Source organism: Paramisgurnus dabryanus, chromosome 1 (assembly GCF_030506205.2).
Source record: "Paramisgurnus dabryanus chromosome 1, PD_genome_1.1, whole genome shotgun sequence".
NCBI classification, from domain to species: Eukaryota; Metazoa; Chordata; class Actinopteri; order Cypriniformes; family Cobitidae; genus Paramisgurnus; species Paramisgurnus dabryanus.
The window spans coordinates 22607835-22752013 of record NC_133337.1 but is presented as its reverse complement, the minus strand read 5'-3'; the positions used below and the strand labels follow the sequence as shown (position 1 = coordinate 22752013).

Sequence of the window (144179 nt, the reverse complement as noted above, 5' to 3'; positions counted from 1 at the left end):
GTGCATGTAGCTTGAAAGCCCTAGGACGAGTTAGTGTCAGAAATTTTGGGAGGAGAAGAAAGAATAATAACTAGATATTAAAGTTTGAAGACAAACTTTATGTTGGCTTGAAAAAGCGTAGCCTGAACGTTTAAAACGGATTGACAGAAGTTTAGTTTAGTAGGCTATCTGGCAGTTAGTATGTTTAAGTATGAAGCTAACATGATTAGCATGAAGCTAGCATGAAGCTAACATGATTAGCATGAAGCTAGCATGATGCTAGCATGATTAGCATGAAGCTAGCATGATGCTAACATGATAAGGATGAAGTTAGCATGATGTTAGCATGATTAGCATGAAGCTAGCATGATGCTAGCATGATTAGCATGAAGCTACCATGATGCTAGCATGAAGCTAGCTTGATTAGCATGAAGCTAGCATGAAGCTAGCATGATGCTAGCATGATTAGCATGAAGCTAGCATGATGCTAGCATGATTAGCATGTAGCTAGCATGATGTTAGCATGATTAGCATGTAGCTAGCATGAAGCTAGCATGATGCTAGCATGATTAGCATGAAGCTAGCATGATGCTAACATGATTAGCATGAAGCTAGCATGAAGCTAGCATGATGCTAGCATGATTAGCATGAAGCTAGCATGATGCTAGCATGATTAGCATGAAGCTAGCATGATTAGCATGAAGCTAGCATGATGCTAGCATGATTAGCATGTAGCTAGCATGATGTTAGCATGATTAGCATGTAGCTAGCATGAAGCTAGCATGATTAGCATGTAGCTAGCATGAAGCTACCATGATGTTAGCATGATTAGCATGAAGCTAGCATGATGCTAGCATGATTAGCATGAAGCTAGCATGATTAGCATGTAGCTAGCATAATGCTAGCATGATTAGCATGTAGCTAGCATAAAGCTAGCATGAAGCTAGCATGATGTTAGCATGATTAGCATGAAGCTAGCATGATGCTAGCATGATTAGCATGAAGCTAGCATGATGCTAGCATGATTAGCATGAAGCTAGCATGATGCTAGCATGATTAGCATGTAGCTAGCATGATTAGCATGAAGCTAGCATGATGCTAGCATGATTAGCATGAAGCTAGCATGATGCTAGCATGATTAGCATGAAGCTAGCATGATGCTAGCATGATTAGCATGAAGCTAGCATGATGCTAGCATGATTAGCATGATGCTAGCATGAAGCTAGCATGATGCTAGCATGATTAGCATGAAGCTAGCATGATTAGCATGAAGCTAGCATGATTAGCATGAAGCTAGCATGATGTTAGCATGATTAGCATGTAGCTAGCATGAAGCTAGCATGATGTTAGCATGATTAGCATGAAGCTAGCATGATGTTAGCATGATTAGCATGAAGCTAACATGATGTTAGCATGATTAGCATGAAGCTAGCATAAAGCTAGCATGATTAGCATGAAACTAGCATGATTCTAGCATGATTAGCATGAAGCTAGCATGATGCTAGCATGATTAGCATGAAGCTAGCATGATGCTAGCATGATTAGCATGAAGGTAGCATGAAACTAGCAAGATTAGCATGAAGCTAGCATGACGCTAGCACAAGGCTTGCATGATAAACATGAAGTTAGCATGAGAATAGCATGATTAGCATGAAGCTAGCATGATTTAACGTGAAGCTAGCATGATTAGCATGATGCTAGCATGATTAGCATTAAGCTAGCACTATTTAGCGTGCAGCTAACAAGATTTAACATGAAGTTAGCATGAAGTTAGCAAGATTTATTATGAAATTAGCATAAAGCTAGCATGAAACTAGCATGAAGCTAGTATGACTTAGCATGGAGCTAGCATGAAGCTAACATGACCCAAAGACCCAACCCCCATGTCTCTAAGATGTTCAGATCCAGAGATATAAGGCTTTGTTTATTATGTTGCTAGGGTGCTCAAATTGGTTGCTAGGGGCGTGGTTTAATACCTCAGTAGGAATCCTAAGAGACTGATTGGATGCCTGAGTAAAATGAGCCCACCCCTATGTCTCTATGACACTCTGGTGTAAAGATATCCATCTGGGCTTTTTATAATGGTAGTCTATGGGAGATGTTGCTAGGGTACCCAAAATTGTTGCTAGGGGCGTGGCTTAATAGCTCTGGGGCGATCCTAAGAGACCTATTGGATGACTGAGTAAAATGAGCCCACCCCCATGTCTCTACGACACTCTAAAGTAAAGATATTCCATCTGGGACGCTTTTATTCCCTTATATGGGCATGTTCCCTGCCCCATTATAAGTCTATGGGAAATTTTGGGGGCCTCGTACACCCCAGGGGTATAGCTTACACCCCATTGTGAGTTATGTTCTCACAGTGCCTGTCAGCCTCCTTAAATGTGGTAAGCCACAAGTTTCTACAAGTTTCTCACTCACAGCTATGACCCGTCAAAGTTTGTCTCAATGTTAAGTCAATGGAAATTTTGGGGTGTTCGAGACCCCCGTTTAGGAATTCGGAAGGTCCTATCAGTTAGAAAAGATATAGCACACTAAGTCAGACCAGTCTGAAGGTCTGTGGAAAATTTGGTGCATGTAGCTTGAAAGCCCTAGGACGAGTTAGTGTCAGAAATTTTGGGAGGAGAAGAAAGAATAATAATAATAAGTTTAAAAGCAATAACAGTATGTTGGCTTTTTCAAGCCAACATAATAATAAGTTTAAAAGCAATAACAGTATGTTGGCTTTTTCAAGCCAACATAATAATAATAATAAGCTTAGATCGAAGAACAGTATGTTGGCTTTGTCAAGCCAACATAACTAGATATTAAAGTTTGAAGACAAACTTTATGTTGGCTTGAAAAAGCGTAGCTTTAACGTTTAAAACGGTTTGACAGAAGTTTAGTTTAGTAGGCTATCTGGCTGTTAGAATGTTTAAGTATGAAGGTAACATGATTTAACATGATGCTAACATGATAAGCATGAAGCTGGCATGATGCTAGCATGATTAGCATGATGCTAGCATGATGCTAGCATGACTAGCATGAAGCTAACATGATGCTAGCATGATTAGCATGAAGCTAGCATGATGCTAGCATGATTAGCATGAAGCTAGCATGATGCTAGCATGATTAGCATGAAGCTAGCATGATGCTAGCATGATTAGCATGAAGCTAGCAAGATGTTAGCATGATTAGCATGAAGCTAGCATGATGCTAACATGATTAGCATGAAGCTAGCATGATGCTAGCATGATTAGCATGAAGCTAGCATGATGGTAGCATGATTAGCATGATGTTAACATGATTAGCATGAAGCTAGCATGATGCTAGCATGATTAACATGAAGCTAGCATGATGCTAGCATGATTAGCATGAAGCAAGCATGATACTAGTATGATTAGCATGAAGCTAGCATGATTAGCAAGAAGCTAGCATGATGCTAGCATGATTAGCATGAAGCTAGCATGATGCTAACATGATTAGCATGAAGCTAGCATGATGTTAGCATGATTAACATGAAGCTAGCATGATGTTAGCATGATTAGCATGAAGCTAACATGATTAGCATGAAGCTAACATGATGCTAGCATGATAAGCATGAAGCTAGCATGATGCTAGCATGATTAGCATGAAGCTAGCATGATGCTAGCATGATTAACATGAAGCTAGCATGATGGTAGCATGATTAGCATGAAGCTAGCATGATGCTAACATGATTAGCATGAAGCTAGCATGATGCTAGCATGATTAGCATGATGCTAGCATGAAGCTAGCATGATTAGCATGAAGCTAGCATGAAGCTTATATGACTAGCATGAAGCTAGCATGACTAGCATGAAGCTATCATGATGCTAGCTTGATTAGCATCAAGCTAGCATGATGCTAGCATGGTTAGCATGAAGCTTGCATGATGCTAGCATGATTAGCACGAAGCTAGCATGATGTTAGCATGATTAGCACGAAGCTAGCATGAAGCTAGCATGATATTAGCATGTTTAGCATGAAGTTAGCATGATGTTAGCATGATTAACATGAAGCTAGCATGATGTTAGCATGATTTTAGCATGATTAGCATGAAGCTAGCATGAGGCTAGCATGATTAGCATGAAGCTAGCATGAGGCTAACATGATTAACATGAAGCTAACATGATGTTAACATGATTAGCATGAAGCTAGCATGATTTAACATGAAGCTAGCATGATTAACATGATGCTAACATGATTAGCATGAAGCTAACACTATTTAGCCTGAAGCTAACAAGATTTAACATGAAGCTAACATGATTTAGCATGAAGTTAGCAAGATATATTGTGAAATTAGCATAAAGCTAGCATGAAACTAGCATGAAGCTAGTATGACTTAGCATTAAGCTAGCATGAAGCTAACATGACCCAAAGACCCAACCCCCATGTCTCTATGATGTTCAGATCCAGAGATATAAGGCTTTGTTTGTTATGTTGCTAGGGTGCTCATAATTGGTTGCTAGGGGCGTGGTTTAATACCTCAATAAGAATCCTATTAAGACTGATTGGATGCCTGAGTAAAATGAGCCCACCCCTATGTCTCTATGACACTCTGGTGCAAAGATATCCATCTGGGCTTTTTATAATGGTAGTCTATGGGAGATGTTGCTAGGGTACCCAAAATTGTTGCTAGGGGCGTGGCTTAATAGCTCTGGGGCGATCCTAAGAGACTGATTGGATGACTGAGTAAGATGAGCCCACCCCCATGTCTCTACGACACTCTAAAGTAAAGATATTCCATCTGGGACGCTTTCATTCCCTTATATGGGCATGTTTCCTGCCCCATTATAAGTCAATGGGAAATTTTGGGGGCCTCTTACACCCCAGGGGTATAGCTTACACCCCATTGTGATGTATGTTCTTACAGAGCCTGTCAGCCTCCTTAAATGTGGTAAGCCACAAGTTTCTACAAGTTTCTCACTCACAGCTATGACTCGTCAAAGTTTGTCTCAATGTTAAGTCAATGGAAATTTTGGGGTGTTCGAGCCCCCCGTTTAGGAATTCGGAAGGTCCCATCTGTTAGAAAAGATATAGCACACTCCGTCAGACCAGTCTGAAGGTCCGTGGAAAATTTGGTGCATGTAGCTTGAAAGCTCTAGGACGAGTTAGTGTTCGTAATTTTGGTCTCAGAAAAAGAATAATAACTAGATAGAAAAGTTCGTCGGAACAAACTTTATGTTGGCTTGAGAAAGCCTAGTCTGAGAGTAGAGTTTGACAACTTAGCATGAAGCTATCATGATTTAAATTAAAGCTAGCATGATTTAACATGAAGCGAACATGATTTAACATGAAGCTAGCATGATTTAGCATGAAGCTAGCATGAAGCTAGCATAATTTAACATGAGGCTAGCATGATGATATCATGATTAGCATAAAGCTAGCATGATGCTAGCATGATTAGCATGAAGCTAGCATGATGCTAGCATGATTAGCATGATGCTAGCATGATTAGCATGAAGCTAGCATGATGCTAGCATGATTAGCATGATGCTAACATGATTAGCATGAAGCTAGCATGATTAGCATGAAGCTAGCATGATTAGCATGAAGCTAGCATGATGTTAGCATGATTAGCATGAAGCTAGTATGATTAGCATGAAGCTAGCATGATGCTAGCATGATTAGCATGAAGCTAGCATGAAGCTAGCATGAAGTTAGCATGATTAGCATGAAGCTAGCATGATGCTAGCATGATTAGCATGAAGCTAGCATGAAGCTAACATGATGCTAGCATGATTAGCCTGAAGCTAGCATGATGTTAGCATGATTAGCATGATGTTAGCATGATTAGCATGAAGCTAACATGAAGCTAGCATGATTAGGATGAAGCTAGCATGATGTTAGCATGATGCTAGCATGATTAGCATGAAGCTAGCATGAAGCTAGCATGATTAGCATAAAGCTAGCATGATGTTAGCATGAAGCTAACATGATGTTAGCATGATTAGCATGAAGCTAGTATGATAAGCATGAAGCTAGCATGATGCTAGCATAATTAGCATGAAGCTAGCATGATGTTAGCATGATTAGCATGAAGCTAGCATGATGTTAGCATGATTAGCATGAAGTTAGCATGAAGCTAGCATGATTAGCATGAAGCTAGCATGATTAGCGTGAAGCTAGCATGATTAGCATGAAGCTAGCATGATTAGCATGAAGCTAGCATGATTAGCATGAAGCTAGCATGGTGCTAGCATGATTAGCATGAAGCTAGCATGAAGCTAGCATGATTAGCAGGAAGCTAGCATGATGTTAGCATGAAGCTAGCATGATGTTAGCATGATTAGCATGAAGTTAGCATGATGCTAGCATGATTAGCATGAAGCTAGCATGAAGCTAGCATGATTAGCATGAAGCTAGCATGATGTTAGCATGAAGCTAGCATGAAGCTAGCATGATTAGCAGGAAGCTAGCATGAAGCTAGCATTATTAGCATGAAGCTAGCATGAAGCTAGCATGATGTTAGCATGATTAGCATGAAGCTAGCATGATGTTAGCATGATTAGCATGAAGTTAGCATGATGCTAGCATGATTAGCATGAAGCTAGCATGAAGCTAGCATGATTAGCATGAAGCTAGCATGATGTTAGCATGATTTAGCATGAAGCTAGCATGAAGCTAGCATAATTTAACATGAGGCTAGCATGATGATAGCATGATTAGCATAAAGCTAGCATGATGCTAGCATGATTAGCATGAAGCTAGCATGATGCTAGCATGATTAGCATGATGCTAGCATGATTAGCATGATGCTAACATGATTAGCATGAAGCTAGCATGATTAGCATGAAGCTAGCATGATTAGCATGAAGCTAGCATGATGTTAGCATGATTAGCATGAAGCTAGTATGATTAGCATGAAGCTAGCATGATACTAGCATGATTAGCATGAAGCTAGCATGAAGTTAGCATGATTAGCATGAAGCTAGCATGATGCTAGCATGATTAGCATGAAGCTAGCATGAAGTTAGCATGATTAGCATGAAGCTAGCATGAAGCTAACATGATTAGCATGAAGCTAGCATGATTAGCAGGAAGCTAGCATGAAGTTAGCATGATTAGCATGAAGCTAGCATGAAGCTAGCATGATGTTAGCATGATTAGCATGAAGCTTGCATGATGTTAGCATGATTAGCATGAAGTTAGCATGATGCTAGCATGATTAGCATGAAGCTAGCATGAAGCTAGCATGATTAGCATGAAGCTAGCATGATGCTAGCATGATTAGCATGAAGCTAGGATGATTAGCAGGAAGCTAGCATGAAGCTAACATTTATTGCGTTGCTAGGGTACTAAGTTTGGTTGCTAGGGAGAAAATTGGCATCCCATAATGATCACCCTTCAAGCCACAAGTAAAACGGTCCAACCCCCGTGTCTCTACAATGTTCTGATGCGGAGATATAAGGCTTTGTTTATTCCGTTGCTAGGGTATTAAGTTTGGTTGCTAGGGAGAAAATTGGCATCCCATAATGATCACACTTCAAGCCACAAGTAAAACGGTCCAACCCCTGTGTCTCTACAATGTTCTGATGCGGAGATATAAGGCTTTGTTTATTATGTTGCTAGGGTCTTCATATTTTGTTGCTAGGGGCGTGGCTTAATACCTCAATAAGAATCCTAAGAGACTGATTGGATGCCTGAGTAAAATGAGCCCACCCCTATGTCTCTATGACACTCTGGTGCAAAGATATCCATCTGGGCTTTTTATAATGGTAGTCTATGGGAGATGTTGCTAGGGTACCCAAAATTGTTGCTAGGGGCGTGGCTTAATAGCTCTGGGGTGATCCTAAGAGACTGATTGGATGCTTGAGTAAAATGAGCCCACCCCCATGTCTCTAAGACACTCTAAAGTGAAGATATTCCATCTGGGACGCTTTTATTCCCTTTTATGGGCATGTTTCCTGCCCCATTATAAGTCAATGGGAAATTTTGGGGGCCCCTTACACCCCAGGGGTACAGCTTACACCCCATTGTGAGGTATGTTCTTACACAGCCTGTCAGCCTCCTTAAATGTGGTAAGCCACAAGTTTCTACAAGTTTCTCACTCGCAGCTATGACCTGTCAAAGTTTGTCTCAATGTTAAGTCAATGGAAATTTTGGGGTGTTTCAGCGCCCCGTTTAGGAATTCGGAAGGTCCCATCAGTTAGAAAAGATATAGCAACTCGAGTCAGATCAGACCGAAGGTATGTCCAAAGTTTGATGGCTGTAGCTTGAAAGCTCTAGGACGAGTTAGAGTTAGAAATTTTAGTCTCAGAAGAAAAAGAATAATAATAATAATAATAATAACTAGATATTAAAGTTTGAAGACAAACTTTATGTTGGCTTGAAAAAGCGTAGCCTGAACGTTTAAAACGGATTGACAGAAGTTTAGTTTAGTAGGCTATCTGGCAGTTAGTATGTTTAAGTATGAAGCTAACATGATTAGCATGAAGCTAGCATGAAGCTAACATGATTAGCATGAAGCTAGCATGATGCTAGCATGATTAGCATGAAGCTAGCATGATGCTAGCATGATTAGCATGAAGTTAGCATGATGCTAGCATGATTAGCATGAAGCTACCATGATGCTAGCATGATTAGCATGAAGCTACCATGATGCTAGCATGAAGCTAGCATGATTAGCATGAAGCTAGCATGATGCTAGCATGATTGGCATGATGCTAGCATGATTAGCATGAAGCTAGCATGATGCTAGCATGATTAGTATGTAGCTAGCATGAAGCTAGCATGATGTTAGCATGATTAGCATGAAGCTAGCATGATGCTAGCATGATTAGCATGAAGCTAGCATGATTAGCATGTAGCTAGCATGATGCTAGCATGATTAGCATGTAGCTAGCATGAAGCTAGCATGATTAGCATGAAGCTAGCATGATGTTAGCATGAAGCTAGCATGATGCTAGCATGATTAGCATGAAGCTAGCATGATGCTAGCATGATTAGCATGAAGCTAGCATGATGCTAGCATGATTAGCATGTAGCTAGCATGAAGCTAGCATGATGCTATCATGATTAGCATGAAGCTAGCATGATGCTAGCATGATTAGCATGAAGCTAGCATGATTAGCATGAAGCTAGCATGAAGCTAGCATGATGCTAGCATGATTAGCATGAAGCTAGCATGATTAGCATGAAGCTAGCATGATGTTAGCATGATTAGCATGTAGCTAGCATGAAGCTAGCATGAAGCTAGCATGATTAGCATGAAGCTAGCATGATTAGCATGAAGCTAGCATGATGCTAGCATGATTAGCATGAAGCTAGCATGATGCTAGCATGATTAGCATGAAACTAGCATGATTCTAGCATGATTAGCATGAAGCTAGCATGATGCTAGCATGGTTAGCATGAAGCTAGCATGAAACTAGCAAGATTAGCATGAAGCTAGCATGAAGCTAGCACGAGGCTTGCATGATTAACATGAAGTTAGCATGAGAATAGCATGATTAGCATGAAGCTAGCATGATTTAACGTGAAGCTAGCATGATTAGCATGATGCTAGCATGATTAGCATTAAGCTAGCACTATTTAGCGTGCAGCTAACAAGATTTAACATGAAGTTAGCATGATTTAGCATGAAGTTAGCAAGATTTATTATGAAATTAGCATAAAGCTAGCATGAAACTAGCATGAAGCTAGTATGACTTAGCATGGAGCTAGCATGAAGCTAACATGACCCAAAGACCCAACCCCCATGTCTCTAAGATGTTCAGATCCAGAGATATAAGGCTTTGTTTATTATGTTGCTAGGGTGCTCAAATTGGTTGCTAGGGGCGTGGTTTAATACCTCAGTAGGAATCCTAAGAGACTGATTGGATGCCTGAGTAAAATGAGCCCACCCCTATGTCTCTATGACACTCTGGTGTAAAGATATCCATCTGGGCTTTTTATAATGGTAGTCTATGGGAGATGTTGCTAGGGTACCCAAAATTGTTGCTAGGGGCGTGGCTAAATAGCTTTGGGGCGATCCTAAGAGACTGATTGGATGACTGAGTAAAATGAGCCCACCCCCATGTCTCTACGACACTCTAAAGTAAAGATATTCCATCTGGGACGCTTTTATTCCCTTATATGGGCATGTTTCCTGCCCCATTATAAGTCAATGGGAAATTTTGGGGGCCTCTTACACCCCAGGGGTATAGCTTACACCCCATTGTGATGTATGTTCTTACAAAGCCTGTCAGCCACCTTAAATGTGGTAAGCCACAAGTTTCTACAAGTTTCTCACTCACAGCTATGACCCGTCAAAGTTTGTCTCAATGTTAAGTCAATGGAAATTTTGGGGTGTTCGAGACCCCCGTTTAGGAATTCGGAAGGTCCCATCAGTTAGAAAAGATATAGCACACTAAGTCAGACCAGTCTGAAGGTCTGTGGAAAATTTGGTGCATGTAGCTTGAAAGCCCTAGGACGAGTTAGTTGCCGAAATTTTGGGGGGAGAAAAAGAATAATAATAATAATAATAAGTTTAATAGCAATAACAATATATTGGCTTTTTCAAAGCCAACATAATAAGTTTAAGTGCAACAACAGTATGTTGGCTTTCTCAAGCCAACATAATAACTAGATATTAAAGTTTGAAGACAAACTTTATGTTGGCTTGAAAAAGCGTAGCCTGAACATTTAAAACGGTTTGACAGAAGTTTAGTTTAGTAGGCTGTCTGGCAGTTAGTATGTTTAAGTTTGAAGGTAGCATGATTTAACATGATGCTATCATGATTAGCATGAAGCTAGCATGATGCTATCATGATTATCATGAAGCTAACATGATGCTAGCATGATTAGCATGAAGCTACCATGATTAGCATGAAGCTAGCATGATGTTAACATGATTAGCATTAAGCTAGCATGAAGCTAGCATGATGCTAACATGATTAGCATGATGCTAGCATGATTAGCATGAAGCTAGCATGATGATAGCATGATTAGCATGAAGCTGGCATGATGCTAACATGATTAGCATGAAGCTAGCATGATTAGCGTGATGCTAGCATGATTATCATGAAGCTAGCATGATGTTAGCATGATTAGCATGAAGCTAGCATGATGCTAGCATGATTAGCATGAAGCTAGCATGATGGTAGCATGATTAGCATGAAGCTAGTATGATGCTAGCATTGATTAGCATGAAGCTAGCATGATGCTAGCATTGATTAGCATGAAGCTATCATGATTAGCATGAAGCTAGCATGATGCTAGCATGATTAGCATGAAGCTAGCATGATGTTAGCATGATTAGCATGATGCTAGCATGATGTTAGCATTGATTAGCATGAAGCTAGCATGATGCTAGCATGATTAGCATGAAGCTAGCATGATGCTAGCATGATTAGCATGAAGCTAGCATGATGTTAACATGATTAGCATGAAGTTAGCATGATGCTAGCATGATTAGCATAAAGCTAACATGATGTTAGCATGATTAGCATGAAGCTAGCATGATGTTAGCATGATTAGCATGAAGCTAGCATGATGCTAACATGATTAGCATGAAGCTAGCATGATGCTAGCATGATTAGCATGAAGCTAGCATGATTCTAGCATGATTAGCATGAAGCTAGCATGAATCTAGCATGATTAGCATGAAGCTACCATGATGTTAGCATGATTAGCATGAAGCTAGCATGATGCTAGTATGATTAGCATGAAACTAGCATGAGGCTAGCATGATTAGCATAAAGAAAACATGAGGTTAGCATGATTAGCATAAAGCTAGCATGATTTAACGTGAAGCTAGCATGATTAGCATGATGATAGCATGATTAGCATGAAGCTAGCACTATTTAGCGTGAAGCTAACAAGATTTAACATGAAGCTAGCATAATTTAGCATGAAGTTAGCAAGCTATATTATGAAATTAGCATAAAGCTAGCATGAAACTAGCATGAAGCTAGTATGACTTAGCATGGAGCTAGCATGAAGCTAACATGACCCGAAGACCCAACCCCCATGTCTCTATGATGTTCAGATCCAAAGATATAAGGCTTTGTTTATTATGTTGCTAGGGTGCTCATATTTGGTTGCTAGGGGCGTGGCTTAACACCTCAATAAGAATCCTATTAAGACTGATTGGATGCCTGAGTAAAATAAGCCCACCCCTATGTCTTTATGACACTGTGGTGCAGAGATATCCATCTGGGCTTTTTATAATGGTAGTCTATGGGAGATGTTGCTAAGGTACCCAAAATTGTTGCTAGGGGCGTGGCTTAATAGCTCTGGGGTGATCCTAAGAGACCTATTGGATGACTGAGTAAAATGAGCCCACCCCCATGTCTCTACGACACTCTAAAGTAAAGATATTCCATCTGGGACGCTTTTATTCCCTTATATGGGCATGTTCCCTGCCCCATTATAAGTCTATGGGAAATTTTGGGGGCCTCGTACACCCCAGGGGTATAGCTTACACCCCATTGTGAGTTATGTTCTCACAGTGCCTGTCAGCCTTCTTAAATGTGGTAAGCCACAAGTTTCTACAAGTTTCTCACTCACAGCTATGACCCGTCAAAGTTTGTCTCAATGTTAAGTCAATGGAAATTTTGGGGTGTTCGAGACCCCCGTTTAGGAATTCGGAAGGTCCCATCAGTTAGAAAAGATATAGCACACTAAGTCAGACCAGTCTGAAGGTCTGTGGAAAATTTGGTGCATGTAGCTTGAAAGCCCTAGGACGAGTTAGTGTCAGAAATTTTGGGAGGAGAAGAAAGAATAATAATAATAAGTTTAAAAGCAATAACAGTATGTTGGCTTTTTCAAGCCAACATAATAAGTTTAAAAGCAATAACAATATGTTGGCTTTTTCAAGCCAACATAATAAGTTTAAAAGCAATAACAATATGTTGGCTTTTTCAAGCCAACATAATAAGTTTAAAAGCAATAACAATATGTTGGCTTTTTCAAGCCAACATAATAACTAGATAGGTACATTTCCTGAAGAAAATGTGAGTGGTGCTTGCCGTGGCAAATTTCGAGGGACAATTTATGATTTTACTCCAAGCCAAAAGTAAAACGGTCCAACCCCCTTGTCTCTACGATGTTCTGATGCAGAGATATAAGGCTTTGTTTATTTGGTTGCTATGGTACTGTATTTGGTTGCTAGGGAAAAAAATTGGCATCCACTAGTGATTACCCTCCGAGTCACGAGTCAAACGGTCCAACCCCCGTGTCTCTACGATGTTCTGATGCGGAGATATAAGGTTTTGTTTACTCTGTTGCTAGGGTACTGTATATGGTTGCTAGGGAAAAAATTGGCATCCACTAGTGATTACACTTCGAGTCACAAGTCAAACGGTCCAACCCCCATGTCTCTACGATGTTCTGATGCGGAGATATAAAGTTTTGTTTATTCTGTTGCTAGGGTGTTCATATTTGGTTGCTAGGGGCGTGGCCTGGGAGTGGCCAATGATGTGGCTAGTTATTACACTCCGAGTCACAAGTAAAACGGTCCAACCCCCGTGTCTCTACGATGTTCTGATGCGGAGATATAAGGCTTTGTTTACTCTGTTGCTAGGGTACTGTATTTGGTTGCTAGGGGCGTGGCTTGGGAGTGGCCAATGATGTGCCCAGTGATTACACTCCGAGTCACAAGTAAAACGGTCCAAACCCCGTGTCTCTACGATGTTCTGATGCGGAGATATAAAGTTTTGTTTATTCTGTTGCTAGGGTGTTCATATTTGGTTGCTAGGGGCGTGGCCTGGGAGTGGCCAATGATGTGGCTAGTTATTACACTCCGAGTCACAAGTAAAACGGTCCAACCCCCGTTTCTCTACGATGTTCTGATGCGGAGATATAACTGTTTGAATTTTATGTTGCTAGGGTGATCAAAAGTGGTTGCTAGGGGCGTGGCTTAATACCTATGTAAGGATCCTGAGGGACTGATTGGATGCCTGAGTAAAATGAGTCCACCCCTATGTCTCTATGACACTGTGCTGCAAAGATATCCATCTGGGCATTTTATAATGGCAGTCTATGGGAGATGTTGCTAGGGTGCTCAAAAGTGGTTGCTAGGGGCGTGGCTTAATAACTCTGAGATGGTCCTGAGAGACTGATTGGATGCCCGAGTAAAATGAGCCCACCCACTTATCTCTACGACACTGTAAAGCAAAGATATCCCATCTGGAACAATTTTATGCCCTTATATGGGCATGTTTCCTGCCCCATTATAAGTCAATGGGAAATTTCGGGTGCCTCTTACACCCCAGAGGTACAACTCACACCCCAATGTAATCTATGTTCTTACAGAGCCTACCACCCTCTTCAAATGTTATAACCCACATGTTTCTACAAAATCCTCGAGCGGTGCTATGACCCGTCAAAGTTCGGCCCAATGTTAAGTCAATGGGATTTTTCGGGTGGTTTTTCGCCCCCCTTTCGGAAATCCTGCACCCGATCTCTTATAAAAGTCATAGCACACCTCTCCTCAATAAACCGGTCAATTTGAGCCCTCTTTAGTGTATCTACAACAAAACGTGCGGGACGAGTTACGCGCCGAAAAAGTGTGCAGACATAAGAATAAGATATAATAAGTATGAGCAACAGTGTTGGGGGTAACGCATTACAAGTAACTTGAGTTACGTAATAATATTACTTTTCTGAAGTAACGAGTAAAGTAACGCATTACTTTTTAAATGTACACATTAATATTTGAGTTACTTTTTCAAAAAAGTAACTCAAGTTACTTTTTTATATTAATTAATTTGATTAAAAAATATGTACTGAATTAAACTAAACGTATTCACTCTCTGTGCCTGTGTGGAAACAGTTTGAGTCAGAAACTGAGATGGCAGGCCAGAGCTAAACATTTTTGTGATGAAATATGCAATTTCTGAAGGCAGAACTTTTCAGTCATAAAAACACCTGCAAGGCCTGAAAGAGATCAAGCTTTAGCCAAGAAAAAGTAACGCAAAAGTAACTAAAAGTAACGTAAGCATTACTTTCCATGAAAAGTAACTAAGTAATGCAATTAGTTACTTTTTTTGGGAGTAACTTAATTTTGTAATGCATTACTTTTAAAAGTAACTTTCCCCAACACTGATGAGCAATAATAATAGTGATGCCTTGCATAAATGCAAGCACCACTAACTAGATAGGTACATTTCCTGAAGAAAATGTGAGTGGTGCTTGCCGTGGCAAGTTTCGGGGGGACAATTTATGATTATACTCCAAGCCAAAAGTCAAACGGTCCAACCCCCGTGTCTCTACGATGTTCTGATGCGGAGATATAAGGCTTTGTTTACTCTGTTGCTAGGGTACTGTATATGGTTGCTAGGGGAAAAAATGGCATCCACTAGTGATTACCCTCCGAGTCACGAGTCAAACGGTCCAACCCCCGTGTCTCTACGATGTTCTGATGCGGAGATATAAGGCTTTGTTTACTCTGTTGTTAGGGTACTGTATTTGGTTGCTAGGGGAAAAAATGGCATCCACTAGTGATTACCCTCCGAGTCATGAGTCAAACGGTCCAACCCCCGTGTCTCTACGATGTTCTGATGCGGAGATATAAGGCTTTGTTTACTCTGTTGCTAGGGTACTGTATTTGGTTGCTAAGGAAAAAAATGGCATCCACTAGTGATTACCCTCCGAGTCACGAGTCAAACGGTCCAAACCCCGTGTCTCTACGATGTTCTGATGCGGAGATATAAGGCTTTGTTTACTCTGTTGCTAGGGTACTGTATTTGGTTGCTAGGGGCGTGGCTTGGGAGTGGCCAATGATGTGCCCAGTGATTACACTCCGAGTCACAAGTAAAACGGTCCAACCCCCGTGTCTCTACGATGTTCTGATGCGGAGATATAAGGCTTTGTTTACTCTGTTGCTAGGGTACTGTATTTGGTTGCTAGGGGCGTGGCTTGGGAGTGGCCAATGATGTGCCCAGTGATTACACTCCGAGTCACAAGTAAAACGGTCCAAACCCCGTGTCTCTACGATGTTGTGACGTGGAGATATAAGGCTTTGTTTATTCGGTTGCTAGGGTGCTCAAATTTGGTTGCTAGGGGCGTGGCTTGGGAGTGGCCAATGATGTGCCCAATTGTTACACCCCTAGTCACAAGTAAAACGGTCCAACCCCCGTGTCTCTACGATGTTCTGATGCGGAGATATAAGGCTTTGTTTACTCTGTTGCTAGGGTACTGTATTTGGTTGCTAGGGGCGTGGCTTGAGAGTGGCCAATTATGTGCCCAGTGATTACACTCCGAGTCACAAGTAAAACGGTCCAACCCCCGTGTCTCTACGATGTTCTGATGCGGAGATATAAGGCTTTGTTTACTCTGTTGCTAGGGTACTGTATTTGGTTGCTATGGGCGTGGCTTGGGAGTGGCCAATGATGTGCCCAGTGATTACACTCCGAGTCACAAGTAAAACGGTCCAAACCCCGTGTCTCTACGATGTTCTGACGCGGAGATATAAGGCTTTGTTTATTCGGTTGCTAGGGTGCTCAAATTTGGTTGCTAGGGGCGTGGCTTGGGAGTGGCCAATGATGTGCCCAATTGTTACACCCCTAGTCACAAGTAAAACGGTCCAACCCCCGTGTCTCTACGATGTTCTGATGCGGAGATATAAGGCTTTGTTTACTCTGTTGCTAGGGTACTGTATTTGGTTGCTAGGGGCGTGGCTTAAAAGCTTTGGGAATATCCTGATAGACTGATTGGATGTCTGAGTAAAATGAGCCCACCCCCTTGTCTTTACGACATTGTAAAGCAAAGATATCCCATCTGGAACTTTTTTATTCCCTTATATGGGCATGTTTCCTGCCCCATTACAAGTCAATGGGAAAATTCGGGTGCCTTCTACACCCCAGGGGTACAACTTACACCCCATTGTGATCCATGTTCTTACAGAGTCTACCACCGTCTTCAAATAATGTAACCCACATGTTTCTACAAAATCCTCGCTCGTACCTATGACCCGTCAAAGTTTTTGCAATGTTAAGTCTATGGGATTTTCCCCCATTGACTTTTCATTGGGGCACTTTTGGGCGCCTCTTACACCCCAGGGGTACAACTTACACCCCAATGTGATGTATGTTCTTACAGAGTCTACCACCCTCTTCAAATGTTGTAACCCACATGTTTCTACAAAATCCTCGAGCGGAGCTATGACTCGTCAAAGTTGGGCGCAATGTTAAGTCAATGGGATTTTTCGGGTGGTTTTTCGCCCCCCTTTCGGAAATCCTGCACCCGATTGCTTATAAAAGTCATAGCACACCTCTCCTCAATAAGCCGGTCGATTTGAGCCCTCTTTCATGGGTCTACGACAAACCGTGCGGGACGAGTTAGGTGCCGAAAAAACGTGCAGATGTAAGAATAAAATATAACTAGATAGAAAAGTTTGAAGACAAACTTTATGTTGGCTTGACAAAGCCTAGCCTGAACGTTTAAAACAGATTGAGAGAAATTTAAAACAAGTTTAGTTTAGTATTCTAACTTTCCGTAAACATGATACCAAAAGTTACCATGTTAGCATGTTTAGCACTAAGTTAGCATGATGCTAACATGAATTAGCATGAGGCGAGCATGATGCTAACATGAATTAGCATGAAGCTAACATGATGCTAACATGAATTAGCATGAAGCTAACATGATGCTAACATGAATTAGCATGAAGCTAGCATGATGCTAACATGAATTAGCATGAAGCTAGCATGATGCTAACATGAATTATCATGAAGCTAGCATGATGCTAACATGAATTAGCATGAAGCTAGCATGGTGCTAACATGAATTAGCATGAAGTTAGCATGATGCTAACATGAACTAGCATTGTGCTAACATGAAATAGCATGAAGCTAGCATGATGCTAACATGAATTAACATGAAGCTAGCATGATGCTAACATGAATTAGCATGAAGCTAGCATGATGCTAACATGAATTAGCATGAAGCTAGCATGATGCTAACATGAATTAGCATGAAGCTAGCATGATGCTAACATGAATTAGCATGAAGCTAACATGATGCTAACATGAATTAGCATGAAGCTAGCATGATGCTAGCATGATTAGCATGAAGCTAGCATGATGCTAGCATGATTAGCAGGAAGCTAGCACGACGCTAACATGAATTAGCATGAAGCTAGCACGACGTTAACATGAATTACCATGAAGCTAGCACGACATTAACATGAATTAGCATGAAGCTAGCACAACGCTAACATGAATTAGCATGAAGCTAGCACGACGCTAACATGAATTAGCATGAAGCTATCACGACGTTAACATGAATTAGCATGAAGCTAGCACGACGCTCACATGAATTAGCATGAAGCTAGCACGATGCTAACATGAATTAGCATGAAGCTAGCACGATGTTAACATGAATTAGCATGAAGCTAGCACGATGCTAACATGAATTAGCATGAAGCTAGCACGATGCTAACATGAATTAGCATGAAGCTAGCACGATGCTAACATGAATTAGCATGAAGCTAGCACGATGCTAACATGAATTAGCATGAAGCTAGCACGATGCTAACATGAATTAGCATGAAGCTAGCAAGAAGCTAACATGAATTAGCATGAAGTTAGCATGATGCTAACATGAATTAGTATGAAGCTAGCATGATGCTAATATGATTAGCATGAAGTTAGCAAGATTTATTATGAAATTAGCATAAAGCTAGCACGAAACTAGCATGAAGCTAGTATGACTTAGCATGGAGCTAGCAGAAGGCTTACATGACCAAAAGACCCAACCCCCATGTCTCTATGATGTTCGGATCCAGAGATATAAAGCTTTGTTTATTATGTTGCTAGGGTGCTCATATTTGGTTGCTAGGGGCGTGGCTTAATACCTCAATAAGAATCCTCCGAGACTGATTGGATGCCTGAGTAAAATGAGCCCACCCCCATGTCTCTGTGACACTGTGCTGCAAAGATATCCATCTGGGCATTTTATAATGGCAGTCTATGGGATATGTTGCTAGGGTGCCCAAAAATGGTTGCTAGGGGCGTGGCTTAATAGCTATGGGGCGATCCTGAGAGACTGATTGGATGCCTGACTAAATTGAGCCCACCCCCATGTCTCTACGACACTCTAAAGTGAAGATATTCCATCTGGGACGCTTTTATTCCCTTATATGGGCATGTTCCCTCCCCCATTATAAGTCAATGGGGAAATTTGGGTGGTCCTTACGCCCCAGGGGTGAAACTTACACCCCAATGTGATGTATGTTCTTACACAGTCTGCCAACCTCTTCAAATGTGGTAACCCACAAGTTTCTACAAATTTCTCGCTTGCAGCTATGACCCGTCAAAGTTTGTCGCAATGTTAAGTCAATGGAAAATTTGGGGTGTTTGAGCGCCCCGTTTAGGAATTCGGTAGGTCCCATCAGTTAGAAAAGTCATAGCACCCATCTACGGACCAGTCTTAAAAGTTTTGTAAAGTTTTGTGGGTGTAGCTTGAAAGCTCTAGGAGGAGTTACAATTGGTAAAAAGTATGAACAGAAGAAGAATAATAATAATAATAAGCTTAGATCGAAGAACAGTATGTTGGCTTTGTCAAGCCAACATAATAATAATTTTTGCAATAGTAATAGTGATGCCTTGCATAAATGCAAGCACCACTAATAATAAGTATGAGCAATAATAATAGTGATGCCTTGCATAAATGCAAGCACCACTAATTATAAATAATAAGTATGAGCAATAGTAATAGTGATGCCTTGCATAAATGCAAGCACCACTAATAAGCTTAGATCGAAGAACAGTATGTTGGCTTTGTCAAGCCAACATAATAACTTGTGATGTTACAATCAAAAGTTTTAATCAGAGACTTGGGTCATGAAATCCCTAAATCTAAAATAAACCTTTACTTTTTGTCACCGTAGGGGTGAATTACTCTTTATTGTACCAACATTGAGTTTTAGAAATCTTTACTCGTTTACATTTAAAAGTTTATTAACTGGATATATGAGCGTTCACCCGGCGCAAGCTTCTGTAAGTTTGAGGCTGATCAGAAAAATAGTTAAATAAATAATAGCAGATTAGTAATAGTCTTGTGAACCGGTTAAATATTTATTTAGTTTAGACTTTAGTCTAAAGATTAAAGTCTAAACTAGGGGTGAATTACTCTTTATTTTACCAACATTGAGTTTTAGAAATCTTTACTCGTTTACAAGGGCACCCCATTGAGAGACGTGCTGGAGCTGAGGGCTGGTGAGAACGGTGGGGGGATAGACCTGAGGAGAGACCGCTTGTGACAACCTGACAGTCCAGAACCTGGACAGTCTAAAACAATAAACTTTTTGACCGCAGTAAACATGACAGCAATAAACATGACAGCATACGCTTGACAAAAAACATACACACAGGAAAAAACAACACATTGATTGACACATCGTAAAACACGCACAGTCCGGACATCCGCTGTCTAAACGCTATAAAATACGACTCTCAAACCTGGACGGCTTGGACAGCTGGTCGGGTACCACCTGTCAAAACCCCACCTGTCAAGGGGGTCATAAATCATACTTTAACGAATGGTGGCCCGCTAATACTACTTACCCTTTACCAATGCACATTTCAACAGAAATAACGTTATGTGTCTTCTCTGGATTAAGTTATGCGGTGGACCACAACACCAACTAAACGTGGATTAATTAAACATGGATGTCTACCCTGTACATCCGTTCTAAGTTAAGTCAACAATTTATTTGAACGTTGTCTTTAACATCTCTATCGTAAGGTTAGCCTAACATTACAAAACGTTAACGTTATCTTCTAGCTGCATTGTACATTATGTCGCTTAGCTTCATTAACGTATCTGTAAATAACAAAGATAAAAAGTCAAAATGCGACCTATGCTTATGTCACAGGTCGGGGCGGACCCGAGATAGCTAAAGGGTCACGCCCCTTTCCTAGGTTCCACCTCGAGGAGGTTCCCAAAGTCACCCCAATGACCAGACACACAAGGTAGGAGTAAGATTAAAATACACTTTATTTAATTTATTTAAAAAAAATAAATAGGGGAAGGGAAAAAAGGGGAACTTAAAATAACAGCCTCTTCGGGTGCACTGTCTCTTCCTTTACAGGCAGTACACGTACGGTCCAGGTAAAGTTCTCCTCATTTTCTTTCTTTCTTTCCACAGGCTGCTGACTGAGACACAGAAGTGGGTTATTCAGACTGCTAGTTTTCTCTCACCTCTCCGCTTGAGACGACGTACAATAAGTACGGTACAGGTAGGGCTTTCTCGTTCTCTTTCTCTCTCTTTCTCTCCACAGGCTGCGGACTGAGACACAAGTGGGTTATTCAGACTGCTAGTTTTCTCTCACCTCTCCGCTTGAGACGACGTACAGTAAGTACGGTACAGGTAGGGCTTTCTCGTTCTCTTTCTCGCTCTCTCCACAGGCTGCGGACTGTCACCACGATAATACTTCACATCCAGAGCCCACTCACAGCATAGGCCAGGTAATAACAACTGAAACCGGCAGCCTTTTCGTTCTCCCACGGCGAGGTTAGCGAAGGCGGGGGTTTTTTCTGACAATACACACACAGCAGTACACAGCACCACGTCAAAGTGAAATTTCCACAACAACACAGATTCACCCACCGCACTCAAAGTGAACACTTAGGACGCCCCGTCTTCCTCCACTTCACCGGAGTCTGTTAGACGGTGTTTAACACGGCCCAGTCAGCATTCACGTCGTTGTGATAGCCCAAGTTGTCCTCCTCCGGCTCACCCACCACACTGTTTAGAGGTAGAGCCGTCCTCCTTTTCCTAGAGTCGTTCGCTACGAAACGGGTTAGTATGCAGTGTGTCTCAAACTCAATGTTTCATACTCACAGTCACTGTAAGATCTTCTCTGATGCTCTCCTTTTTGATACACACAGGCGATTACTCCCAGCCTCACCAGAACAAAGCGTCTCTTCCCCCAACAGGGTTGCACAGCTATTTCACTTGTATCACAATATCCTCAATATAGCAAACACTCACGCTAACTCCGCTTCTCCTTTTGTTTCGTTTCAGGATCCAGCAGTCTCCAATCGTCTTCCAACCACTATGGTTTACTTCGTCCCACACAGCCACGCCAGCTTCAGCCTGAGAGGAAAGACAACACAACAACAAGCGCGACACAACAGCGCTAAAACGACCTCTTCGGGGTGCTCCTTTAAATGATCCACTGCATGCCTTTCTTTCGCCTCCTATGGCTCTGTCCTCTTTCCGCCCGCTTCCAGCGATGCCCGGATCAACAGAGCCTTCGGGCTCTTCAAAAGGTGCGTGTCTTCAAGCTGCCCTTGGCAAAAGGAGCTTTCCCCGTATCGATCGCCTCTTCCCCTTGTGTCCCTGCAGAGCTATTTAAGTGCCTCGTCCTCACACAGCCTCCAATCACACTTTACTTAACTAATTCGTTGCACCTGTGGCTCTTAAGGTTCCGCTTTTGTTCTGGAAACCAGGAAGTACTGGTGTGTCATTAGATGTAGCCTGGGCGGAAACCCCATCTTCAGGCGGAACCAATCTCTGTCACTTTTGGTTCCGCCCTCCAATAGTCACCTTGTGACACTTACATCAGTTCAAGGAAATGTTCAGAGTAGCAGGCACATTTATGTTGGTGCAAACTCTTTTCTTGAGTTTGCATTTGCAAATACAGCTGCTCCATTATGTCGAGGAGCAGAGATGAATGAGTGCTCGGAGGTCAGCAATTTTACGATTGTTCGTCTTCATGCGGCGCTGCATGAACCGACAGGTGGATGACTTCAATGTACCGCGAGAGTGAGACGAGAAATCACACGTAGAAGTCTAATTTCGAATCGCTCTCGCGGTACTTTGATGTCATCTGCCTGTCCGTTCTTGCAGCGCCGCATGAAGTCAAAACACACTTATTGCAACAACTTCTCCTCCCTCCAACATGAAGAACCTGTGCCAGCACCGCTACCAACTACAGGTTTGGCATGCTCTTTACCGCATATATACATGGGTACATGTAAATGAACACTATTCTGAAAACTGACATGCACAATGTTATTTTTGAATCCAGACAGGTTGAAATTTCCATTAATGAAAATAGCCACCCACGTGTAAACATAGCATAAGGTGTGAAAATGTGTGTAGAGTTTTACAGAAAAGGGTTTTGCAAAAAGGGTGAAACAAACATTGTGTGTTATGTTGTGGAAATCTGTGGAGGTGTTTTGCTTATTGGAGTAAAAATTGGCAAATTGTGTGGAATTTTTTATTTTAGTGTGTAAACAAGCGTAAAAAACTGTAGCCTGTAAACTTTAGAGACTGCCACATCTCTAAGCCCTTAAACATGACGGGCACATAAAGCAAAATGTGATTGGTTGTTTAACATTCCAGTCATATGACCTCCTGGGCAGTCACCTTTTAAAGCTGCCATGATGTTATCTGGGACAATGTATCTTTCCACCGAGCTGCTTTTATACCTTGTTTGGTGATCATCTAGTTTTCAGTTCAATACCTGCCACAAGACTCTTCCTTCCTTAACCTCATTAAAGAGTTTTTTTCACCATAGCATTAAAAGGTTTACAATCTCCAGTGCTATGTCAAGATACCCCTCATTCAAGCCATGAAAGGGGCCTGTGACTTAACTGATGCAGGGTCTATGCAAGGTTGGATTCAGCATTCAAGAAGATTATTTCCTTGCTGTCTTGTGAAAGAGGACATTGCCTATGATGTGGATGAAGTGCTATGGCCAGATCCAGCTAGGCGAAGAGATTTTTTTTAACTTTATTCATGCTTTTATTTTGTCTCCACAAATGTTTTTGTTCGTATGCTAAATCATATTTAGAGTGTTCTGACTTTTAGTGAAAAATGCAGTCTTAGAAAATGAATTAATGTAGTGAATGGCTTTACATCGGCTTTTGCGTGCAGGGCAACACTTACAACGATAAACTGTGTCACAGCAGCATGATGAGTAAAGTCTGATAAAAAAGAACACAAGTTAAAATTATAAAACAACCTTTTTGCAAAATGCCAAACACAGTTCTTTACATAGTCACATTATTCAAAGGAAATCTACTGTGTTATAGTGGGAAATACTGACATTTAAAATGCTACAGTAATTTACAGACACCAAGTGCTTGCATGTGAAAACTGAATTGCTAAAACATTAAACCCTCTGAACTAAATTCCCAGTGGCCTAAACCCATTTGCACACTATTTGCAAAACTCATGGACTTTTTTGCAACTCTCAACATGAAACGTCTCAGTTACGGATGTAACCCTTGTTCCCTGAAGGAGGGAACGGAGACGTCACGTCTTGTCCGACGAATTGGGAACTCGCTTAGAGAGACCAATCTGCTTCGAATACTACTAAAACGCCAATGAACTTGCCATTGAGATATTTGCATAATGCTGGTGCCGCCCCGCCAGGTGCGTATATAAGCAGCAGGTGCAAATAGGGAAATTAGCTTCTTTTTCGCTGAGAAAGCCGGAAAGTGTGACCGGCCGTAACAGCAGGTGGCAGCACCAGTGGCAACGGGACGTGACGTCTCCGTTCCCTCCTTCAGGGAACGAGGGTTACATCCGTAACCGAGACGTTCCCTTTCAGCCGGTCACTACGACGTCACGTCGTGACCGACGAATTGGGAATCCCTACCAAAACGCCACTAGGGGCTGACCTCTTCCAGTGTCTGCAGAAAAACCCTACAAATCCACTTAGGGAATGGAGAAATAGGATAGGGCAGAAAGGCCGGGCACTAGATGTTCCTTTAACCCCACAGAAGTGCCAGCGACTAGGAAGCGCCCTACCTGAGCGGGATAGGAACGCTGCGGAAGCCACCGCCCCTCTTAAGGGCTAATGGTGGACGATAAAAATAAAGACAGCCGTGGCTGTGTAAGCAAAGCAGTGCTCTGCTAAGGGAAACGTGGGCTGGTAGGATTAACCCCTCGGAAAAATACTCACAAAGGAACCCGGTGGGACACAATGTGGAGCCCGAGCCAAACACGTAGGTTCGCAAGGATACAGCTAGTGAAAGGCTGACAACCAATGCTCCCCAACAAAGGCTGCCAAGGCAACGGAGGAAGAACAATTCAAACCATTACGCATTTTTTCTCTGAAGGCCTTCCATACTGACACAGTTATGAAGCATCAGTTGGAGGCTGCAAGCCGACCTGCGAGACTGCTCTACGTGCTCCCCCTGATGAGAAAAGAACACGAGAGGATGCAGGCTCGATACGAACACTGTAGAATCTAATGAACGTATTAGGTGTCGCCCAACCAGCAGCTCTGCAGATGTCTGTTAGCGAGGAACCACGAGCGAGGGCCCAAGATGAGGCAACACTCCGTTTGGAGTGCGCTCTCAAATTAAAGGGGCAAGGAATACCCTGAAGGTTATAAGCCAGGGCGATAGTATCAACTATCCAATGAGACATCCTCTGCTTGGTGACAGCCTTCCCTTTCTGCTGGCCACCATAACAAACAAAGAGCTGGTCTGAGGTCCTGAGGCTTTGCGTGCAGTCCACGTAGAATCGCAGTGCGCGTACGGGGCACAACAAAGCCACGGTTGGGTCTGCCTCCTCCGGGGGCAGCGCTTGCAAGCTCACCACCTGATCTCTGAAGGGAGTGGTGGGAACTTTGGGCACGTAGCCTGGTCTGGGTCTCAGAGAGACAGCAGGACCAAACTAAAGGCATGAATCGTCAACAGAGAATGCATGTAAATCCCCTACTCTCTTCATGGGGGCCAATGCTAGCAGGGTCAGAGTTTTCATTGATAAAAAACTTCGGACTTGCAGACTGCAAAGGCTCAAATGGGGGACCTGTAGGCTTCAGCACCATGGACAGGTCTCAGGATGAAAGAGGGAGGGCGCGAGGGGTTTAGCCTGCGAGGGCCTCTTAAAATGTAATAACCAAATCATGCTGGCCAACTGATCTGCCGTTGATAAGTGAGTGATGAGCAGAAATAGCGGCGATATCAACTTTAATGGCGGAGGGACAGCCTACCATCTAACCTATGTAGAAGATATAAAAGCACAATGTTAATGGGCATTCTCTGGGGTCCTCGCGCTGCGAAGAGCACCAGGTGACGAAAAAGGTTTCATTAAGCGCGTAAGCCCGTCTTGTGGATGGTGCTCGAACTGCGTCGATGGTGTTAGATACCGGCTGCGATAAATCACCTTAACCTTGCGCGCGCTCAACGACCATACATGGAGATCCCACAGGTCGGGGCGCGAGTGCCAAATGTGCCCCTTCCTTGAGAAAGAAAGTCCTTCCTCAGGGGAATCCGCCAGGGAGGGCTGTCGCGAGGAGTATTAACTATGAAACCCAATTCCTGGTCGTCCAGTACGGACAATTAATAAAGGGCTATCCTCGTCCTGCCTGACTTTGCACAGTGTCTGTGAAATTAAGCTCACTGGAAGGAATGCGTACTTGCACATCCCCCGCGGCCAGCTGTGTGCCCACGCATCCACGCCGAGGCTGCCCTCGGTTAGTGAATAAAATAGGCGACAGTGGGTATCGTCCGGCGACGCAAACAGATCTATCTACGCACGACCGAACTTCTTCCAAATTAGCTGGACCGTCTGGGGGTGGAGTCGCCATTCGCCAGGGCGCGCAGCTCGAGAAAGCGCGTCTGCCGCTGTATTGAGCGTACCCGGGATGTAAATGGCAAGAAGGGACCTCAGATGCTTCTGACTCCAAAGGAGGAGATGACGAGCGAGATGCGACAGGTGACGAGAGCGCAAAACTGCCTTAACGGTAAATAACGCAACAATCACAATGTTGTCGGTGTCGGCTAATACATCCTTCCCTCGCATCTCCATAGCGGAGCGTACAAGTCCCAGATATACAGCGCACCGCTCGCGGCAGTTGGGGTGCTATTCACACCCCTGAGACTGCAAGCCCGTCATACGTGGCTGATCATCCCGTGCTGAGGGCATCGCATGCTACAAAATGCCAGGAGACCCAGAAATGCTGGGTCTACTACGGGGTAAAATTGAAATGACACGCAGGTGTAATGTTTACACGGTGCATGCCGGTGAGCCACGCTCTCCTCGAGACTCGATTGTAAAGCCAACGCTGAAGCGGTCTCATATGAAGCAGCTCGAGCAGTGTCACAGGAGCTTCTGAAATTGTTTCAGAGGGACCGCGTACTTCCCTCGAAGTAAACGGAGGCAAGTCAGAACTGACTGGTTGCGCGCTCTTGTAAAACACGCCAATTAGTCGATCGAGTCTATTTCCATACTGAGAAAAAGGATCCTCTGCACGGGGCAAAGTTGCTCTTTCCCAGTTGACCTGATGACTTAAATGAGTGAGATGCCGAAGCATTAACTCTCTGTGTTCGCGCACGTCTGCCAAGAACGTGCCAAGGCTATTATAAGTCGATGTAAATATAAGCAGAATGCGAACAACGCTCTCTCTCGGACGAGGAGAATTAACGACACTACCGAAGTACCCGCGGTGGGGCAGCGAAGCGAGACAGGTCGGACAATCGGTGTGTCAGCTGTGACAGCATAATTATCTACAGTATGTGTGTGTGACACTGACCTGAGCCCGCTGAGGGTGACGGTCGTCTGGTCTCCTCTGCGGAGAGCGCAGACTCCGATGAGGGTGCTGGTGGTCCGGTCTCCTCAGTGGAGAGCTCGGACTCCTCAGGACACTCGCTGGCGATAGAGGAGAGGTAGGGTGAACCGGAGTGCCGCTCACAACTCTCTCGATCCTCCGGAGACCTGGAGAGGGAAGAGGAATGCACTCTTATGTGTGGTTAAGTGGGTACCGGCTGAACAGCCGGTCGAGCACATGCAAACCAAGAATTTTCCACCCGACCCTCTACCGGGGGGAAGGAGCGAATCACAGTCTCCTGAAGAGTGATCCTCTGCCAATCCGGGTCGCCTGTCACTGGCCACTTAAACTCCCGATCTTCACGGGAAGCGGCTAAGCGGGCGGGGCGAGCTGCTGACGACCGGTTCCCCTGCGCTGCCGAGATGGGGTCCGAGGAGGGGAACGGAGGTGGCAGCCGCTGGACGCCGACGGCGAGAGGCAGACTGAGGAGCCGACATGGTGGACCAAGGGCAGCTCTCTTTCGCCGGGGCATGACCTAGGAGATCGCCTCAGTCTGCGCAGCGGTGTACGACTCCACGGGCTCGCCGAAGAGGCTGGTCTGTGAGACAGGAACATTCAAGAAGTTGTTCTCGTCTGCGTCCGTCATCAGCCAGACACAGCCAAAGGTGTCGATCTTGAACCACTGTGGTGAACATCGCACGACTGAAGGTCGCGGCCTCCCTCGTAAATCCTTGTCTTTGAACCTGTAGCAACGTTATTGCGTGCAGGGCTGAAGCCGCCTCTCCGCATGCCTGATGGGCAGCGCCCGTAACCGGACGACTGTCTACAAACACGGGAGGGAATTGGTTGGGTGGTCCCTCCAGGAATGCAGCTGCATCGCAACCCTCTGCTCCACTGAAGGGGTCCCCGCCCTTAGCGGCTCCGTTGGTGAGGGAGGTGAGGGGTGAAAGCTGAACGGCCGAGACGGCCGCAAATCACGTCAGCTCTTCGTGCCTTCGGGATAGAAAGGCACAGGAGCAGAGGACCGAGAGGCCCGAACAGCTCCGAAGTACCAATCTTGTGGGCAGTACGGTTCGGGCGGAGAGGGGTTACCTTTCCAACTCTACCGTTTCCGCCGCTCGAGCGGGCACGGCCGCCATCTCCGGGACGACTCCGCCTCGGAGGAAAAAATGGACACCCCTCTGATGCTGCAGAAGGGACGGGACCAGAAGGAGGTCCAATGGATTCGGCAGAAATCGTAGAACACGACTCTGCAGTCTCCACCGGAGCCTCAACCGGCTGAGGATGAGAAGGCCGTTAGGTGGAGGACGTATCCTCCGTCCTACTCAGCGTAGTGATGCGAAGAGCGTCCTGCGAGCGCTTGACAGCCGCACCATGGCGGTGTCAGCACTGCAAAGGCGCGGACAGCATTCCCGTAGAAACGTCAGTCGTCTCCACAATCCAAGAGGGTTATGCTCTCACAGAGAGAACAAAAACTCTCCACGAACGCAGCCTCGGAGTGCTTGATGCCTAAGCACGAAGACAGCGCTCATGACCGTCACTGGAACCCTTATACCTCTCGCATCCAAGATCGCACGGACGAAAAGCAATCCTGAAAAGGACGCTGATCTCCGAATATACGAGAGAGTGGCTGTCTTTAAAAAGACACAGAGCTCTCACATATCACTCTTTAGGGAAATCACTCTTTAGGTGCTCAGCTGATGATGCGCACAGGGAGAGGCAACGCACACACAAAACTCAAAACAAAAAATATGCAGAGGAGTGGAATACTGCGAGCGTCCACTGTGTTAGTACTGCTTGTCAATCAACTTCAGCAACCGTTCCCAGAAGAGCAAGTAGCTTCTCAGTAGCAGATACTGCCGGCTTTCGAAGCGATAAAAAGCTAATTTACCTATTTGCACCTGCTGCTTATATACGCACCTGGCGGGGCGGCGCCAGCATTATGCAAATATCTCAATGCCAAGTTCATTGGCGTTTTAGTAGTATTCGAAGTAGATTGGTCTCTCTAAGCGAGTTTCCAATTCGTCGGTCACGACGTGACGTCGTAGTGACCGACTGAAAGGGAACCACATTTCACACTACAATGCTCAGGTGTTAAAAAATGCTACACGCCGCAAAGCTGAACACAACTACAACACAGTTATCATAGAGTACACTATTAAAGACAACAATTAAAGATTGTTTACATTTATTTCCAATTATTTTTTACCAATTGTACACAATATAAACCAGCTTAAAGTGTACTGGTGTGTTATATGTTCATATCAACAATGGACGGAAATCTGAGAGGCAGAGGAGGAAGAGTGCAGGATGAGGAAATTATGGTGGATGAGGAAGAGGTGGTAGATGAGGAGGAAGAGCAGGACCTGTGGTGTGATAGGTGTAGATTGTCTTTCCACTTCCATATTATGGCCCCAACAGTGCTCACTGGAACATTCAGAAGCGTATAACTGCGACCATAAATTGCAATACAAAACTTTGAATTGCTTCAAATTCATTTTCATGGCCCATTGAAGTGTTCTTAATACTGTAGATAGTTAATGTCTTACCTTAACATTTACCTTTGAACAGAATGTGTGTTTAAGATGATACAGGAAGTACAGGATTAGTACATCTGATATCTGTAGCACTGACATCACACAGCACAGTTTCATTTGGTTTCAAATCATCAGCAGTTGCTTCAGTACAGAATCTACAGGATCCATGAATGAGACATTTTAACAATCTGCTTTCAGCACAAATATTACACTGGTTACACCCAATTTTCTGGTAAGATACTGTAGACAAAAACTTGACCTGCTGGATGCTTGCAATGTTGTTATGACATTTGTATTACATTTGTTTATTATAAATTCAAAGTGATGAGTTACATTGTAATATATAATTTTTTATTTGTTCATTTACGGCATATTTACGAGTGTATGTTTCTCCAAAGGACTGATCATATTTTAATGAAGAGATGGATAAACTTATTCTTTTCATTTTTATGTTACAAGGTTTGTTGTTCTTAATTTTTTCTTTAACATAATTGTTTTTCACTAACAGAACATGTTTAGTGTGCTGTGGCAATTGTAAAAACATCAGTGAGACGACTGAGATTAGATATAAATTCTAAGTGCTAAATGTAGCCTATGTTTGGGGTGTTCACATAAAAATATATTGTAACTATAAAACTTGGATATCATACAGAATAAACAATATTACAACAATATTTATTACAGCAGTTTAAATTAAAATGCACACATGTATTTTATGTGAGGTAGATTTAACTGCAATTGAATGTTCAGTAAATTTGACAAAATATATACTGCATTAGGTTTCTATCATTTATAAAGAAATGCTTAAATTATTAAAATACATGCAGGTTATGTTGGTTTGTCTTTATGCTTTACACTATACAGTATGTTCATTTGCACTTCTCATCATGTTTGTATTGTAGGTGTTTGGTGTGAAGATTGGAGCATCAGTCTGCCAAAGAAGATTGAAGCTCTGAGTGGATCCTGTGTGACCATAAACTGCAGATTTGATATTAATAGTGAATATGACAAAGATCTCACTGACAGTGCTGCAGGAGTGTGGCTTAAAGATGGGACTGATGTCTCAAAAAATTTAGTGTTTTACTCCAACAGGACCAATCTATATTTTAAAGGGGAAATAACTGGAAAATTAAACAACAAAGACTGTACCACCATATTTTATAATGTTCCTTCAAATTACAGTGCGTTTTTTTTCTTTAAGATTGAGGGTAATGGTGGACTGAAATGGACCTATACACAAAAATCTGCTTTTATAGATGTGATCGGTGAGTGACTTCATGACTGAAAGCTATTGTTAATTACAAATTGTAAACTGGTTCAAAATCCGGTTTTGCATGTGTAAGCAAACAATGCAGAATGCTTAGACGGGGAAATTACAAGCTGGGTTATCTTGGGTTTTGTGTGACCTTCCCCAATTCATATATGTATATATAAAATATGATGAGGCCATTGCAACTGCCCACCTTTACAGGCCAGTTGTGATAGCATATATAAAATACATCTCTGTACTTTTCAGACTTTCCCCCCAATCCCGCAGTGCAGATGTTTGAGGATCAGATGGAGGTTGAGGAGGAGGTGTTAGAGGGGAGCTCTATGTGTCTGCGCTGCTCTGCTAAGACTCTCTGCTCCTCTTCTCCACCAACTCTCACATGGAGCTCCACTGACAGACTCCACCTCAATGAGAGCAGCAGACTACAGCTGGATCAACAGAATCAAACTGAGATCATCTCTGATCTGAACTTCACTGCTACTCACCTTCAACATGGAGTCACTTTCATCTGCACTATAACCTACCAGCTACAACAGAGGAAGACAACAGCACTTAACTTCATCAGATTACGTGTTCAGTGTAAGAGCATTATTTTATCATGTTTCATTGATCTTATGGACTTAATATACTTCATATTTCAGATGCATCATTTCTCCTGCAAAACACATGAGCTTCAATTTCTCCTTTACTTTCAGATGGACCCAAAATCTCTCTCTTCAGCTGTAACAGAACTAATGTAACTGTGTGTTTGTGTGAGGCTCATGGGAATCCCTCTCCTAAAGTGGAGTGGTTTCTATCTGGACGTCCTGTCAGTAACTCTGCAAACACATCCATCAGTGAGGAGCGATTGAGCAGCACAGACTTGAGGAGCTTCATTTCTCTCCATCAGTCACTTACACACACAGACACTCTGCAGTGTGTCACCACCAACACTCACGGCAATGCCAGTAAACAGATTCAACTGGTTTCCAGTCTTCAGGAGATGACACGTAAGGAAACTCGAACTCACACAATACGTAAGGAATAATTGACGAAGGGCCGTTGAATAATAAGAAAATAATGCACACCCAAGGTGGTAATGCGGCACGACGCGAAATGGAGTGCTGTTACACCGCGGGTGTGCATTATTTTCATATAATTCAAAGGACCGGAGTCATTTATTCCTTTACCACAAATATTGCTCTGGTGCCTGTTGCTATTTTTTGGTAATTGTTTAACCAAAATGTAAAATAGTTGTTAACTTTCCCATCTAATAGTCCTGTTAACATTGAACAAACCCAATATTAGAAAACGATAACAGATTAATCATTATACATCTTCTGGTTTCAAGCAGTAGAGCAAAAATACCACAGTAGTGTGTGGTACACATTTTTTACTATATATTCTCTGTTTATGTTGTCAGACAACAAAGAATGAAAGAGTAATTTGTTCTCACAGACAGTACATATACAGTAATGCATACAGATCATCGCTAGATTTGTCGCTAGGTGCATTTTTGTAAAAGTCACTAAAGGGGTCTGGAAGTTATGAAGGTATATTTGGTGCAAAACAACTGCACACCTGTGACAGTGGAATTTGTATTTGTAGAGATTATCCACACATGTGTATCAGTAAATTTGAAGTCACAGATGAAGAGTTGCAAACTTGTAGATTTCTTTTCTTTCCCTCAAATACAACACAACAGTTACACATTCACACATCCTTCAGTGCAGCTGCACAAATCCCATTTTACAAATCACAGATTAAGAAACTCACAAGCTCACGTTTTTTGCTACAATTGCTGCAGTAAATATGGTGCAAACCCTACTTGAACACCTGCATCAAAGTATGTGAAGTCACACACAAATTTTGTACATTCGCAAATCAGTTTGTGCATCTGTGCGATGAGAGTTGCATGTGTGTAAAAAAAAATTTTCACAAATATTTTTTTATTTTTGAAATATTTTCTAGCACAAACACAAGTACATAAATACAACTGCTTGAATCTGCTGCTACAAGTTTCAAATACTCTTTTTTTGTGTGCTCTCTGTTTTGCACCAAATATCTCGAGATAAGTGGTGCGAAAGTGATTTGTATACCTGTAGGCTATGTTCAGCACTTCCCACCAGGTGGCGCCCGACACTCACTGAAGCAGAGTTTATTAATTACCAGCAATGTTTCAGCAAGGTAAATCGCCTTTATCAAGGTATTATTTTCACCAAGTGGAGAACAATATAAATGGGAGTGCTAATTATACACAGATAAAGGTAATTACATACAATATTCCAATGATTCATTAGTAAACAAAATATAAGTTCCATAAATCTCAAACCATCAGTATAAGTAGATTAAAAAATACAAGCAGCAAATACACACATAGGCCTACATATACCTAATAGGCTTTAATATACCTAACAGGGCTTCTGTCTAAGTAAAAATTGGTCCAACTCACCTCACCTTCTAGATGAAAATACCCTCTCAATTCCTATATACAATAATGAAGTTATAGGATGATTAAGTTCAACAAAATGCAGTGCTAATGGAAGGTTCATATTTCTGCATATTGTTGCACTCTGATGTTTCACGATGCGTGTTTTATACTCTCTATTTGTTTTCCTACATATGATTTTCAACAATGACAGTGTTAAAGTGGTTTCTGTTGGTATAGATGGAGAAGAGAGGTCCGATCTAACTAATTTATCTCCTAGATTACATTCACCTATATTCAGTTAGCATATGTTTACTTTACTGACACAACAATGTGCCCAGGATGGTAAAATAATTGTTTCAATGTATTACTAATTATTACTAATAAACAACACAAGTCTTGTGCATACTGACATGGTTTGACATCTATAGTTATTTGATTGTTTTTTTCTGATGTGTTAGAAGTCATATATGTAGAGCAGAGAAATAAGACATTTTTTTCTGGGGTGCATGCCCTAGAAAAATACATATGGACCTTGGTATTTATAAAATCCTCTGTACGGCCCTGCTCATGACAATAAGAATCCACTCTCAATAGTATATGACGAGCTGTAGGTTTTTTAATCGGATCCCTATGTAAAAAATTACAAGCTACCCACAAGTCTAAAACGCTGATTTGATTTGGGTTAGCATCCAGGGTAAATGTTAAGAAATCAGAACAACTGTTTAGATAATAATAAAAACAATTTAGTTGTTCAGTTACCCGATTCAAAAAGACAGAAATAATCATCCAAATTAGTATATTAGAAGAAAAAGCATGTATCTTATTTAAATGTTTGCCTATGTGTGTATTTGCTGCTTGTATTTTTTTATCTACTTATATTGATGGTTTGAGATTTATGGAACTTATATTTTGTTTACTAATGAATCATTGGAATATTGTATGTAATTACCTTTATCTGTGTATAATTAGCACTCCCATTTATATTGTTCTCCACTTGGTGCAAATAATACCTTGATAAAGGCGATTTACCTTGCTGAAACATTGCTGGTAATTAATAAACTCTGCTTCAGTGAGTGTCGGGCGCCACCTGGTGGGAAGTGCTGAACATAGCCTACAGGTATACAAATCACTTTCGCACCACTTATCTCGAGATATTTGGTGCAAAACAGAGAGCACACAAAAATGAGTGTTTGAAACTCGTAGCAGCAGATTCAAGCAGTTGTATTTATGTACTTGTGTTTGTGCTAGAAAATATTTCAAAAATAAAAAAATATTTGTGAAATTTTTTTTTTACACACATGCAACTCTCATCGCACAGATGCACAAACTGATTTGCGAATGTACAAAATTTGTGTGTGACTTCACATACTTTGATGCAGGTGTTCAAGTAGGTTTTGCACCATATTTACTGCAGCAATTGTAGCAAAAAACGTGAGCTTGTGAGTTTCTTAATCTGTGAATTGTAAAATGGGATTTGTGCAGCTGCACTGAAGGATTTGTGAATGTGTAACTGTTGTGTTGTATTTGAGGGAAAGAAGAAAAATCTACAAGTTTGCAACTCTTCATCTGTGACTTCAAATTTACTGATACACATGTGTGGATAATCTCTACAAATACAAATTCCACTGTCACAGGTGTGCAGTTGTTTTGCACCAAATATACCTTCATAGAAAGTCACTAAGTTTAGCAACAAATCACAAAGTTGACAACACTGCAGCAGGCGCAAGTACTGAAAACATAGAAAAGTGTTTTAAAAAGTGGGTATGTCTTGTCCCACTCACATACGAAGGTTCTGATGCCAATCCATTAAAAGATCCAAAAATTTTAAGCACAGTGTCAGCGTTATATATTCTCTTTTTCGTACTTGCATTATCTCATGAAACATGTTTAAACAATGTTTAAATCCAGATATTTCATTCCTGTTTATAGGGTCGCTTGGTCATCGCATCATGTGCATATTTTCCTTTTTCCTTATCTTTGCCTTTTGAATTTGCTGCCATAGTGTTTGAATTCCTGTGGTACTGTTCAGGCCGATCATTGTATGACATTAAACTAAAGTCAGGGGAGCAGCACTGTGGTGTAAACAGTTATAAAACTTTATTTTATTACATCATCCATGAACATCATTTTGGAGTCCTCTCAGATTGATTCCTATCGACAGTGAAAGTGAAGACTACAAATGAAGAGCTCTTTTCCAAAACGCGATAAACGCCATTTTTAAAAAAAATGAGTTTGTCATGTCATTTGGCTGTGTACTGAACCTATTCACTGCTCCATGAATGTTTTATGTTAATTTATGTTGTTAAAATGTAGGTACAAGATGCCGTTCTTTTCCAAAACGCGATAAGCGCCGAGCCTATTTTTAGCCTAAACGCGATTTATCCTCTCGACCAATCAGAACTCGATGAGCGTTCGACGCAATCCAATGGCGGCGCTGTGAACAGATGTTTGTTTATGTTCATTCATTACTCAAAATGAGGATTAATGTCATGTTATGCACCCGGAGAAGGTACCCGTTTGCAAGGCGATCTTCATCAAAGTGTTTGGTATGTACAACTTTCGTTTCAGAACTGGCTCGTTTAATACCGTTTTGTACGTTTGCGATAAAGTTTTTTTTCCTGTCAAGAAGCCTGCTAACGTAACATGAAAAGTACTGAATAGTTCGATAGCCTGCTCATAGACAGACTGGCGTTTGATACATTGACCAATGTCGTGCAAAAGTACAAAATGTGGGTAGTGAACAATGCAGGGACATCCATAGATATGTATAAAGGCTAGATGGCTTACCGCTGAGTCCCTAATGGCATCACCTGGCGGCCATCTTACGACAGGACGCTCGCTCACTCGTAGCATTGAGTTTAATGGTGAAGGTACTTTTAAATGACCATAACTTGCTCAATTTTCTACCGATTTTCAAACGGTTTGGTTTTTTACAAACGTTATTAACGTGGCTATAATACTGGATGCTTTGACATGTTTCATGATTTTTTTATATATTTTTAGTATAGGTATGCAGTGTCATAGTTACATCTTTGACGTTTATAATAAACCAAACCGTTTGAAAATCGGTAAAAAATTAAGCAAGTTATGGTCATTTAAAAGTACCTGCATCATTAAAACTCAATGCTAGGAGTGAGCGAGCGCCCTGTCCTAAGATGGCCGCCAAAATGCAGACGTTCCACTCAATTGGCCAGCAGGGCGGGCGAGCCATCTAGCCTTTATACATATCTATGGGGACATCTGTAAAGTTTTGCTTTTTGGATTGGACATTATGAGCGCGTTGTTACATGGTATGTCATTGAGAGCAGATCGAGGGGAGCTCGCTGTGTGTGCGTGTGAGGTTAATAATACAACTGTGTGTAGACGAGAGAGAGAGAGAGAGAGAGAGAGAGAGAGAGAGAGAGAGAGAGAGAGAGAGAGAGAGAGAGAGAGAGAGAGGGGTGAAATATATCAAGCAAAAGGGGTTCCTAATGCCCTGCTAAGGAGAAAACTGAAATGGTGGAGGGAGTAATAGCAAGTTAGTTATGTGTAATTCTGTTTATTTCATACTGGCCCCAAAGTATATCACAATCTGAATAATTTACTTTACTCAGTCCCTGAGTATATGTTGCATATTCTGTTATTTTTTTGTTTTGTTCTTAAAGTAAAACATACATTTATGGAAAAAATATATGGATTTATAGCGTTTTGAAAAAAAATAAAATTAACTTTGAATTTATAATCAACAATATTGTTGTTTGATTTAATAATCATAATTCTATATGTTCAGATTGAGCAAAAAATCCATTATAACAGCATAAATTGAATATTCACAAAATGTGTGGGTCTAGGTAAAAAATGTACTTTTTCTGAAAACTATTTAAATGGATTTATAGCGTTTTGGAAAAGAGCTCTTCAAATATCGTTCCACCCCATGGGAGCAGATAGTGCAGCCTATTTTTTCCTAGATTTTTTTACTTACTTTTTTACTTATTTACTTGTGAATTAATTCAAACTCAGAACACATTAAAAATCTAACTTTACAAGGACTTTTAGATCTGCTATTGTTGTTGTTTAGTGACCTCTAGTGGAAAAATATACATATTGTGCGTTTAAACCATGTTAGTACATTGGTACTGTTGTAAGTGTTGTCAAGTAAATAGTGTGCAGATAAATAAGTCAAGATCGCTTTAAGTTTACTAACATTTTTTTATTATTATTTGGCAAACATTTTTATCTAAATCTGTTCACATTCCCTGAAAACTGAACCAATGCCCTTTACAAGCTTTACCACTAACAGCACCACTATACAATAAAAACAATGTCATATAGGACTTTGGCACAATGTGGTGATTTATTTTATTCGCTCATTACTTTGACATATATTTATGTTTCTCTTCCTTGTGCATGTTGTGTGATTTTTAGATTGTCAACTGACTTTAATTCCACTCCTGGTCATCTTAACACTGATTCTTATCCTGTATGCTCTAACTGTTGGATTTGGACTTTACAAAATTAGACAGTAAGTTATTGACATAACAATCCATTTATCTAGATAAAGATTAACAGTAGTTAGTGATGCTGTGTTCAGCTGGGTTTTAATAACTTGATTTACTTTCTTCCAGATTGAGCAGCAAGCTGAAGGTGAGTTTGTGATGTTTTACTATAGTAGATGATAATGAAAGTGATGATGATGTTTGAGATTGTTTTTGTTTTCAGGTTCACAATGATGAAGGCACATATGCTCCTTATGAGCTCTCTGCTTTAGAGTCTGATTATGAGATTATGACTATGAAGAAAGATGACACAATAATACATTTGTGACGTTCACATATTTGGCAAAAAGACAGAAAAAAGGAGTAAAACCTTACATTTAAAAAAAATTTAACCCATCATCTGTTATCACAATGAGAAATGTCAATGGCCATGAATTTATGCACACAAATCTTAGTATTTGTGATACAGTTTCTTTAAGCTTAATGTTTGTTTAAATGCTTTCTGATATTGAATGTTGTACTAACAATTTGTATTAACAGTTTTTTTTATATTCTGGACATTTACAGTATATATTTTACGTTGTTTTATTGATGATATTGTTTTGTCATTAAAGAGTCAACCTTTTGACTTTTGTATTAATCTTAACCAATACTTCAATAAAGAGATATTTGTATTTTCAAGTAATAAGTCACGTGACATTTGTGGTTGGTATTTGTATGTGATTGGTTACTTCTTCTTGGTATAGCACTCATCAAGGAGAGCATTTTAACATAAAAATTGATCTCACATTTAAAGAGCAATAAGTTAATCTACACTTTTTGACAAATGTTGTCAGTCCTCTCAGAAATGGTTTATAAGCACATTGTATCTCTGAAAGATCAGATGTGATTGTTTCAGATCACTTTAGCCTGCATATTTTAGACACAATAGATAAAAGTGTGAAGATACTTCTTCCCAAAGAGGATGTAAAGAATTTTCTCTAAACTTATAACTGTTTAACAGGACCTTGTCAGTTTGTTACATGTATTTATTTATGTTTTGTAAATGAAAACAAAATAATGTGTAATATCTGAAATCATGTGAGCCTCAGGCAGTTTATTGCTTATTTGATGTTACCTTTCCATTACACTCCATTGTCAGACCAGGCTTTCATGTCACATCCTTTTAATTTCTTATTTTACTCCTTCACTGAAAGCAATAATGCTGTTTGTACTCAAAAAGTCAAGCAATCATGACTTAAAGTTTTCATTTTGCATCCATAACTTAACTATCTTTGTTCATTTACATACATTACATAAATTCAAAATGCTGTGAGGAATACCCATAAGCTCTTGCGCCTGAAAATTTTGAATGATTTATCTTTGGTCCAACTGATGGGAAATATAAACCAGTTGTTATTTATAAAATACAATTAGATTTTTACGCTCTTTGTAACATTACTGATGTTTTTTTTTTTTTTTTTTTGTGAAGTCAACATTCAGGTGTTCAGTGTGGTATGCATGCACCACTTTTAACTTGTTGTATTTCTCTCCATTATAATACGTGATACACAGCCTAATATTTTATCATAATGCTTCATCAGACACTGTGTATATTTCCCATATACTGTACCACCTTTTCAGACCATTTACAGTATTGACAGTACTGACTGTATAGATGTTCAAGTATAAGTTATATAAGTTCAAGATGGCTGTTGTAAAAACATTCCCAAAAACAACATTGTACAGTTGTCCCTCTTTCCAAAATGTGTTTTTAGAGGGTGATTGACCTGGATGCTGATGATGACCATCACAAATTCATATACAGTATTTGGATTAGGCAGGTTTTAATCTGGCCAAGACAAGAAGGAGAGGTTGAAATTTCATTGTCCAGCGGGCAACCATCCAAATACCTGGACAACGTGGGGCCAACATTACCATGTGTGCGGCTATATCAGAAGATGGTGTGGTGGGACCCAGACCTTATATTGAACCATATAATGCAGCTCTCCTTGTCACCTTTCTTGATGAGCTCGACCAGGTTTGTACTGTAGAGCTGAAGGTCATTGTGTGGGACAATGTCAGTTTCCATCATGCTCATGTGGTGCAAGCATGGTTTCAGGCCCATGCACAATTTACCACCCTGTATTTAACCCCATACTCCCCCTTCCTTAACCCGATCGATTGGAAGATGGAAGGTTCATGATTGGCACCCTCATGAACAAGTCACTCTTCTCCAGGCCATGGATGATGCCTGAAATGACATCATAGCAGGCCAGTGTCAGGACTGGATTCGCCATGCCTGAAGGTTTTTTCCACATTATGTTTTGTTTTGAACATTAGACAGCCTGTGTTACAGCTATAGGTAAAAGCAATACTTGGGTTATTGTTTTACTTTTATGAGTAAAAGTCTTAAAATAACAGATAAAATTTGTTTGGTTCTTTGCTCGTAATCATAGAAGAACCGTTTTTAGTGCCATGTAGCACTGGTGAAGCACCAGTGAAGAACCATATGGGGGCCATATAGCACCACTATAGCACCACATATGGTTCTACATAGCACTATGTGGTTCTACACAGGTGCTTCACAGGTTCTACACTCACCGGTGCTATATGGCACGTAAAACGGTTCTTCTATGATTACGAGCAAAGAACCACTTTTGGTGCTATATAGCACCGTTTGTTTTTAGAGTGTACGTAATTAATTAAAGACATGTAAAAATAGTATGACATGTTTAAAGATGTGCATAATTCTGAATAATCATAACCTGCCACTGTAACAAATAATATTTCCAATTTAATGAAGCACAGCAACGATTGGCTAATGTTGTTGGTTACATATCTGAACAGACAGGCATAAGGTTAATTAACTCTTTACCCACCATTGATGAGTAGAAGTAAAAGTACAGTGCAGATACCACAAAAAATATTTAGTATTGTAACTAAGTATTATTACTTCATTACTATACATCACTGTATATCAGCCTTGTCTGGTGCTATGTAGAACCTTAAGTGTTGACTATAGCACCATTTGACAGCACCATATGATTCTGCAGGTGTTGCTATAATCTGACAGATAAGGCAAACAACCTTGAAAGGTAACATCATAATAAGCTGCTGGCAGCTAAAGAGGGCACTAAGGGGTTGTGTACACCAAAACTTTTACGCCCGCGGCCGGCGCATGTTTTCAATTGTTTCCAATGGAAGCTCTGCGTTTTTCAAATAAGCCAGCAGCTAGCGGGTTTTGTCCGCTCTGAAAACCGGCGCTCGGCGGTTTTTCCGCGCTCGGCGCTGAGCGTCGAGAGGTTGATAGAGATTCAACTTTGGGAGAAAAGCATCACTCGTCAGTGTCAGTTCTCACACGGCCGCCCAATCACAGTGGAGGAGGGGCGGGACATTACCACAGCAACCAACCGGCTCGCAGCTGAAATATCACAGCTACCAAAGCGCTCAGCTGAAGAAAGCTGGCACTCAGCTGAAAAACAGCTGACATTCGGCGTCCTCAAGGCGTTTTCAGCCGCGTTTCAAAGTTTTGGTGTGTCCAGCCCCTATAATTCTTGAAATTTAACTGTAGGTCATAAGCTGCTTGCACAAACAACTTTTGAGGCTGTTTTTTTGGAGGGTAGTCTCTGTGAAGAAAATTAACTTCCCTAAAAAGTTGTGAAAAACTAAAGAAGTGTGGCATTTTTTGGTTTAAGCACAAACCAGTGTGGCACCCTTGAAAAAGATGTACTGTATCTGCAAAACACAGGAAGAGGAAATTGCAAAATAGTTAAACAATAATGACAATAATAATGAACATAATAAACACAATGATTAAAACACAATGAAAACTGACAAATGACAACAAAACTTTAACAGTACGCCCCCTCCCAAGGCAAGTCCAAGAGGAGAGGGTGGGACGGAGCCTGGTGGAGGGACATGATCTGACGGAATGGAGGGAGGAAAGACCCAAGGCTAGGCCACTAGATCGGAGGACTGAGGTGACATCATGTGCTATATAGCGCTAAAATGGTTCCTCTACAATTGTAAGCTTTTTGTTCTATTAAGTACCATTTATTTTGAGTAATATAAACAATAGAAAAAGCTGATTATCTTACCATTATGATGACACACATTCACTTTATGCAATATAGCATAGATATAAGCAAACCACTTGGACCACATCTATAGATCTTAAACCACTCTCAAAAACACCTAAACCATGTGCAATAACAATACAACTTTTTAAAAACTTTTTATTGAATTAGACCATTATTTCTCATAATATTTATATATGTTTTATATTCCAGTTACACTGTGATGTCTTTTGTGGAGTCTTTGGGTAAGACAGACCATTATTATACTGTACACAAGAGGTCAACTCTATTATTATTAATAATTACAATCATAAATTGCAATACAAAACTTTGAATTGCTTCTTATGCAGTTTCATGGCCCATTAAAGTGTTCTTAATACTGTAGATAGTTAATGCCTTAGCTTAACATTTACTTTTGAACAGAATGTGTGTTTAAGATGATACAGGAAGTACTGGATTAGTACTGATCTGATATTAGTAGCAGTAACATCACACAGCACAGTTTCACTTGGTTTCAAATCATCAGCAGTTGCTTCAGTACAGAATCTACAGGATCCATGAATGAGACATTTTAACAATCTGCTTTCAGCAAAAAAATATTACACTGGTTACACCAATTTTCTCATTTCTGGTAAGACGGTTTTGCACTGTTTAACTTTAACTTGTTGACCTGCTGGATGCTTGCAACGTTGTTATGACATGTGTATTACATTTGTTCAGTAAAAATTCAAAGTGATGAATTACATTTAATATGTGATTTTCATCAGTTAATATATTTACAGGTGTGTGTTTCTCCAAAGGGACTGATATTATTTTAATGAAGATGGATAAACTTATTCTTTTAATTTCTTTGTTACAAGGTTTGTTATTCTTAAGTTTTCTTTAGCATAAATGTTTTTTACTAACAAAAGTGTGACATGTTTATTGTGCTGTGCCAATCCTGAAAACATGGAGATGACTGAGAGTAGATTTAAATTCAAGTGCTAAATGTAGCCTATGTTTGGTGTGTTTACATGAAAATATATTGTAACTATTAAACTTGGATATCATTCAAAATAAACAATATTACAAAAATATTTATTACAGCAGTTTAAATTAAAATGCACTATGATATTTTATATGAGGTAGATTTAACTGCAATTGAATGTTCAATAAATAAATTAAATAAAATTAATAATTTTAAATATATACTGTATTATGTTTGTAACATACATGAAGAAATACTTAAAGGAGTAGTCCACTTTAAAGATGGGGTCCATTGACTTTTTATAGTGGGAAAAAAATACTATGGTAAGTCTACTCCTTTAAATAATACAAAATACATGCAGGTTAGGTTGGTCTGTCTGAATGCTTTACACTATGGGTGGGCATTCCTGGTCCTGGATGGCCACTGTCCTGCAAATTTTAGCTCCAACCCTAATCAAATACACCTAAAAATCCCAATCAAATTCTTCAGTATAATTTTAAAAATGACAGTCAGGTGTGTTTGATTAGGGTTGGAGCTAAACTTTGCAGGACAGTGGTCCTCCAGGACCAGGAATGCCCAACCCTGCTTTACACTATACTCTAAAAAATTGCTGGGTTATTTTTTACCCAGCATTGTGTCAAAAAGAGATGAGTCCATCAGCTGGACTGTAATTTAACCCAGCATTTTTTAGAGTGTATACAATATGTTAATTTGTACTTCTCATCATGTTTGTATTGTAGGTGTTTGGTGTGAAGAATGGCCCATCACTCTGCCAGAGAAGATTGAAGCTCTGAGTGGATCCTGTGTGACCATAAACTGCCGATTTGATATTAATAACAAATATGACAATGATCTCACTGACAGTGCTGCAGGAATGTGGTTTAAAGATGAACATCAAAACAACAACAATATTGTGTTTAACTCCAGCGACTCCAATCTCTTTTTTAAAGGGAACATAACTGGAAAATTAAAAAGCAAAAACTGTACTACCATCTTTTATAATGTTACTTCAAATCACAAAGGCAAATTTTTCTTCAGGATTGAGGGTAATGGTGGACTGAAATGGACCTATACACAAAAATCTGTTTCAATAAATGTGATCGGTGAGTGACATGACTGAAAATTATTGCTAATAACAAAAAGTAAACTAGGTCAGAAAAAAATCTGTTTTTGCATATGTAGGCAAACAATGCAGAATTCTTAGATGGTGAAATAACAAGGTGGGGTTTATCTTTGGTTTTCGTGACCTTCCCCTATATATGAAATACATCTTTGTACATTTTAGACTCTCCCCCCAATCCCACAGTGCAGATATTTAAGGATCAGATGGAGGTTGAGGTTCATGAGGAGGTGTTAGAGGGGAGCTCTATGTGTCTGCGCTGCTCTGCTAAGACTCTCTGCTCCTCTTCTCCACCAACTCTCACATGGAGCTTCACTGACAGACTCCACCTCAATGAGAGCAGCAGACTACAGCTGGATCAACAGAAACAAACTGAGATCATCTCTGATCTGAACTTCACTGCTACTCACCTTCAACATGGAGTCACTTTCATCTGCACTATAACCTACCAGCTACAACAGAGGATCACAACAGCACAGAGCAACATCACATTACGTGTTCAGTGTAAGAGCATCATTTTATCATGTTTCATTGATCTTACAGAGTTTAAATACTTTATATTTCAGAGGCATCAATTCTCCTGCAAAACACATGAGCTTCAATTTCTCCTTCACTTTCAGATGCACCCAAAATCTCTCTCTTCAGCTGTAACAGAACTGATGTAACTGTGTGTTTGTGTGAGGCTCATGGGAATCCCTCTCCTAAAGTGGATTGGTTTCTATCTGGACGTCCTGTCAGTAACTTTAAAAACACATTCATCAGTGAGGAGCGATTGAGCAGCACAGACTTGAGGAGCTTCATTTCTCTCAATCAGTCACTTACACACACAGACACTCTGCAGTGTGTCACCATCAACACTCACGGCAATGCCAGTCAACAGATTCAACTGGATTCAACTTCTCACAAGATATTTTCAAATTTCATAATTTTTTCTGTGATTGGAGCTGCTGGTGCTTTAGTGATGATGATCTTGTGTGTTATTACACAAAAACGGTAGGTCAAACAGAATCACAAAAGAAACTTAAATGTCAAGGTTCTTATCATTTTAGCATTTTTTGTTTGCAGATACTTTGATATTTTATGTAATATTACAGTGTAACTTTTTTAAAGTGCCCAAATACCTAATTGAGACCCATGTATAATATAAATGCAAGAGCTATATGATGCCTCTTTGTTAGTATTGTCTGAAGTTAGTATGTAAGTAAAATAATTTAACAAGAACACATTTTTTTTAGAAGACAAAATAGAAAACCTTCCCAAAAGAGACGAGAAGTCACTACAGATAGCATTTTGACAAATAAAGTGAGTTTCAACATGCAGGCACCAAAAACAACTTTAGTTTAATCAACTAAAACAATAACATATGTACAGATACATTAGAGCTTCCGACTATTAATCTAACTCTGCCAATCCATGTTTGACAGGAGCATGAGGGAGAATCAGTTTATGCCAATAGAGCTGAGCTATCACCTGCTGAAGCTGACAATGACCCAGAATCCCTTCATTATTCCTCCATTCACTTCACAAACACCCACACAGAGTCAGAAGAGATCATGGATGCTTCCTCATTTACTGCTGAATACGCTGCCGTCCGTCTCTATCCTGCAGGAGCATCAGAGAGTTCTACAGATGCACAGGTGATTGTTAATGCAGAAGAGCTTAAAGAAGAAGTAAAGCCTAAGAAATCTGATCAAGAGATGGCGTCAGACTCAGATTCTCAATTATATGCACAAGTTAAGCGTTGAAACCCATAAAGGACTTAAGACTAATGCTTGTTTCACATCGCCCATAAAAGCTACGCTTAAGCAGGCCGTGTATGTTTTGGCGGTCATATTTAGAGTTCATGCAGTTCATGCAGTAGCAAAAGTTTATGTGTGAGCAGCATTTTGACTGTTATAGTTAAAAACACACATATAAATAATACTGATTTGTGTAGAAAGTTCTTCTCTATTGTCTTTTAAATGCTGTCAATGAAGCTTATTAACTTGCTTTGGAAAGAATCACACTTCCTATTTACTAGAATTTAAATGCACATAAGAAAGTGGCAAAAAATAGGTAATGACCCACACATGCTGTATACATCACTTTGGTTTTATAAAACATAATAATTATTTGTGTTTATCTTTAGCATCTACATATTATTGTTTTAGTCACGTGTTGTATGTATTGATCTAATGGCACTATCTAGGCATCTTTCATGAAGATTTTCAATGTTTTAGTTTGATAAAAGATATTTTTAAATAAACAATTATTTGAAAATGTAAACTTGTTTTACCATAATAAACTTTGCATGACTCCAACATCAACATTCTGAATAAATGAGATGGCGCCTGTGTGTTGGGCACACCGTCTGTCACTCTCATGTGTGTGTTTGGTTGTCTGCACTGTTCTTAAACTGTTACTCGCTTTTAACATGTGACCGCCAAACATTGGATATTCGCAATTCTGTTGCTAAATCTTTGACCAACCAAAACACTTCTGAGCTGGACTGCCTTTTTAACTATACTTATGAATCCATCAAACCGACCTTACCTGAATGTTTTTGCCAGTGGCCTCCTAACATCGCCCAGAAAAAGCGCAGTAGGAAATGGGGCATCTGCGGAGTATACATCGTGAAGCTAAAAGCTCATCTACGGGCGAACTTTCATGTGAATCCTTTCTACGAACCGATGTATGGCGGCTATGCGCACTGGAGCCCGCTGGGGATGTCACACAGGTGCCTTCACTTTGTTTCACCCTCGCATCTGGGCCCTGATCACGACCGTGAGCGCTCTGCCATTATCCACCGAAGTGGTCTTGGCTCTCGGGGTCGAGGAGTTACACACAACAATCTGCGCGAGTTGGAAAGAGCGTCCCCCTCATCTGTTACCCTCTCTTCACCGAAGATGTCATTTTTAAATGCCCGTTTGCTGGTGAATAAGACTTTTCTACTAAATGACGACGTCTCCTCCCACAACTTGGATATGATGTTGGTCACAGAATCCTGGATAAAGGTTGGTGATTTAATGCCATTTTCTGACCTGGTCCCCGTGGACTGTACATTTTTTAACACGCCCTGTCCAAGTGGACGCGGAGGAGGCATAGCTACCATTCTTAAAAGCTCTTTATATGATCGCTCTCGTCTAACTCCAACTATGACATTTACCAGTTTTGAAGCTCAGATTCTTCATTTAGACTGGAATGATCCAGTGTGTCTAGGGGTGATCTACTGTCCTCCACAATCAGACACGGACTTTATACAGCATCTCACTGAACTAATAGGAAATATTGCTATGAGTTATGATCGCTTTTTATTGATGGGCGATTTTAACGTGCATGTTTGCTTCCCATCTATACCCCTATCACATGACTTTTTAAACTTGCTTAAAACATTTAATCTATCCCAGTGGATCTGTGACCCTACCCATATCCAAGGTCATACGCTCGATCTGATTTTATCATATGGACTTGATGTGACTGATATTGTGCTCTCTGATGCTCTGATGCAATGAGGCCTATAATATTTTCCCTGTCTCTTCCAGCCATCTCTCACTTTTCAAATGCGCCTGAAAGTGTGTCTCATTTTTATTCTCCACAGTTTAGCACAAATTTTAACTTGTATTTTGCCAACTGCTTCTCGGAGTTGCTCATGGAACAGTCGTTACCTGACTTGGATGCTGACCAGCATCTTAGCCTTTTAAATTCTGCCTGGCTTGAGACTGTAAATGAAACTGCTCCCCTTAAACCTCGCCAGAAAAAAACAAAAACTGAAGTTTGGCAAAATGATGAGACTCGCCTCCAAAGACAAATCTGCAGAAAGGCAAAACGCAAATGGAAAAAGGACAGGTTGCATGTTTTTCTTCAAATTTTCAGAATATAGCCAAATCTGTGAAAGCCTCATATTTCTCTGATTTAATTGAAAGAAACCTAACTCTAAAATGAAAGTTTTATTTTCTATTATTAAATCTGTGACTAATCCTGCTGTTAAATCTGTGCCTGCTACCTCTACTGCTGTTTGTGAAGGCTTCTCGAGATTTTCTAGTGACAAAATCACCAAACTAAGATTAAGTGCTCCCCCCATTAAAATTCCTATCTCTTCACAAATCTTGTCAATGGAATCTGAATCTCTTAAAGCTTTTGAGCCCATCAACCACCAGCATCTGAAGGAAGTGATTGACAAGCTGAAACCCTCCTATTGTCCTAGTGACATTATTCATCCTAAATTTTTAAATCAGATTTTTCACTCACTTGGTCCAGGCCTGCTGTCTTTGATAAATAAGTGCCTGCAAACTGGCTCAGTTCCTGCCAATCTTAAAATTGCCACTGTTACCCCTTTACTCAAGAAGCCGTCACTAGACCCCTCAATTCAAAAAAAAACTTTCGACCTATCTCTGTCCTGCCTTTCATGTCTAAAATTTTGAAGAAATTTGTGTTAAATCAACTTAAATCAAACAATTGTATTTATGAGATTTTTCAATCAGGCTTTAAATCTGCTCACAGTACTGAGACTGCCCTTCTGCGAGTTTTAAATGATATTTATCTTTCTACTGACTCTGGAGACTCTGTGATTCTCATTCTTCTTGATTTATCAGCTGCATTTGATACTATAGACCACTCTCTGTTATTATCAAGGCTTGAGAGCTGGGTATAGGTCTAAAAGAAAATGTTTTGAGCTGGTTTCGGTCATACCTAACCGATAGAAAGTAGTGAAACTGGGTAACTTTACATCCTCCCCTGCCTTGCTATCCTGTGGCCTTCCACAAGGCTCTAATCTAGCTCCTTCTCTATTCTCGTTATATATGTTATCAATTCTCAGGAAACATGGTGTATCCTTCCATTTCTATGTGGACGACACACAAATCTATTTACCAATCAGGAAAAATAATCCGACTGCAATTTCATCTCTTCTACAATGCTTGAAAGAGGTCAAATTGTGGCTGGCACAAAACTTTCTATTCTTAAATGAAGGAAAGACTGAGGTTATAGTGTTCAACCCAAATGAGAACCCTCAGTCTTCAAGCATTAATCTAGAGAGTTTATCGGTATTTAGATCTTCACGAGTGCAGAATCTTGGCATCTTTATAGATCAATGCTTAAAATTTGACAAAAATATCTCTTCAGTAATTGGCTCTAGCTTTTACCAATTACGGCTTCTCTCCAAAATTAAACACTTTCTCTCTCCTAAGACTCTAGAAATGGCTGTTCATGCATTGGTGGTGGTTGAGGAGATTCCCCCGTTCATATGTAAAGCGCTTTGAGTACTGAGAAAAGCGCTATATAAATGTAAGGAATTATTATTATTATTATTTGTAACATCGCGCTTAGATTACTGCAACTCTTTAATTTGCGGTATATCTCAATTTCAGATCAAGCGCCTCCAGCTAGTTCAAAATGCCAGATTTCTTTCTATTTTAAATTCTACTCTTTGTTTATAAGTCTCTTTATAATACTGCTCCCCTATATCTATCTGAACTTCTACATCTCTACTCTCTTCTCAGAAATCTTCGCTCATCTGACCAGGCTATGTTATCGATCCCTCGTGTACGACTCAAGCCTAGAGGAGAGCGTGCTTTTTCTGTGGCCGGTCCTCGCTTATGGAACGCTCTGCCTTTAGAAATTAGGACGGCACCCTCCATCTCTAGTTTCAAGTCGGGACAACATACCTTTGTTTAAAAATTGTGCGAAAGTCATAATCCATCCGTTCTCATGTTTGTAAATTATCTTCGCCAAGCAATCCCAATATGACATCAACTTGCATTTCTCTACTGTGCGACAGAGAGTCGCAGGTTATGACGCAATCGTTAGCATATTTTTACAAAAACTGCTTCTACTGGGCCATAACGTAAGATACCTGGTAATGGAGCCTTTTATACATTTTCGTGTAGATTTAGTAATAATTAATGGACAAATGGAGTCTTTAAACGCCTTAGATGTAAAGTTATTCACTGTCAAAGTGACCCCAAAATAAATGGGAGTTAATGGGATGCTTACAGCAGGTGGGGGTTCGCTAAGCAATGGCGGCGCCCGGGGAAGCTTCAATAAAATACGAAACCCTGCCCCCCTGGTTAAAACTGCATAGTATGTGTGAGCTCGCTTTTAGTTTTAGTTTCAGTCTCTCCGTATCCGAAAAAACAATCCACTCGCTCTGTGTCCGTCCGACAAAACAATCCACGTAGTCTACTCCATTTTCTGATTAAATATCTTCCTTTAATCTTGTTTATCATTTTAATCAAACATAAAAAATATAGAAATAATATACGACCAAAGAGCGCAGTCCCTGCCGCAAGCTTCACAAGCTGTGTTCCAATTCAAGGGCTGCGCCCTACTAAGCATGCGATAAAGGTGAGCATTCGGCCTTTCAAGGCGCTCAGAAGTTCGCGAAGAGTACTGAAATGAGACGGTCTAACCTTCGGAGGACCCATAATTTGCGTCACCTGCTGCACGCGCCTGTCAGCAGGACACAGCGGAGACGTTTCTAACTTATTCAAATAAATATGGAATCAGAAAAATGATAATTTATTTTAGAAAATATGACATGTTGACACAATAGTCTCCAAATTTTTAAAGAGACACTACACAATTTTAACATTATATATTTTTGTAAACATGCAGAATATTTGTCTAAATGGTCTAAATGATATACATAAATAAAGTAAGCTTTATTAGATAATTTCTAACAAAAATATTCAAAGGTTGAATCTAAAGCAAAATAGGCTCCTACAGTATGTGCCCATCCATATCATTTTATTGTTTGACTGTTCAGTACTGTTCATATTTACATTTAAAAAGCAGACATAAAAGTAACTTAAAAGTTAATTTTCTTAGTAACTAATTACTTTGGATATACAGTAACTTGTAGAGTAATTCAGTTACTTTTAAAAGAAGTAACTAGTAACGGTAACTAATTACTAATTTTCAGTAACTTGCCCAACATTGGTTAGACTATTTGCAAAACTCATAGACTTTTTTTGTAACTCTCAACACAAGCTTCTCAAATACAAAACCACATTTCGCAATGCAATTGCACAGTGCTACAGCTACACAATACAGTACACATCTACAACACAGTTATCAGGTTCACATTTAAAGATAACAACGAACTATTGTTTACACTATTTTCTAATGTTTTTTTATCAATTGTACACAATATAAACTACTGTGATATATATTATGTACAGGGCCTTTTCATTGAACATTTCTGCATCACAGTGTCACAGAGAAGAGTGTGTGGCTCATTTTACTCCAACATCCAATCAGTCTCTCAGGGTCATAATGAAGGTATCAAGCCACACCTTAGCAACATTTTGGACACCCTAGCAACCAATCCCATAGACTGCATTTCGAAATTGAGGGGTGAGCTGTGGACTGAGCTGTTGGCTGCAATTCGCAATCTTACCACTAGATGCCGCTAAAGTCAAATGACAAATGCAACATGTCACCATCTACTAGTGTAACAATGCAATTCATAGAATCTTTATTTGATTAAACATTTTAATTGCAAAAGTTGATCAACTCTGATTTTGACCACTGTTGAAGATATCAGTGTTTATATCCAAACAATTAAGTAATTAATCTAAACAATGTTTGTGATAATTTGAATTATTGTAACAAACAATAATGTAGTTGAAAACACTATGAAACCGTTTGATAGATAAATAGAAAGTAACAGATAAAGAAAAAATTTCAAATTAACAAAATGTATATGCATTTTGCATGATTTTTATGCATTTGTAAGAACAGTAATTCACATACTATATCAGTTTAATGCAGGAGATGCATCAATACTTTTTTTACTTTTAAAAGGTATAAAGCACATGTAGCACTGCTGCCAGTTGAAGAAAATGAGAATGAGGTCTCATAGTGATGAGGAAGATAAAGTTTCAAAAAGTAGCAATAAGTAACAACAAAGTCAACTGATGTGTTTTGAATGAGCAGAATGCGGTGGTATGATTAGACTTGCTTTAAATGAAAGGATTTTTCCATTCTTGTTATATATGGTTGTAACACTCATGTTTAAGATGTTTATTCAGCTTTGTGTAGCTGTTGTGACTTTAACAGTACAAATCATGGAAAGTTAAATTACCCTGAACAAATGCAAGTTGTTGGTGTGTCTGAACGCTATAGGCCGCACCACCCCTCATATTGAACTTTGCCTAAGACAATTAGACATCATTCTGTGAAAGAAATGTAAGATTACTTCACCTACGACAAATAACCTAAATGGTCTAAACTATATCCTCATCCATAGGTTTTGGTGACAAGTAATGGCTTACACTGAGATTATGTTTTGATTTCTTGTTTTCAGTATGGCTGACTGTTTGAGCCACCACAAACTTTAATAGTTCTGAACAAGTGATGTGCAACAGATCCTAAATTGAAGTTATATAAATAGCTGGGTTAATTATGGTGGTAATCAATATATATTCCTGAAATATTATGCAGGATTACACAATTCAAGGGAAATACAGACCTGTTCATAACGTTGTTCACACAGTCTCTGACAGAATATCCACCAACTCAGACTTGCTGGACCTAAATGTAAAAACAATTGAAATAATTTTATAGAAAGATAGATGGAAATATATATACATATTCTTTATGTCACAAACTTACGCAGATCAACATCTTTGATGTATTCATAATGCAAAATACATGGTCTTATAGCATTTCTAACTTCTTGCATTTGAAGCTGAGGCCATAGGTGAAGAATCAGGTAGTCTCCATCCTGTTATTTTTTATATAGTTAATTATATGGTAGTGTAAAATTTTAACAGTAAATAATTTCACAGTGTAATACTGCATTAGTTATGAAATCATCTGTCTGTACTTTTAGGTCTTTGTGGTTGAGCAACGACAGACATAAGCTCTGTATTTGTAACTATTAACTCAGATTCAGAGAAATGTAAATGTTTATACTCTAAGCTGTGTTGCCACTAATGTGAAATCTAGTGATGCACGATAAATCGCATGCGATATCATGCGCATCTCGTCAGTAAAGCCGGTTCCTTGATTAGTAGTAAATTGCCATCACCTGCTTTCAAATGGATGCTCTCTGGGATTGGGGTGCCCACTGGTACTGGGCCATCTTTTGGTACTGGGGCGTCAATACAGTATTTGGGATTGTAGACAATACTATATAGACTAGGGCTGGGCCGATCCACTTTTTCTATTACCGATACGATTTCGATACCTGTATTCTGAGGATCGACCGATACCGATCTGGATCTCGATCCAATATTAGTATTTTTCTTGATCCATTTAGAATTGTGTGTGTATAAACACATAAATATATATACGCACACATATACACACAAAACATGTTGCACAAAATCAGGAGAATATCATGTCAAGTGAATTTTTTTAAAATGAGATACAAGTTAAAAGATTGTAAGTGTTCTTAAATATTTATTAATTGTTTTTAGTGGACATACGACTGAGCAAATAAATAGTTCATTAGTGGACCCTGTTCACTTCCATAGTATGAAAAAAGAATACTATGGAAGTAAATGGGATCCACAAACTGTTTGGTTACTAACATTTCTCACAATATCTTATGTTGTGTTCATCAGAACAAAGTAATTTATACAGGTTTGTAACAACATAAGGGTGAGTAAATGATGACAGAATTTTTATTTTTGGGTGAACTATCCCTTTAATTACATTTATAGATGGTGTGTTGTTCATTTTCATTGGCTGCTGTAGCCTACTGAACAATCAATTGCATTTTGTGACCGACAAAGTTTTAAATATATAACTAGCTGAGGTTGAGTTGATAGGAAGAGGGGTGGGAGGGGCCCATGATTCCTTTGTGCCCAGGGGCCCAGAATTTGTTAATCCGGCCCTGCTTGCAGCCATCCATTACAATGTCACCAAGCCATAACAAAAGCAGGAGAGGGAAAGTACAAGGCTATGTTCCCAAAACACACAAGTGACATACCGTAAGCAGTAATGTTTTATTTCAAATACATTCATAATTAAAAACTTAATGTATGAAGCAGGGAAATAAATGATCAAAACAAAAGATTTATTGACCGCAATATTTGTACAGTTATGTGGATGATGTGATCAGGCTTGTGTTTGATGAGGTATTTGAAGATAAGCTGAAGGAAACCCTGATTCCAATGGACCTGGCATCACAGTTTGAAAGACCTTCAAAGGAGGACGTGATTGCATGCCATCTTCAGTGCAGGGGTCGTCGAAAGCCAAAATTGTGACCGATCTGATCAGGAAGCTCCAAGCATATCTGGAGAACAACACACGACAGGATGATAACCTTATAGTGTCGTCTTAGATAGCATCAGCTGACAAAGCTTTGAAATGCCATTTATCTGAATAGATAGCTGTAAGAAATGAATTGAACAATTTTTGAAAGAAGAGCACAATATCGTTACTATAGGATGTTTATTTGTATATTGTTTAACATTTAAATATATATTTGTAATAAATAAATAAAAACTTTTGACTGACTACTATATTTTCTTTAAAGTTACATATTTTGTTCTTTATGGTACTTTGTTACTATAATGATACTTAAGTGTTATTGGTTTAAAAATGTAATAAAACTTACTCTAGTCCTGCACCTCAAAGGCTTATAGTCGGTACAATAAATGTTCTGTGTGTAGGGATTTAGACAATTTGTGCAAAACCTGGATGATGAATCACGCAGGTAAGAGGCACTGGAACCTGTTGCATTCTCCTTAAAACCTAATAAGTAAAAACATAGCACTTATAAGTAAGCAGTCTTTCATAATAAAGTTTACCATAGTGAAATAATGTAGAACATTCATTTCAATTAATACTTTCTTTGTGCTACATTTGGTGTTTCCATGTAGTTTGCACAGTAATATAGTATGTAAGCAGTCTTTTATAATAAAGTTTACTATAGTAAAATAATGTAGAAATTACCAAGTGAAATCGTTTTATAATCATTTCAACGAATACTTTATATGTGCTACATTTGGTGTTTCCATATAGTTTGCACAGTGATATAGTATGTAAGCAGTCTTTTATAATAAAGTTTACTATAGTAAAATAATGTTAACAAGTGAAATAGTTTTATAATCATTTCAAAAAATACTTTCTATGTGCTACATTTGGTGTTTCCATATAGTTTGCAATGTAGTTATAATTACCTTTTGGATGTCTTTGCAACACATTTTCTTTGTTTTTGTTTAGCATTCTGGCAGAGCTAAGGACACCTAAAAAAGTTAAATCCAATCGCGTTCATTGACGGAGATCGTTTATATCGTAACGGCCTTCTGAACTCTCTGGATCGAGCTCGAAGTGGTAAGAAAGTACAGACACCATCGTTTATAGAGAAATATAACGCTTGTTTACGTTGCCTGTGACTCTCAGTCGGAACCGGAAAACCCACGCGTAGTCAGGGGCGTAACCTTTCAAACACACGCCGAACCCAGTTGACCAATAACAGTTGAGTAGTCATCTGACCAATCCGAGTACACTAGACATTTTGGGAGGCGGAGACAGGAACTAAATCTGAGCGTTTTCCAGACAGGCAGAAATCGGTGAGGTATGTAAGCAATTTATAAGACTCACAATGCATTAGTTCAAGTTTTAATAACATGTATGTACTATGGGATATTACAATAACGTGCTAACGTGCTAATTTATTAGCATAATTGGTGCTCTTTAACGTTTTGAGATATTATGTTGACATTCAGGCAAAACACTGACTTGTAAATAAACTTTAAATGTTTTAATACATTTTTACCTAAAAATGAAAATGACATTATAAAGGCGACAGTGTAAGCAATTTGGAGCCAAGCAATGTGTTTTGTATAGTGTGGGAATGCACCAAAAAAGCATCAGTAGCATGTACGTCTCATAGTGTCACAACTTATTCTAGGGTATAGATCAATTACACCATCTTGATACCGTTTACTGTCATGAAGTGTGCCATCACCTGTGTAAACAACAAAATACACCAAAACAGTTTATATACATTTTTTTATTTAATATCAAAATATATAAGTCTTTTTTGAAAGCATGATTATTATTCGTAGTATTAAGCAGTCAAAAACTTACAACTTAATGTAGGGTATATGTCACAGGTAGGGGTGGACCCAGGTGTAAATAAGGTCACGCCCCTTTCTCCACCTCGAGGAGATTCCCAAAGCCACCCCAATGACCAGACACACAAGGTAAGCATAAAATTAAAATATACTTTATTAAATTACTTAAAAATATTAAATAGGGAAGGGGAAAGGGAAACTTAAAATAACAGCCACTCCAGGCTCTCCTCCACAGCTCAATATCTCAGTGTTCACGTTGGCTCTCTTTCTCTCCACAGACGGCTGCTCTGCGCTGGTTGCAGCTTCTAGGCAGGTAAGGCTCTCTCCATAGCTCAATATCTCAGTGTTCACATTGGCTCTCTTTCTCTCCACAGATGGCTGCTAGGATACAGGGACACAGTGAATCGTTCTCAAGACGTTTGCTCACCTCTGCGCTGATTTCAGCTTCTAGGTAGGTATGGCTCTCTCCACAACTCAATGTCTCAGTGTTCACGTTGGCTCTCTTTCTCTCCACAGATGACTCTAGGATACAGGGACACAATGAATCGTTCTCAAGACGTTTGCTCACCTCTGCGCTGATTACAGCTTCTAGGTAGGTATGGCTCTCTCCACAACTCAATATCTCCGTGTTCACGTTGGCTCTCTTCCTCTCCACAGATGACTCTGCAATGGTTTGTAATGGAAACGCCGGGGGCCAAGACCCTCTCGGCGAACTCGTTGATGAACAGAGGGGCAAGGAAAACCACGCCGGCACACCGGGTCGAACGCTGCCCGTTCCTCGAGACCCGTTGGTCGATCGAAAACTGGACCGGGGCGCCCTTTCGTCGAGACCTCGGGCCAGCGGACCTCTCCTGCCTCTACTCTGTGATGATGAAAGATACCAATGATGGATGCAGTACTCACACACACTGCTACTCGCACCAGTTCTCCGCCGCCACTCTGTAATTCTGTGGAAGTGAAAGCACACTACAGCAGTATTATACAGGTTTTTCCTAGCGCCGTTCTTTCCTCTTCACCGTCCCGGGACGAGTGACTGGAAACGGGATTACGTCAAACAGGACACAGCACTCACACTGCAATACACGGCATTACACAGCACCACTTCAAGTGAAAATTCCCAAAAGACTCACCCCACCACGCTCAGTGCACAACAATAGACACCCGTCCTCTTCCACGTCGCTCTGGGCGAGAAATAGGGAGATGGTAACTGGCCTAGCGTTTGTTTGTTATCGTTGCTGTAGCTGCTTTCCCACGGAAGCCTTCGGCTCACCCACCACGCTGGTACAGGGGTAGGGCCACTCGATCTCTCTTGAGAACACTCAAACAATGAATCAATCCAGCATATATATATAAACACTCACTTCAAAGGTTTTGGTTACTCACGATCTCTGTCTTTCTTCGTCCTAGGTTGTCTTCATGCAAATAGTGACTCAAGCATCTAGACAGGGCGCTTTCCAGCCCCAAACACCACTTTTCCCACAGATATCTATACTCACAGCGGTAAGTTTTCCTCTCGTTCCGTTTCTCTCAACCAGTATCAGTGTCCGTCTAGTACTTCACCTATAAGGTCTTCGATGTCCTCGTTTCCATCGATCAACACATCAGTGGATAACATCAGCGATTTCGGGGTGCTCCTTTTTAAAAGATCCACGACTTGCCTTCCTTTCACCCTCTATGACTCTGTCCTCTTTCCGCCCGCTTCAGCGGTCGCCGGATCAACAGAGCTTCGGGCTCTTCAAAAGGTGCGTGTCTTTGTCTGCCTTTGGCAAAGGAGCTTCCCCGTGTCACTCGCCTCTCGTGTCTGAGTTCTCTGCTTTGTGTTCTTGCAGAGCTATTTATTTATCTCCCTCTCACACAGCCTCCAATCACACTTCACTCGCTTAACTCCTTACACCTGTGGCTCATAAGCCCCGATTATGTTGCCCTGGAAACCAGGAAGTGAGACGGTCCGTCTTCGAATGCGGCCCGGTGGGAAACCTTCCGGGCGGAACCAAACTTCCCTAAACTTTGGTTCCGCCCTTAAAAGATCGTCACCTTGTGACATCCTCCCCCGCCAATCCGTTCTCGTCCCGAGAACGAGTCAATATGGGGACTGCTACAAATTTAAAAGGGTATTTTATTTAAAAAACGTGGTAGGCCATTGGGGGACCTTGGTCTCAACCCGAGGTGCCCTGCCGACTACGCCAAATCTGTCACAGGTAGGGGTGGACCCAGGTGTAAATAAGGTCACGCCCCTTTCTCCACCTCGAGGAGATTCCCAAAGCCACCCCAATGACCAGACACACAAGGTAAGCATAAAATTAAAATATACTTTATTAAATTACTTAAAAATATTAAATAGGGAAGGGGAAAGGGAAACTTAAAATAACAGCCACTCCAGGCTCTCCTCCACAGCTCAATATCTCAGTGTTCACGTTGGCTCTCTTTCTCTCCACAGACGGCTGCTCTGCGCTGGTTGCAGCTTCTAGGCAGGTAAGGCTCTCTCCATAGCTCAATATCTCAGTGTTCACATTGGCTCTCTTTCTCTCCACAGATGGCTGCTAGGATACAGGGACACAGTGAATCGTTCTCAAGACGTTTGCTCACCTCTGCGCTGATTTCAGCTTCTAGGTAGGTATGGCTCTCTCCACAACTCAATGTCTCAGTGTTCACGTTGGCTCTCTTTCTCTCCACAGATGACTCTAGGATACAGGGACACAATGAATCGTTCTCAAGACGTTTGCTCACCTCTGCGCTGATTACAGCTTCTAGGTAGGTATGGCTCTCTCCACAACTCAATATCTCCGTGTTCACGTTGGCTCTCTTCCTCTCCACAGATGACTCTGCAATGGTTTGTAATGGAAACGCCGGGGGCCAAGACCCTCTCGGCGAACTCGTTGATGAACAGAGGGGCAAGGAAAACCACGCCGGCACACCGGGTCGAACGCTGCCCGTTCCTCGAGACCCGTTGGTCGATCGAAAACTGGACCGGGGCGCCCTTTCGTCGAGACCTCGGGCCAGCGGACCTCTCCTGCCTCTACTCTGTGATGATGAAAGATACCAATGATGGATGCAGTACTCACACACACTGCTACTCGCACCAGTTCTCCGCCGCCACTCTGTAATTCTGTGGAAGTGAAAGCACACTACAGCAGTATTATACAGGTTTTTCCTAGCGCCGTTCTTTCCTCTTCACCGTCCCGGGACGAGTGACTGGAAACGGGATTACGTCAAACAGGACACAGCACTCACACTGCAATACACGGCATTACACAGCACCACTTCAAGTGAAAATTCCCAAAAGACTCACCCCACCACGCTCAGTGCACAACAATAGACACCCGTCCTCTTCCACGTCGCTCTGGGCGAGAAATAGGGAGATGGTAACTGGCCTAGCGTTTGTTTGTTATCGTTGCTGTAGCTGCTTTCCCACGGAAGCCTTCGGCTCACCCACCACGCTGGTACAGGGGTAGGGCCACTCGATCTCTCTTGAGAACACTCAAACAATGAATCAATCCAGCATATATATATAAACACTCACTTCAAAGGTTTTGGTTACTCACGATCTCTGTCTTTCTTCGTCCTAGGTTGTCTTCATGCAAATAGTGACTCAAGCATCTAGACAGGGCGCTTTCCAGCCCCAAACACCACTTTTCCCACAGATATCTATACTCACAGCGGTAAGTTTTCCTCTCGTTCCGTTTCTCTCAACCAGTATCAGTGTCCGTCTAGTACTTCACCTATAAGGTCTTCGATGTCCTCGTTTCCATCGATCAACACATCAGTGGATAACATCAGCGATTTCGGGGTGCTCCTTTTTAAAAGATCCACGACTTGCCTTCCTTTCACCCTCTATGACTCTGTCCTCTTTCCGCCCGCTTCAGCGGTCGCCGGATCAACAGAGCTTCGGGCTCTTCAAAAGGTGCGTGTCTTTGTCTGCCTTTGGCAAAGGAGCTTCCCCGTGTCACTCGCCTCTCGTGTCTGAGTTCTCTGCTTTGTGTTCTTGCAGAGCTATTTATTTATCTCCCTCTCACACAGCCTCCAATCACACTTCACTCGCTTAACTCCTTACACCTGTGGCTCATAAGCCCCGATTATGTTGCCCTGGAAACCAGGAAGTGAGACGGTCCGTCTTCGAATGCGGCCCGGTGGGAAACCTTCCGGGCGGAACCAAACTTCCTTAAACTTTGGTTCCGCCCTTAAAAGATCGTCACCTTGTGACATCTACAAAGTCAGGGGTCGGGTACGTCTCATCCAAGTGTGTTGGACACAAAACTTGATCTTTAGCACAAACAAGGAGATATGACAAAGAAGAACAATAACAAATGTGTATACCGTTTAAGCCATATCTACACAATTCATATCTACAGTTTGCCATACCTTCTTTTTAATTGTTTGTAGAATCTGCAACATCTTCATTTGGTTTGTGTTGATCTTCAACTGTAAATAAAATGGAATTGTAATTAATGATACAACCCCAAATCAGAAAAAGTTGGGACACTGTAGAAATTGTGAGTAAAAAAGGAATGGAATAATTTACAAATCTCATAAACTTATATTTTATTCACAACAGAATATAGATCACAAATCAAATGTTGAAAGTGATTCATTTTGAAATGTCATGCCAAATATTGGCTCATTTTGGATTTCATGAGAGCTACACATTCCAAAAAAAGTTGGGACAGGTAGCAATAAGAGGCCAGAAAAGTTACATGTACATATAAGGAACAGCTGGAGGAGGACCAATGTTTAGCAATAGGAATGCTGTCCTATTCTTGTCTAATACAGACTTCTAGTTGCTCAACTGTCTTAGGTCTTCTTTGTTGCATATTCCTCTTTATGATGCACCAAATGTTTTCTATGGGTGAAAGATCTGGACTGCAGGCTGGCCATTTCAGTACTTAGATCCTTCTTCTATGCAGTCTTGACATTGTAATTGATGCAGTATGTGGTCTGGCATTGTCATGTTGGAAAATGCAAGGTCTTCCATGAAAGAGACGACGTCTGAATGGGATCATATGTATCTAGAACTTGGATAAGCCTTTCAGCATTGATGGTGCCTTCCAGATGTGTAAGCTGCTCATGCCACACGCACTCATGCAACCCCAAACCATCAGAGATGCAGGTTTCTGAAATGAGCGCTAATAACAACTTGGGTTGTCATTGTCCTCTTTAGTCCGGATGAAATGGCATCCCAGTTTTCCAAAAAGAACTTCAAATTTTGATTCGTTGGACCACAGAACAGTTTTTCACTTTGCCACAGTCAATTTTAAATGAGCATTGCCCAGGGAAAACGCCTTTGCTTATGGATCATGTTTAGATATGGCTTCTTTTTTGACCTATAGAGTTTTAGCTGGCAACGGCGAATGACAGGGTGGATTGTGTTCATTGACAATGTTTTCTAAAAGTATTCCAGAGCCCATGTTATGATTTCCATTACAGTAGCATTCCTGTATGTGATGCAGTGCCGTCTAAGGGCCCGAGGACCACGAGCATCAAGTATGATTTTCCAGCCTTGACCCTTCCGCTCAGAGATTGTTCCAGATTCTCTGAATCTTTGGATGATATTATGCACTGTAGGTGATGATAACTTCAAACTCTTTGCAATTTTCCTCTGAGAAACTCAAAAAACTTTGCAGCATTGGGGGAATTGGTGATTCTCTGCCCATCTTGACCCCTGAGAGACACTGCCACTCTGACAGGCTTTTTTATACCCAATCATGTTGCCAATTGACCTAATAAGTTGCAAATTGGTCCTGGGACTGTTCCTTATATGTAAATTTAACTTTTCTGGCCTCTTATTGCTACCTGTCCCAACTTTTTTTGGAATGTGTAGCTCTCATGAAATCTAAAATGAGCCAATATTTGGCATGACATTTCAAAATATCTTACTTTCAACATTTGATATGTTATCTATATTCTATGGAGAATAAAATATAAGTTTATGAGATTTGTAAATTATTCCATTACTTTTTTACTCACAATTTCTACAGTGTCCCAACTTTTTCTGATTTGGGGTTGTATTTACACCACAAATAACATCTCCCATTTGTTTAAGTGTATTTTCAAACCGAGGCAATCACCTGGATTAGGTTCTGCTTTTCCTTTGTACAGAACAAAAGCAAATGAAGTTAATATACTGAGCTTTTAATACAGAACATTATTTAACATTTACATCTGCAATGTTTAGGCAATCAAATCATTACAATTCCATCATGCCAAATAACTTTTATCTTTCAGAAAATTTACTTTCTGAAATAAACTCCCAAAAGGCTACATAAATAAGTTAAAGTAATAACTCTGACTGTATCATTAAACATACTTTATGGTATACCATGTATAAGTTCAGAGTAACTTTTAGCCTACTAAGTTAGCTAATTTTACCCATATGTGTGGACAATTCTGGCAACGTTTATTTCGGTTCCTTCGTCAAACAAGTAAAACCTAAGCACGTTAATCAAATAATACAAAATGTACTTACCCAATGGTAGATTTTAAATAATATATAGACACAACTCCTTCGGAAATTCCATAGACAGTAAAAGAAATGGACACAGCGACCCCATTGGATTCAACGGAGGCAAGTGAAGTCAATTAGAAGCACGCACTTCCTGGGTGTTGAGCGTACTGCGCAGACTCAAACTGAGCTCAATGATGTGGATGTCACGTGAGCAACCTGTCTGACAATTGTAAGTCTTCTAATAGCCGTGCCACGGGAAATCTGAATCACCTACTGAATCTTGCAGAGACGGCGAGCGTGAACAGGAGCACATTTTGGTTAGTATTCTGATTAATAATCTCCCTTGACTTTATGCCTTCACGTCCACCCGATTGCCTCATAGTCAGTAAAATCGTTAGCCTATTTTTACAAAAACTGCTTCTACTGGGACATAACGTAAGATACATGGTAATGGAGCCTTTTATACATTTTCGTGTTTCTTTAGAAATAATTAATGGAAAAATGGAGTCTTTAAACGCCTCAGATGTAAAGTAATTCGCTGTCAAAGTGACGCCAAAATGAATGGGAGTCAATGGGATGCTAACAGCAGATGGGTGTTCGCTAAGCAATGGCGGCGTCCAGGGAAGCTTCAATAAAATATGAAACCCTGCCCCCCTGGTAAATTCACCCTCTCCTCGTGGCTGGCTGCACGTACTTCCGGGAGAACACGTGACGTGACAACTATCTCGCTAGAAAATCTATCATATCGCGCGATTTCGTAATATCCCGAGATTTTTTACTATCTTTTGTAAAGACAATCTTGGCAGCACAGTTTTTGAAATTACATCCAACTCAGACCTAAATGGTAACCGGATAAATACTTTCTTTACATTTATATGCATACATTTAATAATAAAACGGGTTGAAATAATGACTAAAATGTATTGTGGCTTTGCAATCACACTGGGCACTTTGTGATTATAATTTATTTAAACAAGATAAAGTTAATATATTTACTTTGTATACAAATCATGTATTTCATAAAGATAATTATGATTTTTCCTACTAGTCTAGTCTAGACGTGTAAAAGACGTCAGTGGACGTCTATTCACAACTTCTTAAAAACTACTTTTTGCAGTTAAATTAATTATTGCAGTATAACCAAAGTGTAAGCACAGCATTTGCATATTTCACAATGACTTCATAGAAGGTTTATCATTTTTTTATAGAGGGTCATGATGGACTATAAATGCACGTGTAAAAGACGTCACCTAGTGACGTCCTCTGACAACCGATTCACAACAGGGTATAAATATTAAAGCACACGTAGTAAAAGTCAAAGTAACAATTATACATGCAACCCCATAGAACTATAGACATGTACAAATGTATCTGAATGCATTTTTATGAAATGTTCTGTGTTACATATTTTCACCGAATTATGCCATCATACCGCGACTATTTTTGGCCATGGACACAACATTGCGGTCAGACCAATGTTTTCTGGGCACTCTCTGTTTTGTTTATACCCTTTAATTTTGTAGATAGCAACGAACATGCTTGGGAAATGTATCTGAGTAAAGTACAGATACTCCCAAAAAATACTTAAGTACTGTAAGTATTAATACTTTGTTACTATGCATCACTGTATAACAGTCTTGTCTAGTGCTATGTAGAACCTTAAGTGTTGACTAAAGCACCATTTGACAGCACCATATGATTCTACACAGGTGCTTTTGCTATAATCTGACAGATAAGGCAAACAACCTTGAAAGGTAACATCATAATAAGCTGCTGGCAGCTATAGAGGGCACTAATTCTTGAAATCTAACTGTAGGTCATAAGCTGCTTGCACAAACAACTTTTGAGGCTGTTTTTTTTTTGGAGGGCAGTCTCTGTGAAGAAAATTAACTTCCCTAAAAATGTGTCAAAAACTAAAGAAGTGTATTTTTTTTAAGTGTGAAGCTGTCCATCGTGTCATTTTTGGTTTAAGCACAAACCAATGTGGCACCCTTGAAAAATATGTTTCTGCAAAACACAGGAAGAGGAAAGGAAGAGGAAACTGCTAAATAGTTAAACAATAATGACAATGAACATAATGAACACAATGATTAAAACACAATGAAAACTGACAAATGACAACAAAACCCTAGGCTAGGCCACTAGATCGGGGGCCTGAGATAACATCATGTGCTATATAGCGCTAAAATGGTTCCCCTATGATTGCAAACTTTTTGGACAATAAAGCACCTTTTTTTAGTATTATAAACAATAAAAAAGCTGATTACCTTATCACCATGTGCAATAACACTACAACTTTTTTTAACCTCTTAATTGAATCAAAATTATTTCTCATAATATTTAAATATTTGTTATATTCCAGTTACAATGTGATGTCTTTTTGTGGACCATGGTTGTACATAAGAGGTCAACTTTATTATTTAATAATTACAATCATAAATTACAATCCAAAACTTTGAATGGCTTCAAATGCCTTTTCATGGCCCATTGAAGTGTTCTTAATACTGTAGACAGTTATTGTCTTACCTTAACATTTACTTTTGAACAGAATGTGTGTTTAAGATGATACAGGAAGTACAGGATTAGTACTGATCTGATATCTGTAGCACTGAAATCACACAGCACAGTTTCGCATGGTTTCAAATCATCAGCAGTTGCTTCAGTACAGAATCTACAAGATCCATGAATGAGACATTTTAACAATCTGCTTTCAGCACAAATATTACACTGGTTACACCATTTTTCTCTTCTCTGGTAAGATAGTAAATATTTACGCTGTTTAACTTTAAGTTGTTTATGTCATGGATGTTTGCAATGTTGTTATGGCATTTGGATTACATTTGTTCAGTATAAATTTTAAATAATGATTTAGGTTTTAAATAATGAGGGGTTTAATATGATTTTCATTTGGTCACTTATTGCATATTTACAGGTGTGTGTTTCTCCAAAGGACTGATCTTATTTTAATGAAGATGGAAAAACTTATTATTTTCATTTTTTTGTTGCAAGGTTTGTTATTCTTAACTTTTCTTTAGCATAAATGTTTTTCACTAACAAAAGTGTGACATGTTTATTGTGCTGTGGCAATTTTAAAACAGTCATATGACTGAGAGTAGATATAAATTCAAGTGCTAAATGTAGCCTATGTTTGGTGTGTTAACATAAAGATAAATTGTAACTGGGTGATTTTCACGAAACCTTGGTTTTAAAAATGTCAAGCATGAAAATGTATAGCACAGGTAGAACACAGTATTGTGTTAATTCTGATGCTTTTAATATTACTATAAGTAGTTGTAGCGGGCCACCATTCGTCAAACTAATGATTTATGACCCCCTTGACAGGTCGTGTTCTGACAGCTCGTGTTTGACAGGGTGCGGGACTATCAATCAAACGGTGTACAAGCTGTCTACTTTAGACAGCGAGTGTGTGATCGTTTTACGACATGTCATTTAGTGGGGTTGTTTTTCCTGTGTGTGTTTTATGTCAAGTTTATGCTGTCATGTTTATTGACAGCTCGTGTTTGACAGCTCGTGTTTGACAGAATGTGTTTGAGAGCTTCCGCCAGCGTCTCTCTCCCCCCATCCCTCCCTCCTTTCTCGCCCATGCGCGTCTCACCACTGCGTGTTTCACAGCGGGTGTGTGTTGTAAACGAGTAAGGATTTCTAAAACTCAATGTTGGTAAAATAATTCACCATTACGCTGACAAAAAGTAAATGCTTATTTTAGATTTAGACAAATCATGAACAAGGCTCTGATTAAAACTTTTGGTTGTTACATCACAAGTTATTTAATTAAATATTCCGTATACGTGTATAGTTTAAGCAATGACATAAGCCATAACCTTCGGCGCCGTCAATACTACAATCTTTAGACGAAAGTCTAAACTAAATAAAATTTTAAACGGTTCATGAGGTCCGTGAGTCTTTTCATGACCTGCTCTATAGTTTCACGCATATTAAAGGTCACTTTCCAGCGGTGCCTGACAAAGCGCCGGGTAAGCGTTCATATCTGCCGTTTTAAAATAAACTTAATAAATGTAATTCTGTCCACTATGGCAAAATAGGGGTTTATTTTAGATTTAGGGGATTCTTTAACCAAGTCTCTGATTAAGACATGCACCGATGGTGACAGAGAACTTATATCTGACGTCAATAAACTTTTAAATGTTTTTAAGACGTGTTCAGCCGATCTTAGGGGTTTATTTTTAATTAAATGATTCTTAAAACCATGTGTGAAAATGTGTATATTACACAAAGAGTCTTATATTGCCTGCTCTGACAAAAATAAAGTATTCTTTTAGATTTTAGGTGAAGTGCCACCGTGTATGACAAATATAGCTTGATATAAACGTTTGTTTTGTCAAAAGTTTCTTATAGACATTCAAGAAACAAATATTTTAGATGTATCTGGTTAAACATAATTCTGATATTTTCTATTGAACTAGTCTATTTTTCTGATCAGACACAAAGTTTCTGATGCTGATTTTATGACAGTGTGTGATAGATAATTCACAGCAGGGGCGGTTTGTATTCTAGTTAGAGTCTTTTAAAACTGTAGTGGTAAAATGTAATATGGTAACTCTGACAAAAAGTAAAAGGTTTATTTTTGATCACAACCTATTTTATGGCAAACATTGCAGTATCTAAAAGTTTGTAACATCACAATTTTATTTAATGAAATACTCAGTACGTGTATAGCAATGAACTGTGCCAAAATCACCGGGGCCCGTCAATACTATATTCTTTAGACTAAAGGGTATTTATTTTAATCTAAATAAAAGCTTAATCTTTTCATGCACAATATTCTGTTCACGCCATTAGATTGCGTTCCTGTGTTTACAATAGAGAACATACGAGGATGCGTGTTCATATCCACCGTTAAGAAACTTTTTTAAACGATTAAAGACATTTTCAATTCATCTTCTGGGGTTTGTTTTAAAATAATGACACCTTAAAATCAACTGTGACTATGTGGTTATTACACAATAACATGTAATTCTGTCCGCTCCGGTATAATAAGGGTTTTATTTTAGATTTGGGACTTTCTTTAAAGGCGCTCTAAGCGAATAATGTGCGACGTCACTTCCTGTTGATGTTTGAACTGTTTTCAAACAGACAGAGCGTAGCTAACTCCTCCCCCTCCCCCTCCCTTCCGTGCTTTCATGAACGCGCCCAACCCCCACCCCCAAATCCTTCTTGTCGTTTATTGGCTGGAATACTTTGTTTTGTTTTGTGCTGCTAGGTTTGGCCATTTGTTGATATTGCCGTTTGTGAAGCCTGGGCTGTCTACAGAGATCGCGTTTTTTTACAGTTTGATCAGCGGACAGGCAGCAAGCAGATAGTGAGGAGATGTTTCCGGTATGTAACAAAAAATGTTTTATGGTCTAAAACGCTTCAATTCGCTTAGAGCACCTTTAACTAAGTCTCTGATTAAAACATGTGAATGCGTGCACCAAAGTTGTCAGAAAACGTAGGCTGATGCGCTCTTATATATGGTGTTAAGAGCCTTTTAAATGTTTTAAGACATTTCACCCCCTCTTCTGGGTTGAATTCATTAATGTCATCTAACATCCACATGTGTACATGTGTATTTACGATAAATGTAACACGGTACGCATTGTCAGAATAAAAGGTTTCTTGAACATGTTTTTCCAGTGGGTGTTTCTTGTCTTGCGAGTGTTCGTCATATTTATTGATGTGGAAAAAAAAGTTTGTTGTTTTGGACGATCAGTTTCAGTCTCTCTCTCTATCACCATCCGTTATCACCCAGCAGACAACCCCAGTGTGTCTGGACAGCGGTGTTCAGCAGACCGTACTGTTTTCTAAAACTCTGTGTTGGTAAAATAAGTGTAATTCAGCCCCATTGACAATAACTAAAAGGTTTATTTTAGATTTTAGTTAGAGCACCAGACCCCTATTTTAGGGGAGACACTGCAGGATCTAAAAGTTTGTAACAGTACAAAATTATTTAATGAAATATTCAGTACGGTTATATTTAAACAATGAATTGTACCAAAACCACCGTAGGTCGACAATTCTTTAGACTAAAGCCTATTTATTTTAAACTAAATAAAAGCTGATTCGCTTCACGAGATCTGTGAAGCTTTTCAAGCAGAGGGTTCTGTTCAAGCCATTAAAGATCGGGGCTCCGGCGTTTACAATAGAACATACGAGGATGAGTGCACATATCGGCCATTTAGAAACTTTTAAACGATTAAAGACATTTTCATCTCATATTCTGGGTCTGTTTTAATCTAATGACACCTTAAAACCAACTGTGAATATGTGTTTATTACACAATAAATGTAATTCTGAGCGCTCTGGTTATATAAAAGTTATTTTAGGCATATAATTATCTCATACTCATAAGATAATGATTAAAACATGTTATTGCATAGAGCAATAAACACATGCACTTACATATCTATGGTATTAAAAACAAACTTTTTAATGTTTAAGACATTTTGACCCCATTTTCTGGTTTTGTGTCCGCTGTGGATCCCAACCTCTAAGTGTTTATTATACAACAAATGCAATTCTGTCAGCATTTCTAGTTTTAGAACGCCTCTGATTTAAACATGTGGGTTTTTAAAATGAAACGGCCATGTGACTTTTATGACAAAAGCTATTCGATCTTAATTTTTTTTGTTTTTAACATCCAAACGTTCTTATACACAATCCATAATTAAACATCTAGGTGTGTATGAGTAAGTTTATATCTAATGTCACATGAGCAGCAACGAGTCGCGCATGTGTGTGTGTGTGGGGGGGGGGGGGTCTATGATGTCTCTGTTTGTTACTAAAGCTTTGATATTAAGTCTGTGCCCTCATTGACAAAAAGTAAAGGGGTTTTTAGATTTAGTCTTCATTACACAGATACTGATTAAATCATGCTATCCATTATTTGCGATTTAAAGAAACTTAAAAGGTTTAAGACATTTTATCTCACATTTTGGTGTTGTTTTTTAATTAATGTAGCCTTAAACCCATCTGTTATCCATTTGGGGAACAATAAAATGTATGCATATATTATTTATCAAAGTTGACGATGTTATAAGCCAGGTTGTCACTAACGTGACAACAAACATTTCTTTAAAGACAAAACATTTAACAATATTGCCATGGCTTACAGAGACACACTAGACTTTTTTTGTGTGTGTGTGTGTGTGTGTGTGTGTGGTTTTGTCAAACATGATTGTGTGCTTCCATTAAACTATCTATATCAACAACACCAGATAGGATGTACCTCTACATAACAGTAAAATCATGTACACATATTAAATAGGTAAACCTTAACACTTATTTAAAAAATAAAAATATACTATTCGAATATCCTAACCTGATATTAGGTTAGATTAGGTTTTAAGGTCAATCAGCGTCTTTAGCTTTACGACTTACAGCACAAAACCCCCCAATGACAGGAGCAATGACAGGATTTTTATGAAGTTGAGCAGGCCATTGGTTTGCCTGAGGGGTTAGGTTCAACTTAGGTTAACATCTATCAGTGTCATGAATTTGGTTTTCTCTGTCTGCCTTTTTGTCACACACACACACACACACACACACACACACACACACACACACACACACACACACACACACACACACACACACACACACACACGACTCGTTGCTGCTCATGTGACATTAGATATAAACTTACTCATACACACCTAGATGTTTAATTATGGATTGCGTATAAGAACGTTTGGATGTTAAAAACAAAAAAAAATTAAGATCGAATAGCTTTTGTCATAAAAGTCACATGGCCGTTTCATTTTAAAAACCCACATGTTTAAATCAGAGGCGTTTTAAAACTAGAAATGCTGACAGAATTGCATTTGTTGTATAATAAACACTTAGAGGTTGGGATCCACAGCGGACACAAAACCAGAAAATGGGGTCAAAATGTCTTAAACATTAAAAAGTTTGTTTTTAATACCATAGATATGTGAGTGCATGTGTTTATTGCTCTATGTGTGGTGGTGTGTAGCCTCACCTATTGGTTTGTTTCGGTTAAATCTGTGGACCAATCAGATCATGTTATGATTTCGTGGTTGCTCATTGGTTGGTGCTACACAAATCTACAAACCAATCGGAGCTGGGTTTGTAGGATATAAGAATCCTAGTGGTGTAGCACCTGGAAACGTTGTCATTTACATCATGCCCTGTATGGAAGCGCTCTCTGTGAGTGAGCGGAGGGCGGCTGCGCGTCATTCATTACCCTTGGCTTTGCGTGTTGTGAACGAGCGGTAAGTGATTTGGTGGTATGTAAATCATCAGTTAACTTTAAATCACTTATAATGGCATCTATTACTGCAGGATCGGCTTTTAGCTGGTTCCCAGATGGCTGTATGTTGCAGTATTCGCAGCAGCTACAGGTGGGGTATTTTACCGCGGTCAAGCCAGCCGCTGTTCGAAAATACATGGTCAAGCCAGCCGCATTTCAAATTACGCGTGTGCGCCTATTACTATACATACGGTAATTTCAAGAAAAGCAGAAAGAACGCGCTTTTCAGAGCGCTTGGTTTCGTTTCCTCTCGCTCGCTTTCTCTCTCTCTCTCTCGCTCTCTCTCTCTCTCTCTCTCTCTCTCTCTCTCTCTCTCTCTCTCTCTCTCTCTCTCTCTCTCTCTCTCTCTCTCTCTTTGTCTCTTTCTTTCTTTCTTTCTCTCTCTCTCTCTGTCTGTCTCTCTTTCTCTTTCTTTCTTTCTTTCTTTCTCTGTTTTTTTTCTCTTTCTTTCTCTCTTTCTGTCGTTCTCTCTCTGTCAATTTTCAATTTAAAGAACTTTATTGGCATGATTGTGTCACTTACTATATTGCCAAAGCATTATACATAAAACAAGAAACATACAGTAACACAATATTAACAAACATTAAGGTGCAATTAAGCTAAGGTGCTGGGTGATGGATGAAGTACAACTGCAAATAAAATAAAATAGAATCAGAGGATATTTGCAATATAAAGTAGACTTTGAAATATAAACATATGAAGTATACAAATGTACATTTATGGAGGCACATGAGAGGTAAAATAAAAGTACTGTACAAGATCAGGGCTGTAGATTATTTCTGATGGTGTGTAACTGATTAATGAATTTAGCAGCAGCTGATGGGTGTCTGTCTTCCCCCAGTAACATCTTCATTTGATCTGAATCTGAAGAGCTATGAAACTCTGCTATGAGCTTTGAGATTTTGTCTCTCTCTCTCTCTCTCTCTCTCTCTCGCTCACTTCCGGTGTGTGCTGGGAGCGTTTGGGGTGTAGGTGAGGGTTTCACGGAGGGGAAGTTTTGTTTTCGGTTTTCTTTCTGTTTTCCTCTTTAAAATTGGATAAAATAAAAGGAATTGAGACATACTATTTTTTGTTAAGCTGAATTTGGATTTTTTTTGAAACTACGGTTTGGTAGTGTTCATTGAGGCGCCGGAATGGCGTCTTTTCCGACGGGTGGGGAGCCACCTGTTTCGCGGCGGCACGGCGTCCGATGCGTACCTGCTCAGGGCGTATCAGTGGAGGATGTGCTGCTGGCGGTCGGAGAAGAGGTTGGATACGATAACATTTCTTCAGCTTCCAGGATGAATAAAGCAGTAGTGGTTTTTGTTAAAGAGGAGAAGTTAGTAAACCGTCTGATAAGTAACGGGATTGTGGTAAGTGGCGATTTTGTTACTGTTTCACCACTTGTTACACCTACGACAAAGGTTTATATTTCAAATGTTCCCCCATTTATTGGAAATGAGGATATTGAACGTGTATTAAGCCAGTATGGAAAATTTGCTAGTGCAATTAAAACGATCCCATTGGGTTGTAAAACTGAGGCGCTTAAACATGTGTTGTCTTTTAGGAGACATGTGTTTATGTTTTTGGATGTGCCGGATTTGGATGTCTCTTTTAGAGTAGTACATGAAGGAAAATCATATACACTTTATATCAATACAGGTAGCTTGAAGTGTTTTGAGTGTGGAGATATTGGCCACAAAAAGTTGGCATGCCCACACAGAACTCAGGATAATGTGGTTGCAGGGCCTAGTGGTGTAACTGCCGCTAAGGTAAACAATACAACCGTGCAACATAACCCTGTAGAGGAGAGTATTGTTGAAAGAAATGAATCACCTGAAAGTGCAGGAATAAATCTAAAGGAAAGAACGGTAAATGTAACACAGGAGTATGAGGTCTTGGAGCATAGTACAAATACAATGGTAGAGAAAGAAAGTGAAAATGCTCAAGAGATTGTTATTGAAAATACTGAAAACTCAAATGATGTTGAAAACTGTGAGGATGATGGAATGAAGGATGATGATACATTGTCTGAGTCATCTGAATTTTCTGAGGTTGATTTACAGAGTAGAGATGATACATACTCCGTGCAAGAGATTAATGCTTTTTTGGATTTGACGTTTGGAAAGACAGTTGAAGTGAAGGATTTTTTCCCGGATATAGACAAATTTATATGGTCAGTGGTGTCAATGCAGAAAGTTGTTAGTTATGAGGCCTTATGTAAAAAGAAGAGGTTTAGGTTGAAGAAGATTCTTGCTAAATTGCGGAAAGAAAAAAGAGCTTTGAAAAAATAGTATGCTTAATACACAGGGTGATCTTTATACTTTTTTCATGTATCTGTTCTTTCTTTATTTCTATCTCTCTATGGAATTTTTAAAATTTGGTTCCTTAAATATAAATGGGGGCAGAGATAGAAATAAATTAGCCATGATTTCAGAGTTTGTTAAACAAGTTGACATAGTTTTTTTGCAAGAAACGCATACAAACAATGATAATGAGACTCAGTGGGGCATGTGGTGGGAAGGGAAATATTCTCTTAGCCATGGAACCAACATAAGTGCTGGGGTAGCTATTCTTTTTTCCAAAACATTAAATGTAAATATATTATCAGTAGAGGAAATTGTAAAAGGAAGAGCACTTTTAACCAAAATAGAGTTTGAAGGAACAATATTTGTTTTAATTAATGTATATGCTCCTAATAATGGACATGAGCGTGTGGTGTTTTTTATGGATTTGAGATCAGCCATTAAAAATATTGATGATACTGTGTGCATGATAATTGGGGGTGATTGGAATTGCACAACCAATTTTACAGTTGATAGAAATGGAGAGGAACCACATAATCAGTCAAGCATGCAATTGTTAAAAATTATAAATGAGTTTGATCTAATAGACTTGTGGAGAAGTAGAAATATAGGAGTGAGACAATATACATGGGTAAAGTTATTAAACAATCAAATAAGTGGTGCTCGGCTTGATAGATTTTACTTAGGGAAGATTTGGAATAATAAGGTTATGAATGTTTCCACATTGCCTAGTGGTTTTTCTGATCACCATATGATTACCTTTGATTTTAATTTAAAAAAGTTGGTTAAACCTTGTTACTTTTGGCATTTTAATGTCAAATTGTTACATGATATTAGTTTTCGTGAAAAGTTTAAGATTTTTTGGGATAAGTGGAGACTGAAGAAAGATACTTTTGAAAATCTTGGTCAATGGTGGGATGTAGGTAAAGCAAATATTAGAATTTTTTGTCAAGATTATACTTCACATGCTACAGCATTGATGAAAATAACAATTAAAGGTTTACAAAGAGACATTTTATTGTTGGAAAAGGACATTTTAAATAATAATGGATTTGTGAATGATGATGGGTTAAATAAGAAAAAAGAAGAACTTGGGTCTTTTTTACATGAAAAAGTTAAAGGAGCACTTATAAGATCAAGAATTTGCTCAATAAAAGATATGGATGCTCCTAGTGCATTTTTTTTTAATCTGGAAAAGAAAAGTTTTTTACAAAAACAGTTGTGCCATATAAGACGTCCTAATGGAACTATTACCTCTGACCCTATGGAAATGAGAAAAATGACAGTGGATTTTTATTCTAAATTATATAGTGCAAAGGTTTGTGATCCTGGAAGTTTTGCGGACTTGCTCTGTGATTTGCCTCAGTTGAAAGATGAACAAAGAAAGTCGCTGGATAATCAAATAACTTTACAAGAGCTTACTGATGCAATGAGACAATTATCTCCTGGACGATCTCCAGGAGTGGATGGTATACCGGTGGAGTTTTATCAGGCTTTTTGGGAATTACTTGGACAAGATTTAAATGAGCTGCTGATAGACTGTATCAAAAGGAAGACTTTACCTACAAGTTGTTGCAGAGCAGTTCTATCCTTAATCCCCAAAAAAGGAGACTTGGGACTACTAAAGAACTGGAGACCCGTGTCATTATTATGCTTGGATTATAAAATTTTTTCGAAGGCGTTAGCAAATAGACTTAAAAAACATCTACAAGCATTAGTTCACAGAGACCAGTCCTATTGTATACCAGATAGATCAATTGTGGATAATTTATTTTTATTGCGTGATGTGATTGATTTAATCAAAGAAACAGTTTAAATTTGGGGGTTCTTTCGCTTGATCAAGAGAAAGCCTTTGATCAAGTTGATCATAAATATCTTTTCACCGTATTGGAACAATTTGGGTTTGGTGATAACTTTATATCTTATATGAAATTGTTGTATTCTGACGCTTTTGTAATGGTTAAAGCTGGAGGTGGATTGAGTGCACCTATAAAAATGTCCAGGGGTATTCGACAAGGTTGTCCACTCTCTGGGCAGTTATATAGTTTGGCAATTGAACCATTTTTGTGTAGATTAAGGAAAGAATTAGCTGGAATTTCAATTCCAGATTCAAAGAGTACATGTAAAATATCCTTGTCTGCATATGCGGATGATGTCACCGTGTTTATAAAAGGTCAAAATGATGTGGAAGTTTTAACGGGAATCATTGAAAAATTTGAAAATGCATCTTCAGCTAAAGTGAATTGGGAGAAAAGTGAGGGATACATCATGGGTAAATGGGAAGAAGCAGGACCTCCAAAACTACCATGTGGTTTACTTTGGGGTAGAGAGGGGATAAAAACATTAGGTATTTTTTTAGGGAATGAACATTTTCAGATGAGAAACTGGGAGGGATTGCTGGAGAAAGTGACAGCCCGATTGTCTAAATGGAATTGGCTATTACCACAATTGTCGTACAGAGGTCGGGTCTTGGTCATTAACAACCTGGCAGCCTCTACAATGTGGCATAAAATGACTGTTTTGGAGCCCCCAGTGGAGTTGGTTGGTAAAATACAAAGGACATTTGTCAATTTTTTTTGGAGTGGGGCACATTGGATCCATGCTGCAGCACTCTATTTACCTGTCTATGAAGGGGGACAAGGACTGGTGAATATGAGAAGTCGGTTGATGTCTTACAGGTTACAAGCAGCACAAAGACTTTTATATCACAAAGACTTGGCTTGGACTCATATTGCAAGTTTAATCTTGAAGAAAGTAGGAGGGCTTGGTTTGGACAAACATTTGTTTATAATGGACTTGGAAAAAGTGAGCCTGTCAGAGATCACACCTTTTTATAAATCAATGCTCCAGTCTTGGAAGACGGTTTTTAAGGTGGATCGGAGTATTGATGACACAGGACACTGGATTCTGGAAGAACCTTTATTTTTCAATCCTATGATCCAAACAAGGCTTTTGTCTTCAGTAAGTGTGTCTGCAGTTTTGAAGCGGCATGGGGTTGTTAAAATTAGACACCTCTTGGACGATGATGGGTGGAAGCCGGTGGAAATTCTAAAAGAAGTGACAGGATTGAAATCGGAACGTCTTGTATTAAAACTCACAGAGGAGATCTGGAATGTATTACCAAGTGGGCACAGAGAGTACATTGAGCGTGGTCGTTTGATGGACTTAAGAGATACAGAAGAAGAATTTCCAATAATCAGAGTGTCACCAGTTATACTGGAGGAGAGAGTGGATGTTAATATGGAATCCATTTTGTCTTTTGATACACCTCAGCTGGACTGTTTTGAATCAGTGTCAAAGAAAGCAATGTACTATTCTTCAGTAAAAGTCACAAATCAAGTTTTTCTCAGGAGGATAAAAGCTTCGAAGTGGCCAGGTTTGTTGGGATCAGACTTCCTCGTGAGGGACAGGTGGAGAGCCCTGTATAAGCCTCCCATAGAGAAGCGTACTGCTGATCTACAGTGGAGGGTTATTCACGGGGCGATAGCTACGGACAGACATGTGGCGCACTTGAATCCAGCTGTGGGTGGTGAATGTAGATTTTGCGGGGAACAAGAAGACTTAGAACATTTATTTTTGAAATGTGGAAGATTACAAGGTCTTTTTGAACTTCTTAAAGGTTTGTTTATGGATTTTGATGAGGAATTCTCAGATAAAGTATTTATTGGGGGAGTTAAGTATAGGTATTCAATGAGAAGAATGAAATGCTTATTAAATTATTTGTTGGGCACAGCAAAATTAGCAATATGGAAAACGAGGAAAAATCAAGGGAAACAACTTGGGACTATTGATGTGGAAATGATGTTTAGAAAACTAGTGGGTGGAAGAATCAAAATTGAATTTGCTTACTATAAACTTGTGAATAATGAAATGCTGTTTTATGATATATGGTGTTTTAAAGATATTTTATGTGTGTTATTTGAGGGTCAGTTGATATTGAATATATAATTATTTTTATTATGTTCTATTGTGAATCTGTATGATTTATAAATGAAGAGGAATAAAGTTGGTTAATCCTCTCTGTCTCTCTCTCTCTCTTTCTCTCTCTATCTCTCTTTCTTTCTCTCTCTCTGTCTCTCTCTCATTCTCTCTTTCTTTTTTCTCTTACTTTCTTTTTCTTTCTTTTTTCTCTCTGTCTTTTTCTCTTTCTTTCTCTCTTTTTGTCTTTCTCTCTTACTCTCTCTCTCTCTCTCTCTCTCTCTCTCTGGGAGCGTGCACGTGGGAGTGTGACGGGAGTAAAAGTTTGAGTGGAGTGGATATACATTTCCTTCTTATTTCATTTCTTTATTTATTTTCTTTCTGCATGATTTGGTAAGTGTTGCATTTTCTTACGTAGCTGCTGTGAGTTTAGTGCGGAGGGATGGCGTCTCAGACCGAGATGCCGTCCCTGCGCTGCGGTTTCAGGTGTGTACCTGTTGAGGGAGTTATGGTGGAAGATGTGCTTATTGCTACAGGAGAGGTAGTAGGCCATGATAACGTCTTTTCCGCTTCTCGTATGAACAAGGCTGTTGTAGTTTTCTTGAAAACACAACAACTTGTAAATCAGCTAATCGAAAGTGGTCTCGTTGTGAATGACGAGTTAGTTCAAATCACTCCTCTTTTCGCGGCTACATCCAAAATAACAATCTCAAATGTCCCGCCGTTCATATCCAACGATATGTTGTAACGCGAGCTTGTTCATTTTGGCAAAATTGCCAGTTCGTTTAAATCGATCTCGCTAGGATGTAAACATCCGTCCCTAAAGCATGTATTGTCTTTCAGGAGACATGTAAACATGTTTTTAGATTCTCCGGAGCGAACGCTGGATATTTCTTTCCGTGTTAAGCATGAGGGAAGAGCGTATATGGTGTATGCAACAACTGGTCACCTAAAGTGTTTTGAATGCGGTGATGTTGGACATAAGCGTGATGTCTGTCCACATCGTAGAGTAGAAAGTGTCACTTCGGGAACAGAAACTGCCGTTATATTTCAGTCAGCGCCTGTCCAAGAAGCACAGCATGTGGATCAGATAACTGAGGTAAGGGCTTTGGATGTTTGTGTACCTGCGAATGCCCAACAAAATGATGTATTGAAAACAAAGGTGATTGTTTACAAAGGCGTGACTGAAACTCCGCCGATAGAAAGTGCTAATGACATGTCTGTTGTGCCTAGCACTAGTGGAGCTTTGGTTACTGTTACTGAGTCTATGGTGGAAAAGGTACAGTCAGAGGATTTCTGTGATACAGCATGCAGTGGTTTGGGTGTTGTAGATGAAACTCTATCAGATGAGACTGAATCTATGTGTGATAATGATTCGTGTTCACAGGGAGATAGTCTGTGTAGCGGTGATGTGGCTTCTCAAGACTATTCACAAAATGATCAGGTTTTATATTCTCTAGAAGAGATTAATACTTTTCTAGATGATACATTTGGGAAACAGGTTAATGTTAAAGAGTTTTTCCCTGATGTTGAGAGGTTTGAAAAGTCTGTTGCTGTGTACCAAAAAAAGGTGGGCCCTGAACTCCTAAGTGAGAAGAAACGCTTTCGTTTAAGGAAACATCTAACAGCAATTAGAAAGTCTAAAAAGGGAGTGAAAGAGAGATTTTCAAAGACATTGGTTAACTGATCATCTCATGCTTCACATGGTGTCTCTTTCTTTAATGCTGTTTCTATTTTTTCTTCTTTTCCCTCTCCTTTATCCATCAATGAAGGTATTAAGGGTGGGCTCACTTAACATTAATGGAGGGAGGAATATGCATAAGCGAGCACTTGTTTTAGAAGTAATAGAACAGAGGAATTTAGATGTCATTCTTTTACAAGAGACACATAGTGACGAAGGAAATGAAGTTGAGTGGGGTAGATGGTGGAAAGGGCAATATAAAATAAGCCACAAAACTAATTTAAGTGCTGGAGTGGCAATCCTTTTTTCACCTGGCCTAAAAGTTAACATTTTGAGTGCCAAAGAAATAATAAATGGTCGCCTGCTTGAAGTTAAGGCTGATATTGAGGGAAGCACTTATTATTTTATCAATGTGTATGCACCAAATATTGGTTCTGAGAGAGTTTGTTTTTTTGGTGTACTAAGTAATTTTTTAAAACAAGGGTATAATGATGGCAGTGTCATTATTGGTGGGGACTGGAATTGTACTGAACATTTTACTGTCGATCGCAATACTGAAGAACCCCATTTTCAATCGTCCTCTCTTTTATCAAAGTTAATAAAAACAGCTGACCTTTTGGATATATGGAGAGTTAAAAATCCTAATGTGAGACAATACACTTGGGTCAAAGTAAATGATAATAGAGTGAGTGCTGCTCGTTTGGATAGGGTGTATGTGTCTAAAAGTCTTAATAGTCAAGTTAGTCAATGTTTTATCACTCCAATGGTTTTTACGGATCCCAAATTGGTCACAATAGAAATATTTATTTCTCAGATTTTAAATAAGTCATCTTTTTGGCACTTTAACACTAAACTGCTGCAAGACAAAGCATTTTGCAAATATTTTGAGTTGTTTTGGAAGCAGTGGAGGGAAAAGAAAAATATGTTTGACAATTTGAGACAATGGTGGGATATAGGGAAGGTTAATATCAAAATGTTTTGTTTGCAGTATACTGCCAATGCCACAAAAAAGCTGAAGGAAACAATTAAGGCTGTTGAGGAGGAGATAATAACTATAGAAATGGATTTAATTAATGGGTGTGATCCTGTATTAAACAATAATTTACAAAATAAAAAAACAGAGCTGAGATCTTACCTAAATGAGAGAGTTAAAGGGGCTTTGGTTAGATCTCGATTTGTTTCCATAACACATATGGATGCTCCAAGTGCTTATTTTTTCAATTTAGAGCACAAAGCAGCAAAGCAAAAACAAATGGTGTGTTTACGTCTTCCTGATGGGAGAATTTCTTTTGATGTTAAAGATATGCGTCATCATGCAGTGAATTTTTATTCCAATCTTTACACTGCAGAGCAATGTGATGCAAACTGCTTGGAACAATTATTACAGGACTTACCCCAAATAGACTCTGAGTCAAAGATGGCCTTGGATTTGGATATATCCTACCAAGAATTAACTGACGCTCTAGGACAGCTTCATTCTGGAAAATCCCCGGGTATTGATGGTCTACAACCCGAATTTTACAAGTGTTTTTGGAATTTAATCGGGCGAGATCTTTGCGAGGTTTTTCGAGTGTGTAATAAGGACGGACTGTTGCCTGTTTCTTGTCAACGCGCAGTTTTGTCACTTTTGCCCAAAAAAGGGGACTTGACCCTCTTGAAGAACTGGAGACCAGTCGCCTTACTGACCACAGAATATAAAATGCTATCTAAATACCTTGCTAATAGGCTTAAAGACTATTTGCATTTGATGATACATAAGGATCAAACATACTGTGTTCCAAAAAGAACAATATCTGATAATTTGTTTTTAATCCGGGACATCTTGGACACATGCAGAGGTTTTAAAGTTAAAACTGGTATAATCTCCTTGGACCAAGAAAAAGCTTTTGATCGTGTTGATCACAACTATCTTTTTAATGTGTTGAAGGCTTTTGGTCTAGGTGAAGGTATCTTAAAATGGGTCAAATTATTGTATGCTGGTGCTACTTGTATGGTTAAATTGGGAGGAGGATTAAGTCGTCCTATTCCTGTAACCAGAGGTATTAGACAGGGTTGCCCCTTATCGGGACAACTATATAGCCTAGCGATTGAACCCTTACTCTGTATGTTACGTAAAAAAATGTCTGGTTTTCATGTACCTGGGTTTCTTAACAATACAGGAATTGTCTTAAGTGCCTATGCGGATGACATCACAGTATTTGTAAATGATATGAATGATGTAAAAGTCTTGTCTGATGCTCTTGATGTTTACGGAAAAGCCTCATCAGCTAAGGTGAATTGGGATAAGAGCGAGGCTCTGTGGGTAGGGCAGGATTTAGAAAATCTTCCATCGTTACCTGGTAACCTTAATTGGGCATCAGAGGGTTTAAAAATTTTAGGCATACATTTTGGTACTAAGGATTTTCAAAAACAAAATTGGGAGGGCTTAGAGGAGAAAGTGTGTGCTCGATTGTCTAAGTGGAACTGGTTGCTACCCCAGCTGTCCTACAGGGGAAGAGTCTTGATTACAAATAACCTGGTGGCATCTATACTGTGGCATAGATTTAATGTGCTACAACCACCGGCAGGACTTGTTCAAGCAATCCAGAGACACTTGGTTTCCTTTTTTTGGTCAGGACAACATTGGGTGCGTTCTGCAGCACTGTATCTTCCAAAAGAGGAAGGGGGACAAGGCTTGGTAGATATCAAGGCAAGAATAATGACTTTTCGCTTACAGGCCTCTCAGAGACTGATATACAACAGCGATCTTGCTTGGATCAATGTTGCCACAGTCCTCCTGCGGAGGGTAGGCAGGCTGGGTTTAGATAAACATCTATTCCTAATGAACCTACAAGAGGTGCACCTAGCAGATCTTACCCCTTTTTACAAGTCCTTATTCGAGGCTTGGAAAGTGTTTGCAATATCTAGACCACCAGAATTGGCACCTGGTCTTTGGTTGTTGGAAGAACCATTGCTTCAAAACCCTTTTCTTCCAATTGTATTACCATCTGCACATCTATGGTCACGATTGACGAATGCTGGATATACAAAGCTGGGTCATGTGTTAAGCAGCAGTGTGGAAGAAATTAGTCGAAAGAGTGGAGTTAAATCTGTGAGACTGATACACAAGCTCTATACTGAAACATGTGGTGGTTTGAGAGATGACTACAAAACGTTTCTAGAGAACACCAATGTGCTTCAACAATGGACAGAGGGATACGACTACACCTTCCCTGCAATCACTGTTTCTGCTGCTGTAGAAAACTGGGAAGAAGATGAGCAGTATTTGCTGACTTTTAAAATCCCCGTTTTGGACGTTTTTGAACTGGTTGGAAAAAAGGCCCTGTATTTGACTTGTGTAAAAGTGTCCAATGCCAGTATGCTCACTGGTTTTCTTTCAACAAAATGGAAAGATTTTTTTGGACTTGACTCTTCCCCTAAAGGGTGTTGGCGTGCTCTGTACAAATGTCCGATTGACAAGAGGACAGGTGACCTCCAGTGGAGGATTGTACATGGAGCAATAGCTACGAACAGACATGTGGCACACCTTGATCCTAGTGTTGGGGTGGGCTGTCCTTTTTGTTCAGAGACAGAGTCTCTATTTCATCTGTTTGCACAGTGTTTACGTTTACGGGATATTTTCTCTCTTTTAAGTGAATGGTTTTTGTCCTTAGATGAAGAGTTCTCTTTACAATTATTCATTTACGGTCCCAAATACACTGCTCAAAGGAAAAAAACTTTGGTGTTAATCAATTTTTTGACAGGCACCACAAAACTTGCCATCTGGAAAACAAGGAAAAACAACTTATTGGGGCAGGGTGCAATAAATGTGGTTCCTATGTTTTTAGGTTTGGTGGCAGCAAGATTAAAAGTTGAATTTGCCTACTATAAGTTAGTGGATTGTATACCAATGTTTGTAGAGATCTGGGGTGTGAATGATGTATTATGTTCTGTGTTTGAGGAAGGTGAATTCGCATTGTCTTTTTAAATATGTTTTATGTGAAGTAGTGTTGGTTGTGCTGTTTTTTGTCTTCTGTGCTTTTCTGATAGATAATTGTTAAAATAAAGTTGAATTGAAAATTCAAAATTCTCTCTCTCTCTCTCTCTCTCTCTCTCTCTCTCTCTCTCTCTCTCTCTCTCTCTCTCTCTCTCTCTCTCTCTCTCTCTCTCTCTCTCTCTCTCTTCCTTTCTTTCTTTCTTTCTGTCTTACAGTATAAACACTTAATTTAAATAAAGTATAAAAAAAACTATGATCTGTTTTTGAAGGGGACGTCCCATACAGTATGCATAGCTCATATTTAACCATTTCACTGCATCATTTTCGAAATATATACCATCACTCCACTTCAGAGGCCTATAAACATTTCATTTCAAAAGAGTAGAAAAAAAGGATGATCTGTTTCTTAAGGGGACGTCCCATACAGTATGCATACCTCATATTTAAAGTGCCCATCTTATGACTGCTTTTCCACAAGTTATATAGGTGTATGAGTTCCATAAAGCATGTTTCAAAAGTTGTTTGCTTGAAATAGCTTGTAGGAAAAGATTGTTACCCATCTCTAGTAGCCTCTGTTTCAGGGCAGTTCAGATTGTGCCGTTTTGAGCTAGTCATTACATATTTATGAGCTGCTGCTCCTTTGATCACGCCCCACTACTAAAGTCATGTGCCCGTGCGCATGCTCAGTGGTATCGTGAGCAGTACAGACCATACTGTTTTATTATTTTATATATTATTATTATTAACGGTTTATGTTGCCAACAGACAAATCATGCAGAAAAGTATCACTAATAAGTACACTACAGGAGAAGAAACTCATGACACACAATGATTCCAGAGTAAATTGTGATGTTACGTTAGCAGTCACAACAATACACTCGTTTTCCCTGGACAATGCAAACATATTCCCATTATAAAACATTTTCAAACGCATTATTTTCGCAAATTACAGAAATTAAGACCCGGCGGGGGATGTATACTGCTTGTGGACCGCGTGCTAATTGCTAGAAGCTAGCGGGAGGTCCGGACCGTGTATATATCTATGCGGACCGTAAAGTTATTAGAGGCTCGCCTCGTCAGAAAAGCCGGGGTGTACGGTCTCGGTTAGTTTGGCAAAAAGCTTTTAGCTCTAGCATCATAAATGTAGTATTTTGTGACAGAAAATGACAACATACAAAATATAACGTGACTTCTTACCTTTGTGATGAAACAACGCGATCGCGAATCGAATCCAGTCTGTTTCAGATGTGTGAATGATCCATGAAAGTCCAATAAAATACATCCAATTACCATTTTTTCCACAAATGCGTATAATCCGTGAAATATAGATACATAGTCTGTTGTTTACATCAGATTTCGCATGAAGGTCTTATCGCCTACAATCTGAGGACTGTTTGCGTCGTAACACACTGTATATAAGATACTCCGGGTTCCAATAACCACGCGTTAAAACTTTGTTTTTAAAAGTAGGTGGAAGTATAATCCATAATATCCAAATAGCGCTGTTATTTCCGTGAGACATGATAACAGCACAGAGGGTCTCATTCAAGTGACTGCTCTATGCTCTCTAGCTACCTGGTGGGTGGAGACCTGCGAGTGGGGTGGTGGGCGGGAAAATTCAAACTGAATGTGACGAAACTTTTTGTTACGTCACAACGGAGCTGAGTTTTAACTCGCGCAATCTGAGACTCAAGGCAGAGGACATTCAGAAACCTGTATCTCACTCAAAACAGCATGGATGGATTTTTTTCCAAGTTTGTATGCGTGTGGGAGCATCAGAGACACAAAATAACACCCCAAAACCCAGAAAAAGAGAGTTTTTCATAATACGGGCACTTTAACCATTTCACTGCACCATTTTGGACATATATACCATCACTCCACTTCAAAGGCCTATAAACACTTCATTTCAAAAAAGTAGAAAAAAAGGATGATCTGTTTTTTAAGGGGACGTCCCATACAGTATGCATACCTCATATTTAACCATTTCACTGCACCATTTTCGAAATATATACCATCACTCCACTTCAGAGGCCTATAAACACTTCATTTCAAAAGAGTAGAAAAAAATGATGATCTGTTTTTTAAGGGGACGTCCCATACAGTATGCATACCTCATATTTAACCATTTCACTGCACCATTTTGGACATATATACCATCACTCCACTTCAAAGGCCTATAAACACTTCATTTCAAAAGAGTAGAAAAAAATTATGATCTGTTTTTGAAGGGGACATCCCATACAGTGTGCATACCTTATATTTAACCATTTCACTGCACCATTTTCGAAATATATACCATCACTCCACTTTAAAGGCCTATAAACACTTCATTTCAAAAGAGTAGAAAAAAAGGATGATCTGTTTTTTAAGGGGACGTCCCATACAGGATGCATACCTCATATTTAACCATTTCACTGCACCATTTTCGAAATATATACCATCACTCCACTTCAGAGGCCATAAACACTTCATTTCAAAAGAGTAGAAAAAAAAGGATGATCTGTTTGTGAAGGGGACATCCCATACAGTATGCATACTTCATATTTAACCATTTCACTGCACCATTTTGGACATATATACCATCACTCCACTTCAAAGGCCTATAAACATTTCATTTCAAAAGAGTAGAAAAAAAGGATGATCTGTTTTTTAAGGGGACGTCCCATACAGTATGCATACCTCATATTTAACCATTTCACTGCACCATTTTGGACATATATACCATCACTCCACTTCAAAGGCCTATAAACACTTCATTTCAAAAGAGTAGAAAAAAGGATGATCTGTTTTTTAAGGGGACGTCCCATACAGGATGCATACCTCATATTTAACCATTTCACTGCACCATTTTGGACATATATACCATCACTCCACTTCAAAGGCCTATAAACACTTCATTTCAAAAGAGTAGAAAAAAAGGATGATCTGTTTTTTAAGGGGACGTCCCATACAGTATGCATACCTCATATTTAACCATTTCACTGCACCATTTTCGAAAAATATACCATCACTCCACTTCAGAGCCCTATAAACACTTCATTTCAAAAGAGTAGAAAAAAAGGATGATCTGTTTTTTAAGGGGACGTCCCATACAGTATGCATACCTCATATTTAACCATTTCACTGCACCATTTTCGAAATATATACCATCACTCCACTTCAGAGGCCTATAAACACTTCATTTCAAAAGAGTAGAAAAAAATGATGATCTGTTTTTTAAGGGGACGTCCCATACAGTATGCATACCTCATATTTAACCATTTCACTGCACCATTTTGGACATATATACCATCACTCCACTTCAAAGGCCTATAAACACTTCATTTCAAAAGAGTAGAAAAAAATTATGATCTGTTTTTGAAGGGGACATCCCATACAGTGTGCATACCTTATATTTAACCATTTCACTGCACCATTTTCGAAATATATACCATCACTCCACTTTAAAGGCCTATAAACACTTCATTTCAAAAGAGTAGAAAAAAAGGATGATCTGTTTTTTAAGGGGACGTCTCATACAGGATGCATACCTCATATTTAACCATTTCACTGCACCATTTTCGAAATATATACCATCACTCCACTTCAGAGGCCATAAACACTTCATTTCAAAAGAGTAGAAAAAAGGATGATCTGTTTTTTAAGGGGACGTCCCATACAGTATGCATACCTCATATTTAACCATTTCACTGCACCATTTTGGACATATATACCATCACTCCACTTCAAAGGCCTATAAACACTTCATTTCAAAAGAGTAGAAAAAAATTATGATCTGTTTTTGAAGGGGACATCCCATACAGTGTGCATACCTTATATTTAACCATTTCACTGCACCATTTTCGAAATATATACCATCACTCCACTTTAAAGGCCTATAAACACTTCATTTCAAAAGAGTAGAAAAAAAGGATGATCTGTTTTTTAAGGGGACGTCCCATACAGGATGCATACCTCATATTTAACCATTTCACTGCACCATTTTCGAAATATATACCATCACTCCACTTCAGAGGCCATAAACACTTCATTTCAAAAGAGTAGAAAAAAAAGGATGATCTGTTTGTGAAGGGGACATCCCATACAGTATGCATACTTCATATTTAACCATTTCACTGCACCATTTTGGACATATATACCATCACTCCACTTCAAAGGCCTATAAACATTTCATTTCAAAAGAGTAGAAAAAAAGGATGATCTGTTTTTTAAGGGGACGTCCCATACAGTATGCATACCTCATATTTAACCATTTCACTGCACCATTTTGGACATATATACCATCACTCCACTTCAAAGGCCTATAAACACTTCATTTCAAAAGAGTAGAAAAAAGGATGATCTGTTTTTTAAGGGGACGTCCCATACAGGATGCATACCTCATATTTAACCATTTCACTGCACCATTTTGGACATATATACCATCACTCCACTTCAAAGGCCTATAAACACTTCATTTCAAAAGAGTAGAAAAAAAGGATGATCTGTTTTTTAAGGGGACGTCCCATACAGTATGCATACCTCATATTTAACCATTTCACTGCACCATTTTCGAAAAATATACCATCACTCCACTTCAGAGCCCTATAAACACTTCATTTCAAAAGAGTAGAAAAAAAGGATGATCTGTTTTTTAAGGGGACGTCCCATACAGTATGCATACCTCATATTTAACCATTTCACTGCACCATTTTCGAAATATATACCATCACTCCACTTCAGAGGCCTATAAACACTTCATTTCAAAAGAGTAGAAAAAAATGATGATCTGTTTTTTAAGGGGACGTCCCATACAGTATGCATACCTCATATTTAACCATTTCACTGCACCATTTTGGACATATATACCATCACTCCACTTCAAAGGCCTATAAACACTTCATTTCAAAAGAGTAGAAAAAAATTATGATCTGTTTTTGAAGGGGACATCCCATACAGTGTGCATACCTTATATTTAACCATTTCACTGCACCATTTTCGAAATATATACCATCACTCCACTTCAGAGGCCATAAACACTTCATTTCAAAAGAGTAGAAAAAAAAGGATGATCTGTTTGTGAAGGGGACATCCCATACAGTATGCATACTTCATATTTAACCATTTCACTGCACCATTTTGGACATATATACCATCACTCCACTTCAAAGGCCTATAAACATTTCATTTCAAAAGAGTAGAAAAAAAGGATGATCTGTTTTTTAAGGGGACGTCCCATACAGTATGCATACCTCATATTTAACCATTTCACTGCACCATTTTGGACATATATACCATCACTCCACTTCAAAGGCCTATAAACACTTCATTTCAAAAGAGTAGAAAAAAGGATGATCTGTTTTTTAAGGGGACGTCCCATACAGGATGCATACCTCATATTTAACCATTTCACTGCACCATTTTGGACATATATACCATCACTCCACTTCAAAGGCCTATAAACACTTCATTTCAAAAGAGTAGAAAAAAAGGATGATCTGTTTTTTAAGGGGACGTCCCATACAGTATGCATACCTCATATTTAACCATTTCACTGCACCATTTTCGAAAAATATACCATCACTCCACTTCAGAGCCCTATAAACACTTCATTTCAAAAGAGTAGAAAAAAAGGATGATCTGTTTTTTAAGGGGACGTCCCATACAGTATGCATACCTCATATTTAACCATTTCACTGCACCATTTTCGAAATATATACCATCACTCCACTTCAGAGGCCTATAAACACTTCATTTCAAAAGAGTAGAAAAAAATGATGATCTGTTTTTTAAGGGGACGTCCCATACAGTATGCATACCTCATATTTAACCATTTCACTGCACCATTTTGGACATATATACCATCACTCCACTTCAAAGGCCTATAAACACTTCATTTCAAAAGAGTAGAAAAAAATTATGATCTGTTTTTGAAGGGGACATCCCATACAGTGTGCATACCTTATATTTAACCATTTCACTGCACCATTTTCGAAATATATACCATCACTCCACTTTAAAGGCCTATAAACACTTCATTTCAAAAGAGTAGAAAAAAAGGATGATCTGTTTTTTAAGGGGACGTCTCATACAGGATGCATACCTCATATTTAACCATTTCACTGCACCATTTTCGAAATATATACCATCACTCCACTTCAGAGGCCATAAACACTTCATTTCAAAAGAGTAGAAAAAAGGATGATCTGTTTTTTAAGGGGACGTCCCATACAGTATGCATACCTCATATTTAACCATTTCACTGCACCATTTTGGACATATATACCATCACTCCACTTCAAAGGCCTATAAACACTTCATTTCAAAAGAGTAGAAAAAAAGGATGATCTGTTTTTTAAGGGGACGTCCCATACAGTATGCATACTTCATATTTAACCATTTCACTGCATCATTTTGGAAATATATACCATCACTCCACTGCAAAGGCCTATAAACACTTCATTTCAAAAGAGTATAAAAAAAGGATGATCTGTTTGTGAAGGGGATGTCCCATAAAGTATGCATACCTTATATTTAACCATTTCACTGCATCATTTTGGAAATATATACCATCACTCCACTTCAAAGGCCTAGAAACACTTCATTTCAAAAGAGTAGAAAAAAAGGATGATCTGTTTTTGAAGGGGATGTCCCATACAGTATGCACACCTCATATTTAACCATTTCACTGCACCATTTTGGACATATATACCATCACTCCACTTCAGAGGCCTATAAACACTTCATTTCAAAAGAGTAGAATAAAAGGATGATCTGTTTTTTAAGGGGACGTCCCATACAGTATGCATACCTCATATTTAACCATTTCACTGCACCATTTTCGAAATATATACCATCACTCCACTTCAGAGGCCTATAAACACTTCATTTCAAAAGAGTAGGAAAAAAGGATGATCTGTTTTTGAAGGGGACATCCCATACAGTATGCATACCTTATATTTAACCATTTCACTGCCCCATTTTGGACATACTGTATATACCATCACTCCACTTCAAAGGCCTATAAACACTTCATTTCAAAAGAGTAGAAAAAAATGATGATCTGTTTTTGAAGGGGACATCCCATACAGTATGCATACCTCATATTTAACCATTTCACTGCACCATTTTCGAAATATATACCATCACTCCACTTCAGAGGCCTATAAACACTTCATTTCAAAAGAGTAGAAAAAAAGGATGATCTGTTTGTGAAGGGGACGTCCCATACAGTATGCATACCTTATATTTAACCATTTCACTGCATCATTTTGGAAATATATACCATCACTCCACTTCAAAGGCCTATAAACACTTCATTTCAAAAGAGTAGAAAAAAAGGATGATCTGTTTGTGAAGGGGACGTCCCATACAGTATGCATACTTCATATTTAACCATTTCACTGCATCATTTTGGAAATATATACCATCACTCCACTTCAAAGGCCTATAAACACTTCATTTCAAAAGAGTAGAAAAAAGGACGATCTGTTTGTGAAGGGGACATCCCATATAGTATGCATACCTTATATTTAACCATTTCACTGCATCATTTTGGAAATATATACCATCACTCCACTTCAAAGGCCTATAAACACTTCATTTCAAAAGAGTAGAAAAAAAGGATGATCTGTTTTTGAAGGGGACGTCCCATACAGTATGCACACCTCATATTTAACCATTTCAATGCACCGTTTTGGACATACTGTATATACCATCACTCCACTTCAAAGGCCTGTAAACACTTCATTTCAAAAGAGTAGAAAAAAATGATGATCTGTTTTTGAAGGGGACATCCCATACAGTATGCATACCTCATATTTTACCATTTCACTGCACCATTTTTGAAATATATACCATCACTCCACTTCAGATGCCTATAAACACTTCATTTCAAAAGAGTAGAAAAAAAGGATGATCTGTTTGTGAAGGGGACGTCCCATACAGTATGCATACCTTATATTTAACCATTTCACTGCATCATTTTGGAATATATACCATCACTCCACTTCAAAGGCCTATAAACACTTCATTTCAAAAGAGTAGAAAAAAAGGATGATCTGTTTGTGAAGGGGACGTCCCATAGAGTATGCATACTTCATATTTTACCATTTCACTGCATCATTTTGGAAATATATACCATCACTCCACTTCAAAGGCCTATAAACACTTCATTTCAAAAGAGTAGAAAAAAGGACGATCTGTTTGTGAAGGGGACATCCCATATAGTATGCATACCTTATATTTAACCATTTCACTGCATCATTTTGGAAATATATACCGTCACTCCACTTCAAAGGCCTATAAACACTTCATTTCAAAAGAGTAGAAAAAAAGGATGATCTGTTTTTGAAGGGGATGTCCCATACAGTATGCACACCTCATATTTAACCATTTCACTGCACCGTTTTGGACATACTGTATATACCATCACTCCACTTCAAAGGCCTATAAACACTTCATTTCAAAAGAGTAGAAAACAATTATGATCTGTTTTTAAGGGGACGTCCCATACAGTATGCATACCTCATATTTAACCGTTTCACTACACCATTTTGGAAATATATACCATCACTCCACTTCAAAGGCCTATAAACACTTCATTTCAAAAGAGTAGAAAAAAAGGATGATCTGTTTGTGAAGGGGACATCCCATACAGTATGCATACCTTATATTTAACCATTTCACTGCACCATTTTGGACATACTGTATATACCATCACTCCACTTCAAAGGCCTATAAACACTTCATTTCAAAAGAGTAAAAAAAAAGGATGATCTGTTTGTGAAGGGGACGTCCCATAGAGTATGCATACTTCATATTTAACCATTTCACTGCATCATTTTGGAAATATATACCATCACTCCACTTCAAAGGCCTATAAACACTTCATTTCAAAAGAGTAGAAAAAAAGGACGATCTGTTTGTGAAGGGGACATCCCATATAGTATGCATACCTTATATTTAATCATTTCACTGCATCATTTTGGAAATATATACCATCACTCCACTTCAAAGGCCTATAAACACTTCATTTCAAAAGAGTAGAAAAAAAGGATGATCTGTTTTTGAAGGGGACGTCCCATACAGTATGCATACCTCATATTTAACCATTTCACTGCACCATTTTGGACATATATACCATCACTCCACTTCAAAGGCCTATAAACACTTCACTTCAAAAGAGTAGAAAAAAATATGATCTGTTTTTCAAGAAGACGTCCCATACAGTATGCATACTTCATATTTAATAATTTCACTGCACCATTGGTATGCATACTGTAAGGGACGTCCCCTTAAAAAACAGATCATCCTTTTTTTCTACTCTTTTGAAATGAAGTGTTTATAGGCCTTTGAAGTGGAGTGATGGTATATACAGTATGTCCAAAATGGTGCAGTGAAATGGTTAAATATGAAGTATGCATACTGTATGGGATGTCCCCTTCACAAACAGATCATCCTTTTTTCTACTCTTTTGAAATGAAGTGCTTATAGGCCTTTGAAGTGGAGTGATGGTATATACAGTATGTCCAAAATGGTGCAGTGAAATGGTTAAATATGAGGTGTGCATACTGTATGTGACATCCCCTTCAAAAACAGATCATCCTTTTTTTCTACTCTTTTGAAATGAAATGTTTATAGGCCTTTGAAGGCGAGTAATGGTATTTATTTCCAAAATGATGCAGTGAAATGGTTAAATATAAGGTATGCATACTGTATGGGATGTCCCCTTCAAAAACAGATCATAATTTTTTTCTACTCTTTTGAAATGAAGTGTTTATAGGCCTTTGAAGTGGAGTGATGGTATATATTTCGAAAATGGTGCAGTGAAATGGTTAAATATGAAGTATGCATACTATATGGGATGTCCCCTTCACAAACATATCATCCTTTTTTCTACTCTTTTGAAATGAAGTGTTTATAGGCCTTTGAAGTGGAGTGATGGTATATATTTCCAAAATGATGCAGTGAAATGGTTAAATATAAGGTATGCATACTGTATGGGACGTCCCCTTCACAAACAGATCATCCTTTTTTTCTACTCTTTTGAAATGAAGTGTTTATAAGCCTTTGAAGTGGAGTGATGGTATATACAGTATGTCCAAAATGGTGCAGTGAAATGGTTAAATATGAGGTGTGCATACTGTATGGGACATCCCCTTCAAAAACAGATCATAATTTTTTTCTACTCTTTTGAAATGAAGTGTTTATAGGCCTTTGAAGTGGAGTGATGGTATATATGTCCAAAATGGTGCAGTGAAATGGTTAAATATGAGGTATGCATCCTGTATGGGACGTCCCCTTAAAAAACAGATCATCCTTTTTTCTACTCTTTTGAAATGAAGTGTTTATAGGCCTTTGAAGTGGAGTGATGGTATATATGTCCAAAATGGTGCAGTGAAATGGTTAAATATGAGGTATGCATACTGTATGGGACGTCCCCTTAAAAAACAGATCATCCTTTTTTTCTACTCTTTTGAAATGAAATGTTTATAGGCCTTTGAAGTGGAGTGATGGTATATATGTCCAAAATGGTGCAGTGAAATGGTTAAATATGAAGTATGCATACTGTATGGGATGTCCCCTTCACAAACAGATCATCCTTTTTTTCTACTCTTTTGAAATGAAGTGTTTATGGCCTCTGAAGTGGAGTGATGGTATATATTTCGAAAATGGTGCAGTGAAATGGTTAAATATGAGGTATGCATCCTGTATGGGACGTCCCCTTAAAAAACAGGTCGTCCTTTTTTTCTACTCTTTTGAAATGAAGTGTTTATAGGCCTTTAAAGTGGAGTGAAGGTATATATTTCGAAAATGGTGCAGTGAAATGGTTAAATATAAGGTATGCACACTGTATGGGATGTCCCCTTCAAAAACAGATCATAATTTTTTTCTACTCTTTTGAAATGAAGTGTTTATAGGCCTTTGAAGTGGAGTGATGGTATATATGTCCAAAATGGTGCAGTGAAATGGTTAAATATGAGGTATGCATACTGTATGGGACGTCCCCTTAAAAAACAGATCATCATTTTTTTCTACTCTTTTGAAATGAAGTGTTTATAGGCCTCTGAAGTGGAGTGATGGTATATATTTCGAAAATGGTGCAGTGAAATGGTTAAATATGAGGTATGCATACTGTATGGGACGTCCCCTTAAAAAACAGATCATCCTTTTTTTTCTACTCTTTTGAAATGAAGTGTTTATAGGGCTCTGAAGTGGAGTGAAGGTATATATTTCGAAAATGGTGCAGTGAAATGGTTAAATATGAGGTATGCATACTGTATGGGACGTCCCCTTAAAAAACAGATCATCCTTTTTTTCTACTCTTTTGAAATGAAGTGTTTATAGGCCTTTGAAGTGGAGTGATGGTATATATGTCCAAAATGGTGCAGTGAAATGGTTAAATATGAGGTATGCATACTGTATGGGACGTCCCCTTAAAAAACAGATCATCCTTTTTTTCTACTCTTTTGAAATGAAATGTTTATAGGCCTTTGAAGTGGAGTGATGGTATATATGTCCAAAATGGTGCAGTGAAATGGTTAAATATGAAGTATGCATACTGTATGGGATGTCCCCTTCACAAACAGATCATCCTTTTTTTCTACTCTTTTGAAATGAAGTGTTTATGGCCTCTGAAGTGGAGTGATGGTATATATTTCGAAAATGGTGCAGTGAAATGGTTAAATATGAGGTATGCATCCTGTATGGGACGTCCCCTTAAATAACAGATCATCCTTTTTTTCTACTCTTTTGAAATGAAGTGTTTATAGGCCTTTAAAGTGGAGTGATGGTATATATTTCGAAAATGGTGCAGTGAAATGGTTCAATATAAGGTATGCACACTGTATGGGATGTCCCCTTCAAAAACAGATCATAATTTTTTTCTACTCTTTTGAAATGAAGTGTTTATAGGCCTTTGAAGTGGAGTGATGGTATATATGTCCAAAATGGTGCAGTGAAATGGTTAAATATAAGGTATGCACACTGTATGGGATGTCCCCTTCAAAAACAGATCATAATTTTTTTCTACTCTTTTGAAATGAAGTGTTTATAGGCCTTTGAAGTGGAGTGATGGTATATATGTCCAAAATGGTGCAGTGAAATGGTTAAATATGAAGTATGCATACTGTATGGGACGTCCCCTTAAAAAACAGATCATCATTTTTTTTCAACTCTTTTGAAATGAAGTGTTTATAGGCCTCTGAAGTGGAGTGATGGTATATATTTCGAAAATGGTGCAGTGAAATGGTTAAATATGAGGTATGCATACTGTATGGGACGTCCCCTTAAAAAACAGATCATCCTTTTTTTCTACTCTTTTGAAATGAAGTGTTTATAGGCCTTTGAAGTGGAGTGATGGTATATATGTCCAAAATGGTGCAGTGAAATGGTTAAATATGAGGTATGCATACTGTATGGGACGTCCCCTTAAGAAACAGATCATCCTTTTTTTCTACTCTTTTGAAATGAAATGTTTATAGGCCTCTGAAGTGGAGTGATGGTATATATTTCGAAAATGATGCAGTGAAATGGTTAAATATGAGCTATGCATACTGTATGGGACGTCCCCTTCAAAAACAGATCATAGTTTTTTTTATACTTTATTTAAATTAAGTGTTTATACTGTAAGACAGAAAGAGAGAAAGAAAGAAAGAAAGAAAGGAAGAGAGAGAGAGAGAGAGAGAGAGAGAGAGAGAGAGAGAGAGAGAGAGAGAGAGAGAGAGAGAGAGAGTAAGAGAGAGAGAGAGAGAGAGAGAGAGTAAGAGAGAGAGAGAGAGAGAGTAAGAGAGAAAGACAAAAAGAGAGAAAGAAAGAGAATGCGCCCATAACGTGTATTGGTATGCAGGAGTGGTTGTCGGTGTGACGTATCGACCAGTGTTAGTTATGTTTTTTTGTTTGTTATTGTTTTGAGTTATTTAATTTAGTGTTGTATGTATTCACCTCTATAAAGTGGGAGATTGCGCCGGAACGTGTGTACACTATTTGCTGTGAGAATTTTTTTGGTGTTTTCACGAGTGTATTTTTATATAGTGTGGGGTGACCTCTTGACTTCCTGAAGGCGAGCTCCCCTTATTGATGTGATTTTGTTTCTTTTGTTTACTGTTATACATGTTTTCTATTTATTATTATAATAAAGAAATTATATTTTTCATAATTCATTGTTTGTATCTTTCTCACCCCACCCACGACTATTGGACCTGTGTGTCTTAGTTAAAGATTTCCCGGGTTTCCCGGGTGGCGTAGTCGGAACATTGGTATCTCAAAATTTGCAATTTACCGCCCTGCTACATTCGCAATAACATGTTTTAATCATTATCTTATGAGTATGAGATAATGATATGCCTAAAATAACTTTTATATAACCAGAGCGCTCAGAATTACATTTATTGTGTAATAAACACATATTCACAGTTGTTTTTAAGGTGTCATTAGATTAAAACAGACCCAGAATATGAGATGAAAATGTCTTTAATCGTTTAAAAGTTTCTTAACCTCTTGAAAAGCACCCCCATTCTGGCCCAAAACCATGATAATACCTACTTTCACTAAAAGGGCTGTTTTTACTAAACCATTTATAGTATAAGCATAACTGTGGTATCATTAGAAGACACTTTGAGACTCGTTTTCCATGTTTCAAAATTATTTTAAGATTTAAAAAAAAGTAAGAGAGGCTGAAGTACATTGTAATAAAACATTTTTTGCATAACATCTTTTTTAACACTAAAAATCTTAATGATAAATATATGTGTGAAACCTATAAATGCAATGAGGCCAAAGCCACAAGTCTAAAGAAGTTATATTTCACGTTTGAAGTCAATAGACCCAAAAATGAGGTTCTTGCAAGAGTTTTTGTAAGACTAGTGCCTTTTCTAAGTGCCAGTCAGCCACAAAATAAAAGTCTTTTGTTTACATGCATACACGTTCGTTCTTTTTATTGTTTATCCTTATATAAGCGTATAAAATGCCGTATCCACACCAGGAAATAAAGCTTCACACAAAGATCGTTGAATTCGTGTTCTAATTGGCTACGCGTTCTGTCTATCAATATTTTCCATGAAGTCATTGGAGGAACGCGCGAGTCAGATGACGTCACGATATTAGACAGCGCTGTTTGAATATTATGTATTATACTCCCGCCTACTTGTACAATCATGTTTGAGCGCTGGTTTTGAACGCGAGTGTGCTCTCATATACAAGTGTTACGATGTAAATAGTCCTCAGATTGTATATTACAGGGGTCTCCAACCTTTTTTCATTGGAGAGCTACTTTCTAAAAAATAAAAGTGGTCGAGAGCTACTTGTGTCATGTAATACCTAAATTAGTGAATTAATAGACAACGATCTATTAACTCACTGTGATTTGAACTCTTTCCCCTACAGCATTTTTTTAAAAAGTTGCCAGTCAGTGCCAGCTGTTTTTTTTCACAAAATTTTAATACCTTCCAGAAAATGCATTTCTTTAAACATAAACATACGATACATCAAGCACAGATCCTTTTAAACAACAACAACAACAAAAAAACTTTAATGTTGTCTTTATTTATACTTTTTATCACCTCTTAGATATGGGTATTCTTCCAAAAATGCCACATTTTGAATAAAAAAAAATCATTTATTACATTTAGAAAGATGATCCAAACATTCACAGAGAATTTACTGCTTTTGGATTCATAATAGGGATGTGCATGTATGGCATTTTTTCATTTCGATTAATCCATAGGTCTGAAAAACGAGTAGCCCACTCGATTAACTGAGGAAATGAAAAGGGCGTCATTGTGAAAATGAAATTTTTTATTAAAAATACTCAAATAAAATGTAATTTGAAGAAACTATGACAGAAAAATGAACACATATTAGATTATTAATGAAATAGATGTTTTTTAACAGAAACCTCTAACAGGAAAAGCTGCGTGGTGAAGTGAAACTAAAGGGTTAATAAACCCAAACTGATGCGCTTTATATGACGCACTTTACATAATATTAAGCCTTGATACAACATAAATGTATTATACAACGTGCATCTGCATAAAATGTAAGACTTAAACTACGTTTTGTACTGGAGAGAAAGTTTAACTCCTGTTGTGGACGCGCATTATCAGCATGCTTTAAAACACGTCCAGTCAAAGCACAAGCTTCATAATATTAAACAGCTTTAAGTCTTTTGCTATCATTTTAGCGATTAAGGTTAGCTGTGTCATGTCGTTCTCTCACCTGTTCTCAGTCAAGATGTAATGCTCGTATGGCTCTCTGGTATTTCTTGACATTTGATGTTTAAACATGTAATATGAGATGATAACCCATTGAACTTGTGACAACGACTGTATTTCGTTTTACCAAAAGTGAATCCGAAAATCACGGCATCCTTTTTAAACATAGTGCCTCGACTCGAGGTGTGTTCAGCTTCAAAGCGTCGCGCGTATCGTCCGGTTGCCGCGGCGCCGATGCGCGAAGTTTTCTGTTTGTTTTTGAATCATACATGTTAAATTACGAATGTCATATGATACGCCGGTCTACAACGCGACGTCAAAAACGCACAAAGTTTTTAGTACCACATGCGCTTAACACTAACCAGACATCCAAATGCGCCATAACCACAGAAAATAAATAAACCCACCAGCGAGCTACTTGCAATTAAGACACGAGCTACCAGTAGCTCGCGAGCGACGTGTTGGAGACCCCTGGTATATTATAATCTATTACAAGACGTGCATCTGAAATCTGATGTAAACAATGGAAAATATATCCATATTTCACGGATTATACGCATTTGTGGACAAAACTGGTCATTGGATGTACTTTGTTGGAGAGTTTTTATGGGTTATTCACACATCTGAAACAGACTGGATTCGATTCGCATTCCTTATACCAGCACAAAGGTAAGGAGTCAGTTTATATTATGCATGTTGTTATCTGGACTTCTGTAATAAAATACTATATTTATGATACTAGAGCAATTTAATCTCAAAACGGACACCATACACTGACGCTAAACCCTTAGACCTTTTAAACGATGTATAGTAGTGTTATTATTATTGTTGTTTGTACACAGTAGGCTATATATATATATATTGTTAGCAGCATTAAAAAAACTGACGTCCTTCCGTCCGCGAGCTAGTGCGCGTCGAGAGGTTAATGGCCGATATGTGCACGCATCCTCGTATGTTCTATTGTAAACGCCGGAGCCCCGATCTTTAATGGCTTGAACAGAACCCTCTGCTTGAAAAGCTTCACAGATCTCGTGAAGCGAATCAGCTTTTATTTAGTTTAAAATAAATAGGCTTTAGTCTAAAGAATTGTCGACCTACGGTGGTTTTGGTACAATTCATTGTTAAAATATAACCGTACTGAATATTTCATTAAATAATTTTGTACTGTTACAAACTTTTAGATCCTGCAGTGTCTCCCCTAAAATAGGGGTCTGGTGCTCTAACTAAAATCTAAAATAAACCTTTTAGTTATTGTCAATGGGGCTGAATTACACTTATTTTACCAACACAGAGTTTTAGAAAACAGTACGGTCTGCTGAACACCGCTGTCCAGACACACTGGGGTTGTCTGCTGGGTGATAACGGATGGTGATAGAGAGAGAGACTGAAACTGATCGTCCAAAACAACAAACTTTTTTTTCCACATCAATAAATATGACGAACACTCGCAAGACAAGAAACACCCACTGGAATAACATGTTCAAGAAACCTTTTATTCTGACAATGCGTACCGTGTTACATTTATCGTAAATACACATGTACACATGTGGATGTTAGATGACATTAATGAATTCAACCCAGAAGAGGGGGTGAAATGTCTTAAAACGTTTAAAAGGCTCTTAACAACATATAAAAGAGCGCATCAGCCTACGTTTTCTGACAACTTTGGTGCACGCATTCACATGTTTTAATCAGAGACTTAGTTAAAAAAAGTCCCAAATCTAAAATAAAACCCTTATTATACCGGAGCGGACAGAATTACATGTTATTGTGTAATAACCACATATTCACAGTTGATTTTAAGGTGTCATTATTTTAAAACAAACCTCAGAAGATGAATTGAAAATGTCTTTAATCGTTTAAAAAAGTTTCTTAACGGTGGATATGAACACGCATCCTCGTATGTTCTCTATTGTAAATGCAGGAATGCAATCTAATGGCGTGAACAGAATATTGTGCATGAAAAGATTAAGCTTTTATTTAGATTAAAATAAATACCCTTTAGTCTAAAGAATATAGTATTGACGGGCCCCGGTGATTTTGGCACAGTTCATTGCTATACACGTACTGAGTATTTCATTAAATAAAATTGTGATGTTACAAACTTTTAGATACTGCAATGTTTGCCATAAAATAGGTTGTGATCAAAAATAAACCTTTTACTTTTTGTCAGAGTTACCATATTACATTTTACCACTACAGTTTTAAAAGACTCTAACTAGAATACAAACCGCCCCTGCTGTGAATTATCTATCACACACTGTAGGGGTGGGAATCGCTTGGACCCTCATGAATCGATTCAGAATCGATCCTTAGGGTCCCGATTCGATTCAGAATCGATTCTTGACGTACTAATTTGCATATCTGTGACGTCATTACGTCGCATTTGCTTTCAAAGCCAGGTTAATGTTTGCGCTTTTGCTAGTCTCTGAACTGTCATATACTGTACTTTAATGCAACTAGGGATAAATAATATCATTCTTATATACATACATGTCCTGTTTCTGTTGTAAGACATTAAAACCAGTAAAAATATTAATTTAACGTGACATATTAATTCTATATATTAACCGGCATTAACTTCCACGAACGTTAACAGTGTTTCCTCTAGGATTTTTTTCAGCTGTGGCTGCAGGGGGCGCCCATGATGATTATATATGTAAAAAAAAAAATTTATGTAGAATATAGGCTACAGTAAACTAACATGTATTTTTTTTTTATAATTTTCACGCTGTCATTTACTTTTCCTTATATTTATAGCATATTGCTTTTCTATGTTTGATCTAAACTTTATTTTCTTAAAAAAACGTTACACAGCTACGTACGTAGTTCGGATATTTCATTGTAGTTTTAATGTAGTGTGCATTGCAAGTTCGTCCTCGTGTTTAGCGTACAGAGCTGTTACAAAGTCATGCATTCCTGTTTGATAATCCGCACCGCTGTGATTGACAGAACAACCGACCAGTTATCCGACATCAGCAGCAATTTTATTTCACACCCGTACCAGTTATCCGACATCAGCAGCAATTTTATTTCACACCCGTACCATTTGACATAAAGACTGTGACCCCGAGCCGGTCACACCGCAAACCGCGCAGTTAAATATAAACCTTTACCGGTCTTCAGACAGATCTTAAACACAAATAAGCACGGGACATTTAAAAACGAGTCGAATTTTGGTCTTGGATGTTAGACCCGCATTTTACTCTTGTCTATTGAGTCCCGACCTGCATCTACAACACAAATGACACGCGAATAGCCTATTACACCCGTTAGATCAAATATTATGCGGTTCACCCGCGGGTACCCCGACCCTGCTGTTTCGTCTGAAAACAGATAAAACAGTCTCACCGTCTGCCTCAAGTTTCTATTACCAACGTTCTTCTCTTCCACGGGAATAATGTAAGTTTCCTTACAAACAGATTCGACTATTAATGTCTTGCAGTCGCATATAAGTAGTATTCAGTATTTAGCCTTTTGTTTTTGGACAAATATCTTATCATTTAATGTGAAACTTTGTGAGTGTCGATCTAAAGCACAGACGATTGACTGACAGCTGAGCGGTCAGCAGCGCGCTGCGCTTATAGCCTATACTGAATAACTAATGGCCAGATAAGTTGATAATATGAGTACAGTGATTCCAAATGAATGTCCAAAAAACTTGTAATATGTTAAATCAAAAGTTTAATAATGTCTTTTCTCGCAGCCCTGCGCTGTGTTGATGTAGATATGCGCCGGTGAACATCATATGCGTGATGACCTTGCAGCTTAAATGACCCTAAATTTATTGTCATAAAGATAAAAGTAAAACAACATTCGAAACTTCAAATGATGTATTTTTATTTGTGTAAACTCACAATAAGGAGAAAACCTTGTGCTTATTTATAATCATTAAAAACATGACGTGCTTTCTGCTGCTTTGGTTTTAGAGCGCGTCACAAAAAAAGAACAGAAACTTTTTTATTCGTTTTGTCAATTTAATAATTTAATAATTATTTAAGTGCAACATATTTTGTATAGGCTTATTTATTTTATTATTATTTCTCAAAACAGAGACGTAGCTTAATCATCCTCTGTTGATTTAAATCTATTTGTGCATGAAACTAAACCCATGGAGGAAATTATGATATTTTAGAAGATTTATTTATAAATGAGTGAACAACGCGAATCCAGAAAGGAATTTATTTCTAGACAGCCAGTCTGGCAGAGTGGACATTTCGGTTGCTTTTTTGCGAGCTGCCGCTGTGGGTTTTGTCTAGAAGGTATACAGCAAATGCCGAAAAGTGAAGGATTAGATTTGGAGGTAGGATTATTAGGATGAAAACAGCGGTTCTGGCTAAATTAGATACAAATACATCCTACAATCGTGTGAAATTTTGTGTTTAGAGTTGGGTTTGGTTAAAGGATTAGGATAAAACAGTGCTCATCCAACGAGATTTCGTTTGCTGTATCCCTTCTATCCACAACCGCAGGCGTGGCGGGGATGTTTTAGGAGTGGCGGGCCGCCACGGTTGAATGTATATAGCGGAAACACTGCGTTAAGCGTCTAATCATCATCATTATACACAGTGATTGGCAGTATTACTGTATTTATATAATGCAGCGCACCCAGCGACTGAATAACAAACTATGTGCATATTTTTACAGAAGTATATTCATGTTATATCTAAACAGTCTGCGGATGGTTTAGGGCAGGGGTGTCCAATACGTCGATCGCAAAGGCAATGCCGGTAGATCGCACAACTGCTGCTCCACGCGCAAAATTGTCATTATGGTCTTTTGGAGTAATTGTGAAACATGCAGGTCTTTTTGAGTTGCTGCGCCTTTCTTCTCAAATGTGTTTTGCCAGGCCACTGCAGCTCAGTCGTCTTTAACTTCCAAAATTCACATGGATGCGCATTCTTGCCTCACGCAGTTCCTGATTCACACGCACGGTGTGTGTGAGCGAGCAAACGAGAGGGAGAGAGAGGCAACGTAGCGCTGATTTGTATGCTTCTAATACTGTTAGTTTCACTAAACCGCATCTCCGCTATTTTAAGGAGTACTCGACATGTACTCAAGGATTTTTTTTAAAACTCCTCAAAAAGAATAGAGTAATGGTGACAGCCCTAAATTCAATGTAGAGATATATGCAGTATAGTCCTACAAGCATTTAAAGTGTTCTTTCTCTTCTGCTCTTGTAAGCTCCGCTATGCGCTCTTGCAGGGCGCGCTCTCTTAAGTTGTCCGTGTGCATCACCGCTCCCCCAGTTGAGTTCCGCCTTTTGGTTCTGATAACGTGACGTTATTTTGTAAACTAACATTTAAGAATCGATTCTTGACATTTGTGAATCGATTCAGAATCGTCCCACGTCCGAATCGCGATTCATCTAAGAATCGATTTTTTTGCCCACCCCTAACACACTGTCATAAGATCAGCATCAGAAACTTTGTGTCTGATCAGAAAAATAGACTAGTTCAATAGAAAATATCAGAATTATGTTTAACCAGATACATCTAAAATATTTGTTTCTTGAATGTCTATAAGAAACTTTTGACAAAACAAACGTTTATATCAAGCTATATTTGTCATACACGGTGGCACTTCACCTAAAATCTAAAATAATACTTTATTTTTGTCAGAGCAGGCAATATAAGACTCTTTGTGTAATATACACATTTTCACACATGGTTTTAAGAATCATTTAATTACATTTATTAAGTTTATTTTAAAACGGCAGATATGAACGCTCACCCGGCGCTTTGTCAGGAAAGTGACCTTTAATATGCGTGAAACTATAGAGCAGGTCATGAAAAGACTCACGGACCTCATGAACCATTGCTTAAACTATACACGTATACGGAATATTTAATTAAATAACTTGTGATGTTACAACCAAAAGTTTTAATCAGAGCCTTGTTCATGATTTGTCTAAATCTTAAATAAGCATTTACTTTTTGTCAGCGTAATGGTGAATTATTTTACCAACATTGAGTTTTAGAAATCCTTACTCGTTTACAACACGCACCCGCTGTGAGACACGCAGTGGTGAGACGCGCACGGGCGAGAAAGGAGGGAGGGATGGGGGGGAGAGAGACGCTGGCGGCAGCTGTCAAACACGAGCTGTCAAAAACGAGCTGTCAAAAACACGAGCTGTCAAAAACACGAGCTGTCAATAAACATGACAGCATACACTTGACATAAAACACACACAGGAAAAACAACCCCACTAAATGACATGTCGTAAAACGATCACACACTCGCTGTCTAAAGTAGACAGCTTGTACACCGTTTGATTGATAGTCCTGCCCCCTGTCAAACATGAGCTGTCAGAACACGACCTGTCAAGGGGGTCATAAATCATTAGTTTGACGAATGGTGGCCCGCTACAACTACTACTATATTACACATTTTATAGCTAAAATCATTAGTGCCTTGGTGTTTCAATGGTTTCGTGAGAATCACCCAACTATAAAACTTGAATATCATACAGAATATACAATATTACAACAATATTTATAACAGCAGTTTAAATTCAAATGCACTATGGTATTTTATGTGAGGCAGATTTAAAGTGCCCATCTTATGACTGCTTTTCCACAAGTTATATAGGTGTATGAGTTCCATAAAGCATGTTTCAAAAGTTGTTTGCTCGAAATAGCTTGTAGGAAAAAATTGTTACCCATCTCTGGTAGCCTCTGTTTCAGGGCAGTTCAGATTGTGCCGTTTTGAGCTAGGCTTACATATTTATGAGCTGCTGCTCTTTTGATCACGCCCCACTACTAACGTCATGTGCCCGTGCGCGTGCTCAGTGGTATCGTGAGCAGTACAGACCATACTGTGTTATTATTTTATATATTATTATTATTAACGGTTTATGTTGCCAACAGACAAATCATGCAGAAAAGTATCACTAATAAGTACACTACAGGAGAAGAAACTCATGACACACAATGATTCCAGAGTAAATTGTGATGTTACGTTAGCAGTCACAACAATAAACTCGTTTTCCCAGGACAATGCTAACATATTCCCATTATAAAACATTTTCAAACGCATTATTTTCGCAAATTACAGAAATTAAGACCCGGCGGGGGATGTATACTGCTTGTGGACCGCGTGCTAATTGCTAGAAGCTAGCGGGAGGTCCGGACCGTAAAGTTATAAGAGGCTCGGGGGTTAGCCTCGTCAGAAAAGCCGGGGCGATAAGGCCTGGTCTCGGTGTGTCAAACTCATCATGACACACAAAGATTCCAGCGTAAATTGTGATGTAGCAGTCTGAACAATACACTCGTTTTCCCTGGACAATACTAACATATTCCCGTTATAAACATTTTCAAACGCATTATTTTCGCAAATTACAGAAATTAAGACCCGGCGGGGGATGTATACTGCTTGTGGACCGCGTGCTAATTGCTAGAAGCTAGCGGGAGGTCCGGACCGTGTATATATCTATGCGGACCGTAAAGTTATTAGAGGCTTGCCTCGTCAGAAAAGCCGGGGCGTACGGTCTCGGTTAGTTTGGCAAAAAGCTTTTAGCTCTAGCATCATAAATTTAGTATTTTGTGACAGAAGATGACAACATGCAAACTATAACGTGACTTCTTACCTTTTGTGATGAAACAACGCGATCGCTAATCGAATCCAGTCTGTTTCAGATGTGTGAATGATCCATGAAAGTCCAATAAAATACATCCAATTACCATTTTTGTCCACAAATGCTTATAATCCGTGAAATATAGATACATAGTCTGTTGTTTACATCAGATTTCGCATGAAGGTCTTATCGCCTACAATCTGAGGACTGTTTGCGTCGTAACACAGTGTATATAAGATTACTCTGGGTTCCAATAACTACGTGTTAAAACTTTGTTTATAAAAGTAGGTGGGAGTATAATCCATAATATCCAAATAGCGCTGTTATTTCCGTGAAAGATGATAACAGCACAGATGGTCTCATTCAAGTGACTGCTCTATGCTCTCTAGCTACCTGGTGGGTGGAGACCTGCGAGTGGGGTGGTGGGCGGGAAAATTCAAACTGAATGTGACGAAACGGTTTGTTACGTCACAACAAAGCTGAGTTTTAACTGGCGCAATCTGAGACTCAAGGCAGAGGACATTCAGAAACCTGTATCTCACTCAAAACAGCATGGATGGATTTTTTTTCCAAGTTTGTATGCGTGTGGGAGCATCAGAGACACAAAATAACACCCCAAAACCCAGAAAAAGTGAGTTTTTCATAATATGGGCACTTTAACTTCAATTGAATGTTCAGTAAATTTAAAAATGTAAATAAATGTAAATATACTGTACTATGTTTATAACATTTATAAATAAATGCTTAAATAATATAAAATACATGCAGGTTATGTAATGTATTGTCATGTTGACAATGCTTCTTTAAGTGATGCACCGGCCTCCGTAGCTGATGCTGTGACTCCTCCTACCTTGTATATTGTGCACTGCAGTTCTAAGTAAAGCCCTGTGTCAGTCTCATTATTTAACATGGTGTCAGAAGTCTGTCAGAAACAGATAATAAGCAAAGTATGGCATCATCACAGTCTGATTACCCTAAAATCGACTGGGATGCTCCAGATTTGTATTAAGAGTTCGAAAGATTTCGCAGCCACGTCCAATTCGTCTTTGACAGTCCGCTATCTGAGCAAACAGCAAAACAGCGTGCAGGTAGGCTGGGCACGTGGATCGCTGAGCAGGGCATATACAAGAGATATACAAGACGCTGCAGTGGGGTGAAGGTGAGAAAGATGACCCGTCTAAAGTCCTAGATAAGTTCGCCAACTATATAAGGCCAAGGAAAAATAAAAGAATAGCCAGACACTGCTTTAAGCAAAGAAAACAAGGAGTCACGGAAGGTTTCGATCATTTTGTGAAGGATTTGAGACTCCTTTTAATGGATTGCGAGTATGCAGATTCAGATGATATGTTGATCGACGCGATAATAGCGGGTGTAAGAGAAAAACGCATCCAGGAGAGACTGTTAGACAAAGGGGAAGACCTAACACTACCCAAAGCAATTGAAATCGCCCAGCAGTTTGAACTGTCGCGAAAGCAAATTAAAATAGTCAGAGAGGAAGAGTCTCAAGTGCAAGCAGTAAACGTAAAAACAAAATACCAAACTGCATACAAGAAAACTTGCCAATGTCTGACTAAATACAAGGATGCTAAGATGATAACAGAATTTGAGATTGTGGACATTTCTAAAGAAAATGTGCTCAGTGGTGCAACATCTGAAGCCTTAGGCTTAGTTATGCGGCTTGATGCATTGCAGCCTACAAAGAAAGAAAATAAGACACATTCCAGTCACCTGACAAACGAACAAAATGTGCCAGCAGGACTAGATGGTTACCCAGAGCTGATTCACACTACTGGAACCTTACCAGGCAAATACACGATTAAAATCGACCCGGAAGCAAAAGGTGTAGTCCATCCTGTCCGCCGTCAACCAGCTGCCCTAAAAAGGAAAATAATAGAGAAATTACACGAGATGATTGAAGATGGATACATCATAAAAGTCAGCCAACCGACAGAGTGGGTGAGTTTGATGGTAGCAGCTGTCCGCAATGGCAAGGTAAGGCTCTGAATTGACCCGAGCAACTTGAATAAAGTCATAAAAAGGGAAAATTACCCAATGCGCACCATCGAAGAGGTTGTCTCCACAATGCCAGGTGCTAAAGTCTTCTCAGTCTTGGATGCAAAATCTGGCTTCCTGCAAATAGAACTAGATGAAGCATCATCATTTACTTCTAATACGCCCATTGGCAGATTTAGGTGGCTTAGGCTTCCTTTTGGTCTAAAATGCTCACCGGAAATCTTTCAGCGTATAATGGATGAGATGCTTGAAGGCATCAGCGGAGCGATAAGTATCATGGATGACATTCTCATTGCAGCACCCTCAGTAAAGGAACATGATGAGATACTCCGCAAAGTAATTCAGAGAGCAACAATCTACAATCTGAGCCTCAATTTCGACAAAGGCCACATCAAGCAATCTTCTGTGCCCTACCTAGGACACCTGATAACATCAGATGGTCTGAAAGCAGACCCAGCTAAAATAGAGGCTGTCAAATCCATGCAAACGCCAACAGACAAGGACGGTGTTTGTCGTTTTCTTGGTTTCGTCACATATCTGTCAAAGTTTCTGCCAAACCTCAGTGAAGTCGACACACCTCTAAGACAGCTCCTGAAAGCGGATGTTGAATTTGCATGGCAACCAGCGCAACAACAAGCCTTTGACAAACTTAAGGACTTGTACACAAAGTCCCCAGTGGTGCAGTTTTTTGATCCATCCAAGCCGGTCGAGATCTTCTGTGATGCCAGCAGCAACGGCCTCGGCGCTGTCTTATTACAGGACAGTCATCCAGTTGCTTTCTCATCCAGGTCACTGACAGATACAGAAATGCGCTATGTGCAAATTGAGAAAGAGATGCTCTCAATAGTCCATGCATGTGTCAAGTTCCATAATTAGATATTTGGAAACCATGTCACAGTGTACAATGACCACAAACCTCTGGAAGACATTTTCAAAAAGCCACTGCTTTCTACTCCAATGCGCATACAGAGAATGCGCATCCGCCTCCAGTGGTATGACTTGACTGTTAATTACAGACGAGGAAAGGACATGGAACTGCCTGACACAATATCTAGAGCTCAGTTACCAGAAAACAAGCCAGAGATGGAAGGCTTCGAGTGTGTCTCATTGCTCAATTTTGTTTCAGTCAGTGAGCATAAATATTCAGAGCTCCAGGACTGCACAAAAAAGGAGCTCAGCTGTCTTCAGCAAACGATCCGACAAGGCTGGCCAGACCACAGGCGTGAGGTGCCGGATGTCGTACAGCCATTTTGGGACTCACAAAGCCAACTTGTCATTACTAATGTGTAACGTGGTGCTTTAATGAAAGCGAGTGAGAGGTAAATCCATTTGCAAAAGGTGTTTATTGTAAAATCCCATAAAGGGCCAGCAACCAAATCCAAACGTAAATCCACAATCGTAATCCAGAGACAGGCAAAATATATCAGGGCAGGCGGCAAGCAGGCAGTATATCCAAAATACAGGCAGAAGTCAAAAACACAGGCAGATCCAGGTAACAGAAACAGATTAACAGATAACAGGCAGATACAGACACAATGGGGCGATGTAATAATCAGCCAGGAGCAGGTGAACAGGAAGTGACTTATATACAAAAACAAACAGGAAGTGTGAAGCGTGACATGGCATGATGATTTCAAAATAAAAGTCAGAACAGAGCAGGATATCAAAATACAAGTACAAATAACAAAAATACAGAAAAATACAAGACAAAACCTTACAGAACCCCCCCTCTAAAGGGCGACTCCCGGAGCCCAACACTCGAATAATAAAGGGTGGGCGGGCGGGCCAGGACCTCTTGGCAATGGCAGAACAGTTCATAAGAGGTCCTGGGTCATAAGGCCAGGATGGTCCAGGGTCGTGGGGCCAGCATGGTCCCGGCCCAGGTGAAAAAGTAGTACACTTCCATAGTGTACTTAAAGTGCTTTATTTTCGCACACTAATTTTGTACTTAATATACTAAAAATTCATCTTTAGTACTTCTTAAGATGTTCTTAAAATCATCTAAGTGTACTTCACTGTGCTATTTTGAGACACCATGAATATGAACTAAAATGCATTTTTAACATACTATCTCTGTATTAAAAAATGTATTTACTTAACACTTGAATTAAACTTGAACTCAACTTTCATACAAAGATGGGTTCAAGTTTACTAAAAGTGGTATCTAAATACATTTTTTAAATACATTTTTAGCACATTTTAGTTCATATTTATGGTGTCTCAAAATAGCACAGTGAAGTACACTTAGATGATTTTAAGAACATCTTAAGAAGTACTAAAGATGAATTTTTAGTATATTAAGTACAAAATTAGTGTGCGAAAATAAAGCACTTTAAGTACACTATGGAAGTGTACTACTTTTTCACCTGGGGGATCATGAGGCAGATGTGGGCCCGGGTCATGGGGCAGATGCGGGCCCGGGTCATGGGGCAGGCTTGAACCTAGGTCATGGGGCAGGCTTGGACCTGGGTCATGGGGCAGGCTAGGAGCAGGATCATTGGGCAGACATGGAGCTATATCATGGGGCAGGAATAGACCTGGAACACAAGGAGAGGAAGGGTCCGAGCACACTTCGGCCTCCGCCTTGGTGTCCTCTTCCTCCTCCCTGTGTCCGGGTACTACCCCCCCCAAAAAAAAACTTGGGAAAGCTTCCACTGTCCAAGGTGGCGATGTCCCAGATGGTGAACCAGATGAGTCCTTAGAGCCAGGTGAATCGGATGAATTGGACGGAACCGGTGAATCAGGCAGGACAGACAGATCAGATGAGTCAGGCAGATCAGATGAGTCGGGCAGATCAGATGAGTCGGGCAGATCAGATGAATCATAGGAGTCGAGTGAATCAGAGCAGTCAGATGAATCAGATGAATTGGATAATTCGGATGAATCAGGCAGATTAGATGAGTCCAGGGGTTCGGGTTCAGGGCCTTGAGAAACATGGGAAATACCAGAGCAAACGGCAGACAAAACGCACCACAGGGCTATGGCAAATTCTGAGAGTCTATAGTCCAGGAGACATACCTCAGCGGAAGATTCAGGCATGGCGGCCATCTTCACGGCAGGTGCAGCGTGAATAATAGCTCTCCTAAGAGCAGGTGTGGTGGTGACGATGGCCCTCTGAATAACAGGTGCAGAAATGGTGATAGCTCTCTCGTTAACAGGTGCAGGTGCAGACACAGACAGGATGGCAGCCATTTTGGGAAAAGGCAGGATGGCGGCCATTTTGTGATCAGGCATGGTATTTGCAGACTTGGGCAGAACGGGCAGATCATGGCTAGGTATGTTATGTGTGCTCACCGGAGGTGTATCCCCAACACCCACAGTGAACGGTGAACCACATAACAATAGTGCAAAGTCAATATACTCCTCAAGTGACCATACATCCATGTCCCGTGGCATCCGTAAACGCAAATGTTCATCCAGGGCATTGTAAAACAGATTTTTAAGTGTAGTGTTGTCAAAATGTACCTGATGGCTTAAGTCCAAAAAATCCTGAACGTAATCCTCAATGGTGCGGTGGTTTTGACGAAGTGCAAGCAGGGTGTAGACGGGTTTCATATTGCTGGTGGGAAATTACTATCCTTTGCTGGATTCCGGTATGGGCTGATTATTCTGTAACGTGGTGCTTTAATGAAACCGAGTGAGAGGTAAATCCATTTGCAAAAGGTGTTTATTGTAAAATCCCATAAAGGGCCAGCAACCAAATCCAAACGTAAATCCACAATCGTAATCCAGAGACAGGCAAAATATATCAGGGCAGGCGGCAAGCAGGCAGTATATCCAAAATACAGGCAGAAGTCAAAAACACAGGCAGATCCAGGTAACAGAAACAGATTAACAGATAACAGGCAGATACAGACACAATGGGGCGATGTAATAATCAGCCAGGAGCAGGTGAACAGGAAGTGACTTATATACAAAAACAAACAGGAAGTGTGAAGCGTGACATGGCATGATGATTTCAAAATAAAAGTCAGAACAGAGCAGGATATCAAAATACAAGTACAAATAACAAAAATACAGAAAAATACAAGACAAATCCTTACATGATGGTATGTTCTATAAAGGCCTGCGTATAGTTGTACCCCCTTCCATGCAAGATCATATGCTGAAACTTAATCCATCAGTCTCACTTAGGAATAGTGAAGAGCAAGCAGAGAGCTCGCGAGGTCCTATACTGGCCAGGCATGAGTGCGGAAATCGAGCAAATGGTGAAGAACTGCGGTAAGTGTGCAGACTTTCAGAATCGCTTACCAAGACAGCCACTCAGACCAACAGAAATGCCCGATTTTCCATTCGAAGAAGTAGCTTCTGACCTGTTTGAGTTTGAAGGAAACCATTATGTTCTCCTGGTGGATTACTACTCAAAATTTATTGAGGTGGATAAGCTGAAGGGCTTACATTGTCGTGCTATCATAGAAAAGGTCAAGGCTCAATTCAGTAGGCATGGAATCCCCACTATTCTTCGAACAGACAATGGTCCTTAATATTCAGCGGATGAGTTTAAGGTTTTCTGTCAAAGTTATAGAATCAATCACAAAACGTCGTCCCCGCATACGCCACACTCCAACGGTGAAGCAGAGCGCGCAGTCCAGACTGTCAAGAAACTTTGGTGTAAGGCACCAGACAAACACCTTGCACTGCTTGACTACAGAACAACGCCACTGGAGTCAGTAGGCCTTTCACCAGCTCAGCTGCTGTTGGGCAGGCGCCCCCGCAACAACCTGCCTGCTGCACGTCTGCTGCTCACACCAGCAGCGTATGACCCCGTTTAAAGTTAAACGGCAACCAGATGAAAGCAAAAGCGTTCAGAAGTTTTACTATGATCGCAAGAGGGCAAGCGGTCCTCGTCCTGCGCTGAAGCCTGGAGATGAAGTAAGGATGCAACCACATCCTGGCAGTCCCAAATGGTCTCCTGGAGTGGTTGTGAGATCACATTGTGCCCCAAGATCTTATGTTGTTGACTGTCGGAATAGAGAGTACCGTCGCAACATTCAGCATCTTCGCAAGAGCACAGCAGCTGCCAATGAGTCCCGTCACAGGCTTAATGATGATCAGTGGGCAGAGATGTCTGAGACAGTGAGTGTCGAGGAGCCAAAGACTGTGGAACATCCTGGCTCATCCCAAGCATCACCTGCAGAACTCGGATCTGCTAAGCAGATGCTATCATCGGGACAGTACACTACCAGACGAGGCAGAGTTGTGAAGCCATAGCTGATGCTGTGACTCCTCCTACCTTGTATATTGTGCACTGCAGCTCTAAGTAAACTCAGTATCTCTCATTACTGAAGCCCTGTGTCAGTCTCATTATTTTACAGGTTATGTTGGTGTGTCTGAATGCTTTACACTATACTTTTTGTTAATTTTTACACAGCATTGTGTCAAAAAGGATGAGTTCAGCCAGCTGGATTTTAATTTAACCCATGCTGGGTTGTTTCAACCCAAAAAATAACCCAGCATTTTTTAGTATACAGTTTGTTAATTTGTCCTTCTCATCATGTTTGTATTGTAGGTATTTGGTGTGGAGATTGGAGCATCAGTCTGCCAGAGAAGATTGAAGCTCTGAGTGGATCCTGTGTGACCATAAACTGCAGATTTGATATTAATAACACATATGACAAAGATCTCACTGACAGTGCTGCAGGAGTGTGGTATAAAGATGGGACTGACTATCAAACAAATGTAGTGTTTGACTCCAACAGGACCAATCTCTATTTTAAAGGGGAAATAATTGGAAAATTAAAACGCAAGGACTGTACCACCAACTTTTATAATGTTACTTCAAATCACAGTGGTCAATTTGTCTTCAGGATTGAGGGTAATGGAAGACTGAAATGGATCTATAAACAAAAATCTGTTTCAATAAATGTGATCGGTGAGTGACATGACTGAAAATTATTGTTAATAACAAATTGTAAACTTGTACAGAAAAAAATCTGTTTTTGTAGGCAAACAATGCAGAATTTTTAGATGGGGAAATAACAGGGTGGGGTTAGCTTTGGTTTTTGTGTTTTTGTGACCTTCCCCTATATATAAAATACATCTCTGTACTTTTCAGACTCTACACCCAATCCCACAGTGCAGATGTTAAAGGATCAGATGGAGGTTGAGGTTCATGAGGAGGTGTTAGAGGGGAGCTCTATGTGTCTGCGCTGCTCTGCTAAGACTCTCTGCTCCTCTTCTCCACCAACTCTCACATGGAGCTCCACTGACAGACTCCACCTCAATGAGAGCAGCAGACTACAGCTGGATCAACAGAATCAAACTGAGATCATCTCTGATCTGAACTTCACTGCTACTCACCTTCAACATGGAGTCACTTTCATCTGCACTATAACCTACCAGCTACAGCAGAGGAACACAACAGCACAGAGCTACATCACATTACGTGTTCAGTGTAGGAGAATTATTTTATCATGTTTCATTGATATTATGTACTTTTTTTTTTTTTTTAAGATATATTTTGGGCCATTTTTGCCTTTATTGGATAGTAATTTAGGAGACGACAGGAAAGTATAGGGTGAAGAGAGGGGTATGGGATTGGCAAAGGACCTCGAGTCGGGATTCGAACTCGGGTCGCCAGAAGTGCGTCTGCACCATATGTCGGAGCACCGTCCACTACACCATCGGCTCCGACGATATTATGTACTTTTATATACTTTTTTTATTTCAGAAGCACCACTTCTCCTGCAAAACACATGAGCTTCAATTTCTTTTTCACTTTCAGATGCACCCAAAATCTCTCTCTTCAGCTGTAACAGAACTGATGTAACTGTGTGTTTGTGTGAGGCTCATGGGAATCCCTCACCTAAAGTGGACTGGTTTCTATCAGGACGTCCTGTCAGTAACTCTACAAACACATTCATCAGTGAGGAGCGATTGAGCAGCACAGACTTGAGGAGCTTCATTTCTCTCCATCAGTCACTTACACACACAGACACTCTGCATTGTGTCACCATCAACACTCACGGCACCGCCAGTCAACTGATTCAACTGGATTCCAGTACTCAGGAGATGACACGTAAGGAAACTAACTCAAGCTCACACAATACTGTGTTTTTTTTTTTGCCCACACATCTCAGAGATTTACGGAGCCCCTAAGGGGACATGGAGCAAAATTAAATAAAGTTAAACTAATCTTTAGATTTGTTTTACTCCAATGTCACCTTAGGGGCTGTAAAATAGCTTGGAAATATAGTTAACTTTCCCTTCTAATAGTCATTTTAACATGTTATTTAAAGGCATTTCACAAATTTACCTGTCCATTTAATCTTAATGAACAAATGTTAAAACATCAATGGCTTGCTGTCTATTGGAGTCATGGCTTGAGCTCAGAGTTTAAGACCACTCCCCCCTCGGAGCTGCGTAGAAGGAGAGATAAAATTATAGAGGAGGAAAAGAGGAGGAGGAGAGTTGCTGAAAATAAATTTGTCAAGGGAATAACATGGTGTTTGATTGTTTAGGCTTCTCTCGAACCTAAGTTAATATATGCATGATTTTTGCATTAAAATGGGGTTCAGAAGAAAAACAAATAATTAATTCACTTAAATTCCAGCTTGTTAAGTGACAGATTGTGTGCACAAAAGCAAAAACACCTGAGCAGCAGAAATAATGGGTTGTTATCACAGAAATAAGCCCAGACGGTGTCTCATGCACAAATTAGCATATCTGTGACATCATCACATCCTATTTGCAGTCTGACTACATCTACACTTTAAATCTTTTTCATTTTTTTTTACTCTCTGAACTTGTCACAAACTACTATAGGTGAATTCCCAATAAAGGTTTTCTATTTTGTATATTCTCTGTTTATGTTGTCAGTCAACGAAACAAGTATGAATGAAAAAGTCACAAAAGGGGTCTGAAAAGTCACTAAATTTAGCAACAAATTACAAAGTTGACACTGCCAACACTGAAGACATGCAAAGTGGTTTAAAAAAGTGGTTAGTTCTTGTCCCACCCACATACAAATCTTCTCATGCCAAAGCATTAAAATACCTAAAAATATTTATCACAGTGTCAGTGTTATATATTTTCCCATTTGTACTTACATATTCCCATGTATCATGTTTCAACAATGTTTAAATCCAAAAAAAATATTCCTTTTTAAAGGTTTACTTGTCCATCGCATCATGTCCATATTTTCCTCGCCTTTTGCATTTACTGCCATAGTGTTTGACTTTGTATGGCACTTTGCAAGGCCGATCAGCATATGACATTTAACTACAATCAGGAGAGCAGCACTGTGGTGTAAACTTTTATAAAACTTTATTTCATTACATCATCCATGAACATGATTTGTGAGTTCTCTCAGATCCCTTTATCGACAGTAAAAGTGATGACTATCGTTCCACAATCTTTAAAGTTCCCGTAAAGCCAAACTAGAAAGCCACTGCAAGGCAGCAGAGAGTGCAGCAAATTTTTTTTCATAATTCAAATTTATTTGGGTGGTTAATAACACATTTTCTGTTCTGTGACAAGCTCAGAACACATTTAATATCTAACTTTACAGGGACTTTAAGAGCTTCATCAAGTGACAGCTGTTGTTGTTGTTTAGCGACCTCTAGTGGCAAAAATGACATATTGTGCTTTTAAACCATGTTAGTACCTTGGTACTGTTGTAAGTGTTGTCAAGTAAATAGCGTGCAGATAAATTAGTCCCTAAAGCCAAGTCAAGATAGCTTTAATTGTAGTAACATTTAAAACATTTTATTTGGCAGAAATTTTTATTTAAATCTGCTCACATTCCCTGAGAAATGAACCATTGCCCTTCCTAATCTCTACCACTAACAGAACCACTATACAATAAAAACAATGTCAAATACTTTGGGACAATGTAGTGATTTATTTTTTTCTCTCGCAGTGTTTCCTCTAGGATTTTTTTCAGCTGTGGCGGCAGGGGGCGCCCATGATGATTATAAATGTAAAAAAAAATTTAATGTAGAATATAGGCTACAGTAAACTAACATGTATTTTTTTTTATAATTTTCACACTGTCATTTACATCTCCTTATATTTATAGCATATTGCTTTTCTATGTTTGATCTAAACTGTATTTTCTTAAAAAAAACGTTACACAGCTACGTACGTAGTTCGGATATTTCATTGTAGTTTTAATGTAGTGTGCATTGCAAGTTCGTTCTCGTGTTTAGCGTACAGAGCTGTTACAAAGTCATGCAGTCCTGTTTGATAATCCGCACCGCTGTGATTGACAGAACAACCGACCAGTTATCCGACATCAGCAGCAATTTTATTTCACACCCGTACCATTTGACATAAAGACTGTGACCCCGAGCCGGTCACACCGCAAATCGCGCAGTTAAATATAAACCTTTACCGGTCTTCAGACAGATCTTAATCACAAATAAGCACGGGACATTTAAAAACGAGTCGAATTTTGGTCTTGGATGTTAGACCCGCATTTTACTCTTGTCTATTGAGTCCCGACCTGCATCTACAACACAAATGACACGCGAATAGCCTATAACACCCGTTAGATCAAATATTATGCGGTTCACCCGCGGGTACCCCGACCCTGCTGTTTCGTCTGAAAACAGATAAAACAGTCTCACCGTCTGCCTCAAGTTTCTATTACCAACATTCTTCTCTTCCACGGGAATAATGTAAGTTTCCTTACAAACAGATTCGACTATTAATGTCTTGCATTCGCATATAAGTAGTATTCAGTATTTAGCCTTTTGTTTTTGGACAAATATCTTACCATTTAATGTAAGACTTTGTGAGTGTCGATCTAAAGCACAGACGATTGACTGACAGCTGAGTGCTCAGCAGCGCGCTGCGCTTAAAGCCTATACTGAATAACTGTCCAGATAAGTTGATAATATGAGTACAGTGATTCCAAATGAATGTCCAAAAACCTCGTCATATGTTAAATCAAAAGTTTTATAATGTCTTTTCTCGCAGCCCTGCGCTGTGTTGGTGCGCCGGTGAACATCATATGCGTGATGACCTTGCAGCTTAAATTACCCTAAATTTATAGTCATAAAGATAAAAGTAAAACAACATTCGAAACTTCAAATGATGTATTTTTATTTGTGTAAACTAACAACAAGGAGAAAACCTTGTGCTTATTTATAATCATTAAAAACATGACGTGCTTTCTGCTGGTTTGGTTTTAGAGCGCGTCACAAAAAAAGAACAGAAACTCAAATACTTTTTTATTCGTTTAGTCAATTTAATAATTATTTAAGTGCAACATATTTCGTATAGGCTTATTTATTTTATTATTATTTCTCAAAACAGTAACGTAGCCTAATAATCCTCTGTTGATTTAAATCTATTTGTGCATGAAATGGAGGAAATTATGATATTTTAGGAGATTTATTTATAAATGAGTGAACAACGCAAATCCAGAAAGAAATTTATTTCTAGACAGCCAGTCTCGCAGAGCGGACATTTCGGTAGCTTTTTTGCGAGCTGCCGCTGTGGGTTTTGTCTAGAAGGGATACAGCAAATGCCGAAAAATTAAGGATTAGATTTGGAGGTAGGATTATTAGGATGAAAACAGCGGTTCTGGCTAAATTAGATACAAATACATCCTACAATCGTGTGAAATTTTGTGTTTAGAATTGGGTTTGGTTAAAGGATTGGGATAAAACAGTGCTCATCCAACGAGATTTCGTTTGCTGTATCCCTTCTATCCACAACCGCAGGCGTGGCGGGGATGTTTTAGGAGTGGCGGGCCGCCACGGTTGAATGTATATAGCGGAAACACTGCTCTCGTATTACTTATGTTTTTCTGTTATGTGCATGCTGTGTGCTTTTAGATTGTCTGCAGATTTTAATTCCACTTCTGATCATCTTAATACTGATTCTTATCCTGTATGCTCTGACTGTTGGATTTGCCCTTTACAGAATTAGACAGTAAGTTATTGACAGAACAATCCATTTATATAGATAAAGATTTACAGTAGTTAGTGATGCTGTGTTCTGCTGGGTTTTAATAACTTGATTTACTTTCTTCCAGATTGAGCAACAAGCTGAAGGTGAGTTTGTGATGTTTTACTATAGTAGATGATAATTTAAAGTGATGATGATGTTTGAGATTGTTTTTGTTTTCAGGTTCACAATGATACAGGCACATATGCTTCTCTTCAGCTCTCTGCTCCGGTGTCTGAATATGAGACTTTAAATATTAAGAAAGATGACACAATAAACAACAAATAAACATTTGGTAATTTCATCAGATTTGTCCCTCTGAATATAAATAAATAATTTATTTTGATTAATTATTAATTAAACGTATTATACTCCACTTTCATGCAACAGTGCAACTTTGATGTTAGTATTTTTAAACATGTGTTTCAGAAGTGAAAATTTGTGAAGTTCACATCTTTGGCAAATCAGAAATACCAGCACTCTTAATATGTTTAAAGGGACCATGCCTAAAAAATAACTATAAGCTTCACACGTTATCACACTGGCATCTGACAGCAACAAAAATATGTTATTGAGCTGTAAATGTCAGTGGCCATGAATTTATGCACACAATTCTTAGTATTTGTAATACAGTTTCTTTAAACTAAATGTAGAAAACCCTGTTTGTTGAAATGCTTTCTGATTTTGAATGTCTTACTAACAATTTGTATTTACAGAATACATATTTACGTTGCTTTATTTATATTATTGTTTGGTCATTAAAGAGTTAATCTTCTGATTTCTGTATTGATCTTAACCAATACTTCAATAAAGACACATTTTTTGTTCTTGTTGATGTAAACTGCATTTTCATGTCAAAGTAATAAATCATATGACATTTATGGTTGTTATGTTTATGTGATTATATACTTATTCTTGGTATAGCACTCATCTAGGAGCATTTTAACACCCTGGGGTAGACTGCGGGTTGGGCGCCACAAAGTCTTTATTTTTCAATCACTCCGCAAAGAGACTTAGATTACTATGCTGATTTTGGACATACAGATAGTATTTATACATCATTTAAAACGTTAAAGTGTCTAGTGTTTTACTGTCCACTCCCAATAAAAACAGAATGTTGTGCTTTTCGCAAAATTAAGAAAATAATCATTATGCGCGTTTTGTTCTCTCTCCCTCAATGAAGTCCTTTCAGAAACGCGTCAGAAAAATGTCCTTTTAAATGATGTAAGTGAGATTGAAAAAAGATATTGTCATTCGGTGTACACTGTATGAGAAGGAGGAGAGGTACCGTCTTTCTTCTATTACCTGTAATGAGATGAGATCCCCACACCCCGCGCTATTGAAGTGAATGAGCAGAGACATCCATATGCACAACTCATGAATGCTGCAGTCAATGGATACGCAATCCAAAACCCAGTCTCTCCATTACTTGTTGTTTCATCCGATTGCACCAAACATGACATCTAAATCCTTATTTACTTGCGTCTGTGTGTCAGTATCTCCAAACGCAAGAGTTTTCTTTGTCTTCCGTCAAATAGTTCAAGCGAAGGGAAACGCACATACACAAACACACGAGTCAGGAAATTCGACGCGGTTTTTGGAATTCATATAAAATACGCGATTGCAAACAATACAATCCTTATTTAGTTGCGTTTAGTTGCGATGTATTCATTCGTAGGCTACTGCTTTCATGATCAACACGTGAGGGAGTCATGGCGGCGGCTGTAAACAAACATTGATAAGTTTATCACGCGTGTCCCTTGTTGTGTTTCTACTATAATGATTACAAAAACACAAATAAGAGTCCAGACAACGATAGGCAGTTCTTCTTTTGAGCTGTTTACTGCACAAAAGTAAACCTCTCGCTGGCCAACCAAACACAAACCCTGTGTTCATTTTTACGATGACCAAACGGTACCTTCACCATGATTACTATGGTTTTTAAAGGTATACTTGAGAAATTAATAGAAAATATTTCAATAGAAATGTGTGTGTGTGTACGTGTGTGTGTGTGTGTGTGTGTGTACGTGTGTGTGTGTGTGTATGTGTGTGTGTGTGTGTGTGTGTGTGTGTGTGTGTGTGTACGTGTGTGTGTGCGTGTACGTGTGTGCGTGTGTGCGTGTGTGCGTGTGTACGTGTGTGCGTGTGTACGTGTGTGCGTGTGTGCGTGTGTGTGTGTGTGTGTGTGTGTGTGTGTGTGTGTGTTTACATTCTATTGAACATTTTTGTTATAAATTCCCAAGTAAACCTCATCATGGTTTTACTTCAGAGAAAGTAACATTCCTGTTGAACATCACCACAAGGCTCATTATGTGGCTCATTATTCAACTCTTTTGTTCCTCAGCTGTCAATCACTGATATTCAGGAGCTTTCCCGCCTCCACGCATATGGCCTTTCCCAAGCAAAAGTGTCTTCCCCAGGGCCCTAAAACCCCCTTAGACCCCAGAGGGTTAACATAAAAAATGATATCATATTTAAAAAGCAAAAGTTAATCTACACTTTTTAAAAAGTGCTCTCAGTCCTCTCAGAAATGGTTTGTACACTCACCCAAAGGATTATAAGGAACACCTGTTCAATTTCTCATTAATGCAATTATCTAATCAACCAATCACATGGCAGTTGCGGCAATGCATTTGGGGGTGTGGTCCTGATCAAGAAAATCTCCTGAACTCCAAACTGAATATCAGAATGAGAAAGAAAGGTGATTTAAGCAATTTTGAGCGTGGCATGTTTGTTGGTGCCAGACGGGCCGGTCTAAGTATTTTACAATCTGCTCAGTTACTGGGATTTTCACTCACAACCATTGATATGGTTTACAAAATATGGTGTAAGGGAAAAACATTCAGTATGCGGCAGTCCTATCGGCGAAAATGCCTTGTTGTTGCTAGAGGTCAGAGGAGAATGGGCCGACTCATTCAAGCTGATAGAAGAGCAACTTTGAGTGAAATAACCACTCGTTACAACCGAGGTATGCAGCAAAGCATTTATGAAGCCACAACATGCACAACCTTGAGGCGGATGGGCTACAACAGCAGAAACCCCAACAGGTACCACTCATCTCCACTACAATTAGGAAAAAAGAGGCTACAATTTGCACAAGCTCACCAAAATTGGACATTTGAAGACTGGAAAAATGTTGCCTGGCCTGATGAGTCTCGATTTCTGTTGAGACATTCAGATGGTAGACTCAGAATTTGGCGTAAACAGAATGAGAACATGGATCCATCATGCTTTGTTACCACTGTGCAGGCTGGTGGTGGTGGTGTAATGGTGTGTGGGATGATTTCTTGGCACACTTTAGGCCCCTTAGTGCCAATTGGGCATCGTTTAAATGCCACGGCCTACCTGAGCATTGTTTCTGACCATGTCCATCCATGTACCCATCCTCTGATGGCTACTTCCAGCAGGATAATGCACCATGTCACAAAGCTTAAATTATTTGAAATTGGTTTCTTGAACATGACAATGAGTTCACTGTACTAAAATGGCCCCCACAGACACCAGACCTCAACCCAATAGAGCATCTTTGGGATGTGGTGGAATGGGAGCTTCATGCCCTGGATGTGCATCCCACAAATCTCCATCAACTGCAAGATCAATATGGGCCAACATTTCTAAAGAATGCTTTCAGCACCTTGATGAATTAATGCAATTCAATTAAGGCAGTTCTGAAGGTGAAAGGGGGTCAAACACAGTATTAGTAGGGTGTTCCTAATAATCCTTTAGGTGAGTGTATATTAAGCACCTTTATAATTGCTACTCTGTAAGGTCAGATGTGACTGTTTCAGATAGTTTCGACCTGCATATTTCAGACCCAATAGATAAGACTTTTAGATCTTTCTTCACGAATGCCATAAAAGGAACACGCTCACATTTTGGGAATTTAGCTTATTCACCGTATCCCCCAGAGTAAGATAAGTCCATACATACCTTTCTCATCTCCGCACAGCCCCCGCTAGCTTAGTACCGCATGGTTTATTTACATGTTGCTGCTGATTGGACTGCAGTTCTGACACACCCACAAAACAAGAGAAAACGTATCTCAAACCCTGTTGCACATTGGTGCACACCGTTTCCAGAAAACATGTCGTTCAACCCGGAAACCGTAGCTAAACGTTGCCCACCGTTTTTATTCAGGCCATGTGCTTTCTGTCACCTCTCCTGACCCCACCCCCTCATCTCCATGTTAATTATCCTATTATTGTTTGATTCATTAGCATCTACAGATTATTGTTTTAGGGTTGTATATTGTTGAATGGCTATCTATCAAATGGCACAATCTATGTATCTTTTATAAAAAAAATCAAAGTTTTAGTTCAGAATAAATGCGTTTATTAGAACTATATCCTATGCAGAACTACATCAAGCACTATGATGATGTGACTGGAGTATTTCATAGGCAACAGCGCCCCCTTTTGCAGTTTTTGTTTTTTGCCAAATGTGCAGACCTCATTCTGATGTACAAGACACAGTCAGTAAAATACTGAATTGTAAGTGCTGGGAACAATACAAATTTATTGGTTTGAATTCCAGGAAACCCAAATAAAGTAATTATAAAAATTTTAAAAATTATAAAAAAAGGTTTTTGCCAAATGTAAATTGAATGTAAATTCAGTTACTTGGGGGGTCAGGATGGTTGCGAAACCAGGGCTGTAGGGTGGACTGCTAACTCATAAATAATGAAAATAGTAACCATGCAATCTTGGGTATTTCTTGTCCATTGACCATCAATAAAAAATAGTGCTTTGTGATTGGATGAGCTAGAGATTACTCCAGTACCTCCCACCATACTCCCCCTTCCTAACCACATTGAAGAGTTTTTCAGCATGGCCCAGCAATGCTAGCCTGGTCCAACCAGACTCTCGTACATTCATTTCATTTGTACAGAGAGTCTGGCCACGCTCCATTGCAAAGCGTTACTTCCGTTAAGGAGGGTCCATTGTTGAAGTTTGAAACTATTGGATCTGCCCAGAGTCACTCAGGATCTGCCAAAGCCAATCGCTAACGTGTGGTCGTGACGTATATCATGCACCGAAACCGTCCGGAAACAACAAGTCAGAATAATCAGACAAACAAAACTTTGCAAACCTGGTTCTTGCTCCGGCTTTAACTTCTGTATATTCGGCAGTTTTGCAACAACGGACCGAATAGCTTTTCTCACGTCTTTCTCCGCTGCCATTACTGAACTACAACTCAAACTGACGCACGACCGCAACGTCATCGTTCTTAGCCACCCCCATCTGTTCGCTGATTGGTCCTGCAGATTGTTGCAGGAGAAAATGAAACTCTATAGAGAAATTACTGAAACATTGCACCAAGGTTTTTGCGTACAACACAAAACAAACTGTGTCCCAGCAGCGTGATGAGTAGAGGATGATAAGAAGAATGTACGTTGTAGTTATAAAGCAACATTTTTGCTAAATGCTAAATACAATTCTTCACATGGTCACATTATTTAAAGGAAAGCTTTTGTGTTTCATTGGGAAAAGACTGATATTAAAAATGCTACACTTATTTACAGACACCAAGTGCTTGCATGTGAAAACACTTCTAGCTCATTCGTTCACTTAAGGCCAATTTCACACTGATCCAACAACATCCAACTCCAACCAATCCCAACATTCTAAAGTCTCTTTTACTTTGATCCAACAACTGCCAGCAGGGGTTTCATAATGACCCAACAAACTCCAACTGAAGCATTTTATTAGGCGTTTGTGGGATCAGTGTGAATTGCCCTTTAGACAATTTTATATATATATATATATATATATATATATATATATATATATATATATATATATATATATATATATATATATTGTTTTTTGTTTTTGAATTGCTAAAACACTAAACCCTCTGAACCAAATTCCCAGTGGCCTTAACCCATTGGTCAAACAATCACTTTTTTGGCAAAACCTTAAACAAGTTTAGGGAGTTAGACACTATTTGCAAAACGCATGGACTTTTTATTGCAACAACACAAAACACATTTTACTCTGCAATACACTGGTGTTTAAAAATGCTACAGGCCACAAAGCTGAACACAACTGCAACACAGTTATCATAGAGGACACTTATAAAGACTACAACTAAAGATTGTTTAAATTTGTTTCTAATTAGTTTTTTTACCAATTGAATATAACCCAGCTGAAAGTGAATAGAAATACACGGTGAAGGAAAGCAATGCAGTTATCCTACTACAATATCATATATACACTCTAAGAAATTATGTGTACATTTAAACACATTATGTGCCATTTCATGTTGATTTTGATTTCAAATAAATAAAGGTCAACACAAGCTGTGTTAAAACAACACAAAGTGTGTTGTTACAAAAATAACACAGAGATGTGTTAAGTTAAGGACAACACATTAGATGTGTTTATTTGATGCAACATTTTAATTACAAAAGTTAATCACTTTGATTTTGACAAGTGTTGAAGATATCAGTGTTTATATCCAAACAATTAAGTACTTAATCTCACAATGTCTGTGATCATTTGAATTATTGTAACATAAACAATAATACTGTGTGGTCGAAAAGACCATGAAACAGTTTTCGTAGATAGAAACACAGGAAGAGGAAGTAGCATCACAGCTCTGCTAAATTAAATGCTTTCGGTGGTTCTCCTCCTTCTCAAAATAATCTTAACACTATAATAACAACAACAATAATTATTATTATTTTATTATTCTTTTCTCTGTGCTGATCGGAGCTGCTATTAGAGCTGCAGTACAGTTTTTATGATAATTTATGACTTAAATTAAAGATAACACAGCTAGTGAAACATGACACTCAAATATTAAAACTATGAGCACATTCTCAGCCTCACACATTTTGCAGCACACTACAAAAAGATTCTACACATATGAATCAATTGATCACTAAGAAAAGTATACACTACACTGATACTCTCTCCTGAATACAGGAGTCTAAGATGGCAGCGTTACCGGAAGCTAGTTATTTTCGTTATAATATGCATACGTATGCATCTCGGACAGCTTGGGGGTGAGTAAATCGTGGTTTAGTTTTTGGCCGAACTTTCCCTTTAACCCCATTGAAGAGTTGTTTTCAGTATGGCAGTGAAGGTTTATGATCTCCAATGTCAAGTTATCCCTCATTCAAGTCATGGAAGAGGCCTGTGACCTAACTGATGCAGGGTCTGTGCAAGGATGAATTTATCATTGAAGAAGATTCTTTCCTTGCTGTCTTGGGAGAGAGGACATTGACTATGATGTGGATGAAGTGCGATGGCCAGATCCAGCTGCAAAGAGATGAGGCTTAACTTTTTAGGGGTCAAGCATTCAAACATTCCAAAGTTGCACTTACGTTTTTGCTTATAACTTTTGACCCGTCATTTTGAATTATTCTTAAAACCTACTTTTGCGAATTCGTCTTGGAGCTTTTGCCCCATTGCCACGAAAATCGGTATGTACCATCTAGAGCAGGGCTATTCAAATCTTACCCTGGAGGGCCAGAGCACTGCATAGTTAAGCTCCAACCCTGATCAAAAAACACCTGAGCAAGCTAATCAAAGTCTTCACGATCACTAGACAATCACAGGTGGGTAAGTTTGATTAGGGTTGGAGCTAAACTATGCAGTGCTCCGGCCCTCCAGGGTAAGATTTGAATAGACCATTTACGCAAAAACCGGAAATACGTAAACAACGCGTAAACGCAATTCCGGTATAAGCTTTGTTGTTGGTGGAGAAATGGCAGCTAGAGTGTTTCCGACTTTCCTAACTTGTCTACCGAAGTTCACCAGCACCGATGTGGTGAAGAGTGTGAGTATAAATTCGTCCACTAAAGGGAACAAACTGGATAAGGGATATAAATTCTTCCGCGCGGAGTTTATCCACAATTATCAAGGTAAGCTTTAGCTACAAAACCGGCTATAACTCCGTTTACGTTAATTGTAAATCTAGGGGTTGTGAATTTGTAATATAAGATTTAACACATCGCAGTGAATATGTCGTGTGTAAGTTATGTTTAAGTGAGATGACATGAGGTTAACATAACAACCAGTAATTTGGTGTAGCTGCTGTACTAGGTAAATTTTACTAGCAGTCTGCTGCAAAGTTGTGTATTTCTATATGAGATAACATGCAATGTTTCCTTGCTACATGCAGTTTAAGTAACAAATATACTACAGGGACAGGTAGTAGTGAGAGGTAGATGCTTCAGGTCAATGAGAGAGAGCGAGGAGCCTCACAAACTGGAGGTTTTAATATAGACAGAATGCCGGTTGGCAAAAGTTTCCCGTTCTTGCGTGTTCACTCTTCTTGCTGCAGCACTTTCTTTACTTACTGTTACTATTATATACTATTATAAACAATTATAAAGGTATGGCTGTTTCTGGTTGGAAGACGAACAGCATTGAACACTACAGAAACAGCGACTCGTTGACTCTGCTATTTTTCGTATCTGCCGCTACGATAACAGGAAGTTGTCATACACTTTGTTGACGTATTTCCAGTCGAAAAATGCGGAAGTGCGTAAAAGGTCTATAGCCCTGATCTAGAGACACTCAAGGCAAAAGGTTTTAAAAGAATTTCGATAAACTAATCCTTTGTCTTCCAATTTTATGTAAAGCACAAAAAAACAGATTTTAGGCTATATCTTTGCCAAACTTATGTCTATTGACATGACCCTTGGTAGTTGTGATGCCAGTCAGGAACTGAGGGTGCATGCAGAGTTTCATCACAGTGCAACCTAGTGGTCAGACTACCGTCCACGTACTTTCACTGGACTTGTTTCCTTGGACTACTGAATCGTTGCTGAGTCCAACGATACCAAACATGCCAGAATTCGCCTTACTGTTAGCCCTGTGTAGCAAAATAGCGCTTAAAAAACATGCGCAAAGTGTTATTCTGATCGACTCGAAACCATCATAGGAAGAACAAAGCATTACCTTCTAAACAAAAAACCTATATTAGCGATATATTTAGATTTCCATCAGAAATGGCCGAAAATTGCCTTCAAATTTTGTGTTTTTACACATAAATGGTTATAACCAAAATTGTATGCTTGCACCACTAGTTGGCCTTATAATTGAACAAAACCTTTGATATCAAGCAAGCCCTATGGTCATACAACAGTTTCTTCGCTAAACTAAAGTGTATAGTCATAAAACTAGCTAGATGTAACACAGTCATGACCTAAGGTTGCATACACAATTTTTACAGACATTAAAAATGCTACACTTATTTACAGACGCCAACTGCTTGCATTTGAAAACACTTCTAACTCATTTGTTTACTTAGACTTTACAGTTTTTATGAATTACTAAAACATTAAAACCTCTGAAGCAAATTCCCTGTGGCTTTATTTGCATTTCTCAACACAAGCTTTTCACACACAAAACCAAATTTCACACTACAATGCAATGGTGTTTAAAAATGCTACAGGCCACAAAGCTGAACACAAATACAACACAGTTATCATCGAGTACACAATTAAAGACCACAATTAAAGAATGTTAACATTTTTTTCTAATGAGTTTTTACCAATTGTATACACAATCAATCATAAATGTACTTGTGTGTTGTGTGTTCATAACAACAAGGGATGGAAACAGTTTGAGAGGCAGAGGATAAGGAAAAGGTGGTGGATGACGAAGAGGTGGTAGATGAGGAGGAAGAGCAGGACCAGTGGTGTGATAGTAGACAACTTTATTGACAATTTAGTTGAAACCGACCATTATCTCTGAAAATATGGTTTATATTCCAGCACCATGAAACCGTTTGTGGAGTTTGGGTAAGACAGAATATGATTGTTCATAAGAGGTCAACTCTTTTATTAAATAATTGCATTCATAAATTGCAATACAAAACTTTGAATTGCTTCATATGACTTTTCATGACCCATTGAAGTGTTCTTAATACTGTAGATAATCTTGAACAGTGTGTTTAAGATGATACAGGAAGCGAGATTAGTACATCTGATATCAGTAACACTGACTTCACACAACACAGCTTTGCTTGGTTTCAAATCATCAGCAGTTGCTTCAGTACAGAATCCTCAGGATCCATGAATGAGACATTTTAACAATCTGCTTTCATCGAAAATATTACACTGGTTACACCAATTTTCTCATTTCTGGTAAGATAGTCAAAAACTGATGTTGCACTGTTTTCACTTTAACTTGTTAAAATGCTGGATGCTTCAGATGTTGTTATGACATTTGTATTACATTTGTTTATTATAAATTCCAAGTGATGAGTTACATTGTGCGGTTTAATATATGATTTTCTTTTGTTCATTTATTACATATTTACAGGTGTGTGTTTCTCTAAAGGACTGATCTCATTTTAATAAAGAGATGGATAAACTTATTCTTTTATTTTTTTTGTTACAAGGTTTGTTATTCTTAATTTTTCTTTAGCATAAATGTTTTTCGCTAATAAAAGCGTGACATGTTTATTGTGCTGTGGTAATCGTTAAAATAGCATCAGTGAGACGACTGATAGATATAAATTCAAGTGCTAAATGTAGCCTATGTTTGGTGTGCTTACCCAAAAATATATTGTAACTATAAAACTTGGATATCGTACAGAATAAACAATATTACAACAATATTTATTACAACAGTTTAAATTAAAATGTACTATTGTATTTTATATGAGGTAGATTTAACTGCAACTGAATGTTCAATAAATTTTACAAAATATATACTGTATTGTGCTTATAAGATTTATTAAGAAATGCTCAAATAAAAATACATGCAGATAATGTTGGTGTGTCTGAATGTTTTACACTATACAATATGTTAATTTGTATTTCTCATCATGTTTGTATTGTAGGTGTTTGGTGTGGAGATTGGAGCGTCAGTCTGCCAGAGAAGATTGAAGCTCTGAGTGGATCCTGTGTGACCATAAACTGCAGATTTGATATTCATAGTGAATATGACAAAGATCTCACTGACAGTGCTGCAGGGGTGTGGCTTAAAGATGGGACTGACTTCTCAAAAAATGTAGTGTTTTACTCCAACAGGATCAATCTCTATTTTAAAGGGGAAATAACTGGAAAATTAATAAGCAAGGACTGTACCACCATCTTTTTTAACATTACTTCAAATTACAGTGGGGGGTTTTTCTTTAGGATTGAGGGTAATGGTGAACTAAAATGGATCTATAGACAAAAATCTGTTTCAATAAATGTGATGGGTGAGTGACTTCATGACTGAAAATTGTTGTTAATTACAAATTATAAACTAGTACAGTACAAAATCTGTTTATGCATATGTAGGCAAACAATGCAGAATACTTAGATGGGAAAATTACAAGCTGGGTTATCTTGGGTTTTGTGTGACCTTCCCCAATTCATATATAAAATACATCTCTGTACTTTTCAGACTCTCCTCCCAATCCCACAGTTCAGATGTTTAAGGATCAGATGGAGGTTGAGGTTCAGGAGGTGTTAGAGGGGAGCTCTATGTGTCTGCGCTGCTCTGCTAAGACTCTCTGCTCCTCTTCTCCACCAACTCTCACATGGAGCTCCACTGACAGACTCCACCTCAATGAGAGCAGCAGACTACAGCTGGATCACCAGAATCAAACTGAGATCATCTCTGATCTGAACTTCACTGCAACTCACCTTCAACATGGAGTCACTTTCATCTGCACTATAACCTACCAGCTACAGCAGAGGAACGCAACAGCACAGAGCTACATCACGTTACGTGTTCAGTGTAAGAGCATCATTTTATCATGTTTCATTGATCTTATGGACTTTTATATACTTCATATTATACAGTAGAGGCATCAGTTCTCATGCAAAACACATGAGCTTCAATTTCTCCTTCACTTTCAGATGCACCCAAAATCTCTCTCTTCAGCTGTAACAGAACTGATGTAACTGTGTGTTTGTGTGAGGCTCATGGGAATCCCTCTCCTAAAGTGGAGTGGTTTCTATCTGGACGTCCTGTCAGTAACTCTACAAACACATTCATCAGTGAGGAGCGATTGAGCAAAACAGACTTGAGGAGCTTCATTTCTCTCCATCAGTCACTTACACACACAGACACTCTGAAGTGTGTCACCATCAACACTCACGGAAATGCCAGTAAACAGATTCAACTGGTTTTTTGTTCTCAGGAGATGACAAGTAAGGAAACTCAAACTCACACAATAATGTGTTTTTATTTGCTCACACATCTCAGAGATGCAACTATGTTGTACTTTTTTGGTAATTGTTTGACCAAAATGTAAACTAGTTTGGAAATATTGTTAAATTTCCCATCTAATAATCCCATTATCATTATTTTACAAATATTTTATAAATATTAGAAAACGATAACAGATTAAACAATTATACGTCTTCTGGTTTCAAGCAGTAGAGCAAGAATACCACAGGACTAGAGTGTGGTACACGTCTTTAAAGGTGTAATATGAATGATTTTTGCATTTAAACGGATTTTAGAAGCAAAAAAAAGTAGATTGTCCCCTACAGCAGTGGTTCTCAAACTTTTTTGGCGTCCCCCCATAACAGGACCACTATACAAAAAACAAAACAATGACATATAGTAGGGGAGAGCGGGACACAACCTAACGCTTTTTGGTTTTGACTCATTCAAAAAATATTTGAGTTTGATTAACTATATTTTTACCCAAGCAACACACACATCTCTGCTACAAATGCCCATTTGAAGTTTGTTTCTATTACTTACCATTCTTGGACAATAACACCAAACGTGACAGAAGTGCAAACGTTACAACTTACCCCATAGGTGGGGTTTATTGTAACAGGCAGGGGGCTAGTTGTAAAACTTGCTAAAAATTAAGTTTGAAGGCAAATATTTCAATACTATTTTGTCTATATACTTGAAGTGGATATTGTTTATATATCTGCCTATAATAGACAGCTATCCACACTGTATTCATTCATCCAGCCCTTTTCTAACAATAGTTCAATTATAAATGGATACAAATGTCTAAATATGTGAGAAAACAATCATAATTATTTTATATGTGACCCAGTCTGTAATAACCATACTACAGTTTCAAAATCAAATTCTTAGATAATGAGCATCAAAGTCTGATTTTAGCCATTAATTTCATTATGATTTCAATCTTTGACATGACCTTATTCAAATAAAGATATGAACAAAAATTAATTTGACATGATTTTGAAAAGACAGGCACATTTTTGTTGGCAGCCAGCAATCATTCGTGTGTAGCCTATTTAAATAGCAACAATGTAAACAGTCTGTGTTACAACTAACCCAGCGTTTGTTTTTGCTCCACGCACCCCTACTTTGGCACAATGTGGTGATTTATTTTTCTCTCGTATTACTTTGACATTTATTTATGTTTCTCTTTTATGTGGATGTTGTGTGATTTTAGATTGTCAACAGACTTTAATTCCACTCCTGATCATCTTAACACTGATTCTTATCCTGTATGTTCTGACTGTTGGATTTGCCCTTTACAGAATTAGACAGTAAGTTATTGACATAACAATCTAGATAAAGATTAACAGTAGTTAGTGATGCTGTGTTCTGCTGGGTTTTAATAACTTGATTTTCTTTCTTCCAGATTGAGCAGCAAGCTGAAGGTGAGTTTGTGATGTTTTACTATAGTAGATGATAATGAAAGTGATGATGATGTTTGAGATTGTTTTTGTTTTCAGGTTCACAAAGATGCAGGCACATATGCTTCTCGTCAGCTCTCTGATTCAGGGTCTGATTATGAGATTATGAATATGAAGAAAGATGACACACAATAAACAACAAATAAACATTTGACAATTTCATCAGATTTGTCCCTCTGTGTATAAATAAATAATGAATAAAACTTACTATCTACTCCTCTTTCACACACTGCAGCTTTGATGTTAGTATTTTTATACATGTATTGCAGAAGTGAAAACTTGTGACGTTTACATCTTTGGCAAAAGACAGAAATACCAGCACTCTTAATATGCTTAAATGGACCATGCCTAAAAAATAACTATACCCTCCATCTGTTATCATACTGGGCAGCAACAAATAGATGTTATTGAACTGAAATGTCAGTGGCCATGAATTTATGCACACAAGTCTTAGTATTTGTAATACAGTTTCTTTAAACTAAATGTAAAAACTCCTGTTGGTGATGTACAAACTCCTTTCTGATTTTAAATGTCTTACTAACAATTTGTATTTACAGAATATATATTCACTTTGTTTTATTAATATTATTGTTTGGTCATTAAAGAGTCAATCTTCTGGTTTCTATATTGATCTTAACCAATACTTCAATAAATATAATTTTTTGTTGTTGATATAAACTGCATTTTCATGTCAAAGTAATAAATCACATAACATTTATGGTTGTTATGTTTATGTATGTGATTAGATACTTTTTCTTGGTATAGCACTCATCTACGTTGAAGAGCACTTTAACATAAAAAAATGATAACACATTTAAAGAGCAGTAAGTTAATCTACACTCAGAAATGGTTTACATATTAAGCATAATTGCTACTCTGTAAGATCAGATGTGAGTGATTCAGATCATTTTGACTTGCATATTTCAGACCCAATAGATAAAAGTGTGAAGATCTTTCTTTATCAATGCCATTAAGTGATAATATAACCCCATTCACACAGACCTTTGGTCCCAGAAAATACCCGTAAAATTGCCAGACAAGCTTCTGTGTGAACGCAAACACGTCCCGTAAATCTTCTGGGATCGTTGCCGGAAAGAGGACCTAGTAAGATACACGGAAATCACTCTGTGTGAACAAGAAGCCGAAACAATGCCATAACGGGTGTGTCATGTGAGGACACATGCGTCATCACAACAAAATTTATGGTTCAGCTCTTTTAAAAAGAGAGATTTACATGCATACCAACTTTCACGACTAAAAATGTCGCAAACCAGATTGAAGCAGTTATCAGGAAATTATAAATGAGATGCATAAACAATGATGCGCGTGTCGTAGTGAGGACACGCGTGTCATGGCAACATGAAGTTGGTTCAACTCTTTAAAATGAGGGATTTACATGCAGGTCACTTCGCGCTGAAGCAGAGATCATTCAGCAGCATAAAAGAATATCGAGTCACCTGCTCATTTGAGCTTATAATAATCAGAGTCAAAATCCGCTTCTTGTCGGAGGGGCAAGTGCTATGCGTTTGTCTGTTTGTAAGATGGCTGATGTTGATGGTGCATTTATCGAGAAAGTTACCGGTTTTTATTTGGTCTATGGGGGAAATAAACGTCACATGACTCAAAAGTGAAATGTGTATTTACAACTTACCAGGCTGACACTCTTCCAAGCGAGGTCCTTTTTATTCCTGTCTCTATAGAAATAAGAACTTGTGTCATATAGCTCCGGGGGACTGCTCATGGACAATATCAAGCTTTCCTTCGTGTTGAGTGACTCCGGACGGGGCTTCCGCCACAGCAGCAAGCAGGCTCCTGATTGGAAAATCCGCCAAAGTTCACATTTTTCAACTCGGGCGTCAGCCGCAAATTCGCGTCAAATGCAAAATGCACAAAAAGCACCATTCGTCCATACTAGATGCGCGAATGAGGCGGAATCGCATCTACCGCGTCGCGCTAAACGCCTCATTCACATCTTTACATTGACTTAACATTGAAATCACTCGTGCTTCACACCTCTACCACGGGGTGGTGTAAACGCAGCATAACAGCGTCATGAATATTCTTCAGTTGATAATGGGTTTTTTTTTTGTAAAGTTTCCTTCAAGTGTTAGAGAAGTTAAAATCAATTATCCAATAATAATAATATAATAACAATAATTAAAATTTATAAAATTATATTTTTAGTGCATTTGAAAACAGTTAATTATATTTCATTAATTAGTTAAATAAAATTTTTGTTAGTTTTTCTACTATGTCCGCTTCTATTTCTTCTCAGCCGCTTGAAATTCCTTTCAAATGGAAAACACACAAATTGAGAACAAGCTTTGTTTATGCACAGCGTAAGTCAAATTTGTGAAAATAATTGAATAATTATAAACCAGACACCAAAATAAACACAAGACATCAGCCTGACCACTTTGCAATGATAACATTCTCTCACTTGTATAGGACTAACCCCCGGGAGAGCCAAGATCGGATTGAGGTACTCAGGGGTAGGCCATCTAATAACAAAATGCTACAATATTTTTTGAAGTATGTCAGTAATCCTCCGTCTTGCCTTTAATCATCTTATATGTAATCATCTTTAAATATATCTTTACATTTAAATAAATGCATTATGAACAAAGAACCGTCATTATTTCCAAGCAATGATGTACTGAGTTAGCTAGCCAGCTAACATTAGCGTGCTCTTACATTGGAGCAAACGTATGTGTTTTTTGTTAATCCTGTCAATATTAAGTTGTGAATTCCACACTGCTTGATCCACGTCCGACATTTCTCCTCTTGGGTTTTAAGTTTCGGGAAGGGAAAAACTCCACCACCCTGTCCAAACTCTTAGAATACCGGATATCAGATTTACACAATCCATATTCACAACGCTTCGGCATGTTTCACTCGCTCGTAAGCTTGTCAGACCTCCGCGCCTAGTTACGATCAACCTGATCTCATGAATTTCCGTGGCATAGTCACGGAATTTTTTGCTCATTTTTCCATGGCATTCTCACGGATCTCCGCATTTTTCTGTGGCCCTGCCACAGACTTTCTTTTCCGTGGCATTCTCACGGATTGGTTACTGTAATACATGTGATGTATTACAGTATATAATACTGATTGTGTTTGGGAAGAAAGTTCTTCTCTGTTGTCTGTTAATTACCGTATAAAGCTTATTAACTTGCTTTGGATAGAATCACACTAACTAGAATAAAAAATGCACTTTAAAGTGGGTAATGACACACACGTGGTATATCATGTACTTTGGTTTTATGAAATAAATCAATTGTGTTTATCTTTAGCATCCACAGATTTTTTGTGTTGTGTAGTGTTTAATGGCTGGCTACAGTAATTAATGGCATCTATCTATGTATATTTTATTAAGGTTTTCGATGTTTTAGTTTGGTTCAAATTTTATTTTAGCTATAATTATTTAAAAAGGTAAACTTTCTTTTACCATAATAAACTTTGCAAAATATTAAATGCGTTTGTTGGAAGTATAGCTTTAAAAGCAGAATGATGATGTGACTGAAGGATTTTATAGGCAACAGCGCCCTCTTGTGAAGTTTTTGTTTAAAGCCAAATGTACAGACCTCATCTTGATGTTCAACAGACAGTCAGTAAAATACAGAATTGGTAAGTTGTGCGAGCAACACCAAATTCATTGGCTTGAATTTCAGGAAAACCACAAACAGTAATTATATAAACTGTGTTTTATACTGTAAGTTGTCTGGAAAAAGTGTTTGGCAAATGTAAAATTGTTATTCAGTTAGTAAGGGGGGTCAGGATGATTGCTGAACCAGTCAGAAGGGCTTTAGGGTGATCTGTAAACTCCTAAATACCATTATATACAAAATTATGTTTAAAATATTTTATGATGAATTATTGTAAAATCATAACCATGCAATTTTCAGTGCTTCAGCTATTTTCAATGTCCCAGGCCAACATGTAGGCAGCATCACAATGCATGCAATAATCACACAGAATAGGGTCCTCCACCACCGCCATGCCAAGTTAGGTCCTTACAACACAAAACAGATTATCACATTTTTAGACTACACAACATTATCACAGGGAACAAATGGATGCACAGGAGAACAAATGTGCAGAGCAGATGAAATACATTTGACAAATTCATGGTCAAAGCCGAGCTGCTTCCAAAACTGCTTTGGTGATCATCCAGTTTTTTCTCCAGTACCTGATTCAGTCACTGATTCAGTGGAAATTACTTAAACATCACAACACGGCATTTGTGTGCCAATGACAAATGCAAAATGTTACCATGTGAAAAAGTTGTATCTTCAAAACACAGGAAGTGGAAGTTGCATCACTAGCTTTGCTAAATGAAATGCTTTCTGTGGTTCTCCTTCTCGCTCAAATAATCATAATACTATAACAACAACTGTGCTGATCGGAGCTGCTATTGGAGCTTCAGTACAGTTTTTTTATGATTGCTTACACACTTAAATTAAATATAACACACAGGTAGTGAAACCTGACACTCAAGTATTAAAACTTTAGCCCAAATCTGCACAACTATGAGCACATTCTCAGCCTCACTCTTTTTGCAAAACACTACACTGTTCTTCAAAACATTAAATACACTGATCTACAGTAGGGGAGAGTGGGGTAAAGTGAGACATCGGGTAAAGTGAGACACCCCCTGTATCTAGGCAACGGAACACATTTGTGGTCCTATGACCATTATGTTTTTAAGCCCCTCAAATTTCCCCTTGGCCATGAAGGACATGACCTCATGCTGCTGTGGTTAACATGTTTTTTTCACAAAAATATATTTTTTGCTTGTAAAAGTAAATTTTCTTGCTGTCAACTTAATCAACTGTTGTGCCAAAGCAAATTGATTCAGGTAGAAAAACTTATATCACACATGTTTATGAACTACCAACATATAAAACCTTGTGTTGATGCTAGCTGAAGATTAGCCTGAATTTCCAAGAGAGAGAGTTTTTTTCAAAAATGTGGTGGTGGGGTAAAGTGAGACAAATGATGTGGGGTAAAGTGAGACACGAGGCACAAGTTCAGTTTAGTCTAAAACATATTTTAATGTAATATTACATTACATATGTTTTATTTTTAATGTTATAAACATTGCAGAAAAATCATTATGCCTAGTCAATACACCAGGAAGACAGCCTGGGGAAAAACACCCCTTGAGGAGATGGAGAGTGCAGCTGCTTAGGTCAAGGAAGGAAAGAATTTTCTAATGCTATGTACACACCAAACGCGAGGCATCATGGTACTGTGGGTTCACACCAGACACAAGTTCAACAATTTGCGCAAGTAGATTACATACAAAGTCAATGCAAAGACGCAATCAGACACGTCCTCGCATGTGGCGATGCGAATGACGTGATATGGGTGGCGCGTTTTCCACGAAAACACGCGCTATTCGCCGCAAACATGTCTTCGCCCAATTTGAAAATATTCAACTTGAGCGAAAAATTCCATTACACAATGTTAAATCCTGCGAGTAATCTAGATCAAGTAACGCACTGCCCCACATTTGGTGTGTACGTAGCATTATTCACTCTAGATTACTCACGGGATTTAACATTGTGTCATGCAAATTTTTCGTTCGAGATAAATATTTTCAACTTGGGCGAAGACATGTTTGAGGTGAATAGTGCGTGTTTTCGCGGCAAATGCTCCGCTCATATGGCGTCATTCGCATCGCCCCAGGCGAGGATGCGTCTGATCGTGTCTTTGCATTAACTTTGAATGTAATCTACTTGCACAAATCGTTGAACTCACGTCTGGTGTGAACCCAAAGTAAGAGCAGCTGCAAGGGATAGAAATATTGATAGATGGTTCTGATTGTCTTTTGCGCTGACCCGCAGACACTAGCTGGCTCTAAGGGTCCTTTGTTCTGACCCCCAGACTGCGTTCTAATCTAACTGGTTCTATATGTCATTTGAATGTTAATTAAAAAAAATTGAATTGTCGGAGCCAATGGTCTACAGTGGGCAGCGCTCCGACATGTGGTGCTTTCACACTTTCTGGGAGTTCGATTCCCGGCTCGTGGTCATTTGCCCATCCAATACCCTTCTCTCCTCCCTGTACTTTCCTGTCCTCTCCAAAACTCACTGTTAAATAAAGGCAAAAACTGGCCAAAAAATATAACTTTTGAATTATGTTATGTTGTATTTGATTTTGGTTCAGAGTTACTGTACTTTCAAGTGTTTAGAAAAATAATGTTCTTAATTGACCAATCCCCTTGATTCTGTTACTAGTCCAACATTAGTTCTGGAATGTGTGGTTGTCAAGCTAGCCGTTAGGATTTTATCTGTTACAATATGTGCTGTTATGGTAGTTTCAGAGTGTAAAAAGTAAGTGGATCAGTTTACCCCGAGCTGGTTCACTTTACCCCCTTGATTTTTCTGGTCTGTCTCAGTTTACCCCTAAGCTGGGGTAAAGTGAGACACAAGACCACTTTTTTTAAAACAATCATATTTTCACTGCTCTTCGTACTGAATACATTCTGGTAATTTCCATAGCTAGGAAACATCCTGAATTAATGGGAAATGTGTAAATTTCACTGATATATCATTTTAGCTCGCTTAGAGGGGAGCAAATGTAAAAAATGTCTCACTTTACCCCACTCTCCCCTACTGTAGACACAGAAATCTAATATGACGTTAAATCTTTGTCATTTTTATGACACTTGTTTCCAAAATTCTACAAATGTAAATGAATTGATCAAACACTGCCTTCAGGTGTGCAGACAATTAGGTGCTTAATTGTAACCAATCAATTGTATTGACATCATTTAGTAATATTTGGTACCATTCATTGTGTTCCCTGTTTGAATCAATGTATTTTGTGCCGTCTTGTGACACTGACTGTAAAATGTGTTTTGATTGATCTAAATAGGATAAAGGGTTGAAAACGTAGTGTCATGATTCACAGAGAACGGGACCCAAGTGCATACATACATATATCTGTTTGCGCAATCATTCCATCAGTAGGGTTAATGTCACAAGGTGACGATCTTTCAGGGCGGAACCAAAAGTTGAGGAAGTTTGGTTCCGCCCGGATGTTTCCGTCCAGACCGGAGAACAGGAACACCGGACATCCGGCAGCTTTGCGAAGGCTGTAATCAGCCGATTGTTTACAGCTGTGCATAGTTAAAGAGATGGCCGGGTAATTGGACAACTAGAGTACATGGGGGAGTATAAAAAGCACAGTTAGATCACAGTTAAGAGGTGGTGTGTGCTGAGGAACGGAGCTGTGCTCGTTGCTAGACGTGGTGGCTGTCTATATTTCTCTCTCCATTTCTCTCTCTCTCGTTGAAGTCTGCGGTGGACCTGCTAGAGTAGAAAGGAAAATCCTATGGGTAAACGGAACTGTGATCTAACCAGCACTTTTGAAGGGGCAAAGCAGGAAGAAAATTGACTTTGTTGTACAACATAAACAAAGGCTATCCGCTGTGAGTATACATTTTGGTGTGGAGCTACTTGCAGAAATTAACCTGTGAAATCGTTTTGGAAACCTCCAGCAGGAGGAGGGCGGCCCTACCCCTAAGACAGCGTGGTGGGCGAGCCGTTAGGAGTGTAAATCTAAGCAGCCACTGCACGAAACATTATTCTGGTCATATTTCCATCGCCCTTATCTCAGCCCAAGCGAAGTGGAGGATGCCGGGCGTTTTCCTTGTGTGTACACTTGTAGTGTGGTGAGTGAGACTTTGCAATTAATAAGCTTTTCACGTTGGAGTGGTGCTGTGTATTTGCTGTGGGTTGCTGCGTGTCTTGTCAGAAGAAGGCCCGCGTCATCCATTCGTCTACTGGGCAGAGGACGGAGAGGCTAACGACCTCAGAATTTACCGCTATCATACGCAGTGTGCTGTTTTGGAGTGCGAAGGGACGCAGACCAAGAGCTGTCAGTGACTGTGAGTAGAGTATTGGAAATATTCGTGGTGCAAGCTTACCTGTGTCTGTCTTTGTCGCAGAGTCAGAGGCGAAAGGGTCCGCCGCCCCCGCGGTCTCTACAAAGGGGCGCCCCTGTCCAGGATTCGATCGCCCTACGGGCAGTGGAGATAGGGCAGCGCTCGGCCCGGTGAGGTGGTGTGTGACCTTCGCCCCTCTGCTGACCGACGGAGGAAAAACCATACTTACCCAGAGAGCGGTAAGCAGCAGAGCCGGTGAGAAATACTCGAAGTCCAAGTAACAGTGTCTTTGTGTCTTAGTGACCGTCTGTGGAGAGAAAGGCAAACGAGAGTGAACAATTGGAGAACAGACTGTGTAACGTGATACCTACCCGGAGAGCTGTAAGCAGCAGAGCCGGTGAGAAATACCCGAAGTCCAAGTAACAGTGTCTTTGTGTCTTAGTGACCGCCTGTGGAGAGAAAGGCAAACGAGAGTGAACAATTGGAGAACAGACTGTGTAACGTGATACCTACCCAGAGAGCTGTACGCAGCAGAGCCGGTGAGAAATACTTGAAGTCCAAGTAACAGTGTCTTTGTGTCCTAGTGGCCGCCTGTGGAGAGAAAGGAAAACGAGAGTGAACAATTGGAGAACAGACTGTGTAACGTGATACCTACCCAGAGAGCTGTAAGCAGCAGAGCCGGTGAGAAAATACCTGAAGTCCAAGTAACAGTGTCTTTGTGTCCTAGTGGCCGCCTGTGGAGAGAAAGGAAAACGAGAGTGGACAATTGGAGAACAGACTGTGTACCGTGATACCTACCCAGAGAGCTGTAAGCAGCAGAGCCGGTGAGAAATACCCAAAGTCCAAGCTAACAGTGTTTTTGTGTCGCAGTGACCACCTGTGGGGCACAAGGAGAACGAGGGTGGACGTACGACAGGGAACGTAAAGGCACGCGGGGCGAGGACCCCCTGCCGACCCGAGGAAAGGTACACAGACAGTGGAAAAATCTCCTTACCAGTCACACTGAACTTATTCTGCCTCCAGGAAAGAAGAAGGAGGGCGCCACGGTTAGCAGGGTCCAGGCCGGAGCCTGACGTTTCCCCTTTTCCCCCGGCTTATGGTGGTTTGCACCCCTGTTGCCCTTGCCCCTGTCTGCCCGTGGCGGCAGTCTCCCTGGAGGGAGGAGAAGATGCCCATTAGTTTTAATTTCCCCTTCCCCATTCCCCAGTTCTTTTAAATATTTAAACTCAATAAAGCTTGTTTTATATTTTACTTACCTGGTTCCGTGTTTGTCTGGTCATTGGGTTGGCTTTGGGGACCTCCTCGAGGTGGGAGTTGAGAAGGGGCGTGGCTTTAGCCTAACATAGCCAGCCCCTGGTGGTGACAGATTTTGGCGTAGTCGGCAGGATCCCACCTCGAGTTGAGTAACCAAGGTCACCCAATGACTGACAACGCGGGGCCTGCAGCCCCACCCCGTGCCACGTCCATCATCATGGGAAGCCCATGGATCCAGAAATACGGAGGAGCAGAGTCGGAGGTACGACTGGCTGAATGGAAGGCCCAGTTGGAGTACTTGGCCGACTTACAGGGCCTTAGCGCCGCCCAGCGGCTCCAGTTTGTATTGAACTCCCTAGAGGGAGAAGCACGGCGAGAGGTACAAGCCGCCCCCGAAGCAATTAGAGCCACCGCCCAGACTGTGTTCCAGTTCCTTACCGAGCAATATGGTGAAGGCCTCCGTTCACAATTCTTTAATTGTAAGCAAGGCCCCCGACAACCCATTAGAGCTTTTGCCCTCCGGCTGCGGGAGCAGTTCACTCGCCTGCAGGCCCGACGAGACCATGGGCTAGGAGACGGAGAGGCCTTGTTACGCGATCAGTTCCTCTTGGGGATGAAAGAGGGCCCCGTGAGGCAAAGTCTAAGGGTCCAGTTTCGGAGGGACCCTGGGCTTACGTTTGAAGACCTAAAGAAGGAGGCGCTGGCCCTGGAGGGTGACGAGGTCGAAGTAAGTGAAACCCCCGTATGTGCAGTCGTAAGTGGAAATACAGCAGCACCGCCTGAACACACCGATTGGAAGCAAGCCCTGAAAGTAGAGTTGTTGAAAGACGTCCGAGAGCAGATGTCGGAACTATCTAAAACCCTCCTGGGAGAACTTCGCCAAGGTAGGGCGCGAGAGGAACCGAGGCCGGCACCCCGAGAGCGAGTCTACTCTGAGAGGGGCCGAGAGCCACCGGGACGCCCGAACCGTTTTAACCGGCCCCGCTTCGAATGGGATGACCAGGGGCGGCCAATCTGCAATCGTTGTGGAGAACCAGGGCATTATAGCCGTCAGTGTGGGCCTCGCAGGGCGTCGGAAGGGGGTTTTTTGTAGATCCCCTACATTGGCTACCGGCTGACGGACTTAGAAGTTCACGGGGTGTTAGTCCCCCAGAAAGGGGTGATCATCGTGGAAGACAGGTGTTTGGGTGTCCATAGAGCCCTATTAGGTATGAACGTTCTCTCCGAGTGTTGGGAGGAGTTATTTCGGGCTAAGCCCGGCCCTAGGATCTCCCCTGTCGAGAGGCCCCTATGGGAGCGAGTTGTCGCCGACTGTCGTCGGGTCCAGATGACCCAGGTCCGCAGAGGCCGGGAAGAGGTAGGGAGAGTGATGTGTCGCTTTGCTTTATCTATCCCCCCTAGGAGTGAGGCCGTGGTGTGGGTGAGAGTGGCCCCCCGAGGAGTTGGCCCCGAAGAGTGGGTATTGGTTGAACCCCACGCCGATTGCCCCCAAGTGGAAGTAGCACGAGGCCTAGCGGCGGTCCACCGGGGGAGGGTCCCTGTAAAGGTTCGAAATGACCACCCCTATCCAGTACACTTACACCGACACCAGCGGCTGGCCCGACTAACGGGGGTTGCACCCCATCAGGTGAGGGAGGAGAGAGATGTTAGTTTCCGTCAGGTGTGCCCCACTGTCATCGAGGTGGCCCTGACACAGATGGAAGCCCCTTCGAACAACGGGGAGAGGGACGTGCCGAGGCACCTGGCAGGTGAGTCCCTGCAAGGGGAAAAGTTGGAACAGGCGCAGACACAAAGACTCCAAGCCCTCCTTCAGAAATGGCAACATGTGTTTGCAAGACACGAGGAGGATTACGGATGCACTACGGTGGTGGAACATCATATTCCGACTGGAGATGCAGGACCGAGTAGGGAGAGGTATCGGCCGATCCCACCCACCTTGTATACAGAGGTACGCTCGCTATTGCAAGGCATGCTGGGGCGGGGCATCGTCCGGGAAAGCAGTAGCCCATGGGCAGCCCCCATCGTGCTTGTGCAGAAAAAGTCGGGAGCTTGGAGGTTTTGTGTGGACTATCGTAAGCTCAACCTGGTGACCAAAAAAGATGCTTTTCCCCTACCCCGGATCGAAGACTCCCTTGCCGGTCTCACGCGGTCTGCATGGTACTCCACTCTGGATCTGGCCAGTGGGTATTGGCAGGTGCCAGTGGCCGAGGCCGATAGGGAGAAGACCGCCTTCACGACCCCGTTTGGATTATTCGAGTGGGAACGGATGCCCTTCGGGCTCTGTAACGCCCCAGCCACGTTCCAACGCCTGATGCAGCGCTGTCTTGGAGGTCAGTTAATGGAGTCAGTCTTGGTATATTTAGATGATGTAATTGTGTACTCCCCAGATTTCGACTCCCACCTCCGACACCTCGAAGAGGTTTTCCAGGCGATGGAGAAATATGGGCTGAAGCTGCAACCCGATAATGCCATCTGTTGAGGCGAGAAGTCCAGTTCCTGGGTCACGTGGTCAGCGCTGCTGGGGTGGCCGTAGACCCTGGGAAAGTCTCTGCGGTAAGAGATTGGAGTGCACCCAAGACTGTGAGGCAAGTACGGTCATTTCTAGGGTTTGTGGGATACTACAGACGGTTCATAAAAGATTTTTCAAAGATTGCTAAGCCACTTAACCAGCTGCTGGTCGGTACAGGGCGGAACCGGGGACGGGGGTCACCCCCTATTGACTGGGATGAGTCCTGTGAGGGGGCATTTCAGAGATTGAAACAGGAATTGTTACAGGCTCCTATCTTGGCCTATGCAGACTTTACTCAACCATTTATCTTGTATACAGACGCTAGCAACCTGGGGTTGGGAGCGGTCTTGGCCCAACGACAAGCGGGAACAGAACGGGTGATCGCCTACGCAA

At 39.5% G+C, this 144179-nt stretch overlaps 4 protein-coding genes across 5 annotated transcripts; all 4 read left to right on the top strand.

Annotated features, from left to right (window-relative positions):
- The first annotated feature begins 29692 nt into the window (after window positions 1-29692).
- LOC141282650 (uncharacterized) lies at window positions 29693-38144 on the top strand. Its single transcript, XM_073815905.1, has 6 exons — window positions 29693-29795; window positions 30862-31019; window positions 31161-31224; window positions 31476-31808; window positions 31925-32218; window positions 38044-38144. Exons 1-6 carry the CDS (start codon window positions 29693-29695, stop codon window positions 38142-38144), a joined length of 1053 nt encoding a protein of 350 aa, XP_073672006.1.
- Window positions 38145-40032: 1888 nt separating this feature from the next.
- Window positions 40033-46004, top strand: LOC135750522 (Schwann cell myelin protein-like). The gene is made up of 6 exons (XM_073815133.1): window positions 40033-40291; window positions 42973-43032; window positions 43880-44242; window positions 44425-44763; window positions 44880-45217; window positions 45684-46004. The coding sequence occupies exons 1-6, from the start codon at window positions 40033-40035 to the stop codon at window positions 46002-46004; spliced, it is 1680 nt and encodes a 559-aa protein (XP_073671234.1).
- Window positions 46005-65335: 19331 nt separating this feature from the next.
- LOC135749867 (Schwann cell myelin protein-like) lies at window positions 65336-119266 on the top strand. 2 transcript variants are annotated; one of them, XM_073816004.1, is made up of 9 exons: window positions 65336-65463; window positions 65642-65718; window positions 113152-113514; window positions 113698-114036; window positions 114367-114660; window positions 118427-118523; window positions 118627-118645; window positions 118722-118833; window positions 118968-119266. In XM_073816004.1, exons 1-8 carry the CDS (start codon window positions 65396-65398, stop codon window positions 118824-118826), a joined length of 1362 nt encoding a protein of 453 aa, XP_073672105.1. In that variant the 5' UTR covers window positions 65336-65395; the 3' UTR covers window positions 118827-118833; window positions 118968-119266. The 2 variants fall into 2 exon arrangements, with proteins under 2 accessions (XP_073672105.1, XP_065124617.1); XM_065268545.1 differs by having other exon boundaries at window positions 118722-119266.
- A 9261-nt stretch (window positions 119267-128527) lies between these two features.
- On the top strand, window positions 128528-132728 carry LOC135749866 (Schwann cell myelin protein-like). Its single transcript, XM_065268544.1, has 8 exons — window positions 128528-128640; window positions 128819-128897; window positions 129342-129704; window positions 129893-130228; window positions 130351-130644; window positions 131883-131979; window positions 132075-132093; window positions 132169-132728. Exons 2-8 carry the CDS (start codon window positions 128861-128863, stop codon window positions 132262-132264), a joined length of 1242 nt encoding a protein of 413 aa, XP_065124616.1. The 5' UTR covers window positions 128528-128640; window positions 128819-128860; the 3' UTR covers window positions 132265-132728.
- The last annotated feature ends 11451 nt before the right edge of the window (window positions 132729-144179 follow it).

Coding starts and splice junctions, on each gene's coding strand:
- LOC135749866 (XM_065268544.1), top strand. CDS start 128,861: ATGGATAAACTTATTCTTTTATTTTTTTTGTTACAAG. Junction 128,898..129,341: donor TTTATTTTTTTTGTTACAAG/GTTTGTTATTCT, acceptor TTTGTATTGTAG/GTGTTTGGTGTGGAGATTGG. Junction 130,229..130,350: donor CATCACGTTACGTGTTCAGT/GTAAGAGCATCA, acceptor CTTCACTTTCAG/ATGCACCCAAAATCTCTCTC.
- LOC135749867 (XM_073816004.1), top strand. CDS start 65,396: ATGAGACATTTTAACAATCTGCTTTCAGCACAAATATTACACTGGTTA. Junction 65,464..65,641: donor CACCATTTTTCTCTTCTCTG/GTAAGATAGTAA, acceptor GCATATTTACAG/GTGTGTGTTTCTCCAAAGGA. Junction 65,719..113,151: donor TTTCATTTTTTTGTTGCAAG/GTTTGTTATTCT, acceptor TTTGTATTGTAG/GTATTTGGTGTGGAGATTGG.
- LOC141282650 (XM_073815905.1), top strand. CDS start 29,693: ATGGACGGAAATCTGAGAGGCAGAGGAGGAAGAGTGCAGGATGAGGAA. Junction 29,796..30,861: donor GGAAGAGCAGGACCTGTGGT/GTGATAGGTGTA, acceptor TTTGTATTGTAG/GTGTTTGGTGTGAAGATTGG. Junction 31,225..31,475: donor TGCTTTTATAGATGTGATCG/GTGAGTGACTTC, acceptor TGTACTTTTCAG/ACTTTCCCCCCAATCCCGCA.
- LOC135750522 (XM_073815133.1), top strand. CDS start 40,033: ATGTGTGCGGCTATATCAGAAGATGGTGTGGTGGGACCCAGACCTTAT. Junction 40,292..42,972: donor GATCGATTGGAAGATGGAAG/GTTCATGATTGG, acceptor GTTTCTCCAAAG/GGACTGATATTATTTTAATG. Junction 43,033..43,879: donor TTTAATTTCTTTGTTACAAG/GTTTGTTATTCT, acceptor TTTGTATTGTAG/GTGTTTGGTGTGAAGAATGG.